This window comes from Pelobates fuscus, chromosome 2 (genome assembly GCF_036172605.1).
Source record: "Pelobates fuscus isolate aPelFus1 chromosome 2, aPelFus1.pri, whole genome shotgun sequence".
Lineage (NCBI taxonomy): Eukaryota > Metazoa > Chordata > Amphibia > Anura > Pelobatidae > Pelobates > Pelobates fuscus.
The window spans coordinates 76,838,549-76,982,727 of NC_086318.1; the positions used below are offsets into that span (position 1 = coordinate 76,838,549).

General features: G+C 42.9%; 1 pseudogene; it reads right to left on the bottom strand.

The window, feature by feature from the left end:
* Positions 1 to 40,159: 40,159 nt before the first annotated feature.
* On the bottom strand, positions 40,160 to 83,617 carry LOC134586157 (galactose-3-O-sulfotransferase 2-like; annotated as a pseudogene).
* Between the last annotated feature and the right edge of the window lie 60,562 nt (positions 83,618 to 144,179).

The following is a 144,179-nucleotide window of genomic DNA, read 5'->3' on the forward strand; positions in this document are numbered from 1 at the left end:
ATTGTATTTTTTGTTACAAAGGATGAGTCAAGGAACACCCCATTTGCACCGGAATCAATAATGGCCTCAGTCGTAATTCTTTCTTTGTCCCACTGTAATATGAGAGAAACAGAGGAGAAATGAGAGGTTGATTTTGGAGGAAGTACACTCAGTATAGAAGTGATAGAAGCATGCTTACCGCCTCTTGGACGTTTCAATAGAGGACATTCTGGGATCACATGATCTTGTGAAGCACAGTACATGCAAAGGTTCAGTTGTCTTCTTCTGGTTCTCTCTTCTGGAGTAAGAGGACTTCTTACCACCCCTATGTCCATAGGTTCTGTTGGTGTTATCGGTTTCTCAGGTGCCCTTGACGGAGTGAATGGTTTTTTCCATAATGAACTAGAGAGATTTCTCTGCTTTTCTTTCCCTAAGCCGTCTGTCAATGCTGATTGAAAGTTGAATCAGAGTATTCAGTGTAGTAGGTAGTTCAGTTCTTGAGAGTTCATCCTTTACTGCTTCGGATAACCCGATACGGAATTGGTTGCGTAGGGTTATGTCATTCCATTGAGTTTCTGGTGCCCATCTTTTAAATTCAGCAATGTAATCTTCGACGGGTCTGTTTCTTTGATGCAAGGTTCTGATGGTTAAATCTGCTGTAGCTTGTTTATTGGGATCTTCATAAAGAAGAGACATGGCTTCAAAGAATTCATCCAAGGAGTCTAAGATGGGGTCATCGTTCTCCAGAAAGGAGTGAGCCCAGGCCATGGGTTCACCTCTTAGAAAAGAAATAACTGAACAAACTTTAGATCTTTCAGTGGGATAAGATCTAGGTTTTAAAGCAATCAATAATTTGCAGGAATTAAGAAACTCCCTGTATTGGGACCGATCTCCAGAAAACTTTTCGGGATTGCAGACAGCAGGGTCACTAGCCGAGTGTGTAACAGTATGAGGAGTATGTGTTTGCAAGTCTCTTACATAAGTAAGGATCCGTTCATTGGTAATCTGTAGATCTTGCATGCCTTGGGCAAGCGTATCAACTCTTTGGTTCAATATAGTGATTTTGGAAGTGAGATCTGCTGGATCCATTACAAAAGAGGCTGGATTATTCTGTAATGCTTGCTTCGTAACAATATGGAACACAACTGCAGATAACCGATTATTTGATTTAATGGAGAAAAAATGAAATAAAGAATTACTTAGTACGTGTACCGTATCTTTAAATATTTGGCAGAAGATAAGCAGCAGCAGAACTTGCAGTTAATTTAGGTGAAGGCAATAGTTAGTCCATAGCAGAGAGGGACTTCCAAGGCAGAATTAGTCAATAGGCTGCAGGTTAATTAGTTAGATTGAAGCAATAGAGAGTAGGCAGAATTGCAGAGCAGTCAGAATCCAATTTAGGATGATGAGTACTACTTAGCTTTGTAGGGGTGGCAGTCCAGGGTCTGTGATGTTTTGTTCCCAGAGAGAATGAAGCTTTTGCAGGTAAGAGAGAAGTCCTTTGTCAATTCCGTGGTCGAGGAGAGGAGAAGGTAGGTCAGCGTTTTCCAGTCTGGTTCTGGTACACAGAGAAGATAAGTAGAATTGTTTGTAGATTCAAACTTTCGCGGGGAGGCTTTCAATAATCCAGCGTTTTGACATTGGCGCGGTCTCCCTATGTAGCGTGGGGGAGACCGCGTCAGAGAAGGGGGTTTGGCCGCCGAGCTCCGTCTACCCGGAAGTCTGAGGGTAGCGGATGCCGGCAGGTAGGGCCTGACAGTACCCGCCCCCCGTAAGAAGCAGCCACAGGGTGCTATCAATGAGGTTTAGATGGGTAGCGTTTATGAAACGCGGTAATTAGCCTGTTTGCACGGACTACGGTGGAGTTAACCCAAGTATCATCATCAATTCCGTAACCCTTCCACCTAACGAGATATTGTAGGGAGCCACGATGGATCCGCGAATCTAGGATCCTTTGGATCTCGTATTCCTTTTCACCTTGTACCAAAATAGGATCAGGAGTAGTAATAGGATCCCTTAGGAAAGGGTCGGAGAGGTGAGGTTTAAGCAACGAAACATGGAAGACAGGATGAAGTTTTAAATTAGGTGGAAGCTTCAATTTAACCACGTTTTTGTTGATGATTGACAATATTTGGAAAGGACCAAGGAAGAGGGAACTCGGTTTCTTCGACAATGTTTTTTGAGGAGAGCCATACGAGATCACCTATTTGATAAGCAGGAGGAGGTTGTCTTTTAGCATCGAAAAACTTCTTTTGAGTTAACGACGCGAGTTTAAGATTTTCACGTAATCTGAGGAAAAGGGAAGACATGAAAGCGTTCTGATTTGAGACGTTGGGGTTAGAAGAAGGAAGTTTTAGGTCAGGAAATGAAGAGGGATGGAACCCAAAGTTTGAGAAGAAAGGAGTCATTTTACTACTGGCGTGAATAGAGTTGTTGTACGAAAATTCTGCCATCGGCAACCATGTGATCCAATCATCTTGTAAGTAAGAGCAATAACATCGTAAGTATTGTTCAACGCATTGGTTGACTCTTTCTGTTTGCCCATTGGTTTGGGGATGATAGGCCGAAGATAATTTGCGTTGAATATGGAGGGAGGAACACATCTCGTTCCAGAATTTGGAGGTGAACTGCGTTCCTCTGTCTGATATGATTTCATCAGGAAGTCCATGAAGTTTCACTATATTGTCGATGAATACTTTAGCAAGTTCAGATGAAGAGGGCAACTTCTTCAAGGGAATAAAATGGGACATTTTTGTGAAGCGGTCTACCACTACCAAAATGGTGGTATGATGTTGAGAAGGAGGGAGTTCTACCAAGAAGTCCATTGAAATGGACTGCCAAGGTCTGTCAGGGATAGGTAGGTTCAATAATTGACCAAATGGTTGATGATGTTCAGACTTGGATCTCTGACAGGTTGAACAGGTTTTGACATAGGATTCGATGGTTTTGTCCTGGCGAGGCCACCAATAATATCTTGTAGATAACTCTAGTGTCTTTTTTATACCAGGATGACCCGCCAAAGGGGAATCGTGAATTTAGTCGAGTATTTTATTCCTAATTATGGGAGGAATATAAATTCTGTTCTTGAAATAGTAGATACCGTCTTTCTTTGTTAGTTTGTTTGTTTTGGGAAGTTCAAGAGCTTCTTCCTTGAGATTTTTAATGTCATCTATTAATGATGATATGATACCAATAACTTTAGATGGAGGAGTTCCAATTAAAGGAGGACCTTGGTGGATTCTGGACAGGGCATCCGCCTTTTTGTTTCTGGATCCGGGTCTATAAATAATTTGAAAATTAAACCGAGCAAAGAAAAGATTCCATCTGACTTGTTTGGCCGAAAGAGTTTTGTTAGAATGAAGATATTCAAGGTTTCTGTGGTCAGTATATACTATTACAGGAGTTTGTGTCCCTTCAAGAATATGCCGCCAGGTTTCGAAGGCTGCTTTAATACTCAATAATTCTTTTTCTCCTATAGGGTAATTTTTTTCAGCAGGAGACATGGATCGTGAGAAAAAGGCAACTGGATGGAGAGGATCTTGAGGTGTTTGGTGTTGAGAGAGGACCGCTCCGATAGCTGTTTCTGAAGCATCCGTTTCCAGGACGTAGAGAAATGCAGGATTCGGAAGTTGAAGAATAGGAGCAGTTGTAAATCTTCTCTTTAGTTCATCGAAGGCTGCTTGAGCCTTTTCGTTCCAAGCAAAGGGACGTTTATTGCTGTTAAGCAGATTAAGTGGATGAGCAACATCGGAGTAATTTTTAATGAATTTCCTATAGAAGTTGGCAAACCCAAGAAAACGTTGCAAGTCCTTTACATTAGTAGGAGTAGACCAATTGAGAATACAATCTATTTTGGAAGTATCCATTCTTATTGTATGAGGTGAGATAACGTACCCTAAGAAGGTAATTTCATTAACATAGAAAATACATTTTTCTAGTTTAGCGTATAACTTGTGAGTTCTTAGTCTGGATAACACCCATCTCACGTGTTTCCTGTGTTCCTCGAGACTGTTAGAGTATATAAGTATATCATCTAAGTAAATGATAACACATACATCTAGAAGATCCCTGAAGATGTCGTTTATGAAATGCTGAAAGGTTGCGGGGGCGTTACAGAGCCCGAAGGGCATAACAAGATACTCGTAAAGGCCATATCGGGTCCTGAACGCAGTTTTCCATTCATCATTGGCTTTGATTCTAACAAGGTTATATGCCCCACGAAGGTCAAGTTTAGTGTAGATGGTAGCTGTTCTTAACCTTTCGATCAACTCGTTTATCAGGGGAAGAGGATAACGATTTTTGATGGTTATTTTGTTTAAAGATCTGTAATCTATAATGGGACGTATAGTCTGGTCCTTGTTTCTTACAAAAAACATGCTGGAAGCAGCCGGTGAGCTGGAAGGTCTAATGAACCCCTTACGGAGGTTTTCATCCAGGTATTCCTTGAGGGTTTTTAACTCTGATTCGGAGAGAGGATAAATGTGCCCAAAAGGGACAGGAGCACCAGGAACGAGGTCAATTGGACAATCATAGGGTCGATGAGGTGGAAGTGTCTCAGCTTCCTTTTTACTAAATACATCAGTGAACTCAGAATAGACGGAAGGTATAATTGGTTCTTCAGTAACTTGCAAAATGGGGATGTGTTGTAAACAAGTTCCCTTACAATATGCAGAGCCAAAGGTGAGAGAGAAGGGAGACCATGTAATTTGGGGGTTGTGAGTCCTTAACCAGTCGATTCCTAGTATAATTGGATAAAGAGGAGGTGTGATAACATCAAATACAAGAAATTCGGAATGAATATTATTAGTAGTTGTTCTTAAAGGAATAGTTTCATCTCGAATGGGCCCCGAGGATATTAAGGAGCCATCAATAACTCTGACAGAGACGGAAATACTTTTTTGAACACAAGGAATTGTATTTTTTGTTACAAAGGATGAGTCAAGGAACACCCCATTTGCACCGGAATCAATAATGGCCTCAGTCGTAATTCTTTCTTTGTCCCACTGTAATATGAGAGAAACAGAGGAGAAATGAGAGGTTGATTTTGGAGGAAGTACACTCAGTATAGAAGTGATAGAAGCATGCTTACCGCCTCTTGGACGTTTCAATAGAGGACATTCTGGGATCACATGATCTTGTGAAGCACAGTACATGCAAAGGTTCAGTTGTCTTCTTCTGGTTCTCTCTTCTGGAGTAAGAGGACTTCTTACCACCCCTATGTCCATAGGTTCTGTTGGTGTTATCGGTTTCTCAGGTGCCCTTGACGGAGTGAATGGTTTTTTCCATAATGAACTAGAGAGATTTCTCTGCTTTTCTTTCCCTAAGCCGTCTGTCAATGCTGATTGAAAGTTGAATCAGAGTATTCAGTGTAGTAGGTAGTTCAGTTCTTGAGAGTTCATCCTTTACTGCTTCGGATAACCCGATACGGAATTGGTTGCGTAGGGTTATGTCATTCCATTGAGTTTCTGGTGCCCATCTTTTAAATTCAGCAATGTAATCTTCGACGGGTCTGTTTCTTTGATGCAAGGTTCTGATGGTTAAATCTGCTGTAGCTTGTTTATTGGGATCTTCATAAAGAAGAGACATGGCTTCAAAGAATTCATCCAAGGAGTCTAAGATGGGGTCATCGTTCTCCAGAAAGGAGTGAGCCCAGGCCATGGGTTCACCTCTTAGAAAAGAAATAACTGAACAAACTTTAGATCTTTCAGTGGGATAAGATCTAGGTTTTAAAGCAATCAATAATTTGCAGGAATTAAGAAACTCCCTGTATTGGGACCGATCTCCAGAAAACTTTTCGGGATTGCAGACAGCAGGGTCACTAGCCGAGTGTGTAACAGTATGAGGAGTATGTGTTTGCAAGTCTCTTACATAAGTAAGGATCCGTTCATTGGTAATCTGTAGATCTTGCATGCCTTGGGCAAGCGTATCAACTCTTTGGTTCAATATAGTGATTTTGGAAGTGAGATCTGCTGGATCCATTACAAAAGAGGCTGGATTATTCTGTAATGCTTGCTTCGTAACAATATGGAACACAACTGCAGATAACCGATTATTTGATTTAATGGAGAAAAAATGAAATAAAGAATTACTTAGTACGTGTACCGTATCTTTAAATATTTGGCAGAAGATAAGCAGCAGCAGAACTTGCAGTTAATTTAGGTGAAGGCAATAGTTAGTCCATAGCAGAGAGGGACTTCCAAGGCAGAATTAGTCAATAGGCTGCAGGTTAATTAGTTAGATTGAAGCAATAGAGAGTAGGCAGAATTGCAGAGCAGTCAGAATCCAATTTAGGATGATGAGTACTACTTAGCTTTGTAGGGGTGGCAGTCCAGGGTCTGTGATGTTTTGTTCCCAGAGAGAATGAAGCTTTTGCAGGTAAGAGAGAAGTCCTTTGTCAATTCCGTGGTCGAGGAGAGGAGAAGGTAGGTCAGCGTTTTCCAGTCTGGTTCTGGTACACAGAGAAGATAAGTAGAATTGTTTGTAGATTCAAACTTTCGCGGGGAGGCTTTCAATAATCCAGCGTTTTGACATTGGCGCGGTCTCCCTATGTAGCGTGGGGGAGACCGCGTCAGAGAAGGGGGTTTGGCCGCCGAGCTCCGTCTACCCGGAAGTCTGAGGGTAGCGGATGCCGGCAGGTAGGGCCTGACAGTACCCGCCCCCCGTAAGAAGCAGCCACAGGGTGCTATCAATGAGGTTTAGATGGGTAGCGTTTATGAAACGCGGTAATTAGCCTGTTTGCACGGACTACGGTGGAGTTAACCCAAGTATCATCATCAATTCCGTAACCCTTCCACCTAACGAGATATTGTAGGGAGCCACGATGGATCCGCGAATCTAGGATCCTTTGGATCTCGTATTCCTTTTCACCTTGTACCAAAATAGGATCAGGAGTAGTAATAGGATCCCTTAGGAAAGGGTCGGAGAGGTGAGGTTTAAGCAACGAAACATGGAAGACAGGATGAAGTTTTAAATTAGGTGGAAGCTTCAATTTAACCACGTTTTTGTTGATGATTGACAATATTTGGAAAGGACCAAGGAAGAGGGAACTCGGTTTCTTCGACAATGTTTTTTGAGGAGAGCCATACGAGATCACCTATTTGATAAGCAGGAGGAGGTTGTCTTTTAGCATCGAAAAACTTCTTTTGAGTTAACGACGCGAGTTTAAGATTTTCACGTAATCTGAGGAAAAGGGAAGACATGAAAGCGTTCTGATTTGAGACGTTGGGGTTAGAAGAAGGAAGTTTTAGGTCAGGAAATGAAGAGGGATGGAACCCAAAGTTTGAGAAGAAAGGAGTCATTTTACTACTGGCGTGAATAGAGTTGTTGTACGAAAATTCTGCCATCGGCAACCATGTGATCCAATCATCTTGTAAGTAAGAGCAATAACATCGTAAGTATTGTTCAACGCATTGGTTGACTCTTTCTGTTTGCCCATTGGTTTGGGGATGATAGGCCGAAGATAATTTGCGTTGAATATGGAGGGAGGAACACATCTCGTTCCAGAATTTGGAGGTGAACTGCGTTCCTCTGTCTGATATGATTTCATCAGGAAGTCCATGAAGTTTCACTATATTGTCGATGAATACTTTAGCAAGTTCAGATGAAGAGGGCAACTTCTTCAAGGGAATAAAATGGGACATTTTTGTGAAGCGGTCTACCACTACCAAAATGGTGGTATGATGTTGAGAAGGAGGGAGTTCTACCAAGAAGTCCATTGAAATGGACTGCCAAGGTCTGTCAGGGATAGGTAGGTTCAATAATTGACCAAATGGTTGATGATGTTCAGACTTGGATCTCTGACAGGTTGAACAGGTTTTGACATAGGATTCGATGGTTTTGTCCTGGCGAGGCCACCAATAATATCTTGTAGATAACTCTAGTGTCTTTTTTATACCAGGATGACCCGCCAAAGGGGAATCGTGAATTAAGTCGAGTATTTTATTCCTAATTATGGGAGGAATATAAATTCTGTTCTTGAAATAGTAGATACCGTCTTTCTTTGTTAGTTTGTTTGTTTTGGGAAGTTCAAGAGCTTCTTCCTTGAGATTTTTAACGTCATCTATTAATGATGATATGATACCAATAACTTTAGATGGAGGAGTTCCAATTAAAGGAGGACCTTGGTGGATTCTGGACAGGGCATCCGCCTTTTTGTTTCTGGATCCGGGTCTATAAATAATTTGAAAATTAAACCGAGCAAAGAAAAGATTCCATCTGACTTTTCTGGCCGAAAGAGTTTTGTTAGAATGAAGATATTCAAGGTTTCTGTGGTCAGTATATACTATTACAGGAGTTTGTGTCCCTTCAAGAATATGCCGCCAGGTTTCGAAGGCTGCTTTAATACTCAATAATTCTTTTTCTCCTATAGGGTAATTTTTTTCAGCAGGAGACATGGATCGTGAGAAAAAGGCAACTGGATGGAGAGGATCTTGAGGTGTTTGGTGTTGAGAGAGGACCGCTCCGATAGCTGTTTCTGAAGCATCCGTTTCCAGGACGTAGAGAAATGCAGGATTCGGAAGTTGAAGAATAGGAGCAGTTGTAAATCTTCTCTTTAGTTCATCGAAGGCTGCTTGAGCCTTTTCGTTCCAAGCAAAGGGACGTTTATTGCTGTTAAGCAGATTAAGTGGATGAGCAACATCGGAGTAATTTTTAATGAATTTCCTATAGAAGTTGGCAAACCCAAGAAAACGTTGCAAGTCCTTTACATTAGTAGGAGTAGACCAATTGAGAATACAATCTATTTTGGAAGTATCCATTCTTATTGTATGAGGTGAGATAACGTACCCTAAGAAGGTAATTTCATTAACATAGAAAATACATTTTTCTAGTTTAGCGTATAACTTGTGAGTTCTTAGTCTGGATAACACCCATCTCACGTGTTTCCTGTGTTCCTCGAGACTGTTAGAGTATATAAGTATATCATCTAAGTAAATGATAACACATACATCTAGAAGATCCCTGAAGATGTCGTTTATGAAATGCTGAAAGGTTGCGGGGGCGTTACAGAGCCCGAAGGGCATAACAAGATACTCGTAAAGGCCATATCGGGTCCTGAACGCAGTTTTCCATTCATCATTGGCTTTGATTCTAACAAGGTTATATGCCCCACGAAGGTCAAGTTTAGTGTAGATGGTAGCTGTTCTTAACCTTTCGATCAACTCGTTTATCAGGGGAAGAGGATAACGATTTTTGATGGTTATTTTGTTTAAAGATCTGTAATCTATAATGGGACGTATAGTCTGGTCCTTGTTTCTTACAAAAAACATGCTGGAAGCAGCCGGTGAGCTGGAAGGTCTAATGAACCCCTTACGGAGGTTTTCATCCAGGTATTCCTTGAGGGTTTTTAACTCTGATTCGGAGAGAGGATAAATGTGCCCAAAAGGGACAGGAGCACCAGGAACGAGGTCAATTGGACAATCATAGGGTCGATGAGGTGGAAGTGTCTCAGCTTCCTTTTTACTAAATACATCAGTGAACTCAGAATAGACGGAAGGTATAATTGGTTCTTCAGTAACTTGCAAAATGGGGATGTGTTGTAAACAAGTTCCCTTACAATATGCAGAGCCAAAGGTGAGAGAGAAGGGAGACCATGTAATTTGGGGGTTGTGAGTCCTTAACCAGTCGATTCCTAGTATAATTGGATAAAGAGGAGGTGTGATAACATCAAATACAAGAAATTCGGAATGAATATTATTAGTAGTTGTTCTTAAAGGAATAGTTTCATCTCGAATGGGCCCCGAGGATATTAAGGAGCCATCAATAACTCTGACAGAGACGGAAATACTTTTTTGAACACAAGGAATTGTATTTTTTGTTACAAAGGATGAGTCAAGGAACACCCCATTTGCACCGGAATCAATAATGGCCTCAGTCGTAATTCTTTCTTTGTCCCACTGTAATATGAGAGAAACAGAGGAGAAATGAGAGGTTGATTTTGGAGGAAGTACACTCAGTATAGAAGTGATAGAAGCATGCTTACCGCCTCTTGGACGTTTCAATAGAGGACATTCTGGGATCACATGATCTTGTGAAGCACAGTACATGCAAAGGTTCAGTTGTCTTCTTCTGGTTCTCTCTTCTGGAGTAAGAGGACTTCTTACCACCCCTATGTCCATAGGTTCTGTTGGTGTTATCGGTTTCTCAGGTGCCCTTGACGGAGTGAATGGTTTTTTCCATAATGAACTAGAGAGATTTCTCTGCTTTTCTTTCCCTAAGCCGTCTGTCAATGCTGATTGAAAGTTGAATCAGAGTATTCAGTGTAGTAGGTAGTTCAGTTCTTGAGAGTTCATCCTTTACTGCTTCGGATAACCCGATACGGAATTGGTTGCGTAGGGTTATGTCATTCCATTGAGTTTCTGGTGCCCATCTTTTAAATTCAGCAATGTAATCTTCGACGGGTCTGTTTCTTTGATGCAAGGTTCTGATGGTTAAATCTGCTGTAGCTTGTTTATTGGGATCTTCATAAAGAAGAGACATGGCTTCAAAGAATTCATCCAAGGAGTCTAAGATGGGGTCATCGTTCTCCAGAAAGGAGTGAGCCCAGGCCATGGGTTCACCTCTTAGAAAAGAAATAACTGAACAAACTTTAGATCTTTCAGTGGGATAAGATCTAGGTTTTAAAGCAATCAATAATTTGCAGGAATTAAGAAACTCCCTGTATTGGGACCGATCTCCAGAAAACTTTTCGGGATTGCAGACAGCAGGGTCACTAGCCGAGTGTGTAACAGTATGAGGAGTATGTGTTTGCAAGTCTCTTACATAAGTAAGGATCCGTTCATTGGTAATCTGTAGATCTTGCATGCCTTGGGCAAGCGTATCAACTCTTTGGTTCAATATAGTGATTTTGGAAGTGAGATCTGCTGGATCCATTACAAAAGAGGCTGGATTATTCTGTAATGCTTGCTTCGTAACAATATGGAACACAACTGCAGATAACCGATTATTTGATTTAATGGAGAAAAAATGAAATAAAGAATTACTTAGTACGTGTACCGTATCTTTAAATATTTGGCAGAAGATAAGCAGCAGCAGAACTTGCAGTTAATTTAGGTGAAGGCAATAGTTAGTCCATAGCAGAGAGGGACTTCCAAGGCAGAATTAGTCAATAGGCTGCAGGTTAATTAGTTAGATTGAAGCAATAGAGAGTAGGCAGAATTGCAGAGCAGTCAGAATCCAATTTAGGATGATGAGTACTACTTAGCTTTGTAGGGGTGGCAGTCCAGGGTCTGTGATGTTTTGTTCCCAGAGAGAATGAAGCTTTTGCAGGTAAGAGAGAAGTCCTTTGTCAATTCCGTGGTCGAGGAGAGGAGAAGGTAGGTCAGCGTTTTCCAGTCTGGTTCTGGTACACAGAGAAGATAAGTAGAATTGTTTGTAGATTCAAACTTTCGCGGGGAGGCTTTCAATAATCCAGCGTTTTGACATTGGCGCGGTCTCCCTATGTAGCGTGGGGGAGACCGCGTCAGAGAAGGGGGTTTGGCCGCCGAGCTCCGTCTACCCGGAAGTCTGAGGGTAGCGGATGCCGGCAGGTAGGGCCTGACAGTACCCGCCCCCCGTAAGAAGCAGCCACAGGGTGCTATCAATGAGGTTTAGATGGGTAGCGTTTATGAAACGCGGTAATTAGCCTGTTTGCACGGACTACGGTGGAGTTAACCCAAGTATCATCATCAATTCCGTAACCCTTCCGCCTAAAGAGATATTGTAGGGAGCCACGATGGATCCGCGAATCTAGGATCCTTTGGATCTCGTATTCCTTTTCACCTTGTACCAAAATAGGATCAGGAGTAGTAATAGGATCCCTTAGGAAAGGGTCGGAGAGGTGAGGTTTAAGCAACGAAACATGGAAGACAGGATGAAGTTTTAAATTAGGTGGAAGCTTCAATTTAACCACGTTTTTGTTGATGATTGACAATATTTGGAAAGGACCAAGGAAGAGGGAACTCGGTTTCTTCGACAATGTTTTTTGAGGAGAGCCATACGAGATCACCTATTTGATAAGCAGGAGGAGGTTGTCTTTTAGCATCGAAAAACTTCTTTTGAGTTAACGACGCGAGTTTAAGATTTTCACGTAATCTGAGGAAAAGGGAAGACATGAAAGCGTTCTGATTTGAGACGTTGGGGTTAGAAGAAGGAAGTTTTAGGTCAGGAAATGAAGAGGGATGGAACCCAAAGTTTGAGAAGAAAGGAGTCATTTTACTACTGGCGTGAATAGAGTTGTTGTACGAAAATTCTGCCATCGGCAACCATGTGATCCAATCATCTTGTAAGTAAGAGCAATAACATCGTAAGTATTGTTCAACGCATTGGTTGACTCTTTCTGTTTGCCCATTGGTTTGGGGATGATAGGCCGAAGATAATTTGCGTTGAATATGGAGGGAGGAACACATCTCGTTCCAGAATTTGGAGGTGAACTGCGTTCCTCTGTCTGATATGATTTCATCAGGAAGTCCATGAAGTTTCACTATATTGTCGATGAATACTTTAGCAAGTTCAGATGAAGAGGGCAACTTCTTCAAGGGAATAAAATGGGACATTTTTGTGAAGCGGTCTACCACTACCAAAATGGTGGTATGATGTTGAGAAGGAGGGAGTTCTACCAAGAAGTCCATTGAAATGGACTGCCAAGGTCTGTCAGGGATAGGTAGGTTCAATAATTGACCAAATGGTTGATGATGTTCAGACTTGGATCTCTGACAGGTTGAACAGGTTTTGACATAGGATTCGATGGTTTTGTCCTGGCGAGGCCACCAATAATATCTTGTAGATAACTCTAGTGTCTTTTTTATACCAGGATGACCCGCCAAAGGGGAATCGTGAATTAAGTCGAGTATTTTATTCCTAATTATGGGAGGAATATAAATTCTGTTCTTGAAATAGTAGATACCGTCTTTCTTTGTTAGTTTGTTTGTTTTGGGAAGTTCAAGAGCTTCTTCCTTGAGATTTTTAACGTCATCTATTAATGATGATATGATACCAATAACTTTAGATGGAGGAGTTCCAATTAAAGGAGGACCTTGGTGGATTCTGGACAGGGCATCCGCCTTTTTGTTTCTGGATCCGGGTCTATAAATAATTTGAAAATTAAACCGAGCAAAGAAAAGATTCCATCTGACTTGTCTGGCCGAAAGAGTTTTGTTAGAATGAAGATATTCAAGGTTTCTGTGGTCAGTATATACTATTACAGGAGTTTGTGTCCCTTCAAGAATATGCCGCCAGGTTTCGAAGGCTGCTTTAATACTCAATAATTCTTTTTCTCCTATAGGGTAATTTTTTTCAGCAGGAGACATGGATCGTGAGAAAAAGGCAACTGGATGGAGAGGATCTTGAGGTGTTTGGTGTTGAGAGAGGACCGCTCCGATAGCTGTTTCTCCTTGGATAGGCTTTATCAAAAGTGTTTTTGACTTTTGATAAAGCCTATCCAAGGAGAAACGCGTTAAGTGTATTGTTTATAACTTTTTTATCACTATTTTACTATATATTGTATTTCTTTTATTATATTTATAATATATTGTATTTTTAAAATTAAAGTACTTTTTTAATTGGACCATACTTTGCTGCTGTTGGATTGTTTGGAGCTATATCCTTGGTGGGGATCATACCACCCAAGCGCTTTGGATTGAGCAAACCAGAACTTGCTCATTAGCATGTGAGTAGGCTTAAACTATTTATTTATTTCTGCTTACACTCCTTTTTTACGGTGTACACTATTGTGGTTCTGTTTGTTTATCTCCACATATATACGGAGGGAAGAACTTGGTTTTACACCTGTATCCTTGAGTGGGGATCATACCACTTCAAGCGCTATCAGAGGAGCCAGGTTTTACGGCTCCATTACACGTGAGTGTACATTTTATAGTTTTTACCTACCCTTGCTTCATAGCTCTACATACTTCACCATATACGATTTTTATTTGTTTGTTTTTTATGAGGATACCCCCTACCACATCTACAACTTGAAGAATTGCCTCTGCACTTGATCCATAGGCGGGGATTATTCCGCCCAGGCGCATACACTGGAGCTGTATTGAAACTCCAGGAAAGTGTGAGTGCACATCTTTTATTTTATCTATCACCACTACAGTTTTAAATACTACACTATTATTTCTTCTCTGGTTCTCTTCACATATACGTTGTCAAGGATTACTGAAGCGCTGCACCAACCCCCTTGTTTTTATCCAATTTTCTGATCGGAAAAGAGAGACTCCGTATTGGAGTTCCAGCTGCTTTTGGACTATTATCACTTTGCTTCCGCGCTGAATTTATTTTTGTGTGATTGTGTTTAGAAAAGAAATAACTGAACAAACTTTAGATCTTTCAGTGGGATAAGATCTAGGTTTTAAAGCAATCAATAATTTGCAGGAATTAAGAAACTCCCTGTATTGGGACCGATCTCCAGAAAACTTTTTGGGATTGCAGACAGCAGGGTCACTAGCCGAGTGTGTAACAGTATGAGGAGTATGTGTTTGCAAGTCTCTTACATAAGTAAGGATCCGTTCATTGGTAATCTGTAGATCTTGCATGCCTTGGGCAAGCGTATCAACTCTTTGGTTCAATATAGTGATTTTGGAAGTGAGATCTGCTGGATCCATTACAAAAGAGGCTGGATTATTCTGTAATGCTTGCTTCGTAACAATATGGAACACAACTGCAGATAACCGATTATTTGATTTAATGGAGAAAAAATGAAATAAAGAATTACTTAGTACGTGTACCGTATCTTTAAATATTTGGCAGAAGATAAGCAGCAGCAGAACTTGCAGTTAATTTAGGTGAAGGCAATAGTTAGTCCATAGCAGAGAGGGACTTCCAAGGCAGAATTAGTCAATAGGCTGCAGGTTAATTAGTTAGATTGAAGCAATAGAGAGTAGGCAGAATTGCAGAGCAGTCAGAATCCAATTTAGGATGATGAGTACTACTTAGCTTTGTAGGGGTGGCAGTCCAGGGTCTGTGATGTTTTGTTCCCAGAGAGAATGAAGCTTTTGCAGGTAAGAGAGAAGTCCTTTGTCAATTCCGTGGTCGAGGAGAGGAGAAGGTAGGTCAGCGTTTTCCAGTCCGGTTCCGGTACACAGAGAAGATAAGTAGAATTGTTTGTAGATTCAAACTTTTGCGGGGAGGCTTTCAATAATCCAGCGTTTTGACGTTGGCGCGGTCTCCCTATGTAGCGTGGGGGAGACCGCGTCAGAGAAGGGGGTGTGGCCGCCGAGCTCCGTCTACCCGGAAGTCTGAGGGTAGCGGATGCCGGCAGGTAGGGCCTGACAGGTTCTTGGGTATGGTGAGGTACTTTTGGGGTACAGGGTATTTTGTTGGATTTTCTGTACCTGGGAGATAATTAAATTAGAGTTTTTTTCAGGCAATTATCTTTCAGGCACAGAGGATCCAGGGATTGAAGCCCCCTCATTATTATGTGTAAAACCATTTACACACCATTTGGCATTGCAGGAATGACGCAGAGCAATCAACGAGGTATATAAGCCCTCATCTCTGTACTAGCCTTTTTTGTCCTGTCGTATGTTCCCTTGGTGGTGAATCCAAGAGTGCATTTTGTTATTTCAAAAGGCAGATTATTATTACTATTGACATTTATCGAGCATGATTATAACAGGAAATAAGGTTATTGAGGGACAAGCTTGAATGAACAAAAAAACAAGTCCCTGGATTTTTTATTTTATGTTTGCTTATTTTTATACTTAACAAGTTTGGAGTTTTTAGGTATGTAAAATACAATTAAATTTATAAAAGAGAATTACATTTAAAAAGCCAAACCAATGTATCCTACAGCTGGGTGTCTCTAAGCTCTATTATTTGCACCTGGCAGTTAGCATAGATAAAGTATACATATAAGGGGAGATGATGTACCCTCAGCATTTGCAATATTTCCCCTGTTTTGTACTGTGTGTGATTAAAGTTCAATTTACAGAACAGAATGCAAAAACTTCTAAAGCAAATTAACACATGCAGGTTGTGTGAGTCACAGCAAGGGGGGGGTATGGATAGGGCTGCACAAACAGAAACAAAAGTGAATTAACTCCTAAATGTCAGAGAATTGAGCAGTGAGACTTCAGAGGCATAATCTATACACTAAAACTACTTAGCCCAAAAGTCATCAAAAAGTAGGTCAATTGAGTCACCAGTCATCCCCTCACTCTGTCACCGGTCACCCCTTCCTTCCCTCACAGTGACAGAGTTAGGGAGGGAGTGACTAGTGACAGAGTTAGGGAGGGAGTGACAGAGGGAGGGAGGGGGTGACACAGTGACAGAGTGAGGGGGTGACTAGTGACAGAGTGAAGGAGGGGGTGACTAGTGACAGAGTGAGGGAGGGGGTGACTGGTGACAGAGTGAGGGAGGGGGTGACTAGTGACAGAGTGAGGGAGGGGGTGACTAGTGAGAGTGAGGGAGGGGGTGACTAGTGACAGAGCGGGTGACACAGTGACAGAGAGAGGGAGTGGCTAGTGACAGTCACCCCCTCCCTCACTCTGTCACTAGTCACTACCTCACTCTGTCACCAGTCATCCCCTCATGACTAGTGACAGAGTGAGGGAGGGGGTGACTAGTGACAGAGGGAGGGAGAGGGGGTGACTAGTGACAGAGAGAGAGAATGGGTGACATTTTCCAGTTTTGAAACACTAATATTTGTGTTCAGCAAAGTCTCCTGAGTATAACAGTACCCCCCATGTACAGGTTTTATAGCGTTTTTGAAAGTTACAGGGTCAAATATATGGGTCAAATATTTTTACATTGAAAATGGCCAGGTTGGTTACGTGCCTTTGAGAGCGTATGGTAGCCCAGGAATGAGAATTACCCCCATGATGGCATACCATTTGCAAAAACAGACAACCCAAGGTATTGCAAATGGGGTATGTCCAGTCTTTTTTAGTAACCACTTAGTCACAAACACTGGCCAAAATTAGCGTTCAATTTAGTTTTTTACTTTTTTCACACACAAACAAATATGAACGCTAACTTTGGCCAGTGTTTGCGACTAACTGGCTACTAAAAAAATCTGGACATACCCCATATTGAATACCCTGGGTTGTCTACTTTAAAAAAAATATGTACATGTGGGATGTTATTCAGAGATTTATGGCAGATAATAGTGTTACAATGTCACTATTGATACATTTTAAAAATGTATGTTTTGAAACCGCAATATCCTACTTGTACTTATAGCCCTATAACATGCAAAAAAATAGCAAAAAGCATGTAAACACTGGGTATTTTTAAACTCAGGACAAAATTTTGAATCTATTTAGCAGTTTTTTTCATTCGCTTTTGTAGATGAGTAAAAGATTTTTCACATAAAAGTCAAAAAACATGTATTTTTTTCAATTTTTCATCATATTTTTTCATTTTTTAAAAATTAAATTACATGAGATTATATAAATAATGTTATGTAAAGAAAGCCCCTTTTGTCCTGAAAAAAACAATATATAATTTGTATGGGAACAGTCAATGAGAGAGCTGAAAATTACAGCTAAACACAAACACCACAAAAGTGTAAAAAGATGCCTGGTTGCAAATGTACAACATCGCAAAAAAAGTCTGGTCCTTAAGGGGTTAAAATTGTACTCTAACCAATGCTAACCGAACTATAACTACTGTTTGTAAATACGATGTTAGACGGGTAATTCAAGTACTGAGAATTATAACGTGGGTGGTTGTATAGTTTCGCCAAAAGGTACAGTAATAGTTATTTAGTGACTGGTGTAGCAGCTGTGTGTGTACGGGAATTCCCTGTATGATTTGTTGTGTGCGTTTGGCCTAGTAACTGTACCACGTGGTGCTGTTGCCAAGGGAATGGGTGTGACTGTTGGAAGTGTGTTTGTTTTGTTTCTGTTGGAGACGACGCTTCATTGTTAGTATGGGTGCGTCAGATTCAACGGTTATGTGTCCCTTAGGATGTATGTTAAAAAACTTTAAAAAGTGATAATGTGTATGATTTTGGAGTAAAGATGTCTCCAACACGCCTGACTACTTTATGTAGTAGGGAATGGCCTACTTTGGTGGCTGCATGGCCACCACATGGTAGTTTGGATCCTTATCTGGTGCAGCGCGTACACGTGGCTGTATCGGGTAGGCCTGAACTTTACGGCCAGTTTCCGTATATTGATTGTTGGAAGCAGGCCGTAAATGACTTGCCAAAATGGATCAGGGTATGCCACGAGGAGCAATGTCGCCTCATGGTGGCCAGAACTCGGTTGTCCACTAAGGCCGTGATTACGCCCATTCTGGACACGCCCCCTGAGTCAGAGATTCCCATGCCGCCCCCTTACTCCTCCTCTACAGGAAGAGGAAGAGGAGCTGCTGTTGGTAACACTACTCCCCTTGCCCCGTTGTCTCCACCTACCCCCTCCTCTAGCTCAGAGTCTAGCCCATTTGTTTTAAACCCTCCCCTTCCGGCACCTACCCCTATTAACTCCACCTACCCAGATTTGGCGTCATTTCTAGTTCCTGGTCAGGCTCCTCCCAGCCCGGCCCGGAATATTCTACTTACTGACCTCCCCTTCAGTAAAGAAAAAGCGTCCCCTTCCCCTAGTCTTACTATCCCTCGACCGGAACCCCTAACTGACATTCCTCAATGAAGCCCCATACTAACCCAACAACTGACCGGTACCCTCCAACCTAGACATTATCAAATGCCTCTCCGACTGACACCGGGTCCGACACATATTAACGGTGAGGGCCAGTTACAACGCGCTGATCCCGCATTTGTTTATGTTCTCTTCACTACAACCGATCTATTCAACTGGAAGACCCATAACTCCTCCTACACCAATAAACCTCAAGCCATGACGGATTTGATTACTTCCATAATTCAGACACATAATCCCACTTGGGCTGATTGCCAGCAATTGCTTATGACATTGTTTAATAACGAGGAAAGAACACGGATAAACCAAGCGGCAATTAAAGCGCTGTGGCCCGTACTCAAAATCAGGCCAACCCGGCAGCATGGGCCGCAGCCCATTATCCAAATGCAGATCCGAATTGAAATGTCAATGGCGCAGACATGGCCCATTTAAAAGCTTATAGGGACGCCATTATTGCTGGCATGAAAGCCGGAGGGAAAAAGGCGATCAATATGTCCAAGACGGCTGAGGTAATGCAGAAATGTGATGAGTTGTCCAGTGCCTTTTATGATCGATTATTGGAGGCATACCGGTTGTATACCCCCTTTAATCCAGAGGCTCCTGAGAATTCCCGGATGGTTAACTCTGCCTTTGTCAGCCAGGCCTACGGAGATATAAAGAGAAAGTTACAGAAGTTAGAAGGGTTTGTAGGGATGTCTATAACTCAACTAATGGAGATAGCGAATAAGGTATATATGAATAGGGAGACAGAGACGAAAAAGGAAGAAGAGCGAAAGATGAGAAGGAAAGCAGACATGCTAGAAGTAGCTATCGCAGGCGTAGATAGAAGGGAAAAGGAAGTGTATAGGGGAACTGAGAAAAGCGAGAATAAGTGGAATAGGGAGCCTTTAAGTAGGAACCAATGCGCGTATTGTAGGGAAGAAGGGCATTGGAGAAGTGAGTGTCCACAGAGGGAACAACATGAGAGAGATAGGACAAGGGCAGGATATAGCAATAATTATAGAGGCAGAGCGAGAGGAAGAGGAGGCCCTGGAGGAAATGGTGGGAATAATAGAGGAAGCGTTAATGGGGATAGGTATTACCCAGCAGCGCAGAGACCCCGAGAAAGAGAAGATAGGGACTTTGTGGGTTTGGCTGACACTGTCATGGAAGACTATTGATCCCGACCGGGCTCCATCCCCCTTGGCCGAGCGGAGCCTATGGTCGATGTAGCAATAGGGGGAAAAAGGAGTTCTTTCATGATCGACACTGGTGCTGAACATTCTGTGGTGACTGACCTAGTCGCTCCTCCTTCAGGAAGAACTATCACCGTAATAGGAGCAACTGGAAGGAGTGCAGCTAAACCGGTTCTTAAAAGTCGACTCTGTACATTTGGAGGCCACGCAGTAAAACATCAGTTCCTTTACATGCCTTAATGTCCAGTCCAACTGCTAGGATGTGATTTGTTATCGAAGTTACAAGCACAGATAACATTTCTGCCTAACTGGACAACATCCTTGAAGTTCAATGGACCCTCAGGTATAATGACAATATCAGTACCAAAGGAAGAAGAGTGGCGACTTTATACAGTGTTGACCAGCCAAAACCCTAAGATTGATGAATCCTTGTTTAATGTACCAGGAGTGTGGGCAGAGAGTAACCCAACAGGACTTGCTCGCAATATCCCACCTATTCGGATTGAACTAAAGCTTGGGGTTTATCCAGTGAGCCTGAGACAATATCATATTCCACAAAAGGCCAAGAAGAACATACAATCTTATTTGGTTAAGTTCATAAGGTATGGTATCCTAAAATTCTGTACTTTCCCCTGGAACACCCCATTGTTGCCTGTTCAAAAGCCCGGGACAGATGAGTATCGCCCTGTGCAGGACTTGAGAGCAGTCAATGATGCGGTAGTAAGTATACATCCAGTTGTGCCCAATCCATATAACCTGCTTGCTTTAATTCCGGGCGGGGCTACTTATTTCACAGTTTTGGACCTCAAAGATGCCTTCTTTTGCCTACGAATTGCTACAGAAAGCCAGTGTATTCCAGCCATTCCTATGGGAAAATGCTGTAACGGGCTCAAAACGTCAGATGACAAGGTTGCCCCAAGGGTTTAAAAATTCACCTACCCTATTTGGATCAGCATTAAGTCAGGACTTACTAGATTGTAAATCTATCCCAGGAGAATGTGTACTACTACAATACGTAGATGATTTGTTGATAGCGGCAGTTACCAGAGAGATATGTCAGCAAGCAACATATGATTTACTGCACATTCTTTGGAAGGCAGGATACAAGGTGTCCAGGAAGAAAGCCCAGTTGTGTCAGCCAACTGTCAAGTATCTGGGATTCCATATCTCTGAAGGTCAAAGGATAATGGGGCCAGAGAGAAAAAAAGCTGTATGCCAAATACCAGCACCCAAGAATAGAAGACAAGTGCGAGAGTTCTTTGGGGCAGCAGGCTTCTGTAGGATATGGATTCCCAGTTATGCGATACTGGCGAAACCCCTTTATGCAGCTATAAAGGGCACAGAACACGATCCCTTCCTGTGGACACCTGAACAGCAAAAGGCATTTGAAGATGTGAAGAAGGCATTGATGAGCGCCCCAGCATTAGGTCTACCTGATCATACACGTCCATTGTACTTATATGTACACGAGCAAAGAAGGATGGCTGTGGGAGTACTGACACAGTACTTGGGATCATGGCAACAACCTGTTGCATATATGTCCGAACAATTGGATGCAGTGGCCAGTGGTCTTCCACCTTGTCTAAGAGCCATAGCTACCGCCGCCCTGCTGGTAGCCGAAGCTGATAAGCTCACTCTGGGTCAGGAACTCTACGTGCGAGTCCTGCACGCAGTACAGACATTGCTAGACTAAAAAGGCAATCATTGGTTCAGCAATAGTCGCATGACTAAGTATCAAGCTATGTTATGTGAGAACCCGAGAGTGCATCTTGAGACTGTCAATACCTTGAATCCAGCCACCCTTTTGCCACAACCTACTGAGAGTCAACATGATTGCCTGGAGGTAATGGATGAAGTGTTCTCAAGTAGACCGGACCTTCGTGATTCTCCCATCCAGATCCCCGATGTCCAGTACTATACAAACGGCAGTAGTTACGTGAAAGAAGGGATTCACTATGCAGGATATGCAGTGACAACCATAGACAAGGTGATAGAAGCTCGGCCATTGTCAAAAAGAACATCAGCACAGAAGGCAGAACTAATCGCACTCACACGAGCGTTACAATTGGCTGAAGGATTGAGGGTGAACATCTATACGGACTCAAAGTATGCGTTTTTAACCACTCATGCCCATGGAGCCTTGTATAAAGAAAGAGGACTACTGAACTCAGAGGGTAAAGAAATCAAGTACGCAGCTGAGATATTACAACTATTGGAAGCCGTGTGGGAACCGAAAGAAGTTGGAATCATACATTGTCGGGCGCATCTGAAAGGTGATGGTGATGTAGTGAAAGGAAATCGGATGGCAGATAATGCAGCCAAGCGTGCCGCTGAATCAGGACAACAGGAATAGGTGGAGCGTATAGCTGCTCTCATACCGACCCCTCTGTCTCAATGGACTCCAGTTTATACAGCTCAAGAAGAAGAGTGGTTAAAGACTGAAGCTGGAAAATACTTGGAGAATAATTGGTATCAGTTAGAAGATGGAAGGATAGTTATCCCAGCATCGCTAGCTGTAGAAATTGTCCAGAATTATCACAATGGGACACATTCCGGGAGAGAGAGTATGGAAGAATCCCTTAGGAAGCATTTCTACATACCAAGATTGTCCAATTTGACTCAAGCCATTGTACGAAGATGTGTGTTATGTGCCAAAAACAACGCAAGACAAGGTCCAGTGAAACCACCGGGAGTCCAGTATATGGGAGGACTCCCTATGTCCGATCTCCAAATAGACTATACGGTAATGCCTAAATCCGGCGGACATCGTTACCTACTAGTAGTTGTGTGTACCTACTCAGGTTGGGTAGAAGCATGTCCCACTCATACAGAGAAAGCAGGAGAAGTTGTGCGATTTCTGTTGCGGGAAATAATACCCCGATATGGACTACCATGTTCTATAGGATCGGATAATGGTCCAGCCTTTGTTAACCAGTGCCTACAACAACTGACTCATATGCTCGGTATTAAGTGGAAACTTCATACGGCATATACGCCTCAGAGTTCTGGGAAAGTGGAAAGGATGAACAGAACTATTAAGAACCAATTGGCAAAGATGTGTCAAGAGACCCAACTTAAATGGAATGTTCTTTTGCCAATAGCTCTGTTGCGCATTCGTAGTACGCCTACCAGAAGGATGGGTCTCTCACCTTTTGAAATTATGTATGGGCGTCCACCTCCCGTACTTGGTAACTTAAGGGGGGATTTGAGTCAGTTGGGAGAAGGAATTACCCAGCAGCAGGTTGTAGAGTTAGGTAGAACTATGGAGGAGGTACAGAAATGGGTACAAGATAGGTTACCTGTGAATATTTATCCACCTGTCCATTCTTATCATCCAGGAGACCAAGTTTGGATAAAGGAGTGGAACAGTTTACCGTTGGGGCCAAAGTGGAGGGGTCCTTATGTTGTTGTTTTGTCTACCCCAACAGCTATAAAGGTGGCCGAAGTGACTCCGTGGATTCATCACTCCAGGGTTAAACCAGCAGCAGTAGATTCTTGGCAAGCTACACCTGATCCTGAGAATCCCTGCAAGATCCGGTTGAAGCGTGCAACTCAGTCGGAGTGACAAGGAGATATTGGGACTTCTAGAGTAATCATAAAGATCAGCAAGTAGGTGTTTTGACGGCCATAATAAAGCCTGACCACCTGCCTACGTTACATAGTCAGAGTGTCTTGAAGGGATCTCTGTGAAGAAAAGTGTGGATTAGAAGGACTCCATTCCCTGCAGCCCTCACACCTGGAAGCTGAGGTGCCATCGCACGGTCGAAGAGTCAGGACAAAGATGTCAGGAGTGATGTGTTTGATAATGTGTATATTTGTGTTTTTCATTATTCAGGAAGGTAGAGGTACCGACACACCAGGCTGTGAGGTTTGCATTAAGACTACAAAAACAGGCAATCATATTTCCCAAACCCTTATTTGGCATTCACAATATGAGTGTAAAGGACATGTATCTAAGTGTAGATACTTGGGTATAGATTATAGTGTATGTCATCTAGGAGCAGGAGAACCTAAGTGTTTTAGCCCAAAGTATCAACCCCGTACAATTTGGTTGACTATTCGGAATGGAGACTCACAGGGGACCCTAATAAATAAGACCATACTAGAAACCGTACATACTTCAGGTGTTCTGCTATTTGATGCATGTAAGGCGATATCAGGTGGTAGAAAACCATGGAATGTATGTGGGGATCTTAAATGGGAAAGAACGTATGGGTCTAATGATAAGTATATTTGCCCCAGTAATAAAAAACAAATATATGGATCCAAAATGCCCAAATAAGGATTATAATTATTGTCCGTATTGGTCCTGTGTGGGGTGGGCAACCTGGGGACAGACAGTAGATAAGGATATGATTGTTACTAAGTTGCCTACCAAACCATATTGTAAGTCTATGGAGTGTAACCCAGTCCATATACTTATCAATGACCCAGAACTATTTATAGGTAGGTTTGGAAACTTATTTGGGTTCCAGATATATGGAACAGGTTTGGATCCTGGGACAATATTATTTATAGGGATAGAGACCGATACTGTGGCAACCCAGACTCATCAGGTTTTCCATTCCTTCTACGAGGAGATGAGTGTGGAAAATAAGATCCCCCATAATGCGAAGAACTTGTTTATTGATTTAGCCGAGAGTATTGCTGGTAGTCTTAATGTAACTGCTATGTGTGTGGAGGTACTAATATGGGAGACCAATGGCCATGAGAAGCAAAGGAGGTAATGTATTCCGGTTATGAGACAATTGAGCAGTTAATATCTTCTCAAACTGATTATCAAATCTGAGTGGCAATTAAAGACCTCCATTATAGGTTATGTTTGCATAGCAAGGAAAGGAATAATGTTTAATACATCTGTAGGAGAATTGACTTGTCTAGGGCAAAAAGCTTATGATGATGATACAAAAGATACAATTTGGTGGTCAGCTTCAAATGTCTCAGAACCACCTAATCCGTTTGCAATTTACACCAATTTAAAGGATGTGTGGTTTGACCTATCTGCTACATCTAGTTGGAAAGCCCCAGCAAATTTGTACTGGATCTGTGGTAAGAAAGCCTATTCGGAGTTACCACAGGACTGGGAAGGGGCATGTGTATTTGGTATGCTCAAACCATCCTTCTTGTTGCCAATTGAAACAGGAGAGACTTTGGGAGTTAAGGTATATGATGTGAATCATAGAAAGAAAAGGGGACCCCTAGAGATAGGTACCTGGGAAGATAATGAGTGGCCTCCCCAGCGTATTATAGATTATTATGGGCCAGCTACGTGGGCAGAAGATGGTACTTTTGGATATAGAACCCCAATATATATGCTCAACCGTATTATAAGGTTACAGGCAGTGGTTGAGATAATTACCAATGAGACATCGCAAGCACTCAATCTCCTAGCGAAACATAATACTAGGATGAGGACGGCCGTTTACCAAAATAGATTAGCCTTGGATTACCTATTGGCAGTAGAGGGAGGTGTATGTGGGAAGTTTAATCTAAGCAATTGTTGTCTTCAAATAGATGATGAAGGGCAAGCAATAGCTGAGCTTACTAGCCATATGGTTAAATTAGCACATGTGCCTACTCAAGTATGGAAAGGGTATAATCAGAGTAGTTGGTTTGGTAATTGGTATGAGCAGCTTGGAGGACTCAATGCATTGGTAGGGGGAGTCATGCTAATCTTGGTGCTGTGCCTTCTCCTGCCATGCTTGATTCCTTTGGTAGTTAGGTCTGTGCAGAGTATTATAGAGAATATAGCAGAGAGAAAGGCCGCTGCACAGATAATGGCTGTTTACAGGTATGAGGCTCTAAATCAAGGAGAATAAGTACAGGAAGAGGAATGCTGAGGGATTCGTATCTTTAGAGAGTTGCAAAGTCTAGTCTGGTTTATGGCAACTTGAGGTGTAAGCAAACTCTGATTAAGTGATGCATCTGGAATTATGAAATATCAGAAGCATCAAAGGGGGGAATGTGGTGGAATCTCGGTAAAACTAAATTTAGTAGGCCAAGATTGCCACGTGGTATGTGCACGTGCATATACTGATGTATCGGTCGGTTGGTTGCACGTGGCAACGATACAATCAGCATGTGCAGGAATACAGGATATAGAGTATTCCCCTCCTCACTGTGTCTCCCACTCACTCTGCCACCACTCAACCCCTCCCTCACTCTGCCACCAGGTACCCCCTCAATCTGCCACCGGTCACAACCTCCCACACTCTTCCACCTGTCACCTTCTCCCTCACACACTCTGTCACCTGTCACATATGCATTCACACTGACACTATATACAAAAAAAGCACATGTAGTCATCCAGACATGCACAAGTGCATTCACACAGACTCAAATACAAACATGCATTAATACACAGGTCTTCACAATATACACATCCAAAGGAATGCCGTATTATGAGTTATATTTAACATTTATTTAATGCACATATATTTGGCCTTCAAAGGGCCTGGGATCTAATTTTGCCCGGGGGCCCCAAAGGCTCTCAGTCTGCCCCTGGTGGAAAAGTGTGTCATATTCGCATGTAGCTGGTTGCGATCGGAGGGAAAGCGGCCGTCTTTCCTCTCCGCCTCCCGTGGTAGGCCTCAGCTTGCCGTGGCGGTGCCCGGTCATCCCTGGTGTCGAGTGCGGCATCGTTCGGTTCCGGCACGGTTGCCCGATGCCATGGGCCTGTTCACGGAGGGTTTGGGGCTCTGCAGCCTGGTTAATACGCAGATTTAGGGTTTGTGTAGCGGGAGCTCTAGCAGAGCACGTCATCCAGCTCGCTAGATAGGCTCTGCCCCCCCTTTAAATATTGATTTTAAAAGACATTAATTATCTCATAAAACAAGAACTGTTTTATTCAATAGTATTCATCCCAGTGAAGCAACAATTTCACTTTAATGAAGGCAGTATAGATACCGAATAACCATCAAATTTAGTGCCATCCTAAAGCAAATCATTTGAGCAAGGTAGACAATTGACTGTTAAACATGAAACATAGGCCTCAATTTTATATTGATAAGCTTTACAAATCATTTACTATTTGTGGATGTACTTTTAAAAAAAAAAAAAAAAAATCTAAATATTGCAATGTCAAAAAATATCCCATATGTACAAATGATATTAATATATACAAACATTTAAAATATTAAAATATTTTTAAAAAAAAATTAAAGGGACATTCCCGAGCCCTAAAGCAGTTTAGCTTGCTGGAAAGCTTTTTGTTTGAAGAGTGTGTCCTATCTGTTTTATTTAGCAAAAAGTGCAGATTTCAATAGAAATTGACACTTTTTAAAAAAAATTACCTGGTCACACCTCCCCCCCCCCCCCCCCCTTGCTTTCAAACATACAACCCGTCCTGTTACTTCCTGGTTTGCTTAGCTCAGTGGAGCTGAACTCAAGAGGCAGGACATTACTCAGAGCCCCTGCCTTCCATATACTTCTCCCTAGCGTTGGGAAGTCTGTGATTGGACAACCACTGAAAATCTGTGCGGGGCTAGAGGTGAAGGGTTTTTTAAAACATAAGACAAGCTGTTTTCAGACATATAAAAACTTAATAATGCAGCTGAGTTTATATGTAAATGCTTACCATACCAGTAAAATAGAATAACATACCCTTTTGAGCATGTCAACCTCTCAGTTTTGTAAGATGCCTCAGCATCAATTCTCTCCTCCTTGTGTCTAATATTAATAAGCATAAATATGTATACCATAGATTGTCAATTAAGTCATTAAGAAAAAAAAAAAAAAAAACCTTATCTATCTTAGCTCGACCATTAAATTACATAGCATTGACTTGGTCATTTCACATGGAAACATCTTATTCAATCTATTGTCATGACGTAGACATCCTAATCTATGATGGGACTAAATCTTAAGGTTAAGCATGACGTATACAATGCCCTGACTTGGTGTCACACTAACCTAGGATAAGATGACATTTTAAAGTCAACTATCTTATGCTATGCATCTGGGTGAGAGGTCATTTATTGTATGAAAATCAATATGTTCCATTTCTAACAACGTGCCAGTTTGAAAAGTCTCTTAAAGACAAAGTACACAGTTTAAAAAAAATACAACTTGTCATTCTAAGAGCCTGTAATATTTGATAATTCACATAACAAATTCCTAGATTTTACTAGTAACATGACGTAAAGTCATGATTTTATTAAAGACACGGAGGCGAGTATTATGCATATCTCTTTCTTTTTTTCCTCAGCAGCAAAGATAGAGGAATATAAATATTATCAAAAATGAAAGAAAAAACTGTACAGGCATAACGAGTAGCCAATCACATAACAGAGGAAGTAGCTATATAAGTCCTGTGTCTCCCACAATCCCCCTCTTTCTTGCGCAACCGAAGACCAGGTAAGATAAACGATGTCCCACTTGATCCAAACAGGAAACGGGAAACAAAACGAGAACTTCAAGCTAAAAAAGATAGAAAAATATGGTAATTTCCAAACTCAAACTGTAGACTTACCAAACATAAACGTGAGGGATCTACATGAAACATGATGCTGAAATAGAATATATATACATGATTAGAAATCAATATAAAACTGTCAAATCATCTAAGTATGATAAAAACTACACAGTACAAAAAACATGAACTCAATACAGACCCAATTGCCCACGTACTCGTATTGCATCGAAGCATCTCCAATCCCAAATCCACACCGGGAGGGTGGGAGGGAATAATACTCGCCTCCGTGTCTTTAATAAAATCATGACTTTACGTCATGTTACTAGTAAAATCTAGGAATTTTATTAAAGACACGGAGGCTCCTATTATGCAAGTTTAAAGCTGTGCTATCACCTGAGATGCGACGTGTTCAATTGGTCTGAAATAGAAGTCTCTGAAGGTCGACTCTCGGGACCAGTCCGCTGCGCGCATGATGTCCTCTAGGCGGCAACCAACTGTGGATGCCTTCGAGGCCATAGCACCCCTTACAGAATGAGGCGTAAAGACAGATGTGTCTATACCCGCTAGGGATAAAAGCCAACGAATCCAACGCGCCAGCGTCGGAGTCGATACTGGGCGATGAGGAGCCTTAAACGAAATGAATAGGGGATGGCGTTCAGATGAGCGCACCGCACGTGTAGCCTCTAGATAGGCCTTCAAACAATCCACCGGGCAGAGCGCCGGACACAACGGGAATCTAGGATATACGAAGGATTTGGACGCCGACTTAGTTCTCCTAGATATGGTGAAAGTAACGCCATCCGGCGTGAACACAAAGGCACCCCAGTCAAGAGCCCTAACATCGGAGACTCTCTTACAAGAGACCAGGCAAAACAGCATAACCATCTTGGAGGATAGTTGTTTAAGAGTCAAGTCCTGGTTAGGGTACCAATCCGACAGAAAACGCAACACAATGTTGACGTCCCAAAATGTCGAAAACCGCGACCTAGGCGGACGGACGAAGCGAATACCCTTGAGAAGACGGCATACAAAAGGATGTTTGCCGATGGGTACACCTTCCAACCCACCATGACCGGCCGATATGGCCGATCGGAAAACATTGATAGTCCTGTACGCCTTGCCTGAGTCGAACAGGGCTGTAAGAAAACCCAGTATCAAATGGAGAGGGGCAGATATGGGATCCACTGCCCGTTCCATGCACCAATCAGACCAAGACTTCCATGCAGCTCGGTAAGCTGATCGTGTGCCCGGAGCCCAGGCGTTATCGAGGAGCAAGAGAGTCGACTGTGGAACGTCAGGGACAAGCCAGCGTCCCCTGAAAGGAACCATGCTACCAGGGGCAATTGGTGCTGGAGCACCAATTCGTGCGAGTTCCCATCCGGATCCAGAAGGAGGTCCTGGAAGTTCGGCAACAGACGAGGGAAGTCTATGGACAACTCCATCAGACGAGGGAACCACGGCCGTGATCTCCACAGAGGGGTGATCAGGGTCAGACAACAGTCGTGACGAACCAGCTTCGAGATCGTACGAGCGATCATGTTGAATGGGGGAAAGGCATACAGGTGGCCTGGAGGCCATTCTTGAAGAAAGGCATCCGTCGCCACTGCCGCCGGGTCCGGTCTCCAACTGAAGAACCTCGGTAACTGAGTGTTCAGTCGAGATGCGAACAGGTCCATCTCGAACCGACCCCACAGCCTGTTTAGGCTTTGGAAGACCGAGGCGTGCAAATGCCAGTCTCCCGAGTCTCTCAAATGTCTGGAGTTCCAATCCGCACCTGAATTGTCCAGACCCGGAATATGTTCCGCCGTCACCGAGACGTTGTTTAGGAGGCAGAACTGCCAAAAGTCCTTCGCCAGCAGAGCCAACATTTTGGACTTGGTTCCGCCCAAGTGATTTATGTATCGGACTGCCGATACGTTGTCCAATTTGAGGAGAACACAACAGTTCGCCTTTCCAGGGGTAAGGCTGCGAATCGCAAAGGCCCCCGCCAGGAGTTCCAGGCAGTTGATGTGTAACGACTTCTCTGCGTCGGACCATCTGCCCCCCGTGGAGATGTCGCCACAACGAGCCCCCCAGCCGTGCAAGCTGGCGTCTGATTCTATGACCACGTCCGGAACGGAACCGAAAATTGCTTTTCCGTTCCAGGCTTCCATGTGTGCCAACCACCATACCAGCTCGTCTCTGGACTCCTCGTCCAGACAAAGTCGGGATTCGTATGATCGACCCGAACGTAGGTGTGACCCCTTGAGCCGTTGGAGAGCCCGGTAATGTAAGGGGCCTGGGAATATCGCCTGAATGGAGGAGGCCAGTAGGCCGATGATCCTCGCCAACTGCCGGACTGACAAGTCCGAAGCGCGAAGAGCTCGACGGAGCTCCTTCTGGATGGCTTTTATCTTGGATTCTGGCAAGTACAGGAACTGCCGCACGGAATCCACCTGGAACCCCAGGAACTCCATAGACTGGGCGGGTGTCAGGACCGACTTGTCCCAGTTTACCAGAAAACCTAGGTTCTGTAAGAGGTTGATCGTCCAGTCTAAATGCAACTTCAGGCATTCCAACGACTGTGACATGATCAGGATGTCGTCCAGGTAAATAATTAGTCGAACCCCTCGGGTACGGAGGAACGACACCACCGGCTTCATAACCTTGGTGAAACACCAAGGAGCCGAGGAGAGGCCGAACGGAAGGCATGTAAAACGCCAACGCCGTCCGTGCCAGGTGAAGTGCAAGTAGTCCCTGGATTCTATCGCTATTGGAACCGTGAAGTATGCATCCTTCAGGTCCAATTTGGCCATCCAATCCGACTGTCTCAGGAGGTCTCTGAGACAATGGATGCCTTCCATCTGGAAATGTTGGTAGCGTAGGAAGGCGTTGAGAGGGCGAAGGTTTATCACTGGGCGGACACCGCCCCCTTTCTTGGGTACAAGGAAGAGATTGCTCGTAAAGCCTGGAGTGGCGAACGGCAATTCTTCGATGGCGCCCTTTGAGAACATCTCCGCGACTTCCGCGGAGATCATCGCGTCCTGCTCCCGTGGGAGGGACAACTCCCTGGGGGTATACGTTTGGACAGGCAGGGAAACAAAATCTAGTTGGTAACCCTTTACGCATTGCAGAACCCAAGCATCTGAGGTAATAACTGCCCACCTTGGGTAAAATAAGGCTAGCCTCCCCGCCACCCGAACCTGATCGAGAAGGGAAGAAGGGGTACTCACCATAAGGGCGTCTGCCCGACGACCCACCACGGGGGTATCTAGAGCCCCACGATCTCCCTCTGGCCGGGAAGAAAGGAGGCGTTTTCGGGTCCTGGAGCCCACGAGAGGGGAAAAAGGAACCTCTGTTGGCCCTGAATGAGCCACGGAAACCACGGCCGGGAGGACGGTTCCTGCTACGCCCGGCCCCACCGAAAACCTTGGGCGCGAAGACGCGCTTCATATTAGCTTGCGCCTTGTCAATAGCCGTAAAGGTTTTTACATAGGACCCCATGTCCTTCACAAAGGATGTGCCGAACAACATCCCCTCATCGGCTGAGTCAGGTTCAGCTACGGTCATAGCAGCCAGTTTAGGGTCTATTTTCAAGAGAATAGCCTTGCGTCTCTCGGAAGACATAGCCGTGTTGGCATTCCCCACAAGGCATATAGCTCGCTGGACCCACCCGATGGCCACGTCCATATCTAGAACTGAGTCGCCATTACGGGCTGCCTCGAGGAGCTCGTACAGTTTAGATAGGGGGCCCAGCGTATCCAGAATTTTATCCTGGCACCCTTTTAGTGAGTGATCAAGACCCTTTTTAGGCTTCCACCCAGATTTATTAAGAAATTGGGCAATTTGAGGGTCCACTTCAGGGGTCTTACAGGCAGCGCCAGGGAGGGAGGGTCGTGGGCATTCGGCACGCAATTTATTGCGGCCTTCCTTTGACAGAGGTGTGCGAATCCTCTTAGCCACATACTGGGCGATATGGTCCGGAGGGACCCATTCGGCAGACCGCGGGTGACGCAGGTCGTCCGGGTCAAACAGGGGGTTCCCCTGTGGGTCTAAAAGCCCTTTATCATTATCCCCAGCGGGGTCAGGCACTTTTCTACGGGGGACGGCAGAGGACCTCGAAGGGGTGACACCCGTAAGGGGTTGATCCTCGCCAGACTCGTCCTCCCCATAGGAGTCATATTCCATAACATCGGAATCATTGTCCACACTCCGGTCGGTATCCGACCCATCATCCAGGGCTCTAGCCCGTTTCCACAATCTAGCCTTTTTAGCCCGGCCAGGGGCTCTTGTGCGCGTGGGATGCGCGCTATCTGCGACCGCCAAAGGCGTGTCAGTCATGACAGGCAAAGCCTGCATCGAGGAGTGGGACCCGAGATGTCTAGCCTTTGCCTTCGCCTTACGGGCACCCGGCACAGTCAGGGCAGGGGAAGGGGGCCCCGCACCCAGGGGGTTAGGGGCAGCCATAGAAGGCAAGAGCACAGACTGAAGTGACTGGGCAAAGGAGGATGAGACAGTCCCCATAGCGGAGGCAATAGCCTTTTCAAGGGAAGAAGCCATAGTAGCTTCCAACAAGGCCTGGAGTTCCTGAGAGGCCATAGCGCCCTCGGGATTATCTATCGTAAAATCCCCAGAAGGGACAGTAGGCCCATCTTTGCAATCCTGCATAGTGAGGTACAACAGAAGCAAAATTGAATACTAGAAAAAAATGGGTTGATTAACCCAGTAGAACAGAAAAAATGGCTAAACCTGATCGTTGGTGTAGCAAGGGGACCCGTAGGAAGGGACCGACCGCCCGGCACAGCAGGGTGAAACGAATGATCGCCCAAAATGGCCGCCGCACGTGTCAGGGTGTGCCCGTGGACCGGCTCCAGGCGGGGGAAGGGGCGCGTGCACCCACCCGCGTGGGCAGCCCGCGAGAGTGGAAAAACGAGCACACTCAGTCGCGTCCACAGAGAAAGGGGGCACGCGGCTGAGATAGCGCCGAGAAGCGGCAACAGGGGCGGTATGAGGGAAAACAGCCCGCGGCGGCGGGCAAAGCCCCTAGGGGAAACCCCCAATACACCAACGATGTAGGTACTAGATAGTAATCAACAATAAATAAAAACGACAATAATGAAACCAGCATAAGCAAAACATGAATCACAAGTAAACAAAATGCAATGAGTAGGAGAGCTCAAGTAAAATACTTAGCTGTCTGAGGAAGCAGCAAAGAAAGAGGGGGATTGTGGGAGACACAGGACTTATATAGCTACTTCCTCTGTTATGTGATTGGCTACTCGTTATGCCTGTACAGTTTTTTCTTTCATTTTTGATAATATTTATATTCCTCTATCTTTGCTGCTGAGGAAATAAAGAAAGAGATATGCATAATAGGAGCCTCCGTGTCTTTAATAAAATTCAAGTTCTCATTCTGGATATATCTGCTAAATAGTGATTATTTTATTTATTTTGTATTTGGGCAATGGAGTGTCATTTTAAATCATTTAAAAGTTTCACCAGAAATAATAAATCGAGGCCCTAGTTCAATACCAAATTACAGCTTTTAGGAAACAAAGGTTTTAAATGCTTATGCTTTTACATATATATATATTTTCTTTGAAAAAGAGATGGAAAATAGCTTTAGGGCTCCATTAAAGGCACACTCCACTGCCCATATAAAAAACATAAAATGTATACAAATCACTGTTTAGTAGATATACCCCAGATGAAAACATACATGCATTTATTTATGCATCTTTTCATTGGAGGTATATCTGAAAACAGCTTGTAAAAGCTTCAGATCTCTTGTCTGAAACCTTTGCCAGTCCTCCCCTGCTTCCCCAGCCCAGACTTTCTGTGGCTGTCCAATCACAGACATTCTATTGCTGTCCAGACTTCTCTATCACAGACTTCCCAATGCAGCTCGATGAGAAGTCTTTTCAAGGCAGGTGCTCTAAGCAATTGCTGACCCCCAACTTTAGTTCCACTGAGCTAAACAACCAGGAAGCAACATGATCTGTTGTCTGATTGACAGCCAAGGGGATGTAATAAGGTTATTCATAAATCTGGCTATTTTTATTGAAATCTTCACTTTTTGTAAAATGAAAAACTACATTCTCACATAAAGCATTTAAGTTTCTCTTATATCTCTAATATCTAATATATATGGTTTAGTTACTGTCCTGTCACATAGTTACATGGTTACATAGCTGAAATGAGACTTGTGTCCATCAAGTTCAGTCCTTTTCACATGTATTTTTAATGTTGACACAAAAGAAGGCAAAAAAAACAAGTCTGAAGCGCTTCCAATTTTGCAACAAGCTAGGAAAAAAAATCCTTCATGATCCCAAATGGCAGTCAGATATCTCTTTGGATCAAGAAGCTATTACCCCACTAATTAGAAATTATATCCCTGTATATTATGTTAAGATACTGTTGAGATACTTTTTTCCCAAAAAATAATAGCCATCTTATTTTTGCACACTACAATATGAGCACATCATTGGGTGTCTGCTCCTGCTTAAAAGTTTGACATTGCTAGCTCTGTTATCCAGCTCAAAACCATCTGCATGTTTCTAAGATTTAAATAGATTTTCTGTTTTAGGATACATCTTGCTGGCTGGGGTGGATCAAGGACACTGAAGAAGTCCAGATTTGGCAGGTCAGGAGAACAGATTCTTATCCGACCTGGTTTCCTGTGGGTAGGCTGCAAAAAGTGATGGGCTGGTATACAATAGTCAACTACCATGGCTTGATAAGTACCTGAATTCTCATCAGGGTGTCCTCTATAAGTATTAGGATGTTTAGCCTTGTTTGTGACCAGTCATCCTAAGGCAAGGATTTTTGGGTACACAGGCAAATATGCAGTTTGTCACCCCTCCCCTAAACAATCCATCTTTACGTATGTGTCTCATAACCCCTCTTTTGAATTTCTTACCCTCTTTAGTGTATTTTATCCCCCCTTTAGTGTGTCTTACACCTCCTTGTGTGTCTCTTACAACTCCCTTGTGCATCTCTTACTTGCCCCAGACCCTTTGTGTGTCTCTTTCTTCCCACCAGCCCCTTTGTGTGTCTTTCTCTTTTCCACAACCCCTTTTTTCCACAGTGCTGGCTGCTGAGACAGTGAGGTAGACTGCAGGGATTTGAAAAAAAATGAGTTTCCAGCCAGAGGAAGGGGATTTGGATTTTTTGTTTCCCTCTGCTCTGGCGCTTTAAGGCAGCCGCCTGTGACGCCTTATGGACACACCAACCCTGATCTGAAATCATTGTTAAATTGAGTTTTGATCTTTCACAATGAAGTATGAAACTACCAGTGGTGCTTCCAGGGTAATGGTACCAGGTTCCAAGTGCTTTAAGGGGCCCATCACCATTGTAAAATATAGGGCACAATGGCTTTGGCCCCCTTCCTGGCCCTGCTGGTACTGCTGTTATGACCAACAATAGTAGAGATGGAAGCTCATTTGCAATCAGGTTCACCAGGGCACCACAGGACATGAGGCGGAATGCAGGAGAGCTGGGGAATTTTATGGCAAGACAGGAGGCTTCATATTTGCTTATCTTCCTTTACTGTAACCCCCAGCAGCAAAGAAATAGTTAAGTTGTAAATAAAAATTCAACCAATCATAACACATCATACAACAATATAGTGCTATCAGACTCCTCCCACTTCCTCTTTCTTTGCTGCTTGCCTCCCAGGTGAGTCTATTCTAATTGCACTGCCTAGTCTCATTCATTATTTTATTATCTTGTCATTAATTGTATTTCTAATTTTACATGAATTTGTATTTTATTACTATTTTTTTATAAATACTTGTTACCATGAGGCATTTCATGCTTCATTACTATCTTTATATCTATATTCCTATTCTATGTTTGTTTTTTGCATTTGTTTAAACCTTATTTTTTATTTGAGTTCTTGCACCTTTAATTAGATTCAGTTTTCAATTTCCGCTGGGCCGTTTTCTTGTCAATTACAAGAACGGCCCGCCGGGTCATTCCTTTCCCCTTCCGTCACAGGGAATCTCTTCAGTAACGGACTCCATTTCCCAGGAGTCCGTTACCTTGCGCTACAGCTTCGCACCCTTTTTTCTTCCCGCCCTTGCGGCCGGCGACGCCTTCCCCTCACACGCGCGGCCATCTTTGATCGCGGTATCGCGTTTTTCTGGCGGACCCCGCGGCTTCTGACAGGGAATTCGTTCTAAACGCCTGTTTTCGGAAGGTAAGTCACACCCAAATAGAATTAACCCTTTCATTAAGGGTTTTTGTTATCTTTGTACCCCTTTTGATCAGTCTGATCTTTTCCTTTTTCTACACTTGCAGGTACCTTGCTTCAGGAGTTCAGGATAAACCTGCTCAAACTGTTTGGGTGACCTCCTCCCTGTTTATCAATAAACAATTGGTTTTAATATAATTTTATATTATTATTATAACTTACTGTGTGGCTGACACCACTTTATTACTGTGGGTGACCCCCACTTTACATTGTATATATTTATATACATGTATCTGTTTTTTCCTTATTGTGGGTGCAGCCTTGTCTCTGTGGGTGACCCCCACTCCTCATCACCATAGTTTTATTAACTATTTTCTGGGTGATCTCCATTATCAGCTGCGCAATAATAGTTGGGTGACCCCCATCATTTTGCTATTATATATATATATATATATATATATATATATATATATATATATATATAATATATATATATATTTATGCCTGCTTCTTAAGGTCAGTGGTAGAACACCACTTTATCTACTGGGTAACATCCATATATTTTGTCACTATTCACATTAGTGATTTAGTACACATAGTGGGTGACCCCCACTTTTTCCCTTCATATACCCTAGCTGAGTTGCCCCATCTTCTTGTCTTATAAGACTTCTATAAATTCAAATTTATAATATCTTAATTTCTGTCTGCCAGTCCCTTCTAATAATAAATAACTATGTCAGACCGCCAAGACCCTGCAATCTCTGCGGAACTTTGGGAATGGCTTTTCTCCACCATTGCGGAGTCCATTCCCAAAGCCTAGGCAGCCTATCATGAACAGACTGCTCCAGAGGTTCATCCCTCTACGCACCTACCCTCTGACTCAGAGGACTACCATTTTTCTGACCAAGAAAGTGCCCATTGCAAAAGACCCTGGAAAGGGAATAGCGCTACAGCGGGCAAAGGCAAAGCCCCTGCCAAAGTTTTAAAATATTCTCTGCCTCACACCGTGCAGGATCCTACCGATCCCCTTGAGGGTTCTACTTCACGACTCGCTGGCCGTATTTTAAATGATTATGATCTAACGTACTCTGATGAGGACTCCATGGCGAATGTGCCCCAGGAGTCCTCAACATTGGAGTTCGTTAAGGAAACCTTCCTTAATCCAGATATGAAAGGTGGCCCTTCATCTAAAGAGCCTGCTTCAGACGTCCTTCTGGATGCTTCAGGCCTCCCCTTGTTTAACCCAAGGACAATTCGTCATCCACGATCTGCAGAGTGGGCCCCTCCTGATCATATTGCCAATTTCTGCAAAATGTGGCTTCGCAAGCCACTTGAAAAAGATATTAGGAACAAGTTAAGGGCAGAATGCCCAAGACCCACTATACCAGGCAAGGTTGCCTCTACCCCTGAATTTGACCCTATGCTGGTCACTTATTTAACTAAGTCTGGCAAAGACCCTTGTAAGGGTATCGAACAAGGGTTAAAAACAACCCAAGACAAACTTTTGGACGTTTCAGGTCCTATAATTCAAATTTTTATTCTGGCAGATGAGGCACTCACTAGCGGTAAATTTGACCCACACACAGTAAGGGAATGGGCTCAACGAGCTCTATGCCTATTGGGTAACGCCAATGTGGCAATGTCGGTAGAGAGACGGAAAGCAGCACTCTATAAGATTGATGCCAAATTAGTGGATTTAAGCTCCAAAGAGTTGGGGCCAGAAGCCGATGGTCTTTTATTCGGCGACAAGTTTATGCAAGACCACTCTAGGCATGTCTCAGTTTTTACAACCCTAAATAAAGCCCAGTCCTCATTACGAAGGGTTTTTAGGTCCCAAACTAATCGTTTTTATGGGAGAGCTGGTCGCTTTCGGGGTCGAGCTACCAGTAGGGCAGCCTTTCAAGGCTTCAGACCCCGACCCACAGACTACTGGTCTTCAGGACCCCAAGCAGGGATCGATCAATCCTTTGGTGCTCACTCCGTTAGAGGAGCAGCCGCATCCTCTGCCATTCATGCGGGCAGCTCGTTGGCGGATATTCTATCCGCCGCAGATTGGTCAAGGGAATCGACCTTTCGAACCTTTTATTTTAAACCTACGTCACATGCGGCTTGTTCTTTCATTCAAAAGCGTTAAAACAGCAAATATGAAGCCTCCTGTCTTGCCATAAAATTAGGGATTATTCTAGCTTACAGTGAACGAATAATCTAAATTTTATTAAAGACAGGAGGCGAATATTTTCCCTCCCTTCGTTCATGATGGAACCCACCCCAGGGTAAGTCTCTTTCCTCTTACTATTGCACGTATATACTCTTACAAATTGGTTGTTGTAAGTATACAGTCTAATGTTACTCTGGCTCTTCTAGCACTATATAACATTTATCATTATGGTTTTTAACCTATCAAGTAATTGGAACTGTCACTTAGGTGCGTGTTTATGTTTTTTCTCTTATACAAGAGACCATACTTTCACAAATGTTCTCTTCTTCTCTCCTAGTGTGAAGATCACTTTTGCATCTGCTCGGCTACTCGTTTACATGGTTGATTGCTTGTACACCGGAATTCTAGTTCCACAGTTTTCAAGTTTACATGGTTGACTACTACTATCGCTGATCAGCACCACCAAGAAAGAGGAAGTGGGAGGAGTCTGATAGCACTATATTGTTGTATGATGTGTTATGATTTGTTGAATTTTTATTTACAACTTGTTAACTATTTCTTTGCTGCTGGGAGTTACAGTAAAGAAAGATAAGCAAATATTCGCCTCCTGTCTTTAATAAAATTTTGATTATTCGTTCACTGTAAGCTAGAATAATCCCTAACTGTCCACCAAAAAGTGTAGTGCAAGAGCATCATTACATGCAATTGCACTAAGCTCAGGAATCTAGGACCCTGCAAAGAGTGCAGAAACAACACTCCCTGTATGGTTTGCCAATAGTTGGCCAGCCTACTTGATTGGCCAGCAAGCTGTTGTGCATTCGCACCAGGCCAACCTGACCCTTTTTTGTCTTCCCCATTTGAGCGGTGCCAGTGGCATGAGGCGTTTGCTGCTGCTTCTTAATGATGTCCTGTTTCTATCAATAGTGGACTTGTCTGGACGGGATTAGTGAGGAGTAAGAGGGAGGGGGAGGATGGTGAAACTCCTCTAGTTAAGAGGTGTCCTCAAAAGGACAATATGACCAAGGTTATAGTAAGTATATAGATTATTATGATATACTTTGCAATTTATTTATTTTTGCTTTATTTTGATTTGTATACTTATTTGAAAGTGTTTGCTTGCTGGTTTTAATAAAATGTCAAGTGAATAGTTCTAATTCTCTTTTTCTAGGTAATTTCCTCTTATATCCAGTAGGGGTCTTGATGCTACCCTCATTTATCCCTAGTTAGTCGTGTAAACTGGCTGTGTGTGATTTCTTGCAGGCTGTATGCATTGTGAGTAGTGTGTTTGCTCTGTTGTGCCCCCGTCTGCAAAGCTTTTTATGGGATATATCATTCCTTCCATTCATGAAAACAGTACACACATGTTTGCATTAAAATTTAAAGTAACCTATTGGTCGGTATTTGCATTGAATAATATTTATATATAAAAAGGACAAAGACCGACTGAAGTTTATTTGCTAAACTCTGAACTGTAAACAGTGAATATTAAATGGAAAAAATATGGGCTAAAAACATAATTCTATAAAACTCTCTGATTCAAATTAAAGCCTGCGTTTTGTTATTCAGTTGTCAGTTTTCAACAATTGAGAGCTAACTAGTAATACAACTGTGACATCATCATAGACTGTGAGATGCTGAGATAAGAGATACTGACAGGACAATGTGTGTTATAGCAAATTAAACTTGTCTTGCTCTCTTGCTCTTCAACAGGTTAGTTTATTGAATTCCTGGGGTAACAAGTTTCTGGCATAATTGCTTCTCATCATCATTTAATCCTGGTTTCAGATTGTGACCAAGAATCCTGGCTATTCCTGATTGGTAGGGTCTTAGAGATTTGTCTATCATATTATCAGGATCAGTTGTGCCTTGTAAGCAGACCTGAGCCATTTCGGACCTCTTTCTTCGAAGCTCCCCTAATTCACGGTCCATTCTCTTCCTCCCAAATGTCTCCACTTGATCCCAGAAAGACTTATTAAAGTAGACATACAAATGCCAATCTAATTGACTCCAGTTCTTGATCTTTTCCTGAGCTTTTTCTGAGAGTGAATGTTTGGAACTGTTGCTCCTACTGTTAATTGGAATCGATAAAACATCATCAAATGTCCAACAAAGAGCATTCTTTAAGAGCACCAAATATTCATCAAAGTATTCTACAATTAGCACTAGATCAAACATGATCTCCACTGTCCGAAATAGCAGTCTATAATGCTTTTCAGATTCTCTTCCATTGTTGTCAAACCCAAAATCAAAGGCATTATAGTTCTTGGCATAGTAGCTGGATGACATGTTGCTTCTATAGTATTTGGAGGTGTTGTTGAGGAAGTCCTCCAGGCTCTCAGATTTTTTGAAGACTTCCTGTTTTTTATTGTATGAGAAGGATGATTCCATTTGACTGACTGGGTTCCGTAGAATGGTGAAATAAAAGGTGTCATTGGGCATCACGTTTTCCACCTAAAATAAATTACAGCATGAATTGATCTGAAAACTTTTAAGACAAAGAAATACTCACTTTTATGCAATGGAGTATTTTTCTATCTAGGGTCAGATATTTAGTCACATTTACCTTGATGACAATCTTTAGATGCTATAAAGGGATACTATAGACATCAAAAATATATAGATACTGAAGGGATACTATAGACATCAAAACATTTTTAGTTTAGTGAAGTTGTTTTAGTGTATAGATCATGCCCCTACAGTCTTCCTGCTCAATTCTCTGTCATTTAGTATTTAAATACATTTTGTTTCTGTTTATGCCACCCAGTGACTCATACAGCCTGAATGAAAAAAAATTGTTTCATTTTCAGTCAGATAACTTACTTTAGAAGGTTTTATCTCCTGCTCAGTAAATTGAACTTTAATCCCAAATGAGGCTTCTGCATGGTCTAACAAAGCAGGAGATAAACATTTTGAACAGAAATTAAGGAAGCCTAAACATTAGATCTATCTTTACAGGAAGTGTTTGGGAAGGTTGTGCTAATCACATGGTAGAAGGTGTGACTAGGGCTGCATAAACAAAGTGATTTAAAGCGGCACTGTCATTGGCGAATCCCGTTTTTTTCATCCCCCCTCCCGACTTCACTACATCTAATTGACCCCCTAGTCACCCCCTAAACTCCCCATATTACCTATTTTTTTATCTTTAATTTGTGTCCGGACCTATGTTCAGGGCGTCGCCATCTTTGTGTGGGTAGATGAAGCCCCTGTGGGACACGTCAACTGCCCACACTAGATAGCACTATGAAATTCCTGCACATTTCCAGTTAAACCCCTGGGCATGCAAACGGTAATTTCATCCATCCATTCATTCATTCGTCAGAATGAATATCAGTATTTGTTCGTTCAGTTTATTACAATGAGGGAGCTACCGGCGAGCAGCTCCCTCCTTGTAATATGTAAAGATAGAAGGGACTTCCTAAGCCCCCCATGTCCTCCCTCACTCTATGGGGGTCAATATGACCCCCATAATAGCATAAGGGAGAATAAAATCTCCCGAATGCCCCTACTCGCTACACAGTGTGTAGGGGCATGTCTACTAAACAGTGAGCGGCCTGTGGCGGTGAGTGGAGGTGGGGGCCATAAATAACAATAGGGGGACGACCTATTGTCCTCCCCCCCAACCCCCACCCCTGAGCTGTGTGTGGGGGCCATAAAAGACAATGGCGGGACGACCTATTGTCCTCCCCCACAATACCCTCCCATGAGCGGTGGGTAAGGGCCATAAAAGACAATGAGGGGGGAGGACCTATTGTCCTCCCCCCAGCCCCCACCCCATAGCGGTGGGTGGGAGCCATAAAAAACAATAAGGGGGGGGGTGGGAACCTATTGTCCTCCCACCAGCCCCCATCCCCGAGCGGCGGATGGGGTCCCTAAATGAAAGTGCCTCCCCTTCCAAGGTGACAAGCCCCTAGTCACCCCCCCCCACCCCACCCAAATAAAAAATAATCCCCTACCTACCCCCCTCACCCTACAAATAGTGAGGGGGGAATAAAAGAACTAACTACCTATAAAAAAAATAATAAACGTACCATTTGATGTCTTCTTTTATCTAAAATCTTCATTTTTCAGCACCAAAAAAGGGAGTTATCTACTAAGCGGCTGCAAGATGCAGCCGCGGCACTAATCTGTTCGGAGTTTCATTCATTAGAATAAAATTCCGATACGAACAAAGTCCCGAATTGCGTTCTAACACGAATGGAGAAACTGTTCTTATTCTGTTAGGATGCAATTCGACAGTTTTCCCGGCGTTCTGTGTAAGTGACAGGACGTTCGGGAATACTAACAGGAAGCATTGTGGGAACAGGGAGGAAAGCTAAGAATTGTGGGAAGATTTCTCCGGACCCCCGGAAATTAAGCACACTTTGCTCCTCCGCTGGGCAGAGATGGTCAGGCGTAGGTAACCTCCATAAGACATAAGTACTTTGTCTTATGTTTTAAAGCAAACTAGAGCAGACAGGAAGAAATGAAGAACAGATCCTGACAGAGGGAGAGAAGAGGAAGCGATTAAAGAAAGGTAAGTTCAGCATGGCAGTGCCGCTTTAACTCCTAGATGGTAGAAAACTGAGCAGTGAGACATTAGAGGAATGATCTATACACCAAAACAATTATTTATTTAAGGAACACTATAATCACCAGAACAACTACAACTTAATGTAGTTGTTCTGGTGTATACAGCATGTCCCTGCAGGCTTTTAAATGTAAACACTGCCTTTTCAGAGAAGCAGTGTAAAGCCATACAAGTCATCAAACGGATTTTTGACACAGATACCCTGCCCTTTTTGTGAACCATGCCCACCGCACAGTATAACCGTGCCCCTTGCTCTATATTGCATTGTATCATTCATTTTTTATTAAACCCCATCTACTGTGTGCTATAAGCAAGCCCTGAGCGCTTTATTGCATTCTTAACTAGCATTTTAACTAAAATATAAATACACTGAACAAAATTATAAATGCAACACTTTTGTTTTTGCCCCCATTTTCCATGAGCTGAACTCAAATATCTAAGACTTTTTCTATGTATACAAAAGGCCTTTTTCTCTTAAATATTGTTAACAAATCTGTCTAAATCTGTGTTAGTGAGCACTTCTCCTTTACCGAGATAATCCATCAACCTCACAGGCGTGGCATATCCAGATACTGATTAGACAGCATGATTATTGCACAGGTGTGCCTTAGGCTGGCCACAATAAAAGGCCACTCTAAAATGTGCAGTTTTACTGTATTGGAAGACGTTAAGCCAGGGGAGCTAAAATAAATATTTTGTAATGTTTGTCTTTTTTGAAAATGGATTGTTATGTCTCGAGTGACACTTGCAAGGTTCTGAAATTTCAATTGTTCCAAAATAGTCACTACTTGAAGTGTTGCCCACAACTATAGACGGTATGTTCAGGTTAGCCATAGCCTTATGAAAAATATCCCAGCCATGAGGTAATTTACGCAGCACAACATTGTGACTCTGAGTAACACCACAGACCAAGTTGAGTATATTTGATCCTGGTACAGCAATGGTTTTATAAACAAATTCATCCTTATTGTTCCAAGCGGTAATATGCTTGGATTGAGACTTTCTACTAGACAACAATTCAGAATTTTTTTTATAGCAGACTTTTACGTTATTAATCACTTCACAAAATAAAGTGTCTGAAACATCAGAGACTTCAGCAGCATTCTCCAGGAGGTAAGAGAAGTGTCAACCCGATCTTTTTGCTTCCACTCAGTTTTGCATATACAAAGTATTTATGCAATATGGTGATATTATATACCTCTTTATTTTCTCATCATCCGATACATTTCTATTTTGAAGGATTTACATAATTTCGGTATCTAGGCTCTGCGTGACAGACTCAGATCTCAAAAATACTTTTTCTCAGGGTACGCCATTAACGGTTAGTTAAAAGACATGTCAGCAGAGGTCTAGCAAACCCCAACAGAGAGGCAATAAAACCTCCAGACTGTTAACCAACTTCTTTTACTTACTAAAATATATTTTTTGGTGATAAAGGTATCTTACCTTTAGAGGTATTAAGGCGAAACTATAGTGTCAGGAAAACAAAGTTGTTGAATGTGCATAGAAAAAGCATGTCTAAAAGACAGCCAAAGAGGTGGAGTTAACCCTCAAAAGGTAATTATTGCAGTTTATTAAGCAATAATTACCTTTGCAGGGTTAAGGGACTTGTTGCTACGCACCTAGACCACGTCAATGAGCTTAACCCCTTAAGGACACATGACGTGTCTGACACGTCATGATTCCCTTTTATTCCAGAAGTTTGGTCCTTAAGGGGTTAAAGGACCACTATAGTGCCAGGAAAACATACTCGTTTTCCTGGCACTATAGTGCCCTGAGGGTGCCCCCACCCTCAGGAACCCCCTCCTGCCCGGCTCTGGAAAGCGGGAAAAGGGGTAAAACTTACCTTTTTCCAGCGCTGGGCGGGGAGATCTCTGCCTCCGATCCTCTTCCATTCCGCCCCGTCGGCTGAATGCGCACGCGCAGCAAGAGCTGCGCGCGCATTCAGCCGGTCGCATAGGAAAGCATTTACAATGCTTTCCTATGGACGCTTGCGTGCTCTCACTGTGATTTTCACAGTGAGAATCACGCAAGCGCCTCTAGCGGCTGTCAATGAGACAGCCACTAGAGGATTTGGGGGAAGGCTTAACCCATTAATAAACATAGCAGTTTCTCTGAAACTGCTATGTTTATAAAAAAAATGGGTTAACCCTAGCTGGACCTGGCACCCAGACCACTTCATTAAGCTGAAGTGGTCTGGGTGCCTAGAGTGGTCTTTTAAGGGGTCTTGGTGTCTATAGTGTCCCTTTAAGAACTATTTCATATATAGCAGTGACTAAATCATGAGACACAGAGCATAAAATATATCTTTTTTCTGTGATGGACTTATTAGACTTTGTAAAGTCGACCAACTGCAATATATACACATAGACTTTCTTACAGGTTGTGAGACTCGTCAGGGAATGACCTGTTAATGATATGCTATCGCCTTTTAGAGGGCTGTTTGTTTTAAATATATGCTGATGGTAGGTAGGCCAGGAAGAGACCAGTTCTTAAGAGGTACTCTTTAAGGGTTATAGACCTTAAATCTACAAGCAAATAGCCAAAAGATTTGCATGTGGCATCTTCAAAAGAGTCTAAAAAAAATGAGTGCATTACCAGGCTACATTTGATAGGCCAGAGTAGTGATTTGCAGTTTGTTTCTAGGGTTCTTAAAAAGTATCTGATATTTAATGTTTAAAGCTATAGTATGACTTTTTTTACCTTGACAGAACATAGCCTGTACCAGATACATGATTCTCAGATTTATGTGATGCACATACTTGGTAATTGCCTTCTCAATTTCAGTGCTCTCACTAACAGCCTCCATTAAGTCATAAACAATAGTTAAATGTACCTTGTTTGGGGGAACAAATTATCATCAATAAATGCTATGAGTAAACCTTCTATAAAATGAATATTTGGGACTGTGTGCGCAATAAATCATCATAAAGCACTTGCCAGCTGGCATAAAAGTTTATTAGGGGTGTGCGACAATAAAGTGGTGGCATTCTGTAAAACCTCTTTGACAAATAAACTTTTTGCTGAGTTAGAAAGTCTTGCTAATACGCAGGAAAAAGGATGTTGCAAATGAGTGTCCATGGTAAATAATCAGTAACCAAATGGGAGAGTGGTAAAGTCGTGTTAGTATATATAGTATATATATATATAGTATATAGCTTGGTTGCTTCATCTAAGTGTTGCTTCTAAGTGTGTGTGGTTGGAGATATTCTGGAGAGTTTTACAGAAGCTTCAACTGTCTAAGAGTTGTGCTAAGAGTTTTCTTTTTTACTGTTACAGGTAAGATTCATCTGTAGGAAAAGGTTACTGATTGCACAAGGTTTGATTTCCTGTTGGTAATTATAAGGCATTTGATTTGATTAGTTAGCTACTTGCTATTGATTGCTGTTTAAATTAGCTATTGTTTGCAAATAAGCAGAGGCCTACCCAGGTGTTAAACATTCCTAGTGGGAGGTGATTTTAGGAGTATGTAAGGGTTGTTGTCGTTAGCTTGGCTAATATAGCTTGGTTGCTTCATCTAAGTGTTGCTTCTAAGTGTGTGTGGTTGGAGATATTCTGGAGAGTGTTGCTTCTAAGTGTGTGTGGTTGGAGATATTCTGGAGAGTGTTGCTTCTAAGTGTGTGTGGTTGGAGATATTCTGGAGAGTGTTGCTTCTAAGTGTGTGTGGTTGGAGATATTCTGGAGAGTGTTGCTTCTAAGTGTGTGTGGTTGGAGATATTCTGGAGATAAACTGGAGGTAATCTGAGGTATTCAGGAGGATAAATAAAAAGTTAAGATTCGTTTGATTTAAATTATTTACCTCATTGGAATGGCAGACTTAGTTCAGTGTAATAGTTGCTATGCATTTGTTTCGTGTTCCACTTTTTGGAGGTTTGGTTGTTGTCTAATCTGTAGACAGTTCTCTATCTTGCGGCAGGAGATTGTATTTTTGAAGTCTGAGATTTGTAAATTATCTGGTAAACAAACTCAGGCTGGAACTGCTGCAAAGCCACTGCCGCAGAGACATACTAGGAATGGCAGATGGATTACTGTAGGATTGTCAGGGTGGTAGTCCGGTGCCCGGAACCCAAGACACAGTGTCCAGGCGGCGGCGCGGCGACCGGGACCCATTATGCCTGTTGTTAAGTGGGAGTCTTCAGCGTGGAGGTGGATTAGCAGAGTCCGGTGCAGGGTAACCGCACGCCCCTGGTCTTGAGCACCAGCGTTTGTGCAGCCACATACCAAGACCCTGAATAACTAAGCAAGGATAGTAAAAAGAGTACTGGATACTAGAAGGCCAAGGCCAGACATCTTCACAGAACAGAGCAGGACGTGACAAGGATCTGGTAGACTTAGAGTTGTGGATAAAAGGCATATTGCACAGTCTGTTGCTCTACATAATTAATTTTCTGCACTTTCAGAGTGTAATGGTGTCATGGAGACAGGCACTGAGGGTAGTGGTGTTGTGGAGAGAGGCACTGAGACTAGTGTTGTTGTGCAGAGAGGCACTGAGGCTAGTGGTGTTGTGCAGAAAGGCACTGAGGCTAGTGGTGTTGTGCAGAGAGGCACTGAGGCTAGTGGTGTTGTTGAGAGAGGCATTGAGGCTAGAGGTGTTGTGGAGAGAGGCACTGAGGCTAGAGGTGTTGTGGAGAGAGGCACTGAGGCTAGAGGTGTTGTGGAGAGAGGCACAGAGGCTAGAGGTGTTGTGGAGAGAGGCACTGAGGCTAGTGGTGTTTTGCAGAGAGGCTTGAAGACTACGGTGAGGCCTAATAGAAAGCAGTTGTTGTTGGGGGATTCCATCATAAGAGGTGTGGAGATGGACAATGGTGGTCTTTTGAGGTGTCTTCCCGGAGCTACTGCTCACAGAGACAGGAGACGTATCTGTAATATTGTTAAGCAAGCAAAGCAGGAAGGGGAATTGGATGTACTTGTCCATTTAGGGACAAATTACTTGGCTTGCAATGAGGTTTCAGGGGTTAAGGAAGTTTTTAGTGTTTTTGCCAATGATATACGGCAGGTTGCTTCCACACTGTCATTCTCTGAAGTTCTGCCTGTGCATAACACTCAGAATGACAGGCGGATGCGTATTAGGGACTTTAACTTGTGGCTTGGTGAATGGTGTCGGAAGCAAGGATTTGGCTTTATTGCTCATGGTAGCTCTGTTTGGAATGGAAATAAACTGTACAAAAAAGATGGTTTGCATCTTTCTCAAAAGGGAACAAATGTTCTCAGTGAGCAGTTCAGAGGTTTTGCTAGGATGTATTTAAACTAGGGGGGGGGCAAAACAGTGATAAAACATCAATCCAATCAAGCCAACAGGGAAGGCAAGAAAGGGGTAGGGGTGGCCCTGTATGTGAAGGATAGCATAAAATCTAGCCTAATAAAGGTTAATGAGGCGAACATAGAGTCCGTTTGGGTTACGTTAGAATTTGGTAATCACACAGTAATTTGTGTAGGTGTGATTTATAGGCCCCCGGGACAAATTGAAGAGTTAGATAATCTACTAGTTGAAGAAATAGCTAAAATGACAATGAAGGGGGAAGTTATCATCATGGGTGACTTTAATCTTCCTGATGTGAATTGGAAAACAAAAATAGCTACTTGTGCCAGGAGCACACATATTCTAAACTCCCTACTGGGATTGTCTCTAAAACAGATTTAGTGTTAACAAATAGAGATTTGGTATCAGATATTACTGTAGGTGAAAGTTTAGGATCCAGTGATCATTAGTCAGTGTGGTTTAATATAAGAACAGTGACTGAGTCACACCACACAAAAACAAAAGTTTTAGACTTTAGAAAAACAGACTTTTCTAAAATTAGAATATGTGTAAAGAAGTCATTATCAGACTGGAGCAACTTAAACTGAGTCCAAAAGAAATGGGATTATTTAAAAGCTGCACTACTGAAGGCAACAGAAAATTGCTTTAGGCTTGTCGGTAAAAGCAAAAAATTCAAGAAACCACTGTGGTACTCCGCAGATGTGGCCAAAATAGTAAAAAACAAAAAGTTAGCATTTAGTAATTATATAAAAAAAAACAGAGTGAGGAAGGCAGAATGACCTATAAGATTAGGCAGAAAGAGGCTAAGCAAGTTATAAGAGCTTCCAAATCACACACAGAAGAGAAAATAGCACAGTCAGTAAAAAAGGGGGACAACACTTTTTTTAGATACATAAATGAGAAAATAAAAGTAAAACAAGCATAAGTTAGATTAAAAACAAAAGAAGGAAGGTATGTAGATGAGGATAAAGGTCTAGCTTACTGCCTCAATGAATATTTCTGTTCGGTATTTACAGATGAAAATGAAGGAAAGGGACCTCAGTTAAGAAAAAGGATAAATGAGTCTTTATTACATGTGAGTTTACAGAGGAAGAGGTTCTATTTCAACTGTCAAAAGTAAAGACAAATAAGTCAATGGGACCTGATGGAATACACCCAAAGCTATTAAAAGAGCTTAGTGTTGAACTAGCAAAACCATTAACAGATTTATTTAACCAATCATTGTTAACAGGAGTAGTCCCAAAAGATTGGAAGTTAGCGAATGTTGTGCCCATTCACAAGAAAGGTAATAGGGAGGAGTCGGGCAACTATAGGCCAGTAAGCCTTACTTCAGTAGTGGGGAAAGTAATAGAAACCATGTTAAAGGATAGGATTGTTGAACATCTAAAAACACATGGATTTCAAGATCAGAGACAACATGGGTTTACTTCAGGGAGATCATGCCAAACTAATCTTATTGATTTTTTTGATTGGGTAACTAAAATTATAGATCAGGGTGGTGCAGTAGACATTGCTTACCTAGATTTCAGTAAGGCTTTTGACACTGTTGCACATAGAAGGCTTATCAATAAACTGCAATCTTTGAGTTTGGATTCCAATATTGTTGAATGCTATGTTTCTGTTGCCTGTCACTCAGTGGCTGAGTGACAGGCAACAGAGGGTTGTAGTCAATGGAGTATATTCGAAGCTTGGGCTTGTCACCAGTGGGGTACCTCAGGGATCTGTACTTGGACCCATTCTCTTTAATATTTTTATTAGTGATATTGCAGAAGGTCTTGATGGTAAGGTGTGTCTTTTTGTGGATGATACTAAGATATGTAGCAGAGTTGATGTTCCAGGAGGGATAAGCCAAATGGCAAATTATTTAGGTAAACTAGAAAAATGGTCAGAGTTGTGGCAACTGACATTTAATGTGTATAAGTGCAAGATAATGCATCTTGGACGTAAAAACCCAAGGGCAGAGTACAGAATATTTGATAGAGTCCTAACCTCAACATCTGAGGAAAGGGATTTAGGGGTGATTATTTCTGATGACTTAAAGGTAGGCAGACAATGTAATAGAGCAGCAGGAAATGCTAGCAGAATGCTTGGTTGTATAGGGAGAGGTATTAGCAGTAGAAAGAGGGAAGTGCTCATGCCATTGTACAGAACACTGGTGAGACCTCACTTGGAGTACTGTACACAGTACTGGAGACCATATCTTCAGAAGGATATTGATACCTTAGAGAGAGTTCAAAGAAGGGCTACTAAACTGGTTCATGGATTGCAGGATAAAACTTACCAGGAAAGGTTAAAGGATCTTAACATGTATAGCTTGGAGGAAAGACGAGACAGGGGGGGATAGTATTACTTTATTGAGAGGGTAGTGGATGCATGGAATAGCCTTCCAGCTGAAGTGGTAGAGGTTAACACAGTAAAGGAGTTTAAGCATGCGTGGGATATGCATAAGGCTATCCTAATTATAAGATAAGGCCAGGGACTAATGAAAGTATTTAGAAAACTGGGCAGACTAGATGGGCCGAATGGTTCTTATCTGCCGTCACATTCTATGTTTCTATGTATACATACTTTTGTGTTTTATGTAGCGGTCGCATCTCCATCTGCCAGCGGAGTTTATTTCTGGCAATGTCTGTCTGTCGTACCAATATCTTGCACCCAGGGTCTGGGTGCAAGGTGTATTGCAACATCAGGTCTTTTAACCCCTTAAGGACCAAACTTCTGGAATAAAAGGGAATCGTGACATGTCACACATGTCATGTGTCCTTAAGGGGTTAAACTGTCAAAGTTAATCAACCAGGTATTGCTGGCATGAAGCATTATGCCTTTCACCTTTAGAGATGTTTTATCCATCGATAGCTTGTAGCCACAAGTCTTGGGACCTGCAGATACAAACTCTGTAATGTGAGTGTCACCAGTTATTTCACTAGTCAATTCGCCTAGATAGTCCCCAAGAGATGGATTACATTCACCCGCTATACTGACAAAAATAACTGAGTCAGTGTCATGGTAGAGACACGTCTCATTAAGATGGCCTAAAACATTATACAGTTCAAATCATGCATGGGCGGTAGCAAAAGCTAGGGCTACTGGTATTGCAAGACAGACTGGGACAACCCTGTGTGTACTTCCAACTGAGCATGGCTCAAATATCGAACCTCCTCATTATGTTCGAAACATTTCGTTTGGTTATTGGCTGTACATGTGCAACATAATTGGAACATAAAAAGATTTGTTTAAAAATTGCAATATGTTATCAATAGGTTCTATGTACAATTAATCTATCGATGGTAACACTCACAAGCCTGGAGCCAAATAAAGGTGGCATGAGCTGCAAGGAGCAGCCCTGATAAGCAGTACAGGCAGCACATTGATTTTATGAGGCTCTCAATCATGTACGGAGATACGAGTGAGATCAGAGGAGAATGGGGTACTATTTATGAGGGAATGGGAATGAGGTACTATCTATGTAGAGGTGGAATGGGACACTATCTGTGGGGGAATGGGTTTGGGGTACTATCTATGTAGAGGTGGAATGGGATACTATCTGTGGGGGGATGGGTTTGGGGTACTTTCTATTTAGAGGTGGAATGGGATACTATATGTGGGGAAATGGGGCTGTGGAACTATCTATGGGGAGGTGGACTGGGGTATTATCTATGGGAGAGTGGGATTGGGGTACGTTCTGTGAAGAAATGGGATTGGGATACTATCTATGGGCAGGTGGTCTGGGGTACTATCTATGGGAAAGTAGGATTGGCGTACTATATATGTGGAAATGGGATTGGGCTACTGTCTATGGGAGAATGGGATTGGTGTGCTATCTATGGGCAAGTGGGCTTGGGGTACTATGTATAGGGAGGTGAGAATGGGCTACAGACAATGAGGGGTACAAATTCCCCACTCCATTCACACAGACATTGCCCGAGCATACACAAACACCCCTGCATTTACACATACACAGACTGACCCATCAGATGCATATGCCCCTTTATTCACATCAATTCACGAAACACACAAGCCCCTGCATTCACACACACTGACTTTCCACATACATATGTCCCTGCATTCAAACACATTTACCTGCCACATATGCACCTGTACCCACACACAAACTACACACACAAACTATATATACATAATACAACTATAAAACTCTCAATACAAATATGCCCATGCATACAAACTAAAGTGGTGGACACACTTGAATAAATAAGAGAAAAAACAAACAAACAAATAGTGTGCACAAACATTTAAGGTGGCTCATTACTCTTCACACCTAGCTAGTAACTCAAGACGCAGAATTGGAAACCAGTACTTATTTGCATTCACACACCAACATTCCCCTGCATTTATGTACACAGACACCAGGCACAAATATACCTTAGGATTTACAGGCATAAAGTCACCCTGCACAAACATACACACCTGCATTGACAGATACACTGACTCTGTATACATACACAGATACATTCACACACTGATACATTGCTCAACGTGTTAGGAGTTCATACACAAACTCACACTTACACATCATACAAATACAGCCTAAAGATTCAAACACACTCGCATTGAGATGTATATATTTTCAGCTGCCTATTCTGCCCCAGTTATTCCCTTCTCCAACATCCCTATTCTGTGCCACCCCACTATCCTCCTCCAGCTACTCCCTGCTCCAATCCCCCTATCATGCTCCAGTTACTAGCTGCTCCAACCCCCTTATCCTGCCCCAGTTACTCACTGGTCCAAACCCCCATCCTGCCCCAGTTACACCATGCTTCAGCCTCCTTAAAGGGACTCTATAGTCACCATATAAAAGCAAGAAAGACAGGTCCCCCAGCCTTCCTTCTTGCTTTTATATGAACTTTCATTCATTAAAAAAAAAAAAATCGGTGGTTTTATATTAAAAACTTACCTCCGTTCCAGCGCCGAGCTCCCCGCTAGGCCGCGCCCCCTTTTTCGTCAAAATGACGAAATCGCGGGGCCCAATGGGACTGCTTCGCGCTGGACCAATCGCGTTCTTCATAGAGCGGCATTGAATGCCGCCCTATGAAGAACCTGAGCGCTTTACCGCGCATGTGCGCGGAATGCGCGTTCGCGAGCTGAGCTGTCTGACTGACAGCTCAGCTCGCTTTCTAAAATTATCAATAATAATTTAGGGCCCCCACCCGCCCTGTGCGGCGGGTGGGGGCCCTAAAATTATCAATGAGGGGGGGGGCCTACTGTCCCCCCCCCGGCCCCCACCCCTGTGCGGCGGGTGGGGGCCCTAAAATTATCAATGAGGGGGGGGACCTACTGTCCCCCCCCGGCCCCCACCCCTGTGCGGCGGGTGGGGGCCCTAAAATTATCAATGAGGGGGGGGGACCTACTGTCCCCCCCCGGCCCCCACCCCTGAGCGGCGGGTGGGGGCCCTACAATTATCAATAAGGGGGGGGACCTACTGTCCCCCCCCGGGCCCCACCCCTGTGCGGCGGGTGGGGGCCCTAAAATTATCAATGAGGGGGGGGACCTACTGCCCCCCCCCGGCCCCCACCCCTAAGCGGCGGGTGGGGGCCCTAAAATGATCAGTAAGGGGGGGGGACCTACTGTCCCCCCCCGGCCCCCACCCCTGTGCGGCGGGTGGGGGCCCTAAAATGATCAATAAGGGGGGGGACCTACTGTCCCCCCCCCCCCGGCCCCCACCCCTGAGCGGCGGGTGGGGGCCCTAAAATGATCAATAAGGGGGGGGACCTACTGTCCCCCCCCCCCGGAGCGGCGGGTGGGGGCCCTAAAATTATCAATAAGGGGGGGACCTATTGTCCCCCCCCGCCCCCACCCCTGAGCGGTGGGTGGGGGCCCTAAATACAAAGGGGGGGGGGACCCTAGTTAACCCTCCCCCCCCCCAAAAAAAAATATCTCCCTACCTACCCCCCTCACCCTAAAAATAATGAGGGGGGACCATTAACTAAAAACCTGTAAAAAAATGAGATAAAATCAACTTACCATTCGATGTTTTCTTTCTTCTAAAATCTTCTTTCTTCAGCCCCAAAAATGGCCAAATAAAAATCCATAATAACCGACGCAATTAAAAAAAAAAAAAAAAAAAACCGAGCGCAAAAAAAAATAATCCATCTTCACCCATGGAGGGCTCCGCGCAGACTGAGCTCCGCAGGGCGGGGGAAGGCTTATAAAGCCTTGCCCCGCCCTGCAATTAGGCTAAGAACACTCTGATTGGTGGGTTTAAGCCAATCAGAGTGCTCTTTGTCATTTTACAAGCGTGGGAAAGTTCTTTGGAATTTTCCCACGCTTGTAAAATGACACAGAGCACTGTGATTGGATGGATTTCAAGCCATCCAATCACATTGCTCTGTGTCATTTTACAAGCGTGGGAAAATTCCAAAGAACTTTCCCACGCTTGTAAAATGACAAAGAGCACTCTGATTGGCTTAAACCCACCAATCAGAGTGTTCTTAGCCTAATTGCAGGGCGGGGCAAGGCTTTATAAGCCTTCCCCCGCCCTGCGGAGCTCAGTCTGCGCGGAGCCCTCCATGGGTGAAGATGGATTATTTTTTTTGCGCTCGGGTTTTTTTTTTTTTTTTTTTTATTGCGTCGGTTATTATGGATTTTTATTTGGCCTTTTTTGGGGCTGAAGAAAGAAGATTTTAGAAGAAAGAAAACATCGAATGGTAAGTTGTTTTTATCTTATTTTTTTTTTCTTTACAGGTTTTTAGTTAAAGGGTCCCCCCTCATTATTTTTAGGGTGAGGGGGGTAGGTAGGGAGATAAGTTTTTTTTTTTTTGGGGGGGGGGGGAGAGGGTTAACTAGGGTCCCCACCCCCTTTGTATTTAGGGCCCCCACCCACCGCTCAGGGGTGGGGGCCGGGGGGGGACAATAGGTCCCCCCCTATTGATAATTTTAGGGCCCCCACTCACCGCTCAGGGGTGGGGGCCGGGGGGGGGCAGTAGGTCCCCCCCCTTATTGTGAATTTTAGGGCCCCCACCCGCCGCACAGGGGTGGGGGCCGGGGGGGGACAGTAGGTCCCCCCCCTATTGTGAATTATAGGGCCCCCACCCACCGCTCAGGGGTGGGGGCCGGGGGGGGCAGTAGGTCCCCCCCCTTATTGTGAATTTTAGGGCCCCCACCCGCCGCACAGGGGTGGGGGCCGGGGGGGGACAGTAGGTCCCCCCCCTATTGTGAATTTTAGGGCCCCCACCCACCGCTCAGGGGTGGGGGCCGGGGGGGGGGGCAGTAGGTCCCCCCCCTTATTGTGAATTTTAGGGCCCCCACCCGCCGCACAGGGGTGGGGGCCGGGGGGGACAGTAGGTCCCCCCCCTATTGTGAATTTTAGGGCCCCCACCCACCGCTCAGGGGTGGGGGCCGGGGGGGGGGGGGCAGTAGGCCCCCCCCCCTTATTGTGAATTTTAGGGCCCCCACCCGCCGCACAGGGGTGGGGGCCGGGGGGGGCAGTATGTCCCCCCCTTATTTTTTATTTTAAGGCCCCCACCCACCGCACAGGGGTGGGGGCCGGGGGGGGACAATAGGTCCCCCCTTATTGATAATTTTAGTGCCCCCACCCGCCGCACAGGGGTGGGGGCCGGGGGGGCAGTATGTGCCACCCTTATTTTTAGGGCCCCCACTCACCGCTCAGGGGTGGGGGCCGGGGGGGGGGGGAGGAGAGTAGGTCCGTCCCCCCTTCAACCACTATTGTGGCCGGACAGCATCCCTGTGGGTTCGGGCTTCAGCTGTCAGCTGAAGCCACGCCCACAGCAGTGCTGACAGGCTGTCAGCACACAAAGCGCGTTCACAGTGCTTTGTGTGCTGATAGCCCGTCTGATGCATTCACCCAGAATGCATCGGACGAGAGGCCTTTTTAGGGCCTCTGAACTCGGAAGTCCCTCTGGTGGCCGTCTGATTGACTGCAACAAGAGGTGTTCCAAGCTTCCAATGTAAACACTGCATTTTCTCAGAAAATACAGTGCTTACAAGAAAAAGGCTCCGGGTAGCTGTAGCACTCACCTAAACAACCTCATTAAGCTGAAGTTGTTCAGGTGACTATAGTGTCCCTTTAATCTAATCAGCACCCTATCCTCATCCAGTTACTCTCTGTGTAATCACCTTAACCTTTATCACCATTTTGTTCTGCCCATGCTACTCCCTTAATCCCCATCAGCCACCAATTCTGCTCAGTTATTCCATGCTTGCTCCCCCTATTTCATTCTGTGCCCAATCCTTGTTCCAGTTAGTCCACGCTTCTAGCTCTTAACCCCTTCAATTTCCTATCCTGTTACAGTTTCTCTCAAGTTTCCCAATTGTACAGCACTGTGGAATAACATATATATCTATATGTATCCTGTTTGCAATGAACAAATCAAATAAAAGCGATTGAAATAGCTCAACATAACTAATGCTTTAAGTGGTTTCCCAAAATGTAACTGAAATTGCAACTTATAAAGACTTCTCCAGTCTCAAAATTACTCAACCCCCTGAATAGAAACCCCCACAACAGCACAAATATACAAAGTAGGTGTTGTGTCAAGCACACCTGATGCAACTAATAAAAGCTTTATTTGTTGCACCAGATGTGCTTGAGCTGTAACACTTGAAATACCTGAACTGGCTAGAAGTTTGTTGAGTGGCACATTTGACTGCATGCAAAAGAATGGTCCACAAGTTAAGAGAAGAGATCATCACCCTTCACAAACAAGGAACAGGATACAAAAAGGTAGAGAAGGCACTGAATGTTCCTAGAGACACTGTTGTATACATGCTTTACAAGACCGGCTGAGGGATACTACAGCACAGCATTCCGGTCAGCATAAATAGCCCAGTATCATGATTGGGCAGACTGCCAATGTCGTCATCCTTCTCAAGGGTCCTCCATAACAGGCTGGGGCCACCGTAGTCCTTCCTTTCCGGCAAAGCACCCTCCGACAGCCAGGCATCCTGCTGTGCCACCACAGCGCCCGGTAGGAATGATCTAGTATCAGTTCACGCTCCACTAGGGATTCCAGGCATCTTACCTGCTCTGCCCTCGGTTGCTCTCCCAGAAGCGGCCTCCGTTGAGCTACCTGGTCCCACAAGCGCTGGTATATATTGGGGAGTCTCTCTCCTCGCTGAGACGGGATCTCTTCCAGGGCAGCTTCCCAGCTTTGCCCACGGGCAATATTCCTCCATTCGAGGTCACTCTCGTCACTCCATTCCGCTGAGCTCCTCTGTAGACAGGGACACTGCACGAGTGCTAGCATTGCCCTCAATTTGTAAAATCCAAGGGTGTCTCCAGGATGCTTCTCCTCGCACTAGGAAGCCATCCCACTTCTGCCATCAGATGTGATGGACCGCATGGCACGCCGACTGGATGCCTCCGCCATTCAATGCTCCTAGTGCTCACCGATGACTCCAAGCACTCCACCATACACCATCAGCACCAGTCCCCACGTCCAGCATTACAGCTTGGCTGGGAACTCACCATCCTCCACCCACCCTGAATCCAAGACCAGGATCCATCTTCCAGTGGGTGAACCTCTCCTAATCCAGAGAGTATAGCAGGAACAGCTCTTATAAGAGCTAGTGATTATAATCTCAGGGGAGTATAGTGATATAGCAATCCCCAGGGTAGACACATCCGACACAGACACAGATGAGGCTCTATGTTGAGGGTAAGCAGGAACTGATTTATTGGTAGCTACACTGACCTTTTATGCAAGTCCCCATGCAAGGGGTACTCCCACATGGACCTTGTGGGGAACTATGTTATAAAGTCACAGACCAATAACAACAATGTTGAAATACATGATGCTCCCATATACAAACATGCAATCCCTCCCCTCTGCCTGGGAGATAATTGAGTCAGACACTGTATTACTCAATTATCTCCAGGCAGAAAAAATATATATTTTTATAAAACCCCATAAGTACCAAAAACACATAAGATCCCCATAAATGTTACTGTACTGATCTGGGTGACCAACATATCCAAAAATCACCAGTTCGGGGGTTCAGGAATTCTATGGAAGTCATATTTTGACCTACCACACGCATGGTCCCATGCCCAAAACAGCTCCAGAGAATCAGACTGTGTCGTCGGTCTATTTGGGAGATACATAAAACAGTTCAAATACCGAACATATAGCTTCAGAAGTAGCCACAGTTTATGTCTCTCGTTCAGGAGTTTATTCTTACCGAACACCGTTCGACTCCCGTTCGAATAGCCGAACATCCATGGAAGGTATGTGTTTTAGCGGTGTTCATGCCGTCGACTCGACTCAAGACCAAACACTGCTCATTGTGCTCGCGGCTTAAGATGGATGCCGCCACGTGTTCAGGTTAGGACCTGTGGTGGGTGGTAAGGGGCAATAGTAGGGGGTTAGGGGCAAAAGTGTGAGGTTAGAACCTGTAGTGGGGGTGGCTAGGGGGAGTAATGAGGGTTTGTGGCAATATTGCGTTGGGGTAGAAGTGGGGAATTGTGGCAGTATTGAGGGGTAGGACCTATAATAAGGTGTCAGGGGCACTAGTGGGGGGTTAGGACTTTAGGGTGATGTAGGGGGTTAAAAATGGGATAAGGGGAAGGTTTAAAATATATTCCCCCCCCCCCAAAAAAAGTTAAACAAGACAATTAAACTTTTCTTCCCCCTCCCTGAAACTTACCTTGGCCAGAGAGGGGGAATCCAACTAGGTGGCGCTGGCCCTGTGGATGTGTCAGTGTGTGTATGTATGTATATATGTGAAAGTATGTATGTATATGGCAGTGTACGTGTGTATGTGCATACATCCAAGCAATCAGGCACCAACACAACATGCAAACATACACCTGCATCTAACAAACATATTACTTACAAATAGACCCCTGCAATCAAACTCCAAAATTATATTCAAACACACCCCTTCACTCAAACACCAATATTATACACAAATGCAACCTTGCGTTTAAAAAACATTACATACAAACACACCCCTGCAATCAAACACAACCATTACATACAAACACACCCCTGCAATCAAACACAACCATTACATACAAACACACACCCCCGCCCCTGTATTAAAACACAAAAATGTATGTACAAACGGGGGCGTAGCCAGCTGACCAGACGTGTCTGTGAAGAGCTCCGACTCCACGGACTGCAAATTAGCCTTTACACCACGAAAACAACAAGAAAAATTGAGACACATTATACCTTGAACGCCCTATAGAGAGATGGGGTGCAAACACAGAAAACTAGGCATCTTAATATGATATCACGGGGTGCTGTTGCGGGTGCTTGGGGTGATTTAGCAATGCGGTATACCCCTTCAAAGGAGAAGTGGTAGTGTCTCATTGGTAGTATGGTGGCTACCAGTCGTCTGACAAAGTGGGGGAGTTCTTCTGGGGGTACTGTCTCAGGAACTCCTCTAATCTTTACATTCTTCCTCCTGCCTCTGTCATCAAGGGTATTAACTTGCCTTGTGATTGCAGTGTGTGCCATTTGTAGTTGGTGCCAGGGCTGCCATCAGAAATTTTGGGTCCCCTGACAAAGCACAAGGTCTGGTCCCCCTCCCTCCCGGGCCCGCCCACGTCCTACCTAGTCCGCTGACAATGATGCAGGACTGAATGTGGTGTGTATAGTGGAAGTGAATTAGAATGTGTGTAATGGATGTAGTGTTTGTGTGTATTAGATACTGTTTGTGCAGTGAATGCAGAGTGTGTGTTTGTGTAGCGGATGCAGTGTGTACAGTTGATGCAGAGTGTATGTTAGTGTAGTGAATGCAGAGTGTGTGTCAGTATAGTGAATCCAGAGTGTGTGCTAGTGTGTAATAAATGCAGAGTGTATGTTAGGGTGTAGTGAATGCAGAGTGTGTCAGTGTAATGAATGTAGTGTGTGTGTAAATTTGTAGTGAATGCGGAGTGTGTGTTAATGTGTAGTGAATGCGGAGTGTGTGTTAATGTGTAGTGAATGCAGAGAGTGTGTTAATGTGTAGTGAATGCAGAGAGTGTGTTAGTGTAGTGAATGCAGAGAGTGTGTTAGTGTGTAGCAGATGCAGAGTGTGTGTTAGTGTAGTGAATGCAGATAGTGTGTTAGTGTGAAGCGGATGCAGAGTGTGTGTTAGTGTAGTGATGCAGAGTGTTAATGTGTAGTGAATGCAGAGAGTGTGTTAGTGTGTAGCGGATGCAGAGTGTGTGAATGTGTGCGAATGCAGAGTGTGTGTCAGTATAGTGGATGCAGTGCGTGTGTTAGTGTGTAGTGTATGCAGAGTGCATGTTGTATTATTGAATGCAGTGTGTGTATTGTATTCGTGTATTAGTCTATGCAGTGTGTGTATTAGTGTATGCAGTGTGTGTGTGTGTTGTGTTAGTGTATGCAGTGTGTGTTAGTGTATGCAGTGTGTGTTGTATTAGTGTATGCAGTGTGTGTTAGTGTATGCAGTGTGTGTTGTATTAGTGTATGCCGTGTGTGTTAGTGTATGCAGAGTGTGTGTTGTGTTAGTGTATGCAGTGTGTGTTGTTAGTGTATGCAGAGTGTGTGTTGTTAGTGTATGCAGAGTGTGTGTTGTGTCAGTGTATGCAGTGTGTGTTGTGTCAGTGTATGCAGAGTGTGTGTTGTGTTAGTGTATGCAGTGTGTGTTGTGTTAGTGTATGCAGTGTGTGTTGTGTTAGTGTATGTAGTGTGTGTGTGTGTGTAGTGTGTGTGTTGTGTCAGTGTATGTATTGTGTGTGTGTGTTGTGTCAGTGTATGTAGTGTGTGTGTGTTGTGTCAGTGTATGTAGTGTGTGTGTGTGTTGTGTCAGTGTATGTAGTGTGTGTTGTGTCAGTGTATGTAGTGTGTGTGTGTAAATGTGCAATCTGGGGGGAAGGGGAGGAAGGGGCATTTTCACATAATTTTTTTTTTTAAATTAAAATTTAATTAAATTGTTTCTCCCCCCCCTCCCTGCTTACCTTTGTCCAGGGAGGGGGGAGATTCCATCCAACAACTCGCGAGAGTTATTAGCAGAGAGGAGAAGAGGAGAAGCTGTGTGCTGGGCCCCCTCTGCAGTCACAGGGAGCCGGGGGCCCGCGGCGGCACACATAGATAGCGATATTCGTTATCTATGTGTGCAGAGAGGGAAAGTGGGGCCCAGGACTTCCAGAGCAGTCCGGGCCCCCCAGGGTCAGCCGGGCCCGTGACAACCATCATGGTTGTCACCCCCTGATGGTGGCCCTGGTTGGTGCACCTTGTTGCCAAGTGATTGCAGTCCTTGCTTAAGCTCCACAACCTCTTCTTCTGTGGCTCGGGTCCGTACTGTCACAGCTTGTACTTCTGTAGCCATTAATGCCAAGTCTGCCTTCCACATTTGCTGCAGATTATGTTGCTAGCCATTTAACATGGTTTGGATATCTTGCTTAGTGGCTGGTGCTGAGTTCTCCGCCGCCTGTAAGGTCTCTTTGCCTGGTGAAGGCTGTAGTGGGCTGTGGGGGGGGGGGGGGTTCATCCCCTGAGAGCCTGGATGGTGAGGTTTCCCGGGATGCTGGCGCCTGGGAGGGTATGGGCGTCTGTAGCATGAGGCCTGTGTCCCTGTGGGCCCTTGGTGTAGGGGCAGTTGTTTTTTGTGACTTTTCGCCCATTTCTTCTGTAGTGTGGTTGGCTAAATATTTCTCCGATGTCGCCGCGTTACTTCCTCTAACTCCTGGGTCTTTCTGCCTACGCGGTAGGCCTTGGGTGCGCGGGTGCGGTGTTTCGCCGCCGGAGCGAGAAAAAAAGGCATTGGCGTGAGCAGCAGGGTGTCCTGATGTGTGCTCTGCCTTTCCCGATGTCAGTGAGGCGTTGAAGGAGCCGGTGTCTAGCGATTTAGGTGCTTGTGGTACGGATTGAGGAATGGCAAGCCCCGCCCCTGTTATAATATTTTATGTTGGATGTTTATGATTATTTGTTACACAGAAAAGTGTGATAAATGTGGCACTTCATATTGTATTGCACTGATACTACCTTCAAAATAAAGAATTACAAAAAAGAAATCATGTAAAAACAACCATTCCAACACTATGCACAAAAGCACATCTGCATTTAAAAGCAAGCACTACATACAAACACACTCTTGTATTTAAACGCAAATTAAACGTTTAATGAGAAAACAAATTGAAATTACCTTTACTAGTGATTAATGAGATCCTTGAGGTTGATGCTGCGAGACTAAATATTTGATATCTGGTTCGATTTTCGTAAGGAACAAACCAAGGTATTTTTCGGTGATATTCAGACGACTTCTCTGTTTGCGCATAATATGATTTCTCATTTGTGCATCAGCTCATCTCCTCTACATCCTCAATTCCCCTCCCCACCTTTTTTTCCCTTTTTTCTATTTTTTAACCTTCCTCATAGCAATGCCCAGTAGGAAGGCTGAGCTAGGTAGCCCACTTACTATAGTCCACTATAACAGACAGGCACACATACATACACACATACAGACATACAGACACATACACACGACACACATACATACACACATACAAGACACACACACAAGACACACATACAAAGATACATACATACAAACAGACAGGCACACATACAGACACACTAAAGACACACACACAAAGACACATACAGACACACAGACAGGCACATATACACACACAAGACACATACAGACACACACACACAAGACACATAAATACAAACAGACAGGCACACACACACACACAGACACACACATAAGACATACATAGACACATACACACATGCAGACACACAAGACACACAAGACACACATACATACACACATATATACAGACAGACACACACACACACACAAGACATACATACGTACATACAAAGACACATACACACAGACAGACAGACACACACAAGACATACAAAGACACACACACACACAAGACAGACATACAAAGACACACACACACACATTATATTTAAGTCACCCTCCTGTTTCCTACATTTAAGGTGCAGGAGGGTGACTTTCCTTGGGGTCCAGTGGTGGCTCAGGTGGATGGGAGTCAGAGTTCCCACTCTGACTCCCTGGTCTTCCTCCGGCGCGGTCTGTGTGTTAGCTGGGAGGAGTGACGTGCAGTCACTTCCTCCCAGCGTGTGATGTCAGCATGGGCCACCCGATGGACACCTTGGAAGGCGGCGCGGGCCGGGGCCGCAAATGGTGACGGCGATACCCAGTCGCAGGGGTACCGCCGGCTCGCACCCGCCCGGTCTATCAAAACGAGGAAATCCCTACCGCCCACCTGGAATCCTGAAACGCCCACTAGTGGGCAGTTGGGACCAGGTTGACAACCCATGCTCTATACAAAAACATGCTTACATTCAAATGCACAAACACTGCTCACAAATACAACCCTGCAAACATGGGCATATGGTAGATTCCCAGTTGGCAGAGTATTGTTAAAGTTGTACGACAGCTGGGGATTAACCTTTTGGCCACTCTTGCCTTAGAAAGGGGCCCCAAAAACTTTCTTGCACCAGGACCCTCTCTTTACTAGTTCCGCCACTTGGTGTTACTGAATACAGGTGATTGTCTCGATAGTCAAATATGTATGATTAAGCTGGCTTCATTTTAAAGCAATTGTATGTATAGGCATCAGCAAAGTCCTCTTTCCCAGTTGCTAGCAATTTCATTGTGTTAATTTGACCATGTTACAAAGTGGTGCTTCTCATGTGTAGAACACATCTAGTAGTCTACAGTGCCTTTACTGATCACTCCCACATTGTGGTTTAACTTCTTCATTCCCTTTTGTCACTTACAATATTTACCTGCCTTCCCCATCAGCCATTCTACTAGCCCTAGTCCTTTTAAAAAAATCAACCCACTATAAAAGCAAATCTTTAGGAAAAAGAAAAATCTTACCTTATCAACATACTGCACAATTTCTCTTCACTCAATTTGTGTTTGCAAAGACCAGGGATAAGATGTTATTTTCCAACTTAACAGCTATCCTACACATGTTACAAGATTTACACAATTGTTAACATCTTGTATTTTTTTTCTCCCCTGTCCTACTGTTTTCTTTTCATCTATGCCAGTAAATTATGGAAGTAAATTACATAAAGTATGCCAGTAAATTGTGTAACTGTAACACACTTTCATACTTCAGCTTCATTAAAATATATATATATTTTTTTATGTATTGACCATACTGAGCAGATACTAGATAGCGGCATGTGTATTTTGTTATTGTTGCATATCTACCTCACTGAGCTGGAACCTCATGTGATGGCACATGATATGAAACTCCTGCTTGCTTTCCTTTGAGAAACCATAAACAAATTTGGAATTAAAATAACTGGGGTATGAAAAATGTCCATTCTTTGGAAGGGCAAAGGTCAAGTTGCGAGTGTCTCCAAAACGGAACAGTATATTCACAACTGTGCTGCTGCCTGTCTTGTGGGTTTTTAGGAAGAAGAGGTGCGTCCTTTCCTTGCAGGAACCTGTATCTCTATTATTTAAAGTCTCAGCATTCTGATTTCTTTCTTGATAACATCTGGACAAGAAAGCAAAATAAATAGGTCAAATATATACAAAATGAAATACTGTGGTTTAAAAATGCAGTTCTTAGGAGCATGACTAAATTGGTCATTTGTTGCCATTGGTATTGCTGTTTATTTGATCACAGTAATTGCATAAGAAAGGCAATATAAATAAATGCATACAGCTTATAAATGAACAGTTGTACAATCTGGTCAGGATTAGACTTGTGCACGAAATAAAAAATCTAGTATGTCCATATAATTTGTCTAATTTTCTTTCTTTTGTTTTAGTTTGTCTGAATTTTGATAAAGAAATTTGTTCTGTTTTTTAAATTTTGACACTTTTTAAGTCACATTTGGCAGGTACTCCTCAGTTTTATTTTTTCCTAGGGGATGATACATGATGTGGCCAAAGGAAAATGTCAGCAGAGACAAAATTCAGATGAAACAAAAGAGGAAGAAAAATAGTAACTTTTTTTTCTGTGCACAGGTCTACTTTATAATATAGTTTAATCTATATTCATAGGAATATAGAAATGTGGTGAAAGTGACTCTGCCACTGGTACTTGGAGAGGCTTGCCCCAGGACTATGGCCCCTGTATTAGACCTTGGTGCAGGACTGTGGAAAGGCTTTGTTCATGCCTTTTCCCTTCTATGGTTCAGTATATGGGGCTTACCGAATGGATTATGCCGAACAAACAACGGACAGTCGGACCACCCGCAAGTGGAGTGTACAGCCTATTAACCTCCCAGACTTGTGGTTAACCGCAGCTTAATTGATGAATGGCTGGGTGGTCGCCGTTTGCATAGTCGAACATGTGGCAGGCGGCCATCTTGTTTAGTCGAACGCGTCCAGCGGTGTTTTGTCCTCAAGCGCATCGAACTATAATCGGACATTCGACGGCACGAACACTGCTGGGACTTCCACCTCCAGTTAGGTTCGACTGGAATTGCACGAACAGAGCGCCGTTCGTTAGAGATAATCTTCCGAACCAGCTACATTCACTGACTCTGTGCACGAATGGCTCCGTTCGACTATTTGAACGTTACTTCGACTGTTTGAAATAGACTGGCTGCACAGCCTTATTCTCTGGAACTATTTTGGGCATGAAACCATGCGTGCGGTCAGTCAAAAAGAGACTTCCAGCTAACTTTTGATCCCCCGAATTGATCTGGGTGATTTTTAACTGTTTTTTATGCCTGGGGATAATTACGTTAATACATTATCTGCCTTAATTATCTCTCAAGATGAGGGGAGGGTTAGGAAAAAGGACATATGAGTCATTTGTTACATGTGAGTTTACAGAGGAAGAGGTTCTATTTCAACTGTCAAAAGTAAAGACAAATAAGTTGATGGGGCCAGATGCGATACACCCAAAGTTATTAAAAGAACTTAGTGGTGTACTAGCAAAACCATTTACGGATTTATTCAACCAATCATTGTTAACAGGAGTAGTCCCAGAAGATTGGAAATTAGCGAATGTTGTACCCATTCACAAGAAAGGTAGTAGGGAGGAGTCGGACAACTATAGGCCAGTAAGCCTTACTTCAGTAGTGGGGAAAGTGATGGAAACCATGTTAAAGGATAGGATTGTTGAACATCTAAAATCACATGGATTTCAAGATCAGAGACAACGTGGGGTTACTTCAGGGAGATTATGCCAAAGTAATCCAATTGATTTTTTTTTGATTGGGTAACTAAAATAATAGATCAGGGTAGTGCAGTAGACATTGCTTACCTAGATTTCAGTAAGGCTTTTGACACTGTTCCACATAGAAGGCTCATCAATAAACTGCAATCTTTAAGTTTGGATTCCAATATTGTTGAATGGGTTAGGCAGTGGCTAATTGACAGGCAACAGAGGGTTGTAGTCAATGGAGCATATTCGAAACAAGGTCTAGTTAAGAGTGGGTTATCTCAGGGATCTGTACTTGGACCCATTCTCTTTAATATTTTTATTAGTGATATTGCAGAAGGTCTTGATGGTAAGGTATGTCTGTTTGCGGATGATACTAAAATTTGCATCAGGGTTGATGTTTCAGGAGGGATAAGTCAAATAGCAAATGATTTAGAAAATTTAAAAAAAATGGTCAGAGCTGTAGCAACTGACATTTAATGTGGATACGTGTAAGATAATGCACCTTGGCGTAAAAACCCAAGGGCAGAGTATAGGATATTTGATACCCTACTAACCTCAACATCTGAGAAAAGGGATTTAGGAGTAATTATTTCAGATAACTTAAAGGTAGGAAGACAATGTAATAGAGCAGCTGGAAATGCTATCAGATTGCTTGGTTGTATAGGAAGAAGTATTAGCAGTAGAAAGAGAGAAGTGCTTATGCCATTGTACAGAACATGGGTGAGATCTCACTATGCAGTACTGGAGACCGTATCTTCAGAAGGATATTGATACTTTAGAGAAATTTCAGAGAAGGGCTACTAAACTGGCACTGGGTTGCAGGATAAAACTTACCAGGAAAGGTTAAAGGATCTTAACATGTATAGCTTGGAGGAAAGATAAGACAGGGGGGATATGAAAGAAACATTTAAATATATAAAGGGAATCAACACAGTAAAGGAGGAGACTATATTTAAAAGAAGGAGAACTATCACAACAAGAGGACATAGTCTAAAATTAGAGGGGCAAAGGTTAAAAATAATATCAGGAAGTATTACTTTACTGAGGGGGTAGTGGATGCATTGAATAACCTTCCAGCTTAAGTGGTAGAGGTTAACACAGTGAGAGAGTTTAAGCATTCGTGGGATAGGCATAAGGCTATCCTAGACTTAAGATAAGGCCAAGGACTAATTAAAAGTATTTTGAAATATTGAGCAGACTAGATGGGCCGAATGGTTCTTATTTGCCATTACATTCTATGTTTCTATGTTTCTATGTATACTGTATAGGAGTGTCTCAATGTAAAACTCTGTTTTATTGGCTTGTTAATCTTGTGTCCCTGTGCCCAACAGGGTTCACCTGGGTGTCACCTTTGTTGGGAAACTTGCATAAAAGGCCAGTGTGCCTCCATTAAAATTGAGTTCCTGTTTTACCCTCAACATAGAGTCTCATCTCATGTGTGGGGGAAAAGACTGTATCTACCCTGGGTAGAGATGTCCCGAACGGTTCGCTGGCGAATAGTTCCTGGCGAACATAGCTTGTTCGCGTTCGCCACGGATGGCGAACACGCCCCCTATTCGTCATCATTGAGTAAACTTTGACCCTGTACCTCACAGTCAGCAGACACATTCAAGTCAATCAGCAGCAGTCCCTCCCTCCAAGACCCTCCCACCTCCTGGACAGCATCCATTTTAGATTCATTCTGAAGCTGCATTCTTTTTTTTTTTTTTTTAGACAGAAGTGTGTTATATTTGACAGAAATAAGAATTTGTGTGTTTTCAAGGTGCTTTCAGTTAATAATTGAATAGAATGATAGCAGCTACCACACAAATAAGGACTCTCTACCCTATAGATTAGTACAAAAAAGATGAAGTGCACACTCAGTATTGGAAATTAATAATAAACCACCACTGGTGTGCATGTGGAGCGCTTACAAATTTGTTGACTCACCCATATGGGTTAACATACATATGTATGGAAAACGTGACTCATAGCGATATATCTGAAACAAATGTAAATGCAAGAAATAGTGCAGATAACGTTTTCAATAAGTGCAGTGAGGGAATATTCTATATGGTCTCACTCACATGTAGCAGAGCCCTATAGGATAGGCTCAGATCTAGTTGGTCTCCCATACAAGTACTAACCGGGCCTGAGCTTGGATGGCTTCTGAGATCTGACAAGATCAGGCATTTTCAGACTGGTATGGTCATAGAATAAATATTTAAAATGTATGAAACATACTAAAAAAATAATTTAAGTTAAAAAATGACATAACTCAAAATCATCATTGAGACCATTAGGCTGCATGGTATTCAGGTTAACAATCCATTGCATCTCCCTTTGGACTAATTTTTTTATAAAATCTCCCCCTCTCCAATCGGGTGATACCCTCTGAATTGCATGGAATTCTAACAGGGTGGGATCGCTATTATGTTTATTTTTAAAATGTAAGGAGACACTGTGCTTTTCATAGTTCCTAATATTCCTAATGTGTTTCTGTACTCTAATATGCAACTTTCTTTTAGTGCGTCCTACATATACAAGTCCACATGGGCATATCAAGAGATAAATAACTCTCGATTGGGTGCTGTGTCACTATAAGCACACGCAAGCCATTGATATCTGAAATAGAAGGGAGATCCAGACTCTAGGCTCTACAAATAAATCTAACAGTAGAAAAGCTGCCACTCGTAATAGGCACACCCCAAAAAGCCTATAGACAAAAACTAGAAAGTAGAGGGGGGGAGAGTATTAGTCTCCCCTATTGAGGGCGCTAATCACTGTGACAAAAAGAATATGGTATAAAAAATACAAATTTATTAATAACAATTCATATAAAAATCATGATTATGAAGCAGTACAATTCCAAGACCAATAGTAAAAGCCACAAACACCAACCACTAGCTCACAAGTATAAAGATGTTACCAAAAAGCCCTAGGTCGCGACTCTATAGGCTAGATATACTTGCGGCTTTTTAGTGTGATCGTGATGGTGAAGTGGACGGTCTCTGGACTGCTGTAAAAACAAAATTCAGGCTCAACGCGTTTCGTCCCGCGCCTTTCGGGACTTCCTCAGGAGCTGTGGATGCTGCTATTCCTCAACCGGCTTCTCTTTTAAATCTTCGGAAATCTTTTATCTTCGCGCCAAAAACGCCGTCGCGCATGCGCACAACGACACAGAGTTCCGTTCAGCTACGGGTGCCCTCAAGGACCGGTAGCTTTCAGGAAGTTATCGGTGCGCATGCGTGGCGATCTTGAACGCACAGAACTTTATTGGCACTGAGTATTCGGACACAATGTAACATAGCTAAAGTTACAAGTGATCCTAAGCTCATCACATATGTGCCTAATTCCATCATTTTAGAAAACCTAGAGATTACCACAAATCTAGCAAATGAAATAAGAAACTAATATCTTGATTATAGACATTAACTAAAAAGACTATTTAGATCAGAAGATATTGGGTGTGTATTGCATTTGCAGTAATCTTTACAGCCTAGGTGAAATGGTATACATAAATCAATCTAAACAAAATATTAAATGGAATAAGTAGGGTGAAACAATTTAATTCCATTTACCCCTTAGTAATTACACAAAAAACATAATTTGGACCAACGGTGGATATACTTATAAGAAAAGTATTTTATCGTAGTATAGATTTGGGAAATGGCTAATTAAACAATGAAACTAATAACATCATTCAAATATCAAATACATATAACAAATGCATATGTGAAAAACTGAAGATGGACAACAGTACATAAAAGAATATATAGAAAAAAATATATAAATTGAATAGGAATAAGTCCCAAAATAGATTTAAAAAAAATAGATAAATAAATAAATGAAAGATGAAAAGTGAAATAAAAGAAACTAAAGATAAAAATACAAATAAAAATGAAAATAAAACATAAAAATAAAAATAAAATATAAAAATAAATAATAAAAAGAAAACATAAAAATAAAAATAAAAATAAATAAAATAAAAATAAAAATAAAAATAAATGTAAATAAATTAAAATAAAAATAAAATAAATTAAAAATAAAGATAAACATAAGATAAGAAAATGTGGACGGTCTTATTGTTGGTACAGTGTGTTACATAAAAGCCAGGATATCTAGGTCTGTGTTCAGACCTAGGGGGGTAGAAGACTTCATTTTATAGATCCATTCTGTTTCTTTTCTGGCCAAAGTTTTAGTAGTATCTCCGCCTCTCCAATGTGGAACGACTAGATCAATACCTATACAGATGAAATTATTCAAAGAAAAAACAGAACAAACATTACAATGTCGGGGTACACTGTGTTTTTCACTTCTTTTCTTTATACCATTTAAGTGCTCTAGGAGTCTTTCATGCAATTTGCGGATAGTTCGACCTATGTATTGTATTCCGCATACACATTCTAGTAAATAAACAACGTTCTTACTACTACAAGTTATAAAATGTTCTATTGCAAAATTTTCACCTGTGACTGTACTTTTAAAAGTTAGTGTGGTTCTTTTTTGGAATTTGCATGTACTGCAATTCCCACACCTATGAAAACCGGTAGGCCTCTTACTTAGAAAAGTCTCCTTTTTATTTTCCAACTTTATTTTCGGCAACAGGCTAGGGGCTAGAATAGTTTTTAAACTAGTTTTTAAACTATCAGTCTTTTTATATACGATCTTTGGCTTGTTTGGTAATGTTTTATGAAGGTACGTGTCCTGTAGTAGGATCGGCCAATGCTTTCTGAGAACTTTATCAATTTTATTTGCTTTATTATTATACTTGGTAATAAATGCCATATCAAAGACATTTTTCTCTTCTTGGGTACTAGTTTTTAATTTCGCTTTTAGGATCTCATCTCTTTTTTTAGAATTCACTTCCTCTTGACTTTTTTCAAGTAGTCTTTTAGGATAATTTCTATCCAAAAATCTTTTATTTAAGACTAGAACTTGGCTGTCAAAATCCTGCTGATTAGTACAATTTTTATATAATCTAGTTTGTTGACTCTTAGGGATGTTACGTAGCCATATTGGGTTATGGCAGCTGGAAAATTCAATCAGACTATTACAGTCCGTAGGTTTGAAGAAGGTCTTACTGCAGATTTTATTCTTCTCTATAAAAAAGGTTAGATCCAAAAAATTGATCTGTGTCTCTCCCATTTCTTGGGTAAAATTTAGCCCATAGTTGTTTGCATTAACATAAGACATAAAATTGTGAAACATACTGATATCGCCCTTCCAAATAATAAAAACATCGTCTATGTACCTTCTCCAGAGCACCAGGTTTGCCCCAAAAGGGTTGTTTTTCCAGATGCATCGTTCTTCCCAGTTCGCTACGAAGATGTTCGCGTAGCTTGGGGCAAACCTGGTGCCCATGGCGGTACCACAGACCTGTAGATAATGTGTCCCCTCAAACCAAAAGGAGTTCTTGTATAGAATAAAATTAATACATTGTAAAATAAAGTCACTTTGTTTTTTCAACATTTTATCATCACTGTCTAACACCTCTTTTACAGCAGCTATACCTTTGGTGTGGTCAATAACTGTATACAATGAGGTGACGTCTATAGTCACCCATAGATAGTCATCTTTCCATTCCATTCCTTCTAGTTCTCTAATCATTTGAGTTGAATCTTTAACGTAGGAGGCTGCTAAAGTTACGTATTTTTTTAGGTAAATATCTACATATTCAGAGATGTTGCTTGTCAGGGAGTCTATACCACTGATGATAGGCCTTCCAGGGGGATCTTTTAGGGATTTGTGGATCTTAGGCAATTGATAAAAAATTGCCAGTTTTGGAAACTCAATGTAAAGATATTCAAACTCTATTTTTGTGATTACTTTGTGTTCTAATGCCTCAGATAATATAGCATATAACTCTGATTTAAATATATTGCTCGGGGTTTCCTTTAAAATTTTATAGGTTTTTACATCACTCAAAATTTTGTTCGATTCTTTTAAATATTTCTCTCTATCCATAATTACAATCCCCCCGCCCTTATCGGCTTGTTTAATGACAATATCTAATTTCTCCTTTAGGCTTTTTATTGCTTTTTTCTCATTTGGGGATAGATTTTCTTTACCTTTTTTATTTATGAGTTTTTCAAAATCGTTTAACACCATACTACAGAAAAGTGGGATATAGTCCCCTTTGTCCCAATTTGGAAAAAACTTTGATTTTGTTTTCAGATTGGAATTCATTATTGCAGGTTCACTTTCCACGTTCTCTAGGGTAGTATTTTCCAAATTGGTTTTAGTAGGATTAGACCTTGTATTGTCCTCCCCTTTCTTTTGAAAAAAACGTTTGACTGTCAGTTTTCTAAAGAATCTCTGAATATCCATAAATAATTCAAAATGGTTGGGGTTTTTTGGGGGGGCAAATTTTAGGCCTTTTCCTAATAGCCTGATTTCTTCCTTCGTTAACTTATGTTTTGAGAGATTAAATATTCCTACTTCTCTCTCATTAGGGACCTCTTTTGTTAGCACAGTGTTTCGCCCTCCTCTCGTTCCCCTATTTCTGTTCTTTGTTCCATTAGTCGCCTTCTTTTTATCGGGGTTGGTGTCTCTAGGCGTGCGAATCTGTTTTTGCGGACCCATGGATCTAGATACTTGGGGGGTTGTCTCACCTGGCTTGATTTTGTTGGACTTTTTTGTATAGTTCTCTTCCCTAAAAAAACCTTATTATTTACGGGTCTATCTTTACCATGTTCTACTTTCCTCCAAGTGGTAGTGTAGGAGTTGTCAGGTTTATAAGTATTCTGTTCTCTAGAATTCTTTTCTTTATAGTTTTGGGTTTAGATTGATTTATGTATACCATTTCACCTAGGCTGTAAAGATTACTGCAAATGCAATACACACCCAACATCTTCTGATCTAAATAGTATTTTTAGTTAATGTCTATAATCAAGATATTAGTTTCTTATTTCATTAGCTAGATTTGTGGTAATCTCTAGGTTTTCTAAAATGTTGGAATTAGGCACATATGTGATGAGCTTAGGATCACTTGTAACTTTAGCTATGTTACATTGTGTCCGAATACTCAGTGCCAATAAAGTTTTGTGCGTTCAAGATCGGCCACGCATGCGCACCGATAACTTCCTGAAAGCTACTGGTCCTTGAGGGCACCCGTAGCTGAATGGAACTCTGTGTCGTTGTGCGCATGCGCGACGGCGTTTTTTGCGCGAAGATAAAAGATTTCCAAAGATTTAAAAGAGAAGCCGGTTGAAGAATAGCAGCATCCACAGCTCCTGAGGAAGTCCCGAAAGGCGCGGGACGAAACGCGTTGAGCCTGAATTTTGTTTTTACAGCAGTCCAGAGACCGTCCACTTCACCATCACGATCACACTAAAAAGCTGCAAGTATATCTAGCCTATAGAGTCGCGACCTAGGGCTTTTTGGTAACACCTTTATACTTGTGAGCTAGTGGTTGGTGTTTGTGGCTTTTACTATTGGTCTTGGAATTGTACTGCTTCATAATCATGATTGTTATATGAATTGTTATTAATAAATTTGTAATTTTTTATACCATATTCCATTGATATCTGAGCCTATCCTATAGGGCTCTGCTACATGTGAGTGAGACCATATAGAATATTCCCTCACTGCACTTATTGAAAACGTTATCTGCACTATTTCTTGCATTTACATTTGTTTCAGATATATCACTATGAGTCACGTTTTCCATACATATGTATGTTAACCCATATGGGTGAGTCAACAAATTTGTAAGCGCTCCACATGCACACCAGTGGTGGTTTTTATTATTAATTTCCAATACTCAGTGTGCACTTCATCTTTTTTGTGTTATATTTGAGCATGCTAGGCTGAACGTGCGTATATCATGGCTAGTTGCACTGAGGGTATGAGTATATAGCAGTACATCGTTGTGAAAGATGGCTGTCATGTTTAGGGTGTAGCTTGCACCACTGGCAGATCCAGGGGGGGGGGGGGCAACGGGGAAATTGCCCCCCCCCCCGAGAATCCGAGGTTCTCCCTCTCCCCTGCCGGCTAATGCAGGGCTGGCGCTATCCAAGCGCCAGCCCTGCAATGTGCCTTCATGGACCGGAGGGGAGATCAGAGATCTCCCTCTCCGGTCCGCAGGCACTGTTTGCTGGCCGCCGGCAGGGGAGGGAGAAAGAGAGGACCCGGGGGAGCTCAGTCTGCAGCTCCTCCAGGTCCTTCTCTCGCGAGCACGGAGCGTTGCCACGGCAACGCTCCGGATCTCGCGAGAGTGAACTCTAGCCCTGGAGACTGGGGCTAGAGTTCACTCTCACCACATGGACCACCAGGGATTCCCCACCGGACCACCAGGGATCGAGAAATGTCCCCCCTCCTCCCTAAACAAAGGTAAGAAGGGAGGAGGACATTATGTATATTTTAAATAAAAAACTAAAAATAATTTTATCAAATAAAAAAAAAAACATAAAATCCTTATCACACACATACAGTGCCCCCACACACACACATTGCCCCCATACACACACACATTGCCCACATACACACACACATTGCCCCCATACACACACACATTGCCCCCATACACACACACATTGCCCCCATACACACACACACTGCCCCCACACACACACACACTGCCCCCACACACACACTGCCCCCACACACACACACTGCCCCCACACACGCACACTGCCCCCACACACGCACACTGCCCCATACACGCACACTGCCCCACATACATACACCGCCCCATACACACATTGCCCACCATACACATACACTACTGCTCCCACACACATACACTGCCCCATACACACATTGCCCACCATACACATACACTACTGCTCCCACACACATACACTGCCCCCATACACACACATTGCCCACATACACTGCCCCCATACACACACATTGCCCACATACACTGCCCCCACACACACACATTGCCCACTTACACTGCCCCCAATACACACACCCCCTACACACACATTGGCCCCCCACACACATACACTGCCCCATACACACAAACTTCCCCCCATACACACATTGCCCTCCACTCACACTGAAATGCACACACACACACTGCCCCCCTAACCCACACTGCCATCCTCACGTACACACTGCAACTTTCACACACACACACACACACACTGCTCACACAGTCCTTCTTACACAAACACACACACACACACTGCACCCATGCTCCTATGCCCTACTATAGCCCCATTTCCAAGCAGACCTCAGGTAAGTTGTCAAACTGTTCTTAAACGGTTTGAATACTTACTCTGGGAGGGTGTCCCGGCACTACTGGCACCATAACCACTACACTGAGCTGTAGTGGGTATTGTGTCTGGATTATTTCTCTAAATAATCTGCAAGTGCCCCTCCCGAGGTCAGGCTCTGGATCCGCCACTGGCTTGCACGTTATCAACTGTGTATTTATATCAGCAGCTCCACCACTAGTTATAAATCAAGTGTGAGTCGCCCAATGAGATGAGACTAGTGAATAACATAATACATGAACGGTTAAGGTAAAGGCATGTAAGGAACTACGACAATAAACTCTTTAGGAGGTGAAATAATGACATGTTTAAACGCTTGCTACTTTACGATCAGTTAATGTGCAGAGAGCAGTTCATGTGATCAAAGGCATGGTGTGGAGGATCGGCTATAGTGGGACATGCTTGGCAGGCTGCTGTTTACTGCTTGTGCTCATCCGATCCCTTCTGGGCGCCAGGTGCAGACCCTGGGAGTCCATGATACCTGGAACAACAAAGGCAAGTCTCTGGCTGAGTGCCGGGTTCGCGGCTTGAGGCGGTGGAAGCTTGTTTTGTCGGGTGGTCGGATCTGTCCCGGTGGTGCTTCACGTCCGGTGCGGGATTGTGGTGGCTTAAGGTGGAGGCGAGTGCTTGATGTGGGGCAGGCTCTGCATTTCTGTTTGTGCCTCTGGTCCCATCTTCAACGCCTTTTGCGTTGGTGGATTTTAATGGGGACTGCTACGCTTAGCTGTGGTGGAGCTTGTTGGGGCTGTGGTGGAGCTTGTTGGGGCTTCCTGCTTGTTATTTGCTTCCAAAATGTTTTAAAGAGTCTGTCCAGCTTAGACTCAATATCCTGCCATGCTTTGCTGGTACCAGGAGGACACGCGGCTGCCGCCATATTGGGAGAGTCGCAGATGAGTATTTCAGCCTGGGCGGCTGTGCTCGGGGCGTCCATTAGCTCCAGACAGCCTCTCAGGGGTGGACCGGGATAACCCCCACCGGTCCGAAGGGGGGGGGATAACGGAGCTCCTGCCGGGAAGTAGCTGCTCCTGGGCATCCCAGGATTGGGAGATCGGCCCCCTCTCCCGCCCGGTCAGCACCAGGCCACACTTGCCACGCGAAGGTAAGCAAGACTCTGTCGAGTTGCTGACCGCTATTAAGCATGTCGGGTCGGTCAGGTAGGAGCAACATTGCTGGGCCATCCCCTTCTGGGGTGAAATTCGCTTGTTGATAGCTGCTTAAAGTGAGATATTGATGGACCTCACACGAAGTGCGTCTTTCCTCCATGACAGCTAGGCCCCACCCCCCGGAAGCTGCATTCTTAGTGAGAGGAGGGACAGTGTAGCTGCTGCTGATTTAATAGGGAAATCGATAGCTAGGCTAGTGTATTCAGTGTCCACTACAGTCCTGAAGGACTCATCTGATCTCTGCTGTAAGGACAGCACCTCAAAAAGGGCTAGAACATCAGTCTGCTTTTTTTTTCTGTGTAATCTAATTGCAGTTGCCTGCCTGCCTGCCTGCCAGCCAGCGTGTGTGTCAGGCTCACAGCGTATACTGTGCCCACTTGCCCAGTGCCACCACTCATATCTGGTGTCACAATAGCTTGCCCACGTGGCTGGGTGGAGGAAGAGACCTTCAATGACATCAGTGAGGACAAGGAACGGGACATGGCTAGCTTGGTATCCAACCTTGTGCAAATGGGGAGTTTGCGGTTGTGCAAATGGACTGTTTGCGGTTGTTTGCGGTGCGTTAAATGGGGAGTTTGGTCTGTCACTGTGAAGCGGGCTTAACCCTTACACTACCTGATCGATACAACATCATACCTGATGTTTTAAAGCACGTTATTCCAAACAATTTAGGAATGTTAGGTGATTTATGCCCTTTATGGATTAAAACCAGACTCTGCATCAACTATGTAATTTTGCATGGGAGTTTTGCCATTGATCCCCCTCCGGCATGCCACAGTCCAGGTGTTAGTCCCCTTGAAACAACTTTTCCATCACTATTGTGGCCAGAAAGAGTCCCTGTGGGTTTTAAAATTTGCCTGCCTATAGAAGTCTATGGCGGTTCGCCCGGTTCGCCCATTCGCGAACATTTGCGGAAGTTCGCGTTCGCCGTTCGGAAACGGAAAATTTTATGTTCGCGACATCTCTAACCCTGGGGATTGCTATATCCCTATACTCCCATGGGATTAGAATCACTAGCTCTTTTAAGAGCTGTACTTGCTATGCTCTCTGGAGAAGGAGAGTTCACCCACTGGAAGCTGGATCCTGGTCTTGGGTCCAGGGTGCGTGGAGGACAGCGTGTTCCCAGCCAAGCTTTAACGCTGGACGTGGGTGCTGCGGTGCTGATGGGGTCTGGTGGAGTGCTTGGAGTCCTCGGTGAGCACTAGGAGCATCCGTTAGGCAGAGGTACCCAACCGGGGTACAGGAAGCTCTGTTACAAGAAATTATATCATATTTTTACACTGGTATTTAGCTTATGCTGCTAGTATCAATACTCCCATTAGTGGCCACACTGTGTACATTAAATTACTGTCTGTGACCACTGATTGTAGCTGGAACATTTATAAACCAAAATACCCATCACAACCACTCCTGGAGGCCCTCGGTGTCCTTTAGATTCATAGTAAGCCAGGTCCATAAATATTGGGACATCAACACAATTCTAATCATTTTGGCTCTATACACCACCACAATGAAATTAAATGAACAAGCTGTGCTTTAACTGCAGACTTTCAGCTTTAATTTGAGTGTATTTACATCCAAATCAGGTGAACGGTGTAGGAATTACAGCAGTTTGGATATGTGCCTCCCACTTTTCAAGGGACCAAAAGTATTGGGACAATTGGCTGGCCAGGTGTGTGTTATTCCCTCATTATCCCAAATACAAGGAGCAGATAAAAGGTCCAGAGTTAATTTCAAGTGTGCTATTTACATTTGGATTCTGTTGCTGTCAACTCTCAATATGAGATCCAAAGAGCTGTCACTATCAGTGAAGCAAGCCATAATTAGGCTGAAAAAACAAATCAAACCCATCAGAGAGATAGCAAAAACATTAGGTGTGGCCAAATCAACAGTTTGAAACATCCTTAAAAAGAAAGAACGCACCGGTGAGCTCAGCAACACCAAAAGACCCGTAAGACCACGGAAAACAACGGTGGTGGATAACCGATGAATTCTTTCCCTGATGAAGAAAACACCATTCACAACAGTTGGCCAGATCAAGAACACTCTCTAGGAGGTTGGTGTATGTGTGTCAAAGTCAACAATCAAGAAAATACTTCACCAGAGTGAATACAGAGGGTTCACCACAAGATGTAAACCATTGGTGAGCCTCAAAAACAGGAAGGCCAGATTAGAGTTTGCCAAACAACATCTTAAAAAGCCTTCACAGTTCTGGAACAACATCCTATGGACAGATGAGACCAAGATCAACTTGTACCAGAGTGTTGGGAAGAGAAGAGTATGGAGAAGGAAAGGAACTGCTCATGATCCAAAGCATACCACGTCATCAGTGAAGCGTGGTGGTAGTGTCATGGCGTGGGCATGTATGGCTGCCAATGGAACTGGTTCTCTTGTATTTATTGATGATGTGACTGCTGACAAAAGCAGCAGGATGAATTCTGAAGTGTTTCGGGCAATATTATCTGCTCATATTCAGCCAAATGCTTCAGAACTCATTGGACGGCGCTTCACAGTGCAGATGGACAATGACCCGAAGCATACTGCAAAAGCAACCAAAGAGGGAAAAGAAGTGGAAAGAAGTGGAATGTTATGCAATGGCCAAGTCAATCACCTGACCTGAATCCGATTGAGCATGCATTTCACTTGATGAAGACAAAACTGAAGGGAAAATGCCCCAAGAACAAGCAGGAACTGAAGACAGTTGCTGTAGAGGCCTGGCAGAGCATCACCAGGGACGAAACCCAATGTTCCAGACTTCAGGCTGTAATTGACTGCAAAGGATTTGCAACCATGTATTAAAAAGTGAAAGTTTGATTTATGACTGTTAATCTGTCCCATTACTTTTGGCACATATAAACTGTTGTAATTCCTACACCGTTCACCTGATTTGGATGTAAATAAAATCAAAGCTGAAAGTCTGCATTTAAAGCACATCTTGTTTGTTTCATTTCAAACCCATTGTGTTGGTGTATAGAGCCAAAAAGATTAGAATTGTGTTGATGTCCCAATATTTATAGACCTGACTGTATATTCTAAACCATCTGAGTGCCCACTGCAATCTGCATATATCATACATCATCACACACCTTATTTCTTCATTCTTTAGGCTGTATTCAAAGGCGATGAACCCAATTGCTATCAGGATGAGGCTTGCATATATAAGCTGCATCTTTTGAAACTTCCAACTGTTCAGAATTTAAGAGGGTGTATTTATATCATTATTGGTTCATGACACATAAATATATGCTTTCTATTAAATGCATGCAACATTTATCACTAGAGTGGTGAGCTAATGTAATCCAAAGACATCACCTTTTTAGATGGACCAGTGAGGTTGCAATCACTTCAACATAATTAATATCTCATCAGCAACCATGAACACACCAATAATTATCAAACAACAGATTTGTGATATTTTCTTAAGTGTCCCCCTATTACACGTACTCCTTGTACAGAAATTTGCTCGGTCTTCAGGACAAGTGCTTGTGATTTTTTTTTTCCTAATACGCATACATTGCAAAAACATTTTTCAAGACATTGAGAAATTGCTAAAATAGTGTTTCAGAGTTTTATCAAGTCCCTTTTGTTCTTGAATTTCCTACGTTTTTGAGGGTTGGTATGAGTGGAGGATGTAAATTTCAAACAACCTGGAACCTTGAGCCCTCCAAAGTGCCTGCAGAAAAGTTTTGTGTCGAACTGGCTCCAGTCAGTATGAATATTAAACTGTACAAAAGCTGTGGCTGCTTTTGCAGAAAAGGACTTATGGTAATAGTAGAATGCAAACCAACCAAATTACGTCTACCAGTTTATGCAAATATAGGTCCAGTTCCTCTCTACGAAGTAGGTAATTTGAGCAAACCACATGCCTGAACAGAACAACAGACAATACAAAATCAGGAATAGTTAACTTCTTGTTGAATATCGGGTCTCTGGGTTTCAGGACCACAGAGTTAGATTTAGTATTAACAATTTTTTATGAGGCTATTAATAGAGACATTTTTGCCTTCCAATATATCTTTTCTTAAGTTCAAAAGGACCAGATGAGCAGGAGTAATGATGTGTGCTGGTTGAGTTGACAGGTTAACTAAATTAGAGTCACCCGGTTGAGACGACTCGGTAATCAGCTGTTATGGCCTGTAGACAGACCGGGAAGGTTAGTAGACACAAAATTCTCCAGTCTGGTATTAGTAGTAGTAATGGAAGCTGCTACAGTTGAGACTTTTTTACGTAACTCAGTCAGATGGTTTTGAATAGAACCCTCTTAGTTAGGACCAGGTCTTTCATTATCATTATTAGACTTCAACAAGCGGAACAATTCAGCTTTCCTATCCATAGCTGGAAAAGGGATGCTACTGCGTTTCAGTTCGGCCATTTTTCTGGGAACAGTCCAAGACCTGCAACTGGAGGCAGTGCTTAAGGCTTCTGTGAGTTTGGCAGAAGAACAGGACCTTGCAAGTGTAGTTGGAAAGGACATATCATCTTCATGAGACAAAACTTTAAACACGAATGTAAAAAAGTGATATAAGTTTATGTGCAGTACATATGAGACTAGAACGGGTAAGCTATCGCTACTGCCAAACCGCAAAATTATATTATGATGCTATTGTAGTGACAGGTGAGGCCCTGCTAGTAGCCAAGCAGCAAGATAAGTTCTACCTATGAATATGGCCCAAGGGGTAAAGGAGCCACTAGCATAAGTGGCGGGGTCATGGTCTCTCAGTGGCAGTTACAAAATTCAAGACAGACTGGGAGTGATATGTGAGGCCCTTACTATAATATCTTGTAAGGATATAACTATTATTTGGGCCGATCAGCGTTGTACCTCCGTGGGTGAGGATGGGAGTTGGTCGTGCGGGACCACTACCTTAGGTGAAGAAGCCCATGAAATAAGTGCCTAGTTGGACAGCATGAACTGAGCCGGTTCCTCTAAATGCAACTGTGAAACGATAGATAGAAGTTGTAATGAAAAGATGCCAATAAAGAGAACCTACATAATGAAGAAAAGTAAATGTTCTTGAGCTGAAAAGTTTTTCTTTGTGAGAACAAACTGAACAAATTTAGAAAAAAAATGAACACAAATGCAGTATGATAGCACCATTTGTGGCAGAAGCCAAAAAGGACCAGACTATGTGTAAGGAAACCAAGTGTATTTAAACCTCCTTCGGTAGTTTCCTCCCGAACCGCCAGAGCTTGGTGTATATAGCTCTCCGTTCGGTAGTTGAAATAGACGAAATCCATCTGAAATACAAATAGCTTTACAAGATAATTCCCTTAGTAAAGCATATGAATCCCCAAACATCAGCCGAAGTCAAGAAGAAGGGTACAAAATGGACTGTCTTTAATTACCACACACCGGCTTTTATGAAAGTCCCCATGCAAGGGGACATCCCACAGGGAGGGACAAAATATAACCAATCACATACAGTAAAAGCATAAAACACACCCAGCACAAACATACAATTCCCTCCCCTAGCCCTGGAGATAATCAAGTCTGATAAAGTAATAACTTGATTATCTCCAGGCAGAAAAATCACTATTTTCTACAATATCTGGAACACCCCTTTATACATGAGGTATCCCCACAAATAATATGTTCCCTGATAGCCCCGATCTAGGTGACCAACATATTCAAATTTCACCCAGATTGGTTCAGGGGATCTCAAAAACTATGGAAGTCCTCTGTGACCGGTTCACCGTGGGTGGGCTGCCCAAAATAGTTCCACAAGTTTGGGTGGTTTTGCCGGTCAATTCAGTAAGGGGAGAAAAATTAATAAAAGTACCGAATGGATTCCCCTGGCTCCTAGCAGCGATTGTTCACCTCATTCGTATGCACAACCGTACCGAATAGCGCTCTTCTAGCTAATCAGTACATATAGATCCAGCGTTCGTGTGTTTGAGACCAGTGTTCGGGAAGTCGAGGGTCCGATTTTAGTTCCAGACACTCGACGACCATGTCCCGCTGCCTTTGTTCGTCTGAAAAAAAGATGGCCGCGGTTTTCTCAGCCACGTGGCGTTCGGTAGTACGAACGCTGGCCGCACACGTAGAGGGTTTAATTGACGCAGACTTTGAAGTTAAATGAGCCTTTGTTTGGTAGTTCCATCTACCGAAGGGAAAATGAAGAAATAACGAATAAAAGGGTAATTTCTTCACACTATGCCTTCAGCAGAGTAAGGGAATACAATTCTACAGGGACATGAGAGGTCAAATGAAGTAATTTGTGTGTTGGAGTAACTGCCATACTGGCACGGATGGAATGAAAGGTAGAAGGCATAGTGGTAGCACTGCGCTGGGTACAATGTTGGATGGAGCCCACAAGGCTTGAAACAGAGAAACAATTCAGGGCACGCATTTAGGAAAATTAGCCAAAAGATGCCCAAGTGAATCTCTGTTATTAAAATTTAATGGGTCTTCTAGGATATGGAATGATACGGGTGTTTCCTTCTGCTCTCAGTTTAGTGCTGAATATGCAAAAGTTGTGAAAATTTTACATAAACACCTCCCCATTCTTAGAACTGATGGTTTTTACAAACACATTATTCCTAATACCATTACTTGAAGCTCATGCAGAGCTCCAACCTTGGGTTCTCTTATTTCAGCCTCAAGCAATACATGGTTACATTGCAAAGGGGTTTTCAAATGTGAAGGCAGATGGAAATGTAATTTTGTTACCAAAGATTCTACGTCTTGTTCCTTGTTTGACAACAAAGTTTATAAGATCTCCCACTGTATCAATTGCAGAACAAGACATGTGATGTATCTTATCACATGGCTCAATGGTGGAATTTAATATGTGATTCAGATCCAACGTGAATTTAGGGAATAGATTAGGGAACATATTTCGGATATCAGCAAAATGAATGCAAATTCTCCAGTTAGTCATTTTGAGATATTGTCATGGAGTATAACCCTAACACGCAGAGTTTAGGATAGCAAGGAACAGGAAATATAAACAACTTACCGGGACTTAGAGTGGCCGGCCTTGACGTTAGAGTAAAGCGTAGTCGAAATACAAGACGCGGTTTGGGTAACAGAGACAGCGAAAACCTGAACTAGCCAGAATGAGTTACACGTTAATAAATATATGGGCAAACAAGACAGGCAAGGGTTAAAGAGAAACTCAGAGTCAGGAAACAAAGCCAAGGTCATTACCAGAATACAATATTATAACTCAAGGAACTGGGTACTGGGAACAGAAACCATAATAATGCACATAATCTAGCACATAATAAGTTTAACATAATCTAGCACATAATAAGTTTAAATAAGCATTTGTTTAATTTGATTGGACCACGTCATGCCTGCGCCCCACAATGTGTGTGAATGGGGGCACCGGAATGACATGGGCCAATGGAAGCCGACCGCAAGGCTAGGCTACCATTTCCCCTTTAAAAACGGGCCGCACACCCACTCAGAGTCCAGCAGGCGCCTCCTGCCAGGTGCCAGGAGTGTTCGAGCCGCACGCAGCTTGCCTGGAGGCAGGAGTGCTTGAGCTGCATGCGGCTCAATCAGAGGACCCGGTAAGTACCATTACAGATATGTAGTGGGGGAGATGTTTCTTACTTTTCCTTTCAGGGTATCCAAAGATGCTTTACACCATAAAGAGGAGGAGACATAAAGTATATCCTAAATAAAAGGGAACATTTTTTGATACGCCAACTCCATACGAGATGCCCATATTGCATAAATTGGGAATGGGATTTTTTCTTTTAGAATTCTTTATTTTTGCTGTGCATAAGGGAGTACCAACATGTCTGCAATGCTACAATGGTAATAACAAGCGATTCAAATCAAACATTTTCAAGACATAAGATTAATCTGCACATTTTTAAGTATCAGAGGAGTAGTAGATATGAATATTAATAAAAGGCCAGATTAGGTTTTTCTCACAAAATTTCAAGTCCATACTATCCGGAATGCAATGGGTTAGCTGAGAAAAACGTACAGAAGGCAAAATCGCTAATGGAAAAAAAGTCAGAGTGGACAAGAAAGATCCATACCTCAGTATCCTGGAATATCGCAACAGCCCTATTGATCATTTCAAGCCACCCTTACAGTTTCTTATGAGTCGCCGCCTCATGCTTCCAACTTCCAATGCTTCCAAAGACCAATGCTTCCAACTTCCAACCTACAACTGGTAACCAAAATTGTCTATCACAATTTACAGTCAGCATTTTCAAAAAAGTTACTTCAACAGGTAAGCTAGACCATAACCACAACTGTCTGAAGGGCAGACAGTTCACGTACAGAAACACTCAGTGGCACCCAGCAGTTATCATCAAAGCAGCTAATAGCAACAGATCGGCATGGCACTCAGAAATGGACTAGAGTGCCGTCGCAAAAAGTGTCAACTCTTGGACACAAGAGATTCACATAGCACCAACGAGAATGCCATCTTAGTACTGGAGAGCATCAGCCCAGGTGGCGCAAAACCACAAAACACACTATCTGAGAACATTACGTGTCTACCCCACAACAGCGATGAACCATCCACCCCCTCACTCACCACTCCTCTTCACCCACACCTACTCCCTACAGAACCAGATGTGGACTGCAGATAAAGCCCTCGGACGTCCTGGATATGTAGCCATGCAAAGGTGTACACAAACAGCTACCGTTACCTGCTACAAAACTTTGTTTAATAACTTTTACCTGTTACCTATACAGGACAATATCTAGCTTGCATGCTTTCCTCATGTTGCATACATTTTTATTTATTTATTAAAAAAAAAAAAAAAAAAAAAAAAAGGAGGGAGAAGTAATATTTGTAAATGTAAGTTCCAACCAATCACATAACAGTATTCAAATTGTGGGATGACTGTTTACCCTATGTAGTTTCAGTTAAGTGAGTTTAAATTTTGCAGCCTCTCTGTGAGTAACAGTTATTTTCACATCACTGCTGTATTTAATAAACCAACACCCGTTTACCTATAACTGGCACCCAAACTTTACTGGTACTTATACTTCATTAACACAACAACAAAACATTATAATAGAGGAGCCCTAACAATTAAACTGTTCAAAACAGTTCAACACGTTAAGGCAGAAACAAATTGGAGAAGCTCATTTGAATATTATTTTCCAAGGAGAAGTCAGCCGTTAAGGTGGGGGTAACCCCAAGGGTTAAAAAAAAAACAACCCAAAAAACAGGTACTGTTACTAAAATTATTTATTAATTATTTTTTTCTGTTTTTCTGTTATATTAACGGAAAAATGAGGAGGTATATCAACTCCAACCTCAATATATCCATACAAAGCTGTGACAAAGAAGACAGAATTTTGTGGTACAACAATGCAGCATTCTATTGTTTAACTTCCCAATTACAAACATTTAAAGGACCACTCTACATCCCAAAAGCACTTATGCTTTGTTCAGTACACTCATGAACAGCTAAGGAAAGAATTCTCCCTACCTTGACCCTCTCTTTCTCAACCACACCTAGATCATGCCTTTCCTACCCTTCAGACATTCTCCTAGGCTACTAAACAAGAACTCTCTCCTTTATTTAGACTCTAGACTATGGGGAACTTGTTGAAATCTCCAAAATTCTGCCTCAAAATGCGTTATGTAGACTGAATGGTAATATGCTTAGTAAAATATTATTAACATTGTCTTCAAAGGCACCTAAAACACATGTGCTAAACTGCCTATAAATAGATGTAACATATACAGAGATAAATTAAAAGAAATCAAACTGCAAACCTGGTTAATGTGCATTCAAGGGCATCTAAAAAAGCTTTAACTTGCGTGCCTAAAAAGGCATCTTGCCTAAATTATGCTAAAGTAGTGAGTACTGTGCCTTTAAGGACACCTATCGTGTAAATAGCATAAATATATAGTTCAGATATTGTAGAGGTTCCATTGGTATAAAATGTGATAAGTATCCAAAACAATGAAGAAAAAGTTTCTAAGTGAAATTAACAAATAAAATGAAATAAACAACCAGCATTAATCTAAACTTCTATAATGCAATAAGGGAACGGTAGGTGGGGTAAAGTGCAACAAACAGTGCAGGCAAACCACTCTATAAAAGGATCACCCTCCCCACTCTCTCTCTCTTTCTCCCCCCTCCCTCCCTCCTCCTCACTCTCTTTCTCCACCCACCTCTATTGTAGCATGGCCGAGCTCTGTATGGTCCACGGGTACAGGGAGTTTTTGTTTCCTGTACCTGGCCGGACTAACAGGAAGTGCACACTCAGTGTGCACTTCCTGTTAGTCCGGCCCGGTACAGGAGACAGATGCTCCCTGTACCCGCGGACCATACAGCGCTCGGCCACGCTACAGTGAGGGAGTGACAGGAGGGAGCACTGAGCGCTTCCCTCCTGTCAGCCCCTCTCCTCTGGCTGCGCCCGGGCGGTACGCCCTCATGGACGCACCGCCCGGGCAAAGCTGCAGCCGCCTGAGGCTCTCTACAGAGCGCTCGGGCGGCTGCAGCATGAGGGGGGCCGGTGCTCCTGGCGGCGCCCCTTCCCAAGGGGCGCCCTAGGCGGCTGCCTAGTCCACCTAACAGGTAGCGCTGGCCCTGGTCACATGACACCGGAGAGGGAAAACAACTAATTTGGCCCAATTTGGACATTTCCACTTAGGGGTGTACTCATTTTTGTTGCCAACGGTTTAGACATTAATGGCTGTGTGTTGAGTTATTTTGAGGGGACAGCAGATTTACACTGTTATACAGGCTGTACACTTACTATTTTACATTGTAGCAGAGTTTCATTTCTTCAGTGTTGTCACATGAAAATATAAAACGAAATATTTACAAAAATGTGAGGGGTGTACTCACTTTTGTGAGATACTGTATATTCCACCCTAATTTGAGCCACTTATTGCCCCTTATGTATATACTTTAGACCTGTTTATTGCACCTGTGTGTTAAGGCTGCTTCTCTGATCTAGAGCACAAGTGACATTTTCTTTTACATACAGTATTTTTAATATTAAATTATTTTTTTAAAATCTTTATTTAGGGACTTTTACTAAATATTATTAGTTATTGAATTAATGGTTACATTTTAATAAGTGGCTAACTACTTTAAAAAAATAAAATAAAACCATTGGTAGCAAAAATTAAGAATTAACATTATACAACTACATATTGCAGATCCTTTGGAATGTAAGCTTGTTGTAGAAATCGCGAATTGCTGCGGAACATGTTGGCACTATGTAAATGTCAATAATAATAATCAATCTTTTTGTCTTCTTTGGGTTTTTTTTGGTAGGGATATCTTGACTTGTAACCAATCGCTTAGTAAAAAAAAAATGTAAAAAAAAATATTAATACACAGTCAATCATGGGGTGACAAAAAGCATATCCTTCATTGGAAAATTTATAAAATCAAGAGCTAGTAAAAACTGTCGCTACAGCACCGCATCAGTTATGTATATAAAAAATATATGTATAAAATACATGTCCATTATTTACAACTTTCATACTTGTACAAACACTTTTGCGAATATTTTGTATCTTTGTACTGCCAACTTTAAGCAAGGCAGATTAAATGTATTACAAATGTCATGCTAAGGTGTTAAATTGGCATTTAGCCGATTATACAAGTTCAAAACATAATATCAGAAATGTTGGGCATTATATGAAATATTCAATCACTTCTAGTGCTCGTAGCATCATCTGCCTTCCCGAGTGTTTTTGTGAACTTCAATACAGATAGGTGAGAATGCAATAAAATGGGTCAGTAAGCTTAAAACTCTGTAATTGAACTTTTAAAATTGTTTTCTATGATGTTCTATAGTTTTAGAACATTCTATAAAACATTCTTACCTGAACTTTGCCATCATTAGAAACAGTGCAAGTCACAACTCAGTTGAACACCTCCAACTTCTTTCTTGATTGTTTGAACTTTGGATCGTGCAATATATTGAGAAGGAGGTGGATCTCTCTTAATTGCTAAACACCCATCCATTCCATACACTTGAATATTCCTGAATTATAGAGAAGTTACAGAGGTTTCAAGAGTATAATCTTAGATTGCAATCTAGTACTATGCTTACTGCTCCTGTTGTTCCATAACTTTTTTTTTTCTTCATAATTTAAAGTTTAGATAAAAATGATGTATACCACCTTTCTCCTTTTTCTTAGAAAAGAGTGCGGCTTGAGTCTCTGTGTTCTATGATACCCCTAATCTATAATTCAGTGATGTTCAGCTGAATTTTGGCCAATTTACACACAAAAGAGATCAATTTCTAATGCTGACATGTGTCTCCTACAACAACATGTCTCGCAAGGGCAGGAACTCAGGTTCCAAAGTACTCTTGGCTTGTGTCCAACCAGGAAAAAAAGTATGATATAGATCCAAGTGATCTCAGCATTGGCATGTTGGCATTTTAACCACTATCCTCCACGTCTTCCTAACCAAGGCCTCAAATATATTCTAGCCAGTAAGTAATATTGTCAGTTTATTTGAGGTCCAATAAGGCTTTCATTGTTTCAGATCAATTTAAATCCCACCATTAAAGTCTTATCAGAAGCAGTTAAGTTGAGGTTTGTATATCAATACATATTGTACAATATATAAAATATTGTATTTGGAAATCAATACGAATTTAATTGTATAGCAATCAGCTGTTAATAAATGTTTTTTTTGTTTTTTACTATTTGCCAGCTGGGAGCAAATAGTTAAAACAAATAAGCCTGTGGGGGTTTGTATGACCCTTGCATTAGTATAAGGGAGGTTTTTTACCTTCCCTCATGTCACCACTCACCATGTTGCGAGTGGGGGAATGTATGTTAAACAGTGAGCACCTAGTGCCTGCTCTCTGCCATAAAATACTAGGTGCCTGCATGGTGGAACAGAGCCCTTATAAGGATTTTCCCACGCTATGCAATCTCAGTTAGAGCACTATGGTTGGTCTTTCTCAAGAGAAGTGAGACTTGCCTAACAGAGTGCTTTAATTGGCTGGCTTGTAAAAACTTTATTCTTACATGAAGAAACAATGATTTTACCTCTAGTGTTATGGAGTTTAAAATGAGAACATTTGTTAATTGTGAAACTAGGTATGTGGTATATTTGATCACCTGCAGTGTGTGTCATATCCAATATGTGGGAAAAACAGGAAGATGTTTAAAAGAGCTGATTAGAGAACACCCTCAGTTGGAAAATAGAAATATTAGGACCAATCTAGATAGACAATTCACACTATGATGCTGATGAGACATGTGCAATTCGTTTCGGTCTGAATATGTATTCGGAAAAATTTCGGACAATTCGGACATTCGGGTACTTCCGAATGTCAGAATTGCCGAATTGCCGAGGTCCCGAAGTGTCGAAGTGCCGAAGTGCCGAAGTTCCGAAGCACAGTATTGCCTAAGTACTAATATACTTACCCAGTGAAAGAAGAAGAATGTTACATTGTAAATAAAAAGCATACAAACATAGCCAGGATTCAGCTGTAAGCATTTGCAACACTTACAACAATCAAGTAACACACATTCATATAAAATGTAAGTTACTTGGCCAGTCAAAGTAATGACAGGAATGAATAAGTAGATAACTTCCTAATTCCCACGGTAATAGGGAGCTATCTACTAAAAGGCTGAAAGACCTAAATTGGTCTTTCAGCCAAATGTACTAATGCTAAGTAAAGATTACTTAGTATGAGTAAATTATGCCCCTACTCGCTATACCTGTGGCTGCTCACTGTAAAAAAAAGAAAAAAAATAAGTTCCCCCCTCCCGAGCCCCTGGCCCCCACCCCTGAGCGGTGGGTGGGGGCCCTAATGTAAAATAATGGGGGGGGGACCTATTGTCCTCCCCCGGGCCCCCACCCCTGAGCGGTGGGTGGGGGCCCTAAATCAGAATAAGGGGGGGACCTAATGTCCTCCCCCTTGGCCCCCACCCCTGAGCGGTGGGTGGGGGTCTAAATTATAATAAGGGGGGGACCTAATGTCCTCCCCCCTGCCCCCACCCCTGAGCGGTGGGTGGGGGCCCTAAATTATAATAAGGGGGGGACCTAATGTCCTCCCCCTTGGCCCCCACCCCTGAGTGGTGGGTGGGGGCCCTAAAATAAAATAAGGGGGGGACCTAAGGTCCTCCCCCTGGCCCCCACCCCTGAGCGGCGGGTGGGGGCCCTAAATTTAAATAAGAGGGGGGGACCTAGTGTCCTCCCCCCTGGCCCCCACCCCTCAGCGGCGGATGGGGGCCCTAAATTGAAATAAGAGGGGGGACCTAGTGTCCTCCCCCTGGCCCCTACCCCTCAGCAACGGGTGGGGGCCTTAAATACTAATAAGGGGGGGACCTAAGGTCCTCCCCCTAGCCCCCACCCCTGAGCGGCGGGTGAGGGCCCTAAAAAAATCCCCCCCAGGTGACTAGGGGTCCCCAAACCCCTAGTCAACCCCTCCCCCCCAATAAAAATTATCCCCCTACCTACCCCCCTCACCCTAAAAACTAATGAGGGGGGTCCTTCAGCTAAGTACCTGTAAAAAAAAAAAAAACTTACCATTCAATGTTTTTTTTCTTCTAAAATCTTATTTTTTCAGCCCCAAAAAAGGGCAAATAAAAAAACATAATAACCGGCGCAATTATAAAAAAAAATTAAAAACGAGCGCTGTAACGGACCGTTTCAGCATAAAAGGGGAAAAATCTGTTTAGGCGATAATCCCCTTTTCACAAAAAGGCACAGCTACTGTAAAAGCACCAAAACTCACGAATTGGATATAGGTGAATGCACCAAACTCCCGAACTGCATACAAGGGAATAAGGTAGCACTCCAAACTCCCGAACTGGAACCTCACGAATTGCTGCTAGCAGACGAACAGGAAAAGCTCCCAAGCGGCTTACACTCCTGGCAGTCAGTCCCTATCAGCATACAGTGAATCCCCCCAAGAACGAGACAAGGCTCCGTGTTGAAGGTCAAGCAGTGGTCTGTTTATTCAGGGCTACCTGCCCCTGTATTTATGCAGGTCTCCCACCTGGTGGACACTCCCCTAGGGGACCAGATGGAAGACTGAAACAGCAGACAGACATGTATCACTTTCGTACACACAGCCACAATACTTTCCCACCATGCATCTTGGTTTCCTCCTCCCTGCCCTGGAGATAATTAATGAAGTAATTCAATTATCTCCTAAGACAAAGGCCAGACTCCATTATGCACATGGTGACACAGAAACAGACTATCACTTTAAAATACATACAGACACATTTTATACATAAAACACAGACATGTAACATATCCCCAGATAGCTCAGGTCTGGGTGCACATTATTAGGTGAATGGCACCCAGACCACACAAATACAGTTTAATTGCCATGGAGCCAAAGTCTTTAATTCCATGAACAGGCTCCATGGCAGGCTATCTGGGTTACTACAGTTCACATAAAACAAACTACCGAATTTCCCTGCATTCACCAAATTCATACGAATGAGAACCAGGGGCTGGAGGTTCAGCGGTGCCTGCACGTAAAAGTGTCCGATTTTGGTGCATGAAAGCCGGGCAGAAAAGTGTTGGCTGCCCGGGGAGCTCCAGAACAGCGCCACCTAGCGGCCGCTAAGTGTAACAGCGGCCACACAGTTAACAGGCAATTAACCGCAGCTTCAGGGAGGTAAATTGACAGCACACTCCAGCTTCTGGGTGGCCAATTAACAACGCCGGCCGGCTTCCCACGGCTCTGGGGAGGTTGGTGAACGGCTGTTTGTTCGGTAGATGAAATCTCCCTTTCTGCTGTGCAGAAAGGGAGAAATAAATCCTTCTGCACAGTAAAATTAACCCTTTAGCTGCCGGTCCATAATCCAAAGGCAGCAGGCGGGCAACCAGGTTCCTCCAATACAATGTGGCGAGATTGGTTTCGTCACATCTCTCCCCCTTTCCAAAAAGACTAACAGGGTACCTGACCTCCTGCCGGTCAGTGCCCTTGTTAGTCCAGCAGCCCACCCACAAAGCAGAAAAAACAGTACAGCCCACCCACAATAAATGGTTACTACACCTGGGTAGAGGAGAATCTTGTCCATGTCCAGGTGCCTCACCACAGCTGTGTGGGGGACCGGTAGGCTGCCTTGGTGGGTTGCTGAGTGGGCAGAGACCAGCGGTACTCTGTCCTGGTGCCAGTACTACCACCGGAGTAGTCTGGTTGGAGCCTGGTTGCTGGAGACGGACTGTCTCCCCCTTGGATACACAGCTCTGTCGTGGGGGGGTAGGACCGACCGTCCCTACCCCCTGTGTGGTGAGTGCAGAGACCACGGTCCCATCTGCACCTGTGGGGGGTTTACAGTCTCCCCCTGGTACATTAAGCTGCCGCTGGGGAGAGGGGGTAACAAGCTCCTCTCCCGATAGAACACTCTGCCCATTAATGATCCACCGCTGGGGAGAGGTGGTAACAAGCTCCTCTCCCATACATACTTTTAGTTTTTGCTTAGGGAGACCGACTGTCTCTCCTCCCAATACAGAGTCCTGCTGCTGGGGAAAGGAGACAGGGCTCTCTATTCCCTGCTGGATACTCTGCCGCTGGAGAATGGAGACTGGGCTCCCAATTCCCGGCACATCACACTGCCGCTGGGGAATGGAGACTGGGCTCCCAATTCCCGAAAAATCACGCTGCCGCTGGGGAGGGAGGACGCTGCTCTCCTCTCCCTGTACTTCACATTGCCCTCCTGGCATATCACTCTGCTGCTGGGGGGCAGGAACAACTACCTCTGCCCCCTGTAACTCAGCCTGCCGCTGGGGAGGGAGGAGGCTGCTCTCCTCTCCCTGCACTTCACATTGCCCTCCTGGCATATCACTCTGCTGCTGGGGGGCAGGAACAACTACCTCTGCCCCCTGTAACTCAGCCTGCCGCTGGGGAGGGAGGAGGCTGCTCTCCTCTCCCTGCACTTCACATTGCCCTCCTGGCATATCACTCTGCTGCAGGGGGGCAGGAACAACTACCTCTGCCCCCTGTAACTCAGCCTGCCGCTGGGGAGGGAGGACACTGCTCTCCTCTCCCTGCACTTTACACTGCCGCTGGGGAATGGAGACTGGGCTCCCAATTCCCTGCAGGACCGGTGGAGAGACCTCGGTCCCATCTCCACTGGCCACCTGGGGTTCTTCCCAGTAAATCTCTACAATATCTTCCCAGCGGAAGGGGTCTGGATCTGGGTCTGTCACCTTACTGTCCTGCTGAGCCTTCCCAATGAAGTGGAAGAGATCTCGGTAGTTTTGCTCCAGTTCCCACTCCAGGGTTGCTAGGTGAGCCAGGTCTTGCTCTACCTCATGGGGGTCATCCCACTCATGCCTAGCCTCCCTCTCATAGAAAATGTCCTGCAATCTGGTTTGCGCAGGGCTCCCGAAGCCAGGCTCTGCAAAGGACTCCCATAACAAGCCAGGACCATCAAACTCCTCTCCCTCTGGCTTGTCATGTTCGGCTGTCCAGGGTATATACTGTGCCATATACCACCAGAGCGCCTGGTAGGCATCCTCCAGCCATAGCTCCTGCCATACCCGGTGCTCTAGTTCCTTCACCCATCCCTTCAGGGGCTGCTCTCCCAGGAAAGGCATCCGCAGTGCCAGTCGTGTCTGCCATCGCTGCTCTTCACTGGGGAGACTCTTGCCCCGCTGGTACTGTACGTTATCCAGGGCCTGGTACCAGATGCCTTTCCTTAATGCATCCCGGTCATCCATGTCACCCTCATTGTACTCCACTGCTGGTTCCATCCTGGTGCTGTCAGGGTCGCTGTACTCAGACATGCGTTGCCCTCAAATTGTAAATCCAAAGAAATGGTGTTCTGTAGCTGTCCTTCTGGCTGTAGGAATGATCCCGCCGCTTGCCACCAATTGTAACGGACCGTTTCAGCATAAAAGGGGAAAAATCAGTTTAGGCGATAATCCCCTTTTCACAAAAAGGCACAGCTACTGTAAAAGCACCAAAACTCACGAATTGGATATAGGTGAATGCACCAAACTCCCGAACTGCATACAAGGGAATAAGGTAGCACTCCAAACTCCCGAACTGGAACCTCACGAATTGCTGCTAGCAGACGAACAGGAAAAGCTCCCAAGTGGCTTACACTCCTGGCAGTCAGTCCCTATCAGCATACAGTGAATCCCCCCAAGAACGAGACAAGGCTCCGTGTTGAAGGTCAAGCAGTGGTCTGTTTATTCAGGGCTACCTGCCCCTGTATTTATGCAGGTCTCCCACCTGGTGGACACTCCCCTAGGGGACCAGATGGAAGACTGAAACAGCAGACAGACATGTATCACTTTCGTACACACAGCCACAATACTTTCCCACCATGCATCTTGGTTTCCTCCTCCCTGCCCTGGAGATAATTAATGAAGTAATTCAATTATCTCCTAAGACAAAGGCCAGACTCCATTATGCACATGGTGACACAGAAACAGACTATCACTTTAAAATACATACAGACACATTTTATACATAAAACACAGACATGTAACATATCCCCAGATAGCTCAGGTCTGGGTGCACATTATTAGGTGAATGGCACCCAGACCACACAAATACAGTTTAATTGCCATGGAGCCAAAGTCTTTAATTCCACGAACAGGCTCCATGGCAGGCTATCTGGGTTACTACAGTTCACATAAAACAAACTACCGAATTTCCCTGCATTCACCAAATTCATACGAATGAGAACCAGGGGCTGGAGGTTCAGCGGTGCCTGCACGTAAAAGTGTCCGATTTTGGTGCATGAAAGCCGGGCAGAAAAGTGTTGGCTGCTCGGGGAGCTCCAGAACAGCTCCACCTAGCGGCCGCTAAGTGTAACAGCGGCCACACAGTTAACAGGCAATTAACCGCAGCTTCAGGGAGGTAAATTGACAGCACACAAATCCTTCTGCACAGTAAAATTAACCCTTTAGCTGCCGGTCCATAATCCAAAGGCAGCAGGCGGGCAACCAGGCTCCTCCAATACAATGTGGCGAGATTGGTTTCGTCACAAGCGCAAAAAAAAAAAATCCTTCTTCACCCGGCGAGGGCTCCGTGCAGACTGAGCTCTGCAGGGCGGGGGAAGGCCCCGCCCTGCAATAAGGCTCAGAGCACTCTGATTGGTGGGTTTAAGCCATCCATTCAGGACCCCGGATGCAGCATGTGAGGAGGAGACGTGATGACGTAGACCGGAAGGTGCACGAACCGTAAGGGGGAGGGAGCCGTCGGAGATGATCAGCGCGAGGTAGCTGCTGCTTGAGACCACGCTAAGCTAAGCATGATACCGCTCAAAACACTGCCCGGGATAAAACCATTTCAACCAGCTTCTAAATAATCTCTACTTACCTCTCATTCTGTCTGTCTGTCTGGCGATACCTGGATATCTGAGTGGCTGTTTCGGTGTGGCTGTTCCGGTGAGACCGCGTGGTAAGAGACGGAGTTTTCTTTCACCACCGACGGAGGAGCAGTGATAAAAGCTCCCAGTATACCCCAGTATATCGGGTCTGATCTGGCTGCATACCGCTTATCTTATTGAGATCGCTGAAGCAGAAATTAAAGGGGCAAGTCATCCTGTAAAGGTATTCCAAGGTATTTAAAAAAAAAAGGAAACGAAAAAGAGAGGGAGAAATAAAGGGGAGGAGGGGAAGAAAGTTATAAAGAAAGGAGGGAAAGAATGGGATAAGAGAGGAAGCAAAAGTGGATAAGATAAAATAAAAGAGACCATATCCTCCATACCCCAATAATCAATCATATGCCTCCTCCCAATACAAACGCCACATATAACTCCCAAAGGTATTGCTCTACCAACAAAGAGAGAACAGGACCAGAAAGAAATTAAGAACTCAAAGGGAATGCTATCTAAACTGCCACTTAAACTGATAAAGAACTGTTAAAATACTGGGAATATCACCTAAACTGCTAAAAAAAGGAAAAAAAAAATTGCTAAAAAAAACAAAAAAAAAAACTGTAAGTTAGAAAAGCAGCCTGGCTTCAAACAAACAAATATCAAACAAATAAATAAAGGGGGAAAAAAAAATATATATATATATATATAAGCGTGGAAAACAAACCCCGAATCTAAAGGATAACCCCTCTATTTCTCATTTAAAAAAAAAAAAATGGCTTCTAAACGATCACAGGATCTCAAAGCAACATCAAAAATGGAAAAGAAATCCTCAAAACAAGAAAAGAGACTTTCTATATTTTTTTCTCCTCAAAAAACTCAAGGTATCAACGAAGACCTCTCCTCAGATTCCTTTATTGATACAACTTTACCACTTACAGAAACACCGACAATTACTATAGAAATTATAAAATCATTATGGATGATGCTTTAAAACAGATAAAAAAAGAGATCCAGGAAAATTCCAGTGACCTTAAAATTGACATCTCTAAAGTATTAACTAGAATACAAACAATAGAAGATAAGCAAGATCACACAGAGCTTCAGATTCAATCCTTTGGAGAGTCCCATAAAGAAATGGAGCTCAAATTGGAGCAACTGGAAGCTAAAATAGCAGACTTAGAAGACCGGGCCCGCAGAACAAATTTAAAATTCAGAAATATTCCAGAAGATATAACAAACGATAAATTGAAAGACTTTCTGAAGGAGCTGTTTATATCCCTCAAATTATCACTAGGTCCTCATGAATTAATAATGGACCGTTGCCATAGAATCTTTAAGCCTACAAGCATCAAGAATCCAGTGACGTAATAGTGGCGTTTCATTCATATGACACGAAAAACCAAATTTTGTTTGCCTTAAAAAACAACAGATCAACAGAAGAAAAATTTAAAGGGATATTCGCCGTTCCTGATATCTCTTACTACACAAGAGCTAAAAGAAGAAATTTTTCACCAATATTTCAAACGTTAATAAAGCACAATCTGAGGTTTAGATGGCGACATCCTGCTTTCTTGCAAATATATTACCACAATGAATGGATTTCATTCACAACATTCGAGAAAGCCAATGAATGGCTGTCACAACATATAGAGAAGTAAAGCGAAACTAAAGTAGAAGACAAGACCGGGTATAAAAGAGCAAGAGGGAAAGGAGAAAGAAAAGAGAAAGAGAAAAGAGAAAAAAAAAAAAAAAAGATACATGGTGAAATGAAAAGAAATGAAAAGAAAAGGAAAAGAATGAAAAGAAAATGGGCAAGAAGAGAAAGGGGGAAAAAGGAAAATTGAAGAAAAAAAAAAAAAAAAAGAAAGAAGAGAAATGAAAAGGAAAAAAAATAAAAATAAGGGGAAATAAAATAAGAGACTGTAAAATCAGAACATCAGTCATAGACTACAAGTGGTTTACTACTTCAATAGGACTATCAATCCCATAATAGATTAATAAGATGGTCTTGGAAAGACACTAAAAAAAAAAAAAAAAAAAAGGCATGCACCAAAGTCTTTATAGACCTATTGGACTTAGTGTAATTGATCATTAAGTATTAATTACTTCAAGTATTGTTTTGTTGAAAATATTTAGGGGGTATCCTCACAGTAATCACATATTACAGTGGAACGTAATAGCATAAGATATAACACAAGAATTTTGCACGGTGAATTGAGCACTGTAAATTGATCATGGCGAAGTTGTGGAACATAGCGCGAGATATTAAGGATTATAAGAGTATGTAATAGGAGTATATAATATAGTATGATATATATGGTAGATATAAGGTATTTGAGAAATTGAACACGGAACATAGTGTAATTCATCACATGAAATTATGCACAGGCAATGTATGTAAGAAACCACTAGAAAATATGTATGTAAAGAGGAATTATCCATTTCTTAGATATCACGCACTGTAAGCACAAGAAAAGGGCATTTGAAATTAAGATATGTTAAAGTTCTATAGCACAGAAATTATCCATGGTATGATAAAAATTAAAAAAAAAAATAAAAAAAAAATGCTTTGAAGTAATTAGGCACTAGAAGCTATTGGGCTATGCCATTGGAAACGTGGTAGGATAAGATTACAAAAAACAGTCTATGAAAATATTTTAAGATAAGGTTACTCCTCTTCTCCCTAGTTTTATATACTGTCCCCTATTATCTCCAATTAGGACTCCCTCCCTGTGGGTATCTATATGATACTTTGATGTTGGAATCTTGTTGTATTCCAATATATAGGTGCTGCATAACCGGCAGGAGCTATACAGGTTTGATGCTTTTTAGCATCTTGAGTTATTTGTTGTTTGTTTTTAAATGTATTTGTACATATACTTGGCTGAAAATGGAAGGGTTTGTGGGAATCGCTAGTTTACAGGGGATCGGTTAGAAATTAATCAATAAAAATGCTAAAATTGATATCAATAAATGCTCAAGGACTCAACTCCCCAAATAAAAGAGCATATCTATATAATACCCTAATAAAGGAAAAAGCTCAAATTTCCTTTATTCAAGAAACCCATTGGAAAAAACAAGATAATCACTATTGGAACTATAAAAAATTTAAAATTATTGCGGAAGCCTCGGATCAAAAAAAAAAAAAAAAAAGGAGTTGCAATATTGTTTTCCAGTCTGATCAATTATTCATGTGATTATTCTGAAAGCGATACAGAAGGGAGATTTATTATATGGATAGGTAAGATAAACGAGATCCAATATACTTTACTGAACATCTATTTGCCAAATAAAGCTCCAATTAGATATCTATCGAAAATAATGAGAAGAGTAGAAACAATTCGTAAAGGAATACTATTGATAGCGGGTGATTTTAACTGTGTATCAGACCCTAAACTAGATAAACAAGTAAAATTTGGGCAACGTATAGATGGAAGTCTAGCTAACCAAGCAGCTTGCTTAAACAATTTGGCAAAAAAAAATGATATATTTGATCTATGGAGAATTTTTCATCCTAATGATCGTAATTATACCCATACTTCATCGGCACATAAAACCTCAGCAAGGATAGACATGTGCTGGGGAGATCTGGATCTTTTAAAACGATTAGAAACAATCAAAATTGAAATTAATACATGGTCAGATCATGATCTTCTCATTTTAGAATTTAAAGAAAATGGGAAGAAAGACTTTTCGCCATGGAAACTGAATGATTTTTTATTAGCAAAAAAACAAAATATTGAACACATAAAGAATCTTTCAGATTTGTTTTTCAAGGAAAATCTCCCTGAAACAACATCTAATCAAAATGTATGGTGTACATATAAAGCTGTCACCAGAGGTTATTTCATAAAGCTCGCGAGCTATGAAAAAAAAATGAGGGGGGCACCAATATCTGAACTTTATCTACAATTATATAAATTACAAGCGCAAAATAATAAAAAATCTTCAGAAGACATAATTAATCAGATAAAAAAATACATAAATATGATAAATCAAAAGATCCTTGAAAGAATAGAACTTAATTTAAAACGACTTAAAACTAAATTCTACTATCGAAGCAATAAAATAAACAAATTACTGACTGATCGACTTAAAAAAAACAAAATGGAAAATAAGATATATAAAATTATAGATGACGGAAAAGTCTTGTTGTCCCCAGAAGATATAGGTAACTCATTTAAGAAATATTATGGAAAATTATACAATCTCCAACATACACCTACAGAGCAGGCAATAGAAAGCTATTTAAATAAAATAAAAATTCCTAAAATTACTTTGACTCAAAAAGAAAAATTAAATAAAAAAATAACACAGTTAGAAGTAGAAGAAGCTATAAACAATTTACAATCATCAAAAGCTCCGGGCCCGGACGGGTTTTCAAACCTGTTTTTCAAATTATTTAAAAAAACTATAGTTCGTAATATGACTGCAACGTTTAATGAGATGGCCTTTTCTGGCAAAATAACCCAGGAATTATTGAGAGCCAATATAAAACCTATTTTGAAACCTAATAAATCACCAACAGAAATAACAAACTATAGGCCTATCTCTTTGATAAACATAGATATTAAATTGTATGCAGCAATATTGGCAAATAGAATTAATTTAATACTCCCTGAATGAATACACATAGATCAAATAGGATTTGTTAGAGGTCGCCATGCAAGTGATAATTCTCGCAGAATTATTGATTTATTTGAATATGCCCATTTAACGGGCACGCCCCTTCTGACCCTGTCGATTGACGCAGAAAAGGCTTTCGACAGGGTCGGATGGGGATATATGAACAGGGTTTTGAGTGCATTTGGCTTTGAGGGATGGATCGCACAGGCGATCAAGGCTTTATATGGAGGTCCATCTGCGAGAATAATAGGTTATGATGTATGCTCTGAATGGTTCGATATCAACAATGGAACACGACAGGGATGCCCATTGTCACCCCTGTTGTACGTTCTCTCAATCGAACCACTAGCTTTATCTATTAGAGAAAATCAGGGAATAAGAGGAGTGATAATTGAAGACGTAGAAGCTAAGATATGCCTTTACGCAGATGATGTATTGATCTCAATAACAGACCCGAAGACTTCACTTTTTAACTTAATGAAGGAAATTGAGAAATATGAGGATGTCTCTAACTATAAGATAAACCTCCAAAAAACAATAGCTTTATCAATCAATATAAATCTCCGTGTTTTAGCCTCTCTCCAAGAAAAATATAAATTTCACTGGACTAAAAAGGAATTTCAATATCTGGGAATTATGATTACGGCGAATCCTAAGAATATATTAGAAACTAATTTTCTAAAACTACTTAAACATACTAATATGATTTTAAGGAGTTGGCGTCCCTTAGAAATTTCTTGGTGGGGAAGAGTTAACACAGTAAAAGCATATGTTATTCCCAAATGGACTTATTTGTTCAACATGATCCCACTGAAAGTTCCGAAACCATGGTTGGATATGCTCCAACACTCTTTTTCCAATTTCATTTGGAAAGGGAAAACACCAAGAATAAAATCCCAAATTTTAACAAAAAAAATCAATCAAGGAGGAATGGCCCTCCCATTAATAAAAGACATATATGCTGCTAGTATAATTTCCCATATATACAAGTTTCAGAGCATTGATTCAAGAAAACAACCATGGTATCAGATAGAATCGACAAGGATAACTGAGAAAGATCTCTCGCTTATGATTTGGGACGATAGAACTAATTATAATATACACTTAATGCAAGCTAATTCTATGATTGTATCCCACTTGATCGGAGAATGGCACCGAATTAAAAAATTACTCAAGATATCAACTAAGATAATTGAAGGAGCAAATATAAGAGTTATTGAAAGGATTATCCCTGATATGAATCTCTCTAAATGGAGATCGCAAAGAGAGATTTATGTCAAAGATCTCCTTCAAAATAAAAAGTTGATGCCATTTAACGATCTTAAATTAAAATTAAACCTCCCTGATACAGAGATATTCTCTTATTTTAGAGTTAGAGGATTTATAAACGAATCTTTATTAAAAAGAGAGAGCGATTTAAACAACTTAGTGTATAAGATCTTTGAGAAAGAAACAACAAAATCGATATGTTCCCTGGCCACAGATTTGATCAGACAAGTTTACTCAGATATCCACCCTACGGCGAAAAAACAATGGGAGAAAGATCTCAATATAGTTTCTACTGATAAGGTCTGGTGTATACCCATGAAAGTTCTAAGAAAATATATACACTGTTTAAACTTAATAGAAACTTTCTTTAAAGTTTATCATAGGTGGTATTTAGTACCAACGAGACTAGCCAAAATATCTACATTAAATTCGTCTCTATGTTGGAGATGTCAAAAATATGAAGGGGACATGTTACATATATGGTGGAGTTGCCCCAAAATTTCGAACTTATGGGACTCAATCTACTCTTTTTTAGAGTTCTTTAATATTAAAGTTAAAAAGTACCCATATACGGGGTTACTCCACCTGAGATGGAATAGATTCCCAAAAGACCAACTAATATTAATTATACATTCTTTTATAGCGGCGAAGATATTAATAGCAAGATCTTGGAAACAAACTTATACACCCGATAATAGACAGTTTATAACCCAATTATTATATCAGCTTGAAATGGAAAGAGGGGTTGCTTTCTCTAATAATAACAGCAAACATATACACCACCTAGAAAAGTGGTTATCGAAAATTAAAGACTGTTTCACCTGATCTGATTCCCTCTTCCTCTCTTGTCTTTTCTAAATATTGTTTAACGCTATCTACAGGGACATAGGATATAGCTTTCGTATGATAACCAGAAGTTGAACTGTAAAGTTGAGCTGAGCTTCATATTAATCATAGAAAATACATTTAGCATTTTTGATAATATGATATCTAAGTTTAAGATCGTCCTAGACAACTAGCTAATTTCTACTACTTCCTGCTCCCAAGTATTGTAATGTTTGTCATGTTATGTTAAATTTGGATGCCATCAGGGTATGGGATATGATGTAGGCTACCTAGATCATATCATAATCTTTTGTAGAAATATGTATACATTTATATGAAATATCTGATGGTACTGTCTATGTATGTATAAAAAAAAATAAGTGTAATTGAAAAGGAATTTTTTCCAACAATAAAGAAATATTAAATATTAAGCCATCCATTCAGAGTGCTCTGACAGGTAAATGAAGAGACTGACAGGTAAGTCTCTACATTTACCTGTCACAGCACTCTGATTGGTTGGTTTGAAATCCACCAATCAGGGTGCTCTGTGTCATTTTACACATTGGTAGATTAAGTAACCAATCAGAGAGTTATGAGTCAAATTACACAGCGTGGGAAAATTCCAAAGAACTTTCCCACGCTGTGTAAAATGACACAGAGCACTCTGATTGGTGGATTTCAAACCAACCAATCAGAGTGCTGTGACAGGTAAATGTAGAGACTTACCTGTCACCTATGGATCTTCTAGAGTGAGGGGCTGCAGATAAGTAGTGATATAACAGCTCCCAAAGCACACAATACATGATTTATCACCATGTTAAAGTGAACCTGTCATGAGAGAATCGCTTAACAAAAAATATTTTCCTATATTTATTAGACTCCTATGTTTAACCCCTTAAGGACCAAACTTCTGGAATAAAAGGGAATCATGACATGTCACACATGTCATGTGTCCTTAAGGGGTTAAGGACCCAAAGGTCCAAAACGTGTTGGGTGTTGAGCTTGAACTTTTTCCACTGTTTGCTTTTTCCTGCACTTTGCCGAATAAACTGCTTGTGGATTCGGAGAGCTTGCTGTAGCATTTTATTTTATTTTCTGCAGTTATGTCATTAGAACCTGGAGCTCCTGTGCCTGGCAACTTGTGTTCCCACAGGTAAGTGGGATTTCTATTTTTCCATTATCTATACAGTTTTTGGATTATGCTATGGAACTTATATTAGCAGCTCATTGAAGTTTGCTTCTCAGGTTCCAAGTATTTGTAATCACTGACATACACACACAAAAATCCCATGCATACACACAAATGTAATAATTGAGAGGACCACTCAGCCTCCCTTTTGCTTTTCCTCTTCTCCCACGTTTTGTGTGTCTAACTTTTCCCCCATTTTTTGTGCCTCTTATTCCCACCCCATTTGTCACTCTTACCCCGTTATAGCATGGCTATGTGGGCCTAAACAGAGGATATTCTTTGTCCTTCTCACAGAATGCCTGGAAGGGGGTGGGGAAATGAGCAGTGAGCAGCTTCCTGTCAGACCAGGTGACGGGTAAAGATCATCTACCTTGATCCACAAGGCCACACACACAAAGTGGCTGGCAGGGAGATGCTTTTTGCACCCTCTACTACTGTCACCTAGCCATTGTACCTACTGGTTGTTGTACCCTATAGCGGCCACCTGTTATGCCTTACAGTAGTACCAGGTCTGGGTTGAGTGCTGCCATAAGTGTTCCTGTAGATGAGCCACAACTGTGCATTGCATATAGGTGTCACATAAGGCAGGCATCATTTTGCCCGATTGACATCCTTATTGTTTGTGTAGGGTAAGGATCAATGTTGGAATAGAGTTAAAGATAATGTATGGCTAGGGCTAGGGCTGGGGGAGATGTATGAATAGACTTAGTGTAAGCATAGGGTAAGAGGTAGGGTTGTTGTAGGGTTAGGGCTGGTGTAGGGTTAGCATTACCAAAAATGAATTTAGACCTTATACATATGAGACATATTACAGTCAGGACTGATACCTGAATCTATTTTAAGTTATTATTTGTTAGTTGCATGTAATGTGTAAAATGCATCATGGGTACCATTGTGAATACAATGTGGTTTAAAATAACCATACATATAATATTAAAAATAATTGACTGCTTATTAAATCAAGGTGAAGCGAAGAATCAAGTCCATCAAGTTCAGCGTTTTACATATCTGTATCACTACTGTTGATCCTAAAATGGTAAAAGGTAGAAGTGATTTTTATTTTTGCCACAAATTGGGAAAAAATTTCATCCAGACTCTAAACTGGCAGCATCGTGAATGAAAAGTCTGAAATAAAATTAAGTATGAATGAATAATTAATGAGTTAATTAGTACAATGTAACTATTAATAAGCATATATTTTCCCACTTAACACTGTGGTATTGTGTGTACTGTAGCACCTGTAATTTACATACACAGCTATATCCTTGTTTTTGTAATGTCTGCCCTATTTCTTCCTGTTGCTACGTGCACGCAGGCACTAAATTCTACTTTTGTTGTACTTTTACTACTGTTTGATTATCATAAAGTTTTACAGCCATTAGCTAGACATCCGGCAACTAAATGAATATACAGTAGCTTAGGAATTTGCCTACCAAAGTCAAACACAGTCCAAAACAACACTTCCAAAACATCAATTCTCACAGTTCGTAACAGCCCAGACACCTCCCCATCCCGAAGATCATCCATCACTTCATTCAACTAGAAAATGATCTGGGTAATTACCCAAATCATGAATTGTCAAGAATTGCAAATTTAAGTTCAAAATACCTGCCAAGGACACTGAGGGTCTCTCTAATTTGTCGCTCAATATTTTCGTAATTGCCATCACAGTGGTCATATTGACTGATTTTTCCTATTCACCTGTTTTGACCTAAAACATGCAATTCCCTGGTAAAACAGGACAATTCACGACATGGTAAACAACACTGTTTGTTTTTACAAAAAAGCAGATTTGATAACACTCTTTGGAATCGGGAAGGGAAATTAACATCAAGTTCTACTCTAATACTCGTGGGAATTAAGGGGCTCTCTATTAAACGACTGCAAATAATCACAGAATTTAATCTGAACGTGAATGGACAAACTGTATACATTCTTTTCGAATGGAATTACATAGTTACATAGTTACATAGCTGAAAAGAGACTTGCGTCCATCAAGTTCAGCCTTCCTCACATATGTTGTTGCTGTTGATCCAAAAGAAGGCAGAAAACCTAGTCTGAAGCGCTTCCAATTTTGCCACAAACTAGGAAAAAATTCCTTCTTGACCCCAAAATAGCAGTCAGATGTCTCCTTGGATCAAGCAGCCATTACCCCACTTATTAGAAATTATATCCCTGTATTTTATGTTTTTGTAAGTATTTATCCAATTGCAATTAAGTCTATACTAAACAGTGAGCAGCCAATCTAAAAAAGGAGGACCTGGCAAAGGTCCCCCTTGCCCCCATGGACAGGTACCCCTAACCCTAACCCCACACCACCCCTTACCATAACCCTACCCCAACCCTAACCCTACCCCAAAAACTAACCCTAACTCTACCCCAACCCTAACAATAACCCTACCCTAACCCTACCCCTAACCTTCCACTACCCCTAAACCTAACCCTACCCTAATGCTAACCCTACCCTTATCTCCTAACCCTAACACTAACCATAACCCTACCCCTAACTCCTAACCCTTACCCACCCTAACCCTACCCCAATCCTAACCCTACTGCTATCCATACACTAACCCTAACCCTAAGCCCAACCTTCCTCTACCCCTAACCCTACCCATAAACCTAACCCTACCCTAACCCTACATCAAACCCTACCCCTACTTCTAACCCTACCCCTAACCATAACCCCAACCTTACTCTACACCTAACCCTACCGCTAAACCTAACCTTACCCCTAACCCTAGTAGGGTAGGGTTAGGGGTGGGGCTAGGGTTAGGGGTAGGGTTGGGTTTAGGGCTTGGGTTAGGAGTAGCCTTAGGGGTAGGGTTAGATTCCTGTCATCATTCCCATAATTTTCCCTCCCTCTCCTGTTTTGACACTTTTCAAAAATTTGAAGCCCTTCGGCAATTCGGTTCGGCACTTCCAAAATTCAGCACTTCGGGACTTTGGCATTTCGGTTCGGTTCCGCACTTTGGCACTTCTGAAATTCGGCAATTTGGCACTTCGGCAATTCGGACATTCGGAAGCATCTAATTTAAATTCGGACTGAAACGAATTGCACATCTACTCATCATCAAAACTACCTGTGATTACATAACTGCACTCTACCCTCTATTTGTCTGATGGAGGAAGTTATGGTTTATAGCACACTGAGCTTATGAGGGTGATATATTTATTTTCAGTGAGGACAAAGTTTTATTATAGTTCATGTATGCTTTTGAATTCCTTTTATAGGTTTGGGTGGCTCTCATTTTAGTTTGGTACTTTCTGCTTTCATCATTTTCTGGTTCATATGCAATGGTGGGTGGGGGCCCTAAAATAAAATAAGGGGGGGACCTAAGGTCCTCCCCCTGGCCCCCACCCCTGAGCGGCGGGTGGGGGCCCTAAATTTAAATAGGAGGGGGGGACCTAGTGTCCTCCCCCCTGGCCCCCACCCCTCAGCGGCGGGTGGGGGCCCTAAAATGAAATAAGAGGGGGGACCTAGTGTCCTCCCCCTGGCCCCTACCCCTCAGCAATGGGTGGGGGCCTTAAATACTAATAAGGGGGGGACCTAAGGTCCTCCCCCCTAGCCCCCACCCCTGAGCGGCGTGTGAGGGCCCTAAAAAAATCCCCCCCAGGTGACTAGGGGTCCCCAAACCCCTAGTCAACCCCTCCCCCCCAATAACAATTATCCCCCTACCTACCCCCCTCACCCTAAAAACTAATGAGGGGGGTCCTTCAGCTAAGTACCTGTAAAAAAAAAAAAAAAAAACTTACCATTCAATGTTTTCTTTCTTCTAAAATCTTATTTTTTCAGCCCCAAAAAAGGGCAAATAAAAAAACATAATAACCGGCGCAATTATAAAAAAAAATTAAAAACAAACGCAAAAAAAAAAAATCCTTCTTCACCCGGCGAGGGCTCCGTGCAGACTGAGCTCTGCAGGGCGGGGGAAGGCCCCGCCCTGCAATAAGGCTCAGAGCACTCTGATTGGTGGGTTTAAGCCATCCATTCAGAGTGCTCTGACAGGTAAATGAAGAGACTGACAGGTAAGTCTCTACATTTACCTGTCACAGCACTCTGATTGGTTGGTTTGAAATCCACCAATCAGGGTGCTCTGTGTCATTTTACACATTGGTAGATTAAGTAACCAATCAGAGAGTTATGCGTCAAATTACACAGCGTGGGAAAATTCCAAAGAACTTTCCCACGCTGTGTAAAATGACACAGAGCACTCTGATTGGTGGATTTCAAACCAACCAATCAGAGTGCTGTGACAGGTAAATGTAGAGACTTACCTGTCACCTATGGATCTTCTAGAGTGAGGGGCTGCAGATAAGTAGTGATATAACAGCTCCCAAAGCACACCAATACATGATTTATCACCATGTTAAAGTGAACCTGTCATGAGAGAATCGCTTAACAAAAAATATTTTCCTATATTTATTAGACTCCTATGTTTAACCCCTTAAGGACCAAACTTCTGGAATAAAAGGGAATCATGACATGTCACACATGTCGTGTCCTTAAGGGGTTAAGGACCCAAAGGTCCAAAACGTGTTGGGTGTTGAGCTTGAACGTTTTCCACTGTTTGCTTTTTCCTGCACTTTGCCGAATAAACTGCTTGTGGATTCGGAGAGCTTGCTGTAGCATTTTATTTTATTTTCTGCAGTTATGTCATTAGAACCTGGAGCTCCTGTGCCTGGCAACTTGTGTTCCCACAGGTAAGTGGGATTTCTATTTTTCCATTACCTATACAGTTTTTGGATTATGCTATGGGACTTATATTAGCAGCTCATTGAAGTTTGCTTCTCAGGTTCCAAGTATTTGTAATCACTGACATACACACACAAAAATCCCATGCATACACACAAATTTAATAATTGAGAGGACCACTCAGCCTCCCTACCTTGCTCTGGGAGGGCTAGAATGGATCCTCTCCTTGGTGACCAGTGGTTTGTGCTGGGATCACTGTGCTCTTCCTGCACTGATCCCTTGCATGTCCTACAGTGATGTCGATACCAGGTGGATGTCTAATTACTGCAGAGTGTGTAAAGTCACAATCCTCTAGGTATGAGGTGCACAGAATCAGCAGAAAAATAAATTCATCATGCAGTACATGAATTCATAACTTGCATTACACATTTCTCTACCTCTATGCTACTTTCTTTTTAATTACTTTTGTTAATAAATCACGAGACTTTTGAATTATTATACAAAGGCCAACCAATTCAGAGCCAATCATGAGTTTAAATAGGGAACATATATAGCACCTCTAAGGGCTTACTTATCATGTTCAACTGGACAGGTTTTACAAACGTCCTAGGTTCTACACACGCCCAGCTGTTCTCAACAGCGTTTCTGTAAAGTCATTCATTACCAGCTAGTCAATTTGTGCTCTAGTGAGAAAAAGGAGGGGGATTTTTAGCACTGTAGTACTGTATGGTGTATGTTTACTACTTATAAAAGTTTGCTAGTTAAACCTTTACCAATGTCGGTGTTCTTTATTTTATCACTGGGAATAGATTTTTCTTTTATCTCAAAAATCTTATCCCCTTGCATATCTATTAAACCACTGTGTGCCTGTTATCCTTCCTTTTGCTCCTCATACCCATCCTTTTCCTCCCTGTGTGTATGATATCCTCCTGTTGTCCTTCTTATCTTCTCTTTTGCATTTCTAACACCCCTTTTGTGGTTTGCTCCATTTGTCACTAACCTATTTTGTCTCTTACTTACACCAATGAATGTCTTCCTTTTGTGTATTTTACCTCTTTTTTTATATCCACTTTTTACTCTGCCCTTCTGTGATCTTTATTCCCCCAGTTCTGTGCATCTTATCCACATTTTCCTCCCCTCCTTCTTGTGTCTCTTATTTCCCTCTTCTGTGTATCTTACCTCCTCTTTTGTTTTTCCTCTTCTCCCACGTTTTGTGTGTAACTTTTCCCCCATTTTTTGTGCCTCTTATTCCCACCCCATTTGTCACTCTTACCCCGTTATAGCATGGCTATGTGGGCCTAAACAGAGGATATTCTTTGTCCTTCTCACAGAAGGCCTGGAAGGGGGTGGGGAAATGAGCAGTGAGCAGCTTCCTGTCAGACCAGGTGAAGGGTAAAGATCATCTACCTTGATCCACAAGGCCACACACACAAAGTGGCTGGCAGGGAGATGCTTTTTGCACCCTCTACTACTGTCACCTAGCCATTGTACCTACTGGTTGTTGTACCCTATAGCGGCCACCTGTTATGCCTTACAGTAGTACCAGGTCTGGGTTGAGTACTGCCATAAGTGTTCCTGTAGATGAGCCACAACTGTGCATTGCATATAGGTGTCACATAAGGCAGGCATCATTTTGCCCGATTGACATCCTTATTGTTTGTGTAGGGTAAGGATCAATGTTGGAATAGAGTTAAAGATAATGTATGGCTAGGGCTAGGGCTGGGGGAGATGTATGAATAGACTTAGTGTAAGCATAGGGTAAGAGGTAGGGTTGTTGTAGGGTTAGGGCTGGTGTAGGGTTAGCATTACCAAAAATGAATTTAGACCTTATACATATGAGACATATTACAGTCAGGACTGATACCTGAATCTATTTTAAGTTATTATTTGTTAGTTGCATGTAATGTGTAAAATGCATCATGGGTACCATTGTGAATACAATGTGGTTTAAAATAACCATACATATAATATTAAAAATAATTGACTGCTTATTAAATCAAGGTGAAGCGAAGAATCAAGTCCATCAAGTTCAGCGTTTTACATATCTGTATCACTACTGTTGATCCTAAAATGGTAAAAGGTAGAAGTGATTTTTATTTTTGCCACAAATTGGGAAAAAATTTCATCCAGACTCTAAACTGGCAGCATCGTGAATGAAAAGTCTGAAATAAAATTAAGTATGAATGAATAATTAATGAGTTAATTAGTACAATGTAACTATTAATAAGCATATATGTTCCCACTTAACACTGTGGTATTGTGTGTACTGTAGCACCTGTAATTTACATACACAGCTATATCCTTGTTTTTGTAATGTCTGCCCTATTTCTTCCTGTTGCTACGTGCACGCAGGCACTAAATTCTACTTTTGTTGTACTTTTACTACTGTTTGATTATCATAAAGTTTTACAGCCATTAGCTAGACATCCGGCAACTAAATGAATATACAGTAGCTTAGGAATTTGCCTACCAAAGTCAAACACAGTCCAAAACAACACTTCCAAAACATCAATTCTCACAGTTCGTAACAGCCCAGACACCTCCCCATCCCGAAGATCATCCATCACTTCATTCAACTAGAAAATGATCTGGGTAATTACCCAAATCATGAATTGTCAAGAATTGCAAATTTAAGTTCAAAATACCTGCCAAGGACACTGAGGGTCTCTCTAATTTGTCGCTCAATATTTTCGTAATTGCCATCATAGTGGTCATATTGACTGATTTTTCCTATTCACCTGTTTTGACCTAAAACATGCAATTCCCTGGTAAAACAGGACTATTCACGACATGGTAAACAACACTGTTTGTTTTTACAAAAAAGCTGATTTGATAACACTCTTTGGAATCGGGAAGGGAAATTAACATCAAGTTCTACTCTAATACTCGTGGGAATTAAGGGGCTATCTATTAAACGACTGCAAATAATCACAGAATTTAATCTGAACGTGAATGGACAAACTGTATACATTCTTTTCGAATGGAATTACATAGTTACATAGCTGAAAAGAGACTTGCGTCCATCAAGTTCAGCCTTCCTCACATATGTTGTTGCTGTTGATCCAAAAGAAGGCAGAAAACCTAGTCTGAAGCGCTTCCAATTTTGCCACAAACTAGGAAAAAATTCCTTCTTGACCCCAAAATAGCAGTCAGATGTCTCCTTGGATCAAGCAGCCATTACCCCACTTATTAGAAATTATATCCCTGTATTTTATGTTTTTGTAAGTATTTATCCAATTGCAATTAAGTCTATACTAAACAGTGAGCAGCCAATCTAAAAAAGGAGGACCTGGCAAAGGTCCCCCTTGCCCCCATGGACAGGTACCCCTAACCCTAACCCCACACCACCCCTTACCATAACCCTACCCCAACCCTAACCCTACCCCAACAACTAACCCTAACTCTACCCCAACCCTAACAATAACCCTACCCTAACCCTACCCCTAACCTTCCACTACCCCTAAACCTAACCCTACCCTAATGCTAACCCTACCCTTATCTCCTAACCCTAACACTAACCATAACTCTACCCCTAACTCCTAACCCTTACCCACCCTAACCCTACCCCAACCCTAACCCTACTGCTATCCATACACTAACCCTAACCCTAAGCCCAACATTCCTCTACCCCTAACCCTACCCATAAACCTAACCCTACCCTAACCCTACATCAAACCCTACCCCTACTTCTAACCCTACCCCTAACCATAACCCCAACCTTACTCTACACCTAACCCTACCGCTAAACCTAACCTTACCCCTAACCCTAGTAGGGTAGGGTTAGGGGTGGGGCTAGTGTTAGGGGTAGGGGTGGGTTTAGGGCTTGGGTTAGGAGTAGCCTTAGGGGTAGGGTTAGATTCCTGTCATCATTCCCATAATTTTCCCTCCCTCTCCTGTTTTGCCACTTTTCAAAAATTTTAAGCCCTTCGGCAATTCGGTTCGGCACTTCCAAAATTCAGCACTTCGGGACTTTGGCATTTCGGTTCGGTTCCGCACTTTGGCACTTCTGAAATTCGGCAATTTGGCACTTCGGCAATTCGGACATTCGGAAGCATCTAATTTAAATTCGGACTGAAACGAATTGCACATCTACTCATCATCAAAACTACCTGTGATTACATAACTGCACTCTACCCTTTATTTGTCTGATGGAGGAAGTTATGGTTTATAGCACACTGAGCTTATGAGGGTGATATATTTATTTTCAGTGAGGACAAAGTTTTATTATAGTTCGTGTATGCTTTTGAATTCCTTTTATAGGTTTGGGTGGCTCTCATTTTAGTTTGGTACTTTCTGCTTTCATCATTTTCTGGTTCATATGCAACCTTACAGTAAGAGTTACTGTTGTATTTATTTTATTTTTATGTATTTTTTCATTTTAATGGTTTTGTTTATTGGAAGTGCAGATGGGACAGCATATTTAGGTCCTAGTAATTCTATAATAGTTAGTGTTAAACATAAAAACATAGAAACATAGAATGTGACGGCAGATAATAACCATTCGGCCCATCTAGTCTGCCCAGTTTTCTAAATACTTTCATTAGTCCCTGGCCTTATCTTATAGTTAGGATGGCCTTATGCCTATCCCACGCATGCTTAAACTCCTTTACGGTGTTAACCTCTACCACTTCAGCTGGAAGGCTATTCCATGCATCCACTACCCTCTCAGTAAAGTAATACTTCCGAATATTATATTTAAACCTTTGTCCCTCTAATTTAAGACTATGTCCTCTTGTTGTGGTAGTTTTTCTTCTTTTAAATATAGTCTCCTCCTTTACTGTGTTCATTCCCTTTATGTATTTAAATGTTTCTATCATATCCCCCCTGCCTCGTCTTTCCTCCAAGCTATACATGTTAAGATCCTTTAACCTTTCCTAGTAAGTTTTATCCTGCAATCCATGAACCAATTTAGTAGCCCTTCTATGAACTCTCTCTAAGGTATCAATATCCTTCTGAAGATAGGGTCTCCAGTACTGTGTACAGTACTCCAAGTGAGGTCTCACCAGTGTTCTGTACAATGGCATGAGCACTTCCCTCTTTCTACTGCTAATACCTCTCCCTATACAACCAAGCATTCTGCTAGCATTTCCTGCTGCTCTATTACATTGTCTGCCTATCTTTAAGTCATCAGAAATAATCACCCCTAAATCCCTTTCCTCAGATGTTGAGGTTAGGACTCTATCAAATATTCTGTACTCTGCCCTTGGGTTTTTACGTCCAAGATGCATTATCTTGCACTTATCCACATTAAATGTCAGTTGCCACAACTCTGACCATTTTTCTAGTTTACCTAAATCATTTTCCATTTGGCTTGTCCCTCCTGGAACATCAACCCTGTTACATATCTTAGTATCATCCGCAAAAAGACACTCCTTACCATCAAGACCTTCTGCAATATCACTAATAAAAATATTAAAGAGAATGGGTCCAAGTACAGATCCCTGAGGTACCCCACTGGTGACAAGCCCAAGCTTCGAATATACTCCATTGACTACAACCCTCTGTTGCCTGTCACTGAGCCACTGCCTTACCCATTCAACAATATTGGAATCCAAACTCAAAGATTGTAGTTTATTGATAAGCCTTCTATGTGCAACAGTGTCAAAAGCCTTACTGAAATCTAGGTAAGCAATGTCTACTGCACCACCCTGATCTATAATTTTAGTTACCCAATCAAAAAAATCAATAAGATTAGTTTGGCATGATCTCCCTGAAGTAAACCCATGTTGTCTCTGATCTTGAAATCCATGTGTTTTTAGATGTTCAACAATCCTATCCTTTAACATGGTTTCCATCACTTTCCCCTCTACTGAAGTAAGGCTTACTGGCCTATAGTTGCCCGACTCCTCCCTATTACCTTTCTTGTGAATGGGCACAACATTCGCTAACTTCCAATCTTCTGAGACTACTCCTGTTATCAATGATTGGTTAAATAAATCTGTTAATGGTTTTGCTAGTACACCACTAAGCTCTTTTAATAGCTTTGGGTGTATTCCATCAGGTCCCATTGACTTATTTGTCTTTACTTTTGACAGTTGAAATAGAACCTCTTCCTCTGTAAACTCACGTGTAATAAATGACTCATTTATCCTTTTTCTTAACTGAGGTCCCTTTCCTTCATTTTCATCTGTAAATACTGGACAAAAATATTCATTGAGGCAGTCAGCTAGACCTTTATCCTCATCTACATACCTTCCTTCTTTTGTTTTTAATCTAACTAATCCTTGTTTTACTTTTCTTTTCTCATTTATGTATCTAAAAAAAGTGTTGTCCCCCTTTTTTACTGACTGTGCTATTTTCTCTTCTGTGTGTTATTTGGAAGCTCTTATAACTTGCTTAGCCTCTTTCTGCCTAATCTTATAGGTCATTCTGTCTTCCTCACAGTATTACTAAATGCTAACTTTTTGTTTTTTACTATTTTGGCCACATCTGCGGAGTACCACAGTGGTTTCTTGAATTTTTTGCTTTTACTGGCAAGCCTAATGCAATTTTCTGTTGCCTTCAGTAGTGCAACTTTTAAATAATCCCATTTCTTTTGGACTCCATTTAAATTGCTCCAGTCTGATAATGACTCCTTTACACATATTCTAATTTTAGAAAAGTCTGTTTTTCTAAAGTCTAAAACTTTTGTTTTTGTGTGGTGTGACTCAGTCACTGTTCTTATATTAAACCACACTGACTAATGATCACTGGATCCTAAACTTTCACCTACAGTAATATCTGATACCAAATCTCTATTTGTTAACACTAAATCTGTTTTAGAGACAATCCCAGTAGGGAGTTTAGAATATGTGTGCTCCTGGCACAAGTAGCTATTTTTGTTTTCCAATTCACATCAGGAAGATTAAAGTCACCCATGATGATAACTTCCCCCTTCATTGTCATTTTAGCTATTTCTTCAACTAGTAGATTATCTAACTCTTCAATTTGTCCTGGGGGCCTATAAATCACACCTACACGAGTTACTGTGTGATTACCAAATTCTAATGTAACCCAAACGGACTCTATGTTTGCCTCACTAACCTTTATTAGGCTAGATTTTATGCTTTCCTTTACATACAGGGCCACCCCTCCCCCTTCCTTGCCTTCCCTGTCTTTTTTATATAAAGAGTACCCTGGTATTGCTATGTCCCAGTCATTTTTCTAATTATACCATGTCTCAGTAACAGCGACTAAATCTACACTATCAGTTGCCATTATTGCCACAAGTTCATGGATCTTATTCCCTAAACTGCGAGCATTTGTAGACATGACTCTAAGCTTATCATTTTTTAACACACTTGCTACAGGCACCTTCTGTCCTTGTTTTGGGGGACAATTGGATTGATGTTTTATCACCCTTTTGCCCCCCCCTCCTAGTTTAAATACATCCTAGCAAAACCTCTGAACTGCTCACTGAGAACGTTTGTTCCCTTTTGAGAAAGATGCAAACCATCTTTTTTGTACAGTTTATTTCCATTCCAAACAGAGCTACCATGAGCAATAAAGCCAAATCCTTGCTCCCGACACCATTCACCAAGCCACAAGTTAAAGTCCCTAATACGCATCCGCCTGTCGTTTTGAGTGTTATGCACAGGCAGAACTTCAGAGAATGACAGTGTGGAAGCAACCTGCCGTATATCATTGGCAAAAACACTAAAAACTTCCTTAACCTCTGAAACCTCATTTCAAGCCAAGTCATTTGTCCCTAAATGGACAAGTACATCCAATTCCCCTTCCTGCTTTGCTTGCTTAACAATATTACAGATACGTCTCCTGACTCTGTGAGCAGTAGCTCCGGGAAGACACCTCACAAGACCACCATTGTCCATCTCCACACCTCTTATGATGGAATCCCCCAACAACAACTGCTTTCTATTAGGCCTCACCATAGTCTTCAAGCCTCTCTGCACAACACCACTAGCCTCAGTGCCTCTCTGCACAACACCACTAGCCTCAGTGCCTCTCTGCACAACACCACTAGCCTCAGTGCCTCTCTGCACAACACCACTAGCCTCAGTGCCTCTCTGCACAACACCACTAGCCTCAGTGCCTCTCTGCACAACACCACTAGCCTCAGTGCCTCTCTGCACAACACCACCAGCCTCAGTGCCTCTCTGCACAACACCACTAGCCTCAGTGCCTCTCTGCACAACACCACTAGCCTCAGTGCCTCTCTGCACAACACCACTAGCCTCAGTGCCTCTCTGCACAACACCACTAGCCTCAGTGCCTCTCTGCACAACACCACTAGCCTCAGTGCCTCTCTGCACAACACCACTAGCCTCAGTGCCTCTCTGCACAACACCACTAGCCTCAGTGCCTCTCTGCACAACACCACTAGCCTCCGTGCCTCTCTGCACAACACCACTAGCCTCAGTGCCTCTCTGCACAACACCACTAGCCTCAGTGCCTCTCTGCACAACACCACTAGCCTCAGTGCCTCTCTCCACAACACCACTAGCCTCAGTGCCTCTCTCCATGACACCACTACACTCTGAAAGTGCAGAAAATGAATTATGTAGAGCAACAGACTGTGCAATATGCCTTTTATCCACAACTCCAAGTCTACCAGATCCTACAGTAATCCATCTGCCATTCCTAGTATGTCTCTGCGGCAGTGACTTTGCAGCAGTTCCAGCCTGAGTTTGTTTACCAGATAATTTACAAATCTCAGACTTCAAAAATACAATCTCCTGCCGCAAGATAGAGAACTGTCTACAGATTAGACAACAACCAAACCTCCAAAAAGTGGAACGTGAAACAAATGCAAAGCAACTATTACACTGAACTAAGTCTGCCATTCCAATGAAGTGAATAATTTAAATCAAACAAACCTTAACTTTGTATTTATCCTCCTGAATACCTCAGATTACCTCCAGGTTATCTCCAGAATATCTCCAACCACACACACACTTAGAAGCAACACTCTCCAGAATATCTCCAACCACACACACACTTAGAAGCAACACTTAGATGAAGCAACCAAGCTCTATTAGCCAAGCTAATGACAACAGCCCTTATATACTCCTAAAATCACCTCCCACTAGGAATGTTTAACACCTGGGTAGGCCTCTTATCTTATTCATCCAGGATTGAAATTAAATATAAAATGGATAGTGTATTATATTTTATTTAGATGTTAGGCTCATTTAACTTCAACTAACTTTTTTTAGGGGGTGCAGTTATTCATTTAGAACCTTTTCTTTTCCTAACTTTAGACATAGCCTTCTTTCAGGTTGGTAATTGTGATTTAGAATCTATTGAGAATTGTTGCATGATATGGGTTTTTATTTCAAATACTATTTCATTTGGAATGTCAGGAAATTCTAAGTACATAAGTTACATATGTTAATGATGTGCAATATAGAAGGTCAAAGGAAGTCGGTATTATTATTTTATTATTATTTTATTATTTATATAGCGCCATCAGATTCCATAGCGTTGTACAAAGGGTGGACTAACAGACATTTAATTGTAACCAGACAACTCAACGTACAGGAACAGAGAGGTGGAGGCCCTGCTCAATGAGCTTACATTCTAGAGGGAGTGGGGTATAGTGACACAAAGGGTAAAAGTAGGGGTACGAAGTAAGATGTCAGAAAAGTATTCACTGAGGGCTTAATAGGTAATTTTTGACAGTTGCAGGAGAGGAGTCATGGAGGGTGGGGGATGAAAACCTGCTAACAGTTTAATTGATATGCTTTCTTGAAGAAGTTAGTTTTCAAAGATTATTTGAATGAGTGGAGACTGGGTGACGTTCTTATGGAGGAGAGAAGGGAGTTCCACAGAAGAGGTGTAGCCCTGGAAAAGTCTTGGAGGCAAGCGTTAGAGGTGGGAGTACGGACAGAGGATAGACGTAGGTCTTTGGCAGAGCATAGGGGCCTCGACGGGACATACTTGTGTATTAGGGAGGATAGGTAGGTTGGAGCAGCATTATGTAGGGACTTGTAAGCAAGCACCAGAATTTTAAATTGAGCCCTATATCTAACTGGGAGCCAATGCAGGGACTGACAGCGCGGGGAGGTGTGGGAGGTGCGAGCGGACAGGAAAATGAGCCTTGCCGCCGCATTCATTATAGATTGCAACGGTGCAATCTGGGAACATGTAAGACCACTGAGAAGAGTATTGCAGAAGTCCAGGCGAGAGAGAACAAGAGCATGGACCAGCACCTTAGCCGCATCCGGGGTTAAATAGGGGAAGATGCGCGCTATGTTTTTGAGATGGAAGCGACAGGATTTGGCGATTGATTGGACATGAGGGGTGAAGGAGAGGTTGGAGTCAAAAAGAACACCCAGGCAGCGAGCCTTCGAGGTAGAGGTGATGGTATTGCCGTTGACTTGAAGGGAGACAGACATGGGAGTAGTAACACTTGAGGGAGGAAAGATCAGAAGTTCTGTTTGGTATGATTCACTCTAGATAGCAATCGGAATTCCAAACAATTACAATTTATTTTTTGTTTGTTTTTTAACTATTTGACAACAAACAGAAAAGAAAGAAAAAGAGAAAAATGTTTGTCAACTGTGTGTTTTGAATCACCCCTCAGTCCAGTCAACTCCCATATTTGTGTAGTTTTTTTAGACAATCATTATTTACCTTGTTAGGCATCATCAGTAGAGTTGAGCGGACACCTGGATGTTCGGGTTCGCCGGGTTCAGACGAACTTCGGCAAAAAGTCAGAGTTCGGACTCGAACTTGACCCAAACTTGACCCTGAACCCGAACCCCATTGAAGTCAATGGGGACCTAAACTTTTGGGTGCTAAAATGGCTCTAAAAAAGTCCTGGAAAGGGCTAGAGGGCTGCAAAAGGAAGTAAAATGGGGGTAAGAGTAGGACAAGTGCCCTGCAAACAAATGTGGATAGGGAAGTAACTTAAAATAACATAAAATACATAAAAATTCAAAATAATAATCTTGAACTAAGAGGAGGAGGTGGATGTGGAGTAGGAGGTTGAGGAGGCAGTGACCGTGGCGGTGTAGGTGGAAGCGGGTTTTTTTTAAATTGGGCTAGCCCCCAAAATATTGGGACATATAAAAAAGAAAACAAAGAATAAGTGCACTTGAGTATAACAATGGCTGGGTGAGGCCGGTATAAATGTCTATTCTGCACAAGGTACCGACAAGTCTGGTGGGATCCATGCCTGGTTAATTTTAATGAGCTTGTCCACGTTGGCTGTGGACAGGCGGCTGCGCTTGTCTGTAATAACGCCCCCTGCAGTGCTAAACACACGTTCAGACAATATACTGGCTGCAAGGCAGGCCAGCACCTCCAAGGCATAAAGGGCAAGCTCAGGCCATGTGCCCAATTTGGAGACCCAGAAGTTGAATGGGGCAGACCCATTAGTCAGTACGTGTAGGCGTGTGCACACATACTGTTCCACAATGTTGCTGAAATGCTGCCTCCTGCTAAAACATTCCATATTAGCTGGTAGTGCTGGTTGTTGTGGCATGCTGACAAAGCTTTTCCACATTTTGGCCATGCTAACCCTGCCTTCTGAGGTGCTGGTGGTGCCTGAGCTGCGTTGGCGACCTCTTCCTCCTCCTCTGCCTTCGCCTTGTGCTTCCACTAATCCCCCGGTGTCAGTTGGGAATGCCCTCAGCAGCACGTCTACCAGCGTGCGTGTGTAGTCGCGCATCTTCCGATCACGGTCCTGTGAGGGAATTAAGGACAGCACGTTGTCCTTGTAAAAAAATAAATAAAGCAGTGGTCCTAGATTGTAAACACCACAGTGTGAAAGAACAGCCCAACGCGGGTTTCGGCGCTTACATGTGCCTTTGTCAAGAGCTGACTGTGGAAGAGATTGGTGCCACTTTTTAAACCTATTAAAGCCCGCCCATTGATCCATGACATCATCGGTATTTATAACCGGCATCCAATGAGGGGCGGAGCTACTAAGGAATAAGTGGCATATGGTTCATATCGGCATAAAGAGGAGGATTAACTCCTCAAATACCAAATATTACAATGAGTTCCAAAAACAGGAAAAAGTGAATGAATAATCAATTAGTTCATGTAGTGTACTATTTCTGATCGATCAAAGGTACAATAAACAGAAAATATATGCTTACATAAAAAGATATTGAATTCTAACTAGGAGTAAAGGTAGATATGTGGACTGTTACTGAGATATTAATATGGACAGAGCCAAAAGCAAAAAGTAATGAACAGGACAGAGTAAATAGAAGCAGAACTATATATATAAAAATATAAATGGAATAAAAAGATATACAAATCCATTATTTATCTTTAGGTCAATATTGGTTACATCCACTTCCTTGTATGTTCACAGTGGCTATATATGTTTAGGCAGGTACTTACTTGGATTAAATTTAGTTAATCATATTATATATTTAATAAATTACATAGGTGATCGTGAATCCAAGAAGTGCCTATATTGCCCCTTTGTGTTTAGGTCCCCATATAGGTTATTTACATGGGATATTTATCATAGTTATATTCTTTATACTATATAATGTGTGGTGATATCTCACATAGTAAAACCACAGATAGAAAGTATCATAGTGGATAATGAAATATCCCTGGGATTTAAAAACAAAAAAACAAAAAAAACAACATACACTATACAGGGGGATCTCAAATCTCCATGGGGAGAGGGGGGTGGGGTAGCTATATACACATACATTATTCAATGTCCTGTCGTCCCGTTCACCACTGTTGTATATGTTATACATACACAAAGATACACATAAACACTGACACAAAGGTACACGTACACTGACACAAACACAGCTACCGGTAGATAAACATACACTAACACAAACAGCCAGATACACACTGACACAAACACAGCTAGATAAACACACACTAACACAAACAGCCAGGTACACACTGACACAAACAGCCAGGTACACACTGACACAAACAGCCAGGTACACACTGACACAAACAGCCAGGTACACACTAACACAAACAGCCAGATACACACTGACACACAGTCAGATACACACACACACAGTCAGATACAAACACAGCCAGTCAGATACACACACACACACACAGTGAGATACACACACACACACACAGTGAGATATACACACACAGTGAGATATACACACACACAGTCAGATACACACACACAGCCAGATACACACACACAGCCAGATACACACACAGTCAGATATATACACACACACAGTCAGATATACACACACACAGTCAGATATAGACACATACAGTCAGATACACATACACACACATACAGTCAGATACACACACACACAGTCAGATACACACACACACAGTCAGATATACACACACACTGACACACACACACGCACACACACAGTCATATTGTGGTGGAATCTCGGTAAAAATAAATTTAGTAGGCCGAGATTACCACGTGGCATGTGTACGTGCATATGCTGACGTATCGATCAGTTGGTTGCACGAGGCAAGATACGATCAGTAGTGTACGGAGCATGTGCAAGAATACAGGATATAGTATTCCCCCTCCTCCATTGTGCTGGACAAGCCATGCGGTCAAACAGGAAGTTAATTCTTATTTGTGTTGATTGGTTAAGAGAATGTGCGGGTGGAGCTTAATATGGGAGGAGTTATGTGCCTATATAAGGAGCCTGCACTATTGTCCGGGGCTCAGAACTTGCTGTATTTTGGTGACGTTAGTCCCTCTGAGTCCCGATCGGTGATCCAATAAAGAATCTCTTCCTTCCTGAAGAAACCTGTGTCCATCTCTCTGTGCTTGGCTTCCGTCAGTTTCTCCGGTATCATTTGGTGCATTGGCCGGGAAGCTCATCGTTCAACGGTAGCTGAGAGGCAGAGGCGTGAGACGGTCTATCTTTGCCCACGTTCTCTACGGCTGCACCCCTGAACTTCTGCGTGGACCTCCCTTCGTCTCGGCGCCACTGGTCTGTTGTCCAGGAGATCATCGGCCTCTACGTGAGAAGTGCTGGGGTGTCCCCGTCGATGAGTGTGAACTCAGGTTCAGGAACGAGGAGGTAAGACAACTGCTGTTTTAGACGGCAGGACCCACTAGGGGTATACCGATTGTGCGGTAGGCCCAAAGGGGTTTTTGAATCTGTGTATCTGCCCCCTCTGTCGGAGGGAAGGAGCGAAGGCGCACCGCTCGATCGAACGCTCTTTAGTCAGACCGTTTGATTCTGTTAGTCAGGCGGGGCTCTGGTGTAAATAGCCCTAGCCGGACACCGGTGTCTTGTCTAGACTAGCGTTCTAGGGTGTATATTTTGTTCGCTAGGTCGGAGGGACCGGGAGACTAAGCGGCGTCTGTGTAAATTCGGTTCGCTAGTTCTCATCCTATCTGGGCTAAGTGGGAAGGCGTGTAAATTTGGAACCCACTAGACTTTTGATAGTGCGACTAAGAGGCGTCTGTGTAAATACGGTCCTCTAGCTCGCTATATATGTGGTGATTGGGCAGTGTGGCTAACCAAAACGTATGTAGATTGTTTTTAGGTAGTCCATTCAAGGTACTGGCCAATAGTTTAGTTGGGAATTGTAAATGTGTTAACGATTGTTTAGTAAAGTGTATATCTTGTTAGATAGCGCGAGCTCAGCCGTCTAGCGAGAGTGTTAATAGTGTGTTGCTGTATTATAGTGCACGGTACCATAACCCTGTATATTTACTGACACTGTATATAAGTACTAATCATTGTCGTCCATTGCATGTTTAACACCATAACCACTAATAATTGTATTGTGACCTTAACTTGTGCTTTGACCTATGCTAACCGTACTGTAACCGCTATTTGTAAAAGACGATGTTACTGGGGTGTGTTATAGACGGGTAATTCGTATATAGAGAATTATAGCGTGGGTGACTGTATAGTTACGCCAAAGGGCATAATATTGATTATATAGTGACTGGTGTAACAGCTGTGTGTGTACGGGAATTCCCTGAGTGTTTATTGTTATTGTGTACGTTTCACTTGGTAACCGTACCACGTGGTGCTGTTGCCAGAGGAAACGGGTGTGACTGTTGAATAGTACGCGTGTATAGTATTCGTTGTCGACGACGTTCCATTGTTAAGTATGGGTGCGTCGCAGTCAACGATCCCGGATCCCTTAGGTTGTATGGTGAAGAATTTTAAAAAGGGATTCAAAACTTGTGATTTTGGGGTTAAAATGTCTCCTGTACGTTTGGTCACTTTGTGTACTAGGGAGTGGCCTACTTTGGTTGCGGCATGGCCGCCACGTGGCAGTTTGGATCCAACTCTGGTACAGCGCTTACACGTGGCTGTATCAGGTAGGCCTGAACTTTACGGCCAGTTTCCTTATGTTGATTGTTGGAGACAGGCCGTAAATGACTCGCCAAAATGGCTCCGGACATGCCACGAGGAGCAATGTCGCCTCATGGTAGCTAGGACTTGTTCGTCCACTAGGACTGGTGTTAGGCCCATTTTGGACACGCCCCCTGAGTCCGAGATCCCTTTGCCGCCCCCTTACTTTCCGTTAAGAGAAAGTGACGCAAACGCAGGAAGCCCTGCAGCCCTCCCCTCATTACCCCCATCCACTTCCGCTTCCTCCTCCAGTACAGGATCCACCCCCCCTCGTACTAAATCTCCCCTTCCGGAATCAGAACCAACCCCCATTAAAAACGAATATCCTGATTTGGCGCCACTTCAGACTTCCGGTCAAGCTTCATCTAGCTCGACTCGAAGCGTTCTATTTACAACCTTTTCCCAAAACCAAGCTCCCACATCCCCATACCCTATTTCTCCCCGACTGGAACCTATGACTGACGCCCCTCCACGTAGCCCCATACAGACCCGACAGTTGACCGGTGCCCAACAATTAAAACACTATCAGATGCCTCTTCGTCTGAATCCTGGGTCAGCCTATCTCGATGCCGCAGGCCAAATGGCACATGCTGACCCAGTCTTTGTATACGTCCCATTCACAACAACCGACCTTTTAAACTGGAAGACCCACAATTCCTCGTATACTGAGAAACCACAAGCTATGACTGATCTGTTCACCTCAATAGTACAGACGCATAACCCGACATGGGCTGATTGCCAGCAGTTATTAATGACTTTATTTAACAATGAGGAAAGGACAAGAATAAATCAAGCAGCCATTAAAGCACTAGAGGATAAAGCCCGTACTTTAAACCAAGCCAATCCATCAGCATGGGCCGCAACACATTATCCCAACACCGATCCCGATTGGAACGTAAATGGTGCTGATATGGCTCAACTCAGAGCCTATAGAGACGCTATAATTGCTGGCATGAAAGCCGGAGGAAAGAAAGCTATTAACATGTCGAAGACAGTTGAGGTGATTCAGAAAAGCGATGAAGCGCCCAGTGTCTTTTATGACCGATTATTGGAGGCATACCGCTTGTATACCCCCTTTAATCCGGAAGACGCAGACAATTCCCGAATGGTGAACTCCGCCTTTGTCAGCCAAGCTTACGGAGATATTAAGCGCAAGCTACAAAAGTTAGAAGGGTTTGCAGGTATGTCAATCACCCAACTAATGGAGGTAGCGAACAAGGTTTATATGAATAGGGAAACAGAAAGCAAGAAAGAGGAAGAGCGCAAGATGCGTAGAAAGGCTGATATGCTAGCGGTAGCGATCGCAGGCGTAGATAGACGGGGCCCAGATAGAGGCGATAGTAAGTGGAATGAGGAACCTCTAAGTAGAAATCAGTGCGCTTACTGTAAGGAAGAAGGGCATTGGAGAAATGAGTGTCCGCGAAGAGAACAGTCTGAGAGAGACAGACCTAGGACAGGTTATGTAAACTTTAGAGGCAGAGCGAGAGGTAGAGGAGGCCCCGGAGGGAGTAATGGTTATAGAGGGAGTAATGGGAACAGAGGAAGTGTTAGGGAAGACAGGTATATTCCAGCAGCGCAAAGGTCCCGCGATAGAGAAGGTAGGGACTTCGTAGGATTGGCTGACACGGTCATGGAGGACTATTGATACCGACCGGGCTCCATCCCCCTTGGTCGAGCGGAGCCTATGGTCGATGTATCAATAGGGGGGAAAAAGAGTGCGTTCATGATCGACACTGGTGCTGAACATTCAGTGGTGACTAATCTAGTTGCTCCTCCATCTGGAAGGACTATTACTGTGATAGGAGCAACTGGAAGAAGTGCTGAAAAACCGGTTCTTAAAAGTCGACTCTGTACATTGGGAGGCCACGTAATCAAACATCAATTCCTTTATATGCCTGAATGTCCAGTCCAATTGCTGGGACGTGATATGCTATCAAAATTACAAGCGCAGATTACGTTCCTACCAAATGGAACAACATCTTTAAAGTTTAATGGACCTTCAGGTATCATGACATTATCTGTACCAAAGGAAGAAGAGTGGCGACTTTATACAGCGTTGACTAGCCAAAACCCTAGGAGTGATGAGACATTGTTTAACATACCAGGAGTTTGGGCAGAGAACAACCCACCAGGACTGGCCCGCAATATTCCACCTATAAAAATTGAACTGAAACTTGGGGTTTATCCAGTGAGCCTAAGACAATACCACATCCCGCAGAAGGCTAAGAAGAATATTCAATCCTATCTGGATAAGTTCATACGGTATGGTATCCTAAAATTCTGTACTTCCCCCTGGAACACCCCATTGCTGCCTGTTCAAAAGCCCGGTACAGATGAGTATCGACCTGTGCAGGACTTGAGAGCAGTCAATGATGCGGTTGTTAGTATACATCCAGTTGTACCCAATCCATATAACCTGCTTGCTTTAATTCCGGGCGGGGCTACTTACTTCACAGTCTTAGATCTCAAAGATGCCTTCTTTTGCCTCCGAATTGCCGCAGAAAGTCAATGTATTTTCGCTTTCCAATGGGAGAACGCTGTAACGGGCTCAAAACGCCAAATGACTTGGACAAGACTGCCCCAAGGGTTTAAAAATTCACCTACCCTATTTGGTTCAGCCCTAAGTCAAGATCTACTGGATTTCGAGTCCATTCCAGGAGAGTGTGTATTGTTACAATATGTAGATGACTTGTTGATAGCAGCAGTTACAAAAGAAATCTGTCAGCAAGCAACGCACGATCTACTGCACATTCTCTGGAAGGCAGGATACAAGGTGTCTAGAAAGAAGGCACAGTTGTGTTTGCCAACTGTCAAGTATCTGGGATTCCATATCTCTGAAGGTCAAAGAATTATGGGGCCAGAGAGAAAAGAAGCTGTCTGCCAAATACCAATACCCAAGAATAGAAGACAAGTGCGAGAATTCTTGGGGGCAGCAGGCTTCTGTAGGATATGGATTCCCAGCTATGCGATACTAGCAAAACCTCTGTACGCAGCTATCAAAGGTACAGAGCACGACCCCTTCTTATGGACCCAAGAACAGCAAACGGCATTTGAAGATGTGAAGAAGGCTTTGATGAGTGCCCCAGCATTAGGTCTACCTGATCACACACGACCATTCTACTTATATGTACACGAGCAAAGAAGAATGGCTGTGGGAGTATTGACACAGTACTTGGGATCATGGCAAAGACCTGTTGCCTACATGTCTAAGCAATTGGATGCAGTGGCCAGCGGACTTCCACCTTGTCTAAGAGCCGTAGCTGCAGCCGCCCTGCTAGTAGCTGAAGCCGATAAACTCACTCTGGGTCAAGAACTTTATGTACGAGTCCCACATGCAGTACAGACGTTGTTGGATTACAAAGGAAATCATTGGTTTAGTAACAGCCGTATGACCAAGTATCAAGCAATGTTGTGTGAAAACCCAAGAGTGCATTTAGAGACTGTAAACACCTTAAATCCAGCTACCCTTTTGCCACAACCTACTGAAAGTCAACATGATTGTTTGGAAGTAATGGATGAAGTATTCTCAAGTAGACCAGATCTTCGTGATTTTCCCATCCAGAACCCCGATGTTCAATATTATACCGACGGCAGTAGTTATGTGAAAGAAGGGATCCGCTATGCAGGATATGCAGTAACAACAATAGACAAGGTGATAGAAGCTCGGCCACTGGCGAAAGGAACATCAGCACAAAAGGCAGAATTAATAGCACTAACACGAGCGTTACAATTGGCTGAAGGTTTAAGAGTGAATATCTATACGGACTCTAAGTATGCGTTTTTAACCACTCATGCCCACGGAGCTTTGTATAAAGAAAGAGGACTACTGAATTCAGAAGGAAAAGAAATCAAGTACGCAGCTGAAATCCTACAACTATTGGAAGCAGTGTGGGAGCCGAAAGAAGTCGGTATCATACATTGTCGAGCGCATCTGAGAGGAGATGGTGATGTAACCAAGGGAAATCGGATGGCAGATAGTACAGCCAAGCGTGCTGCTGAATCAGGAAGACAGGAGTATGTGGGGCATATAGCTGCTCTTATACCAACTCCACTGTCCCAATGGACTCCAGTTTATACAGCTCAAGAAGAGGAGTGGTTAAAGACTGAACCAGGAAAGTATTTGGAGAACAAGTGGTATCAGCTAGAAGATGGAAGAATAGTCATACCAGCATCACTAGCGGTAGAAATTGTCCAAAATTATCACAACGGGACACATTCTGGGAGAGACAGTACTGAAGAATCTCTCAGAAAACATTTCTACATACCAAGATTGTCCAACTTGACTCAGGCCATTGTACGAAGATGTGTAACGTGTGCTAAAAATAATGCAAGACAAGGACCAGTAAAGCCACCAGGAGTCCAGTTTATGGGGGGACTCCCCATGTCCGATCTACAAATAGACTTTACAGTGATGCCTAAATCGGGTGGACATCGTTACCTGCTGGTAATTGTGTGCACCTATTCAGGCTGGGTAGAAGCATGTCCTACTCGTACAGAGAAAGCAGGAGAAGTTGTAAGATTCCTGCTACGAGAAATAATACCCCGATATGGACTACCCTGCTCTATAGGATCGGACAATGGTCCAGCTTTTGTTCATCAGTGCCTACAACAACTGACTCATATGCTTGGTATAAAGTGGAGGCTTCATACTGCATATAGACCCCAGAGTTCTGGTAAGGTAGAGAGAATGAATAGAACTATAAAGAACCAGTTGGCTAAAATGTGTCAGGAAACCCAACTTAAGTGGAACGTTCTCTTACCCATAGCTCTATTGCGAATCCGCAGTACCCCTACCAGAAGGATGGGCCTCTCTCCTTTTGAAATTATGTATGGGCGACCACCTCCCGTACTTGGTAACTTAAGGGGGGATTTGAGTCAGTTGGGAGAAGGAATTACCCGGCAGCAGGTTGTAGAGTTGGGTAAGACTATGGAGGAGGTACAGAAATGGGTACAAGATAGATTACCTGTGAATATTTATCCCCCTGTTCATAGTTATCATCCAGGAGATCAAGTGTGGATTAAAGAGTGGAATAATGTACCGTTAGGGCCCAAGTGGAGAGGTCCTTATGTTGTTCTTTTGTCTACCCCTACAGCGATAAAAGTAGCCGAAGTGACTCCGTGGATACATCACTCCAGGGTTAAGCCAGCAGCAGTCGATTCTTGGCAAGTTACAGCAGATCCAGAGAATCCCTGCAAGATCCGGTTAAAACGCACTACTCAGTCGGAGTAACGAGGAACTATTGTGGATTACAAATTTTATTATTTTTGGGATTTGGTGCGTGAGTGAGAAGGCCATAATAAAGCCTGTCCGCTTACCAACACATAGTATATAAGCCAGGAAAGTCTCGAAGGGACACCTGTGAAGACGAGCAGAACTCCATTCCCTGCAGCCCTCACATCCTGGAAGCTGAGGCGCCATCGCACGGACGAAGACTGAGGATGACGGCGAAAGATGTGCTTTTGATAGTGTTTATTTATATGTGTTTTTATATTCAGGAAGGTAGAGGTACCGACACTCCTAGCTGTGAGGTATGCATTAAGACTACGAGAACAGGTAACCATATTTCCCAAACCCTAATTTGGCATTCACAATACGAGTGTAAAGGAGATGTATCGAGATGTAGATACTTAAATATAGACTATAGTGTGTGCCATTTAGGAGTAGGAGAACCTAAGTGCTTCAGTCCAGAGTATCAACCTCGTACAATTTGGTTGACTCTCAGGAATGGAGATCCTCAGGGGACCCTAATTAATAAGACGGTGTTAGAATCCGTACATTCTTCGGGTGTTCTGCTATTTGATGCGTGTAAAGCGATATCGAGTTGTAGAAAGCCGTGGAATGTATGTGGGGATCTTAGATGGGAGAGGACGTATGGGTCTAATGATAAATATATTTGTCCCAGTAGTAAAAATAAATATGTAAGTCCTAGATGCCCAAATAAAGACTATAACTTTTGCCCATATTGGTCTTGTGTGGGGTGGGCGACTTGGGGACAGACAGTAGATAAAGACATGATAGTGACTAAGTTGCCGACTAGCCCATATTGTAAGTCTATGGAATGTAATCCCATCCATATACTTATAAATAACCCCGATAAGTTCTTAGACAAATATGGCCAATTTATTTGGGTTTCAGATATACGGGACGGGTTTAGATCCTGGGACATTATTGTTTATAGGGATAGAGACTGATACGGTATCCTCCCAAACTCATCAAGTATATCATTCCTTTTACGAAGAGATGAGTATAGATAATAAGATCCCCCATAATGCTAAAAACCTGTTCATCGATTTAGCTGAAAGTATTGCCGGTAGTCTTAATGTTACCAACTGCTATGTGTGTGGAGGTACTAACATGGGAGACCAATGGCCTTGGGAAGCAAAGGAGGTAATGTCCGGTTCTGAGGCAGTTGACCAACTAATATCTACACAAGCCGATTATCATATGAGTGTTAGAGGTAAATCTGAGTGGAGATTAAAGACCTCCATCATAGGTTATGTTTGCATAGCAAGGAAAGGAATAATGTATAACACTTCTGTAGGAGAATTAACTTGTCTAGGGCAAAAAGCTTATGATGATGATACAAAGAATACAACTTGGTGGTCGGCTTCAAATGTCTCAGAACCATCTAACCCGTTTGCTAGATACGCCAATTTAAAGGATGTGTGGTTTGATTTATCCATCACATCTACCTGGAGAGCCCCAGCAAATTTGTACTGGATCTGTGGTAAGAAAGCCTATTCGGAGTTGCCACAGGACTGGGAAGGGGCATGTGTGTTGGGTATGCTCAAACCATCCTTCTTCTTGTTACCGATTGAAACAGGTGAGACTTTAGGTGTTAAAGTGTATGATGTGAATCATAGGAAGAAAAGGGGACCCATAGAGATAGGCACCTGGGAAGATAATGAATGGCCTCCCCAGCGTATTATAGATTATTATGGGCCAGCCACGTGGGCTGAGGATGGTACCTTTGGTTACAGAACCCCTATTTATATGCTCAACCGTATTATAAGATTACAGGCGGTGGTTGATATTATCACTAATGAGACATCACAAGCGCTCAATCTTCTAGCGAAGCATAACACCAGGATGAGGACAGCAGTCTACCAAAATAGATTAGCCTTGGATTACCTTTTGGCAGTAGAGGGAGGTGTATGTGGGAAGTTTAACCTGAGCAATTGCTGTCTTCAAATAGATGACGAAGGGCAAGCAATAGCTGAGCTTACTAGCCATATGGTTAAACTAGCGCATGTGCCTACTCAGGTATGGAAAGGGTACAATCCAAGTAGTTGGTTTGGTAGCTGGTATGAGTGGTTTGGAGGGCTTAAGGCAGTGGTAGGTGGAGTCCTACTGATTTTAATGTTGTGTCTAGTCCTGCCGTGTCTTATACCCCTAGTAGTCAGGTCTGTGCAAAGACTGATAGGAAATATAGCAGAGAGGAAGGCTGCTGCAGAGATAATGGCGATTTATAAGTATAAGGCTTTAGATCAGGGAGAACCAATGCAGGAAGATGAGTGTTAAAAGATTCACATCATAAGATAAGTCTGGTCTGGTTCAAGGTAACTTGCGGTGTATGCAAACCAAGGTTAAGTGATGCCTCAAGTAATTGTAAAATATCAAGAGGCATCAAAGGGGGGAATGTGGTGGAATCTCGGTAAAAATAAATTTAGTAGGCCGAGATTACCACGTGGCATGTGTACGTGCATATGCTGACGTATCGATCAGTTGGTTGCACGAGGCAAGATACGATCAGTAGTGTACGGAGCATGTGCAAGAATACAGGATATAGTATTCCCCCTCCTCCATTGTGCTGGACAAGCCATGCGGTCAAACAGGAAGTTAATTCTTATTTGTGTTGATTGGTTAAGAGAATGTGCGGGTGGAGCTTAATATGGGAGGAGTTATGTGCCTATATAAGGAGCCTGCACTATTGTCCGGGGCTCAGAACTTGCTGTATTTTGGTGACGTTAGTCCCTCTGAGTCCCGATCGGTGATCCAATAAAGAATCTCTTCCTTCCTGAAGAAACCTGTGTCCATCTCTCTGTGCTTGGCTTCCGTCAGTTTCTCCGGTATCAATATCAATTTACATAGTTTAGCCACCCTTCTTATCTTTACAGAAGTGTTGCTTCCCTGGAGTCCAGTGGGAGCTGGTTGGCTGAGATTGATGGAAGTCTTCTTCTTCTTGGTCTGTACCTCCTCCTTCTCTCCATGTATGCCTCCTCCTCCCAGCGGCACTGTTAATTGGGAGGAAGTGACCTCACAACACTTTCTCCCAGCAGGCAGGAAGACAGAGGCCTGGTCTGGAACTCTCTTAAAGGGCCCGGGGACCCCGATTACCTCACCTGCTGCAGCCCACTGGGATATTTCTCAGTATCCCGGTGGGCTGTTCAGACTTGGCAGCGGGCAGGGGGCCCACAGGGCAGCTGCTTTGGGCCCCCCAGGAGCAACTGGATCCGGGGCAGCTGCCCCGTTTGCCCCTTTTTAAAGACGGCCCTGACTCCAGAGGTGGAGGAAGAGGCCGAGACAGCAGCAGAAGAGGAAGCAGGAGAAGCCTGAGACCTTTCTTTGTTTTTGAGGTGCTTACTCCACTGCAGCTCGTGCTTTGCATGTAGATGCCTGGTCATGCAGGTTGTGCTCAGGTTTAGAACGTTTCAGGCTCTGATTGCACAGCGTGCAAACCACTCGTGTCTTGTTGTCAGCATATTGTATGAAGAACTGCCACGCCAGGGAACTCCTTGTAGCTGGCTTTGGTGTGCTCGGTCCCTGGGTCCGGTGGGCAGTAGCAGGCGTACTGTCTAGGGAACGGCTGCTCCGCTTTTGCACCCTGCTCCCTCTGTGCAACCACCGCCTCTTCCTCCAAACTGGACACGTCACTCGCATGACCCTGATTCCATGTGGGGTCTAGGACCTCCTCATCCTCCACATCATCTTCCACCCACTCCTCAACCCTGCCCTCCTTGCCGGTCTGCACACTGCAGAAAGCCACAGCAGTTGGCACCTGTATTTCGTCATCATCAGAGACGTGCTGCAGTGGTCCTCGGATGTCCACATCCTGACACATAAGTGGTTGTGCATCAATGCACTCAATCTCTTCCACTTTTGGGGCAGGGCTAGGTGGATAGCCCACGGAAACTCCGCCAGCAGAGTCATCAAAAAGCATAAGAGACTGCTGCATGACTTGTGGCTCAGACTGCTTGGCTGATTTGCAAGGGGCTGAGGTGAAAGACAGATTGCCATGCGATGTAACCAGTTTTTGACGGTTCTATTTGACTCTCAGATATGAAGTGCACAACACAAATTTACTATTTAGCACCCAAAAAATTAGAATTTTTCAAAGTGCGATGTAACCACAGTATTTGACAGTTCTATTTGACTCTCAGATATGAAGTGCACTCCACAAATTTACTTTTTTGCACCAAACAAATGTGAATTTGTCAAACTGCAATGTCACAGCAGTATTTAAAAATGCCTAGATGTTGCCCACTGAGCTACAAGAACAGGACTAAAGTAATGTGCCTGGCACACATGCAGTTGCAAGTGCCCACCTAACAAACAGACTGATTGCTTATTTCTTTGTGGCACTTGGCTCAGGGCAGGGCACAAAAATGTAGTATAGCACCCACAAAAATAATCACTGTAGTTTGCAGATTCAACACCAGAATTCTTTCCTAATCTGTCCCTCACAGCTGCAGCATCCTCTCCCTACACTAATAAGAGCTCATGTGACTCCAGCTTATATAGAGGCTGGGTAACATGCTGCACTGGCCAATCACAGCCATGCCATTAGTAGGCATGGCTGTGATGGCTTCTAACGGCACAGGAGTCAAACGCTTGTTGATTGGCTGCCCTGCAGCTTTTCAAAACACGCCATTAAATCGCCGAACACCGAACTCAAACCCGAACTGTTACTGAAATGTCCAGGTTCGGGTTCGGGGTCCAAAAATCTCTAATCATCCATGAAGTGAGCAAGGGCTCCACGTCTGGATTACCCTTTAAACTTAGGGAGAGCAAAAAACAAGAGAGTACTGAGAACAGACATCAGCTCAAATAGCCTGCCCTTCACTGGGGATAAAATAGGATAAATGTTGTTCACACAACAGTTAGAATTTCCAACAAAATCCGTACCAAATATTTGTGCTCAGCAGTCTTCAACAGAATGTTTCTCAAGGTGCCAGCAACAAATTAAAATATAATAATAAAAAAAATTACAGTACAAATGTATTAATATGGCCAAATTCCAAAAATAAGTGAGTGCCAAATATAATGTATTGCTTAAAACAAACATATAAGAGAATGAAATAACACAGAACGTGTTTGACCTTGTCTGAAAATGTTTCATATGTATTACAGGGTTCCTAGTACACAGGATTTCTTTGTTGGTTAATGTGTTCAGCATATACATTTTAAATATGAAGTTAGGTTTGGGTAGAAATAATGGTAAGGTTGGTGCACCTGGTTGATTCCAGACTTAAAGGATGGTTTTGTGTCCAACTGCTGCTATGGTAATTACAAATAGTTTGTAAGGGTATGTAATGACCCGGTAGGGATCCCTGCATACCAGGGATAACTGGTACAGAGGGCATGTTATTATGAGGGCTGGCCTTAGGGGTGTGTGAGCTGTGCGGCCGCGCAGAGCGCCATGGCAGCAGGGGGCGCCATGCAACCACCACAGCTCACACAGGTCTGGCTACCCAGATGGAAGATGTCTTTATTTTCCACCCTGGATTAGAAAAAAAAAGCAACATCGGCGGGACCAGCAGTGGCAGAGCCAAAAGTGCCCAGAAGACATTCCGGTAACTGCTGCACAGAAAGGGGGAAGCAGAAAGTTGCCCCTGCTTCGCCAACAACCATCAGATTCCGTGAGTTGCAGTTCCTCCACTCCTCCCTTTCAGCACTTAATGAACAGAGGTAACTGTGTGTGTGACTGTCTGCCTGTGTGTGACTGTCTGCTGTGTGTGTGTGTGTGTGTGTGTGCGTGGCTGTCTATCTGTGTTTGACTGTGTGTGTGACTGTCTGCGTGTGTGTGTGACTGTGTGACTGTCTGCCTCTGTGTGTGTGTGATTGTCTGCCTGTGTGTGTGTGTATGACTGTCTGCCTGTGTGTGCGCGTTGCTGTCTACCTATGTTTGACTGTCTGCCTCTGTGTGTGTGTATGTGTGTGTGTGTGTGACGGTCTGCCTCTGTGTGTGGCTGTCTGATACTGTGTGTGTGATGGTCTGCCTCTGTGTGTGGTGGTCTGCCTCTGTGTTTGTGGCTGTAACTGTGTGTGTGTGACCGACTGCCTATGTGTGTGTGTGTGTGTGTATGTGACTGTAACTGTGTGTGTGTGACTGTCTCCCTGTTTGTGACTGTCTGTAACTGTGTGTGTGTATGTTTGTGTGGCTGTATGTATGTGAATGTCTGCATGTACCTGTGTGTGTTGGTCATTGCGTGCCTGTGAAGGGATGCCCCATCACTGTTCGACTACTCACGTTCATTTTATTATCCTGCCCCAGTTTGTTCGTCATTTTGTTCGGTTCCCGAACCTAGACCACCCCAGAGACTAATTAGAACTTAGAACGTTGTGTATCTTGTATGAAAACCGCAGATTGATCAAATGCTCCTGGGTGGCAGCCATTTCATGCATAAGTATATACGTGGTTGGAACAATGGATGGCGGCCATCTTGTCTCCCGAACGCTGCCTGCGGGACTTGGTCATTGAGTGCCTGGAACTGTTTTCGGCAAGGCACTCGCACAAACACCGGTCTTTATGGATCCCCTCATTTAGACCAACGGCGTTCGGGAGTTCCAGAATACCGAACACAGGGAGCATTCTTCACGATCCAGCTTGACTTTATCTTCTGTGGTTTTCATGCAAACCCCGACAAACATAGACTTGCTACATTTTTCATGGAACTATTTCTGGGCTTCAACCTCGTGGAAGATTGGTCAACTCTCCTAACGGTGCCATTCGCGAACTACCGAACAGATCTTGCTGATATATTGTTCCCCCAGATCCAGGCTACCCAGGGATGTGGGGTTCCCATGTATTTTGGCGGTACTCTCGGGGTGTTGTGAAAATTTTACTTTTTCTGACCAGAAGATTATTGAGTTTAGTATTTTCTCTGACTCAATTATCTCTCTGGCTCAGAGGAGGAGTTTATGTACTGTATAAATTGAATGCCTGTTTTCCATTAAACCAGACTTGTCCCAGCATTAAGCCTTCGCTCATGTGTGGGTTATTATGCAACACCAGCGATATTGGAACCTGTAGATATTGACATACTATTATTATGGGAAAAGGGTATGCACGGCGGTGATACCTTAGCAGACCGTCAGAGTGCCTGTAACTGTTTGTGTGTGTTCCTGTATCCCTGTAACTCTGTATGGGTGTATCTGTGTGTTACTGTCTGCCTGTAACTGTGCGTGTGACTGTATGTAACTGTGTGTTACTGTCTGCCTGTAATTGTATACAAGTGTGTCTATCCGTCTGTAATTGTGTATATGTGTGACCAGGGCTGCCATCAGAAATTTTGGGGCCCCTGACAAAGCACAAGGTCTGGGCCCCCCCTCCCCGCCCCCTCCCTCCCTCCCGGGCCCGCCCACGCCCTACCTAGTCTGCTGACAATGATGCAGGACTGAATGTGGTGTGTATAGTGGAAGTGAATTAGAATGTGTGTAATGGATGTAGTGTTTGTGTGTATTAGATACTGTTTGTGCAGTGAATGCAGAGTGTGTGTTTGTGTAGCGGATGCAGTGTGTATAGTGAACGCAGAGTGTGTTTGAGTAGTGGATGTAGTGTGTGTACAGTGATGTAGTGTGTGTTTGTGTAGTGGATGTAGTGTTTGTATGTACTAGATGAAATGTGTTTAGTGGATGCAGTGTCTGTAGTGGATGTAGTGTGTGTATTAGACGCAGTGTCTGTGTATAGTGAATGCAGAGTGTTTCAATTTGTGGTGGATGTAGTGTGTGTACTGTGAATACAGGATGTTTGTGTAGTGGATGCTGTGTGTACAGTTAATGCAGAGTGTGTGTCAGTATAGTGAATCCAGAGTGTGTGCATAGTTTAGTGAATGCAGAGTGTGTGTTAGTGTGTAATGAATGCAGAGTGTGTGTTAGTGTGTAGTGAATGCAGTGTGTCAGTGTAATGAATGTAGTGTGTGTGTTAGTGCAGTGAATGCAGAGTGTGTGTAAATGTGTAGTGAATGCAGAGTGTGTAAATGTGTAGTGAATGCAGAGTGTGTTAATGTGTAGTGAATGCAGAGTGTGTGTTAATGTGTAGTGAATGCAGTGTGTGTTAATGTGTAGGGAATGCAGAGTGTGTGTTAATGTGTAGGGAATGCAGAGTGTGTGTTAATGTGTAGGGAATGCAGAGTGTGTGTTAATGTGTAGTGAATGCAGAGAATGTGTTAGTGTGTAGCGGATGCACTGTGTTAATGTGTAGTGAATGCAGAGGGTGTGTTAGTGTGTAGCGGATGCAGAGTGTGTGTTAGTGTAGTGAATGCAGAGTGTTAATGTGTAGTGAATGCAGAGAGTGTTTGAGTAGTGGATGTAGTGTGTGTACAGTGATGTAGTGTGTGTTTGTGTAGTGAATGTAGTGTTTGTATGTACTAGATGAAATGTGTTTAGTGGATGTAGTGGATGTAGTGTGTGTATTAGACACAGTGTCTGTGTATAGTGAATGCAGAGTGTTTCAATTTGTGGTGGATGTAGTGTGTGTACTGTGAATACAGGATGTTTGTGTAGTGGATGCTGTGTGCACAGTTGATGCAGAGTGTATGTTAGTGTAGTGAATGCAGAGTGTGTGCATAGTTTAGTGAATGCAGAGTGTGTGTTAGTGTGTAATAAATGCAGAGTGTGTGTTAGTGTGTAATAAATGCAGAGTGTGTGTTAGGGTGTAGTGAATGCAGAGTGTGTCATTGTAATGAATGTAGTGTGTGTGTAAATTTGTAGTGAATGCAGAGTATGTGTTAATGTGTAGTGAATGCAGAGAGTGTGTTAATGTGTAGTGAATGCAGAGTGTATGTTAGTGTAGTGAATGCAGAGTGTGTTAATGTGTAGCGAATGCAGAGTGTGTGTTAGTGTAGTGAATGCAGAGAGTGTGTTAGTGTGTAGCGGATGCAGAGTGTGTGTTAGTGTAGTGAATGCAGAGTGTTAATGTGTAGTGAATGCAGAGAGTGTGTTAGTGTGTAGCGGATGCAGAGTGTGTGTTAGTGTAGTGAATGCAGAGTGTGTTAATGTGTAGCGAATGCAGAGAGTGTGTTAGTGTAGTGAATGCAGAGAGTGTGTTAATGTGTAGTGAATGCAGAGTGTGTGTTAGTGTGTAGCGGATGCAGAGTGTGTGTTAGTGTAGTGAATGCAGAGAGTGTGTTAGTGTGTAGCGGATGCAGAGTGTGTGTTAGTGTAGTGAATGCAGAGTGTTAATGTGTAGTGAATGCAGAGAGTGTGTTAGTGTGTAGCGGATGCAGAGTGTGTGTTAGTGTAGTGAATGCAGAGTGTGTGTTAGTGCAGTGAATGCAGAGTGTGTGTAAATGTGTAGTGAATGCAGAGTGTGTAAATGTGTAGTGAATGCAGAGTGTGTTAATGTGTAGTGAATGCAGAGTGTGTGTTAATGTGTAGTGAATGCAGTGTGTGTTAATGTGTAGGGAATGCAGAGTGTGTGTTAATGTGTAGGGAATGCAGAGTGTGTGTTAATGTGTAGGGAATGCAGAGTGTGTGTTAATGTGTAGGGAATGCAGAGTGCGTGTTAATGTGTAGGGAATGCAGAGTGTGTGTTAATGTGTAGTGAATGCAGAGAATGTGTTAGTGTGTAGCGGATGCAGAGTGTGTGTTAGTGTAGTAAATGCACTGTGTTAATGTGTAGTGAATGCAGAGGGTGTGTTAGTGTGTAGCGGATGCAGAGTGTGTGTTAGTGTAGTGAATGCAGAGTGTTAATGTGTAGTGAATGCAGAGAGTGTTTGAGTAGTGGATGTAGTGTGTGTACAGTGATGTAGTGTGTGTTTGTGTAGTGAATGTAGTGTTTGTATGTACTAGATGAAATGTGTTTAGTGGATGTAGTGGATGTAGTGTGTGTATTAGACACAGTGTCTGTGTATAGTGAATGCAGAGTGTTTCAATTTGTGGTGGATGTAGTGTGTGTACTGTGAATACAGGATGTTTGTGTAGTGGATGCTGTGTGCACAGTTGATGCAGAGTGTATGTTAGTGTAGTGAATGCAGAGTGTGTGCATAGTTTAGTGAATGCAGAGTGTGTGTTAGTGTGTAATAAATGCAGAGTGTGTGTTAGTGTGTAATAAATGCAGAGTGTGTGTTAGGGTGTAGTGAATGCAGAGAGTGTGTTAATGTGTAGTGAATGCAGAGAGTGTGTTAATGTGTAGTGAATGCAGAGAGTGTGTTAATGTGTAGTGAATGCAGAAAGTGTGTTAGTGTAGTGAATGCAGAGAGTGTGTTAATGTGTAGTGAATACAGAGAGTGTGTTAATGTGTAGTGAATACAGAGAGTGTGTTAGTGTGTAACGGATGCAGAGTGTTAATGTGTAGTGAATGCAGAGAGTGTGTTAGTGTGTAGCGGATGCAGAGTGTGTGTTAGTGTAGTGAATGCAGAGTGTGTTAATGTGTAGCGAATGCAGAGAGTGTGTTAATGTGTAGTGAATGCAGAGAGTGTGTTAATGTGTAGTGAATGCAGAAAGTGTGTTAGTGTAGTGAATGCAGAGTGTGTGTTAGTGTGTAGTGAATGCAGAGTGTGTTGTGTTGGTGTATGCAGAGTGTGTTGTGTTGGTGTATGCAGAGTGTTTTGTGTCAGTGTATGCATAGTGTTTTGTGTCAGTGTGTGCATAGTGTTTTGTGTCAGTGTATGCAGAGTGTGTGTTGTGTTAGTGTATGCAGTGTGTGTTGTGTTAGTGTATGCAGAATGTGTTGTGTCAGTGTATGCAGAGTGTGTGTGTTGTGTTAGTGTATGTAGTGTGTGTGTGTTGTGTTAGTGTATGTAGTGTGTGTGTGTTGTGTTATTGTATATAGTGTGTGTGTGTGTTGTGTCAGTGTATGCAGTGTGTGTGCTGTGTCAGTGTATGTAGCGTGTGTGTGTTGTGTCAGTGTATGCAGTGTGTGTGTGTGTTGTGTCAGTGTATGCAATGTGTGTGTGTGTGTGTTGTGTCAGTGTATGCAATGTGTGTGTGTGTGTGTGTGTTGTGTCAGTGTATGCAATGTGTGTGTGTTGTGTCAGTGTATGTAGTGTGTGTGTGCTGTCAGTGTATGTAGTGTGTGTGTGTGTGTTGTGTCAGTGTATGCAGTGTGTGTGCTGTCAGTGTATGTAGTGTGTGTGTGTTGTCAGTGTATGCAGTGTGTGTGTGTGTTGTGTCAGTGTATGCAGTGTGTGTGTGTGTTGTGTCAGTGTATGCAGTGTGTGTGTTGTGTCAGTGTATGCAGTGTGTGTGTGTGTGTGTGTTGTGTCAGTGTATGCAGTGTGTGTGTGTAAATGTGCTGGGGTGTGGGGGAGGGGGGGGGGGCATTTTAACATAATTAAAAAAAAATTTTTTTTAATTGTTTCTCCCCCCTCCCTGCTTACCTGTGTCTAGGGAGGGGGGAGATTCTATCCCTGGTGGTCCGGTGGCATGGTGGGGCCCCCCGGCTTCCCAGTTACCGCAGAGGGGGCCCAGGCAGCACACAGCCTCTTCTCTTCTCTCCTCCAATAACTCTCGCGAGACCCGCGGAGCGTTGCCATGGCAACCGGGTCTCGCGAGAGTTATTAGCAGAAACGAGAAGAAGAGAAGCTGTGTGCTGCCTGGGCCCCCTCTGCGGTAACAGGGAGCCGGGGGCCCGCGGCTGCACACATGGATAGCGATATTCGCTATCTATGTGTGCAGAGAGGGAAAGTGGGGCCCAGGACTGCCAGAGCAGTCCAGGCCCCCCAGCAACTGTCACGGTTGTCACCCCCTGATGGCGGCCCTGTGTGTGACTGCCTGATCCTGTGTATGTGACTATCTGCCTGCGACTGTGTGCATGTGGCTGTATTTGACAGTGTATATGTATAACTGTGTGCATCTGACTGTGGGACTGTGTGCTTGTGACTCTGCAAAATATACACAAGGCCCTACATATTTTTATCTGAATTAAATACCCATCACACACAGCCAGTAAACCCAGCCCAAATATTATTCACAGCCAACACATAGCGTGCATATCACACACAGCCATCACGCCTATCACATACACAGAGAACACACACATTACATCATATTATAATGAGAGGTATTACAGTGGAGCTCTGGTATACAAAATGCACATTACACTGTGTTTTATAGTTAAGGAGATCTGTGATACACTAATAGGCATATTACTGGGAGTTGTATTGTTGTGTAGTGTATGAACTTGTCACAGAGCTCCACATTCCTGTGAGTTTTATTATTGGGGAGTTCTGTGATAGACTGGTACACACCAGATAGTACTGTAAGGGTTTTCTGTTTGCTGTGGAGCTCAGTGATAAATGGATAAACAGTGCATAACTACAAATTTGTGTTCCATAGAGGTCAAGGAGTATAAGGGAAATCCAGAGCTCCAAAGCAAACAACTCTCAGTATTATGTGACATACTTAGTCTGCCCCTCTGTAATGCTGAGGAGGCAGTCTGGCACCTCTGACCTGCATTTCTGTTGGCTGCAGACCACGGGTAGCTGTCTTCTGAGCTCTTGTCAATCAGAGCATTGCTGCGGATTACCACAGGAAAGGTCTTACACTGCAAGTGCCTGAGTTTATGAGAAAGTTATGCAATATGCATGGTCTGCACCTGGTGGAGGGGCAGACCTGATTCCCAGCACACTGGAACACCAGAGATCAGCATACGCCCTCCCAAACAAGGAACCAACAGGCAGGGCCGGCCTTAGGCATTTAGACGCCCTGTGCGAAAAATCTTCACAGCGCCCCCCCCCCCCCCCCCCCCCGTCATCCATGTATGCTGTTATGTTTGTGTTGTCTGTGTATGTAATAGTACGTGTGATGACTGTGTGTGATATGTATGCTATGTGTGATATTTGTAATGGGTATATTAACAGTGTGTGATATGCGTGTATTGGTTGTATGTGACACACACACACACACAGAGTCAGACGGCCATACACACACACAAGCAGACAGTCATACACACACACACAGGCAGACAGTCATACACACACACACACAGACACACAAAGGCAGACAGTCATACACACAGACACACACAGGCAGACAGTCAGTCATACACACAGACACACACAGACAGTAATACACACAGACACACACAGAGGCAGACAGTAATACACACAGACACACACACAGTCATACACACAGAGGCAGACAGTCATACACACACACACACACACGCAGACAGTCATACACACAGACACACACAGGCAGACAGTCATACACACAGACACACAGAGGCAGACAGTCATACACACAGAGGTAGACAGTCATACACACAGAGGCAGACAGTCATACACAGTCACACACACAGAGGCAGACAGTAATACACACAGACAAACACACAGAGGCAGACAGTAATACACACAGACACACAGTGGCAGACAGTCATATACACACACACACACGCAGACAGTCATACACACACACACACGCAGACAGTCATACACACACACACACACACACAAACACACAGGCAGATAGTCACACACACAGAGACAGACAGTAATACACACAGACAAACACACAGAGGCAGACAGTAATACACACAGACACACAGTGGCAGACAGTCATATACGCACACACACACACACACACACACACGCAGACAGTCATACACACAAACACAGACACACACAGGCAGATAGTCATACACACAGAGGCAGACAGTCATACACACAGACACACACACAGAGGCAGACATTCATACACACAGACACACAGAGGCAGACAGTCATACACACACACACACACACACACACACACAGACAGTAACACACACACACACAGAGGCAGACAGTCATACACACAGGCAGAGAGTCACACCCACCTGACAATCACACAGTTACCTGTGGAGTTAATTGTGGAGGCAGTGCAGCTCCTGGTGACTGTTTGGTGGGGAAGCAGGGACTCCTTCCTGCTTCCCCTGCAGCAGTTTTCCGGCGCTTTTAGCTCCGCCCCCGCCACACGGTTAGCTCCGCCCCCGCTGCAAATTTAAAAAATAAATAAATTTTTTTTTTTTTTTTTTTTTTTTTTTTTAATCGGCTGTGCGGCCGCACGGCGCCCCCTGCTCAACGGCGCCCTGTGCGGCCGCACAGCTCGCACACCCCTAAGGCCGGCCCTGCCAACAGGAAAGGGGTAATGAACATTTGTTTTTAAATCATTATTAATTTAAGAATTCCCCTATACAAACACTACACCTGTATACACACATACTATACATGGATGAAGGGGGATGACGGCAGGGGGAGCTGTGAAGATTTCTTGCACTGGGCACCTAAAGGCATAAGGCCGACCCTGGTTATTAGCATTTAAGTGTTTTTAGTTCTGTTCAGAATGAGTTGATTAGAGTGCACTCCCACCAACAGTGATATAAGTCCGCTATCGTATGTGTGGGTAATTCTGTTTAGACTAGGACAAATATACTTGTTTTTTACAGTAAGTGACTTATTGTTGTCACTTGAATAGGTGCGCAATAATGTGTTTCCATTCATGGAGGCTCCAGTATGGTGAACTGTCAGTGGACCTTGTGAACTAGCCGAGTGGCTCGTTGGAAGATGCTGTGTGTATGGTTAAGAACCAATATGCATAGGAGAAGGCTTATGGTAGTATTAAAATATCAAAATTAAAGTAAACAAATGTATGGCTTGCAGGGGCAGTGTAAGGGATTTTCAGTTGGGTAAAATAAACAAAAGGCAAGACTAATATATAAAATTACAAAAGTATGTACAGAGAGCCCAGTGTAGGTGCAGATTAATGATATGTGTTGATGCTGTGAGAGTAATATGAGGAAAGGAGTCCTTCCAATTTTAAGATACAGGGCTTTACCAAGTTGCTGGATGCTTGCTGTGAGTGGTGTGTATTGGTGGTGTTTCTCAGAGTCCATTTGTAATATTGCTGGGCTAGATGAGGAGTATTCGTGGCCATGGAGAAGTAACTGGTAAAGAATGCCATATGTATAGGATGTAGGTGCGGTTTGGTATGTGGCATGGTCGCCACCACAAGCAACAGTCCTCTGCTGTGTTTCAGAGCACCCCCTATCACTTGAGGAGGACTGGTCTGGTGTGGATCGCTTCCTTTTGTCGAGCCTTCTTTTGCGCTGAAGCTAGACTGTTGCGGCCCACCCTATGGCCTTGATTTTCGGCAGTCACTCTCTCCATGTAATAGAGTGATCCAGGTTTCCAAAAAGAACTTGCTCGGCGTTCAGTTGTGCTATAGGGTAGGAT